At 49.4% G+C, this 144179-nt stretch overlaps 1 pseudogene across 1 annotated transcript; it reads left to right on the forward strand.

The window, feature by feature from the left end:
• Positions 1-11931: 11931 nt before the first annotated feature.
• LOC147736988 (uncharacterized) lies at positions 11932-69993 on the forward strand (annotated as a pseudogene). Its single transcript, XR_015308387.1, has 4 exons — positions 11932-12013; positions 28493-28562; positions 29066-29130; positions 66267-69993. The product of XR_015308387.1 is annotated as an uncharacterized LOC147736988 (transcript).
• The last annotated feature ends 74186 nt before the right edge of the window (positions 69994-144179 follow it).

Below are 144179 nucleotides of genomic sequence, written 5' to 3' on the forward strand. Positions count from 1 at the left end.
AGGATCAGACGAGACCTGCGGATGCCTGGGCACTTCCTGTTCCTTCCCCAGGGGTGATGCAAAGAGCTGGAAGACAGAGTCACCCAGAAGGACAGCACTGTCATCTTTACCAGACTGCAAGAGGATGGATCTTGGACAGTTGGAGGTGAAGATCAGTGGTATCCAGTTACGTAAGTCTTCCTGGTAATGGGAGCCAAACCAGCATTAGAAACCATTGTTCGAGTGCAGACTATGGATGCTGAAGCTGGCTCCTCCCATTGGTACTGCCTTCCTGTCACAGCGCCTGCGCTTGTGAATGAGGTCGGTAATAAGTGAACTATCTTTACACACTGGACTAGCAGAGCCTTTCCTGCCTTTACAGAAGTGGCTCCCGCAGAACTGGTCCTTCTTCCCAGCTCATTGAAACATCGCCCATCCCTATCAGGAGGTGCAGGGATATGAGTGACGTGGTTCTGTTGATCCTATATAAGCTGCTGATGCAATGACGCACTGTGGTACCGGGTCGCTGGTGACAGCATGAAGCAAAATCCAGGGCCCTTTTTTCCAGCTCGCAACCACCGCCTGGACTTTAGCTTTAGTTCTTGCCGCACACAATTTAAGAAGAGCACTATTGGAGAAGCTTTCTTTCAAGTTGCAGGTTTCAAGGGAGATTCTTAAGCTGAATTCACAGAGTCAGGTCAAGGAGTTTCTTGAGAAGAGTTGACTGAGGAGTTGCATGTAATTTTGATATTGAACGGGGTATATGAAACTCTGTACAATCTCTTGAGGACCGCATGTCGATTGTCCATTGGAGTTTAGACAGCTCCTTGCTGATTGTATTACCCTGAAATCGGCCCTAGGATGCTTGTTTCCGGTCCAGGGAGGACCTGGCTTTGCAGTTCGGGCTGGACTGTTCCCATGAGGCACATGGTCAAGACTGATTTGCATATGGCTGGGTCCAAACTGGGGTGGTGAAGAGAGCAAAACAACAATGGATTTAACCCAGATCGCTTGACTGGGGGTGAATGTTTGATTCATTCAGCATTCCGTCCATGATTTGTTGCTGCAGCACTTTTCACCCTAAGTGGGATGGGTATGTCCAGACGTGGGTCTCTTGCTCGTTGTGCCACTGGATTCAAGCTAGCCTGGCTGATAAGGGGTGTTACTCCGAAACTGATCCCAGGATGATTGTTCTAAGTCCAGGGAGGGACCTGGATTGTTTAGTTCAGTTTAGTTTAATAGTTTATAGAGCGCTCACATCACCCTGGGGCATAGCGGCGCTGTCCAGAAAAACATTGTAGCTTGCAGTTTTCCGTAGTTCCAGCGGGAATTGATTCCAGTACTTTGGTGTCAAGAACTAAAAGGCGCTGCCTCCCGTCCAGACCAGCCGGATACGAGGAATCTGAAGCAGATCGTGAGCCCTTGATCTAAGGTTCCTACTTGGAATGTATTTGCGTAATTTATTCCATAAATACAAAGGGCCCGTTTCGTTAACTGCCTTGTACGTTAGGCAGCAGATCTTAAAAAAGAATCCTTTTTTTACTGTCAACCAATGCAACTCCTTCAAAAGCGGAGCTGAAGATGAGCCTGCCGGTTGGTTAAGGATGTCGCCGCCCCTGCCTCTCCCGTGGACCGACCATTTCCTGATCCCTTTTCAAGTGGGTTTTGCCTCAGCTCCCCCACCCCCTTCGGCAGCCACAGCACGAGTACCAGTGAGGGTATGGTCAAAACTCCCTATCAATGATCTAACCTGCAAGTTGACACAGACCATCCCGGTACTTAGTAGGGACCCGTTAGAAGCCGACGATGCCTTTTGCGATTGGCTCGGTACGGCTTTAGATGCTGTACTTCCCCTGAAAATAGCTAATAGGAAGACTGGGGGCCCTAAATCCTCATGGTTCACCCCCGAATAAGGTCTCCTGAGGAAAATATGTAAAAAGAAAGAACAGGACTGGCGAAAAACTGGGCAGTAAATACCAAAGAAGAGTACAGGGCAGCCATGAGAACTTATAAAGCGGCACGCAATTCCGCCAAAGCGGCCTACCTTGAAGACAGGATAAAATCGTCAGCCAATTCCTCGAGTGAAACTTATAAAATTCTCAAAGAGCTGCTCAAAGTTCCAGTGCCCTCAGGATTCCCAGAGGGGAGCTCGGATCGCTGCAATCTTCTAGCCCAGTTTTTCGACCATAAAATCCAAAACATCATAGCCGGCCTCCCCAAGCCCCGACAGAGACTGGTCTCAGGGGAGATCTGCTTGGCCGCCGAAAGATCTGTGCTGGACAATTTTGCCCCGATTACCAGGGAAGCTTTTTGTAAAGAGCTGGCCGCGCAAAAAAGTGGCTCACCGATGGACCCCATGCCTATGCACATCCTAAAGCATTTTATGGATGTCATAGCGGGACCGGCAGTAGATTTACTTAACGCTTCCTTCGCCTCTGGCCAGGTCCCCCCCAGTTGGAAGCGGGCCATAGTAAAAGCCCTGTTGAAAAAAGCTGGGCTTGACCCCGCCGATTTTTCCAACTTTCGGCCAATCTCCTTACGGCCAGGGATGGGAAAAATCGCAGAGAAATGGGTCAACCGGCAGCTCTCGTCCTTCTTGGAAACCAACGAGCTGTTGCGGCACTCCCAAACTGGCTTTCGGCCCGGTCAGGGCACTGACTCGGCGCTGATTGCTATGGTAGAAGAGGGCAGGTGCATCTTAGATTCAGGAGGATCAGCAGCTCTGGTCCTCCTGGATCTGAGCGCCGCATTTGACACGTGGATCACAAGATCTTGATCCACCGGCTGGGAGAGCTGGGAGTAAGAGAGTTGGCGCTCACCTGGCTGACGTCTTTCTTGAGTGAGCGAACGTATCAAGTGTGCGAGGGCAATAGAAGATCAGTGCCCACCCCCCTTCAGTGTGGTGTCCCGCAGGGCTCATAGCTGAGCCCTACGCTTTTTAACGTCTATATGGCCCCACTGGAGGGGGAGGTTGCACCCTTTGGAGTGAAACTCGCAACGTATGCGGATGACACCCAATTGATTGTTTCGCTATTGCTCGCAGAGAGCCACGGAGAAAAGTTTGCCGCCTGCCTTACCAACATCATGGCATGGATGGCAGACTCGAGACTCAAGCTTAATGGCTCTAAAACAGAGGTGATGCTTCTGGGAAATCTCTGTACCTCCCTCCCCAAATGTATATGGCCTTCTTGTCTAGGGGAGCCCCCGACCCCGAAAGAATCCATAAAAAGTCTTGGCGTCTGGTTAGAACCGGAACTGTCGATGCACACTCAGGAGAAAAAAACTGCAGGGAGCTGTTACGGTCAGCTCCGTTTAATACGGAAAGCCATGCCCCTTCTTCCCCCAGAATCCAGAAAATTACTAGTCCAGGGCCTTATTCTGTCAAGACTGGATTACAACAACGCCCTCTTCCTAGCAGCGCCAGAGTACACCCTGAACGTGCTCCAGAGGGCACAGAATGCAGCCGCCAGACTGCTGACTAATATACCCAGAAGAGCATCAGCTAAACCGGCCTTGAAAGCGCTCCATTGGCTGCCCATAAGAGCGAGAGTGAAATTCAAAGAGCTCTGTACCGTGTTCAGAGTCCTCCAAGGGACAGGTCCTCCGATCCTAAAAGACCTGATCCGCCCCTACAAATCATCAAGAACGCTCCGCTCTGGCAAGGAGAACCTGGTGGTAATCCCGAGAGCAAAAAGAGCAAGGACTGGGGGACGTTGTTTCTCAATAAATGCTGGCCAGCTGTGGAACTCCCTCCCAACAGCAATGAGGAAAGAACCCAGCTTGGCCAGATTTCGAAAAACTCTGAAAACGTTTATTTTCCCCCATAACGACTAACATCTCAGGGTGTTGATCAGAGGAGTTCCGTCTGAGTGTACATTTAGCGCTGGGACGCTCAAGGGCAGCCATGCGCTTTAGAAATCTATTTTCATTTCATTCATTTCATTCTTGCTGCAGTATTCTGTGCCACCTGAAGTTTGGCCAGAAGTGTCTCTCCGACTTCCGCCAGTAGAGCATTACCATAATCTAAACGACTGGTGACCATTGCTTGTACTAGAGTTCTCCGATAGGGGATGGGAATGTAGGGTAATATTTTCCTCACAAGTCGGAGGGCATAGTAGCACGAGCTTGTCATTGTGGAGACTTGGTCTTTCATGTTCAGGGCTCGATCAAGCTTTAACCCCAAACTTTTTACTGATCCTTTGGGCGATGGCGCGGATCCTAGCTCCTGTGGCCACCAATCCTCTGACCTGACATCTGTTGCTTTTCCCAGCAACATCAGCTCAGTTTTATCCTGGTTTAACTGGAGACAGTTTGCTGTCATCCAGCACGCGATGGTAAGCATACCTACGGGAAAAGGAGCTTTATCAAGAGTGGGGTTCGATCCAATGTTAAAGATAAGCTGTGTATCGTCTGCATAAGAGACGATTGCAAAGCCCAGTTGCTCCACAATCCTGGCCAATGGGGCCATATACATGTTAAAAAGGGTAGGGCTCAGACAGGAGCCCTGTGGGACGCCTCTGCCCATATAACGTCTTTTGGATGTGTAAGGACCCAACATCACTGTTTGGAATCTCCCTGACAGGAAGTCATTTAGCCATTTAAGTGCCACCCCATTTATACCTGAAGCAACGAATCTCTCCGCCAACCTAGAGTGCGAGATGTATCGAAGGCCACGGAGAGATCGAGTAGGATTAGTATTGCTGAACCCCCTGCATCGACAGTTAGTCTAAGCAAGTCTGTCACTGCCAGAATCGCGATCTCGGTACTAAACCCTGGCCTGAATCCTGATTGCGAAGGATCCAGAAGCTGATTTTCTTCAAGGTAAGTACTGAGTTGTCGATTAATAATCCCTTCCAGGATTTTATTCAAGAGTGGTAAAAGGGAAATCCAAGTATAGAGGGGCCCGCCGCAGGCTTTTTCAGAATAGGGCGCTCAAAAACCTCCTTCCATATTGGTGGAATAGAACCAGTAAGTATTGACCAATTAAAGATGTCTGTGATCGATTGAGCACAACTGGTTGCTAGGAGTGTCATTATCCTTGGAGGACAGGGATCCACAGGTGACCCAGACGTGGCCGTAGCCAAGCCTTTCATGACATCCTCTGTCGTAATTACTGCAAAATTGCTCAAAGAGCTTGCCACAGTTCCATCCAGCTTCTCTAACATATTAGGTACTCCTACGTTGTGTAGGGCTGATGGTGGAAAGTTCTCATACATTTTTGAGATTTTATTATGAAAGAAGTGTGCTAGTGAGTCACATAATTCGTGTGACACCACCGGGGCTCGACTGCACACTTTAGGGGATACAAACTCCTGTACTATCCCAAACAATGCTTTGGAAGAGTTACTGGCGCTTTCAATTTGAGTAGTTATAAACTGACGCCTAGCCTCTTTTAAGTTCAGGTGGTATTTGGCTAGAGCCTGTCTATAAGGTACATTTGTCTTATTTAAGCGCCACCTTCTTTCCAGGCCTCTGCAGCTAGCTCTTTCTTTTTTTAATTCCATCGTATACCAAGGGGCAGATGCCCGCCTAGTCATACCACTCTGTTTCTGTGTAGGAATAATCGCATCCAGTGCTATTTCCAAGGCGGAATTAAACACCTCCAATTTAGCGCTCACCTCTTCGATGTGTGTGATGGGACCCAGGAGCGGACCTCAGCAAAGGATTCTACTGTGAGCTTATGCCATTTCCTACCCTGCTTAAAGCTAGATAAGACAGAGCAGGGAAGGAGTGAGTGTCAGTGCAGGGAGTGAGTGTCAGTGCAGGGAGTGAGTGTAAGTACAGGGATTGAGTGTCAGTGAAGGAAGGGAGGGAGTGTCAGTGCAGGGAGGGAGTGAGTGTCAGTGCAGGGAAGGAGTGAGTGTCAGTGCATGGAGTGAGTGTCAGTGCAGGGAGTGAGAGACAGTGCAGGGAGTGAGTGACAGTGCAGGGAGTGAGTGACAGTGCAGGGAATGAGAGTCAGTGCAGGGGGGAGTGAGTGTCAGTGCAGGGAGTGAGTGACAGTGCCGGAAGGGAGTGAGTGACAGTGCAGGGAGTGAGTGACAGTGCAGGGAGTGAGGGTCAGTGCAGGGAGTGAGTGTCAGTGCAGGGAGTGAGTGTCAGCGCAGGGAGTGACTTTCAGTGCAGGGAGTGAGTGACAGTGCAGGGAGTGAGTGACAGTGCAGGGTGGGAGTGAGTGTCAGTGCAGGGAGTGAGGGTCAGTGCAGGGAGTGAGTGTCAGTGCAGGGAGTGAGTGTCAGTGCAGGGAGTGACTTTCAGTGCAGGGAGTGAGTGACAGTGCAGGGAGTGAGTGACAGTGCAGGGAGTCAGTGACAGTGCAGGGAGTGGGTGTCAGTGCAGGGAGTGGGTGTCAGTGCAGGGAGTGGGTGTCAGTGCAGGGAGTCAGTGTCAGTGCAGGGAGTCAGTGTCAGTGCAGCGAGTCAGTGTCAGTGCAGGGAGTGGGTGACAGTGCAGGGAATGAGAGTCAGTGCAGGGGGGGAGTAAGTGTCAGAGAAGGGAGTGAGTGTCAGTGCAGGGAAGGGGTGAGTGTTAGTACAGAAAGGGAGGGAGTGTCAGTGCAGGGAGGAAGTGAATGTCAGGGCAGGGAGGGAGTGTCAGTGCAGGGAAGGAGGGAGTGTCAGTGCATGGAGTGAGTGTCAGTGCAGGGAGTGAGAGACAGTGCAGGGAGTGAGTGACAGTGCAGGGAGTGAGTGACAGTGCAGGGAATGAGAGTCAGTGCAGGGGGGAGTGAGTGTCAGTGGGGGGAGTGAGTGTCAGTGCAGGGAGTGAGTGTCAGTACAGGGATTGAGTGTCAGTGAAGGAAGGGAGGGAGTGTCAGTGCAGGGAGGGAGTGAGTGTCAGGGCAGGGAGGGAGTGTCAGTGCAGGGAAGGAGTGAGTGTCAGTGCAAGGAGTGAGTGTCAGTGCAGGGAGTGAGAGACAGTGCAGGGAGTGAGTGACAGTGCAGGGAGTGAGTGACAGTGCAGGGAATGAGAGTCAGTGCAGGGGGGAGTGAGTGTCAGTGCAGGGAGTGAGTGTCAGTGCAGGGAGGGAGTGAGTGTCAGTGCAGGGACTGAGTCTCAGTGCAAGAAGGGAGTGACAGTGCAGGGAGTGAGTGACAGTCAGGAAATGAGTGTCAGTGCAGGGAGTGAGTGACAGTGCAGGAAGGGAGTGAGATGTGTTAAACTCGACGTTGGAGCTTTGCTTATTTCTGTTTGGATCCAAGCTCTGCCTGGGGGGTGGGGGGGTGGGGGAGCTCTGCCTCGTTTCCTGGGGAGGGGCTCTGCCTCGTTTCCTTGGGGGGGGCTCTGCCTCGTTTCGTGGGGGGGGGTAGGGCTCTGCCTCTGGGCGGGGGGGCTCTGGTTGTTGGTCGAACTCGAGCACAATATATTGGGGCGCCTTTCATGAGGCCCGGTCACTTCTCACCCGGTCACCTTCACTCGTTCCAGACCCGGGCGAGGGAGTGATTCGCCCAGGGTCACAGGTCTGAGCCGACGCCGGGACTCGACCCAAAGACGGCAGCTCGGGCCGCTACGCCACATCGTCTTTGGTACAGGAAGGGAGGGAGTGTCAGTGCAGGGAGGGAGTGAGTGTCAGTGCAGGGAGTGAGTGTCAGTGCAGGGAGTGAGTGTCAGTACAGGGATTGAGTGTCAGTGCAGGGAGGGAGTGAGTGTCAGTGCAGGGAGTGAGTGTCATTGCAGGGAGTGAGTGACAGTGCAGGGAGTGAGTGACAGTGAAGGGAGTGAGTGACAGTGCAGGGAATGAGTGTCAGTGCAGCGAGTCAGTGTCAGTGCAGGGAGTGGGTGACAGTGCAGGGAATGAGAGTCAGTGCAGGGGGGGAGTAAGTGTCAGAGAAGGGAGTGAGTGTCAGTGCAGGGAAGGGGTGAGTGTTAGTACAGAAAGGGAGGGAGTGTCAGTGCAGGGAGGAAGTGAATGTCAGGGCAGGGAGGGAGTGTCAGTGCAGGGAAGGAGGGAGTGTCAGTGCATGGAGTGAGTGTCAGTGCAGGGAGTGAGAGACAGTGCAGGGAGTGAGTGACAGTGCAGGGAGTGAGTGACAGTGCAGGGAATGAGAGTCAGTGCAGGGGGGAGTGAGTGTCAGTGGGGGGAGTGAGTGTCAGTGCAGGGAGTGAGTGTCAGTACAGGGATTGAGTGTCAGTGAAGGAAGGGAGGGAGTGTCAGTGCAGGGAGGGAGTGAGTGTCAGGGCAGGGAGGGAGTGTCAGTGCAGGGAAGGAGTGAGTGTCAGTGCAAGGAGTGAGTGTCAGTGCAGGGAGTGAGAGACAGTGCAGGGAGTGAGTGACAGTGCAGGGAGTGAGTGACAGTGCAGGGAATGAGAGTCAGTGCAGGGGGGAGTGAGTGTCAGTGCAGGGAGTGAGTGTCAGTGCAGGGAGGGAGTGAGTGTCAGTGCAGGGACTGAGTCTCAGTGCAAGAAGGGAGTGACAGTGCAGGGAGTGAGTGACAGTCAGGAAATGAGTGTCAGTGCAGGGAGTGAGTGACAGTGCAGGAAGGGAGTGAGATGTGTTAAACTCGACGTCGGAGCTTTGCTTATTTCTGTTTGGATCCAAGCTCTGCCTGGGGGGTGGGGGGGTGGGGGAGCTCTGCCTCGTTTCCTGGGGAGGGGCTCTGCCTCGTTTCCTTGGGGGGGGCTCTGCCTCGTTTCGTGGGGGGGGGTAGGGCTCTGCCTCTGGGCGGGGGGGCTCTGGTTGTTGGTCGAACTCGAGCACAATATATTGGGGCGCCTTTCATGAGGCCCGGTCACTTCTCACCCGGTCACCTTCACTCGTTCCAGACCCGGGCGAGGGAGTGATTCGCCCAGGGTCACAGGTCTGAGCCGACGCCGGGACTCGACCCAAAGACGGCAGCTCGGGCCGCTACGCCACATCGTCTTTGGTACAGGAAGGGAGGGAGTGTCAGTGCAGGGAGGGAGTGAGTGTCAGTGCAGGGAGTGAGTGTCAGTGCAGGGAGTGAGTGTCAGTACAGGGATTGAGTGTCAGTGCAGGGAGGGAGTGAGTGTCAGTGCAGGGAGTGAGTGTCATTGCAGGGAGTGAGTGACAGTGCAGGGAGTGAGTGACAGTGAAGGGAGTGAGTGACAGTGCAGGGAATGAGTGTCAGTGCAGGGAGTGAGTGTCAGTGCAGGGAGTGAGTGACAGTGCAGGGAGTGAGTGTCAGTGCAGGGAGGGAGTGACAGTGCAGGGAATGAGTGTCAGTGCAGGGAGTGAGTGACAGTGCAGGGAGTGAGTGTCAGTGCAGGGAGTGAGTGACAGTGCAGGGAATGAGTGTCAGTGCAGGGAGTGAGTAACAGTGCAGGGAGTGAGTGACAGTGCAGGGAGTGAGTGTCAGTGCAGGGAGGGAGTGACAGTGCAGGGAGTGAGTGACAGTGAAGGGAGTGAGTGACAGTGCAGGGAATGAGTGTCAGTGCAGGGAGTGAGTGTCAGTGCAGGGAGTGAGTGACAGTGAAGGGAGTGAGTGACAGTGCAGGGAGTGAGTGTGAGTGCAGGGAGTGAGTGTGAGTGCAGGAAGGGAGTGACAGTGCAGGGAGTGTCAGTGCAGGGAGTGAGTGACAGTGCAGGGAGTGAGTGACAGTGCAGGGAGTGTCAGTGCAGGGAGTGAGTGTCAGTGCAGGGAGTGAGTGACAGTGCAGGGAGTGTCAGTACAGGGATTGAGTGTCAGTGCAGGGAGGGAGTGAGTGTCAGTGCAGGGAGTGAGTGTCATTGCAGGGAGTGAGTGACAGTGCAGGGAGTGAGTGACAGTGAAGGGAGTGAGTGACAGTGCAGGGAATGAGTGTCAGTGCAGGGAGTGAGTGTCAGTGCAGGGAGTGAGTGACAGTGCAGGGAGTGAGTGTCAGTGCAGGGAGGGAGTGACAGTGCAGGGAATGAGTGTCAGTGCAGGGAGTGAGTGACAGTGCAGGGAGTGAGTGTCAGTGCAGGGAGTGAGTGACAGTGCAGGGAATGAGTGACAGTGCAGGGAATGAGTGTCAGTGCAGGGAGTGAGTGTCAGTGCAGGGAGTGAGTGACAGTGCAGGGAGTGAGTGTCAGTGCAGGGAGGGAGTGACAGTGCAGGGAATGAGTGTCAGTGCAGGGAGTGAGTGACAGTGCAGGGAGTGAGTGTCAGTGCAGGGAGTGAGTGACAGTGCAGGGAATGAGTGTCAGTGCAGGGAGTGAGTAACAGTGCAGGGAGTGAGTGACAGTGCAGGGAGTGAGTGTCAGTGCAGGGAGGGAGTGACAGTGCAGGGAGTGAGTGACAGTGAAGGGAGTGAGTGACAGTGCAGGGAATGAGTGTCAGTGCAGGGAGTGAGTGTCAGTGCAGGGAGTGAGTGACAGTGAAGGGAGTGAGTGACAGTGCAGGGAGTGAGTGTGAGTGCAGGGAGTGAGTGTGAGTGCAGGAAGGGAGTGACAGTGCAGGGAGTGTCAGTGCAGGGAGTGAGTGACAGTGCAGGGAGTGAGTGACAGTGCAGGGAGTGTCAGTGCAGGGAGTGAGTGTCAGTGCAGGGAGTGAGTGACAGTGCAGGGAGTGTCAGTACAGGGATTGAGTGTCAGTGCAGGGAGGGAGTGAGTGTCAGTGCAGGGAGTGAGTGTCATTGCAGGGAGTGAGTGACAGTGCAGGGAGTGAGTGACAGTGAAGGGAGTGAGTGACAGTGCAGGGAATGAGTGTCAGTGCAGGGAGTGAGTGTCAGTGCAGGGAGTGAGTGACAGTGCAGGGAGTGAGTGTCAGTGCAGGGAGGGAGTGACAGTGCAGGGAATGAGTGTCAGTGCAGGGAGTGAGTGACAGTGCAGGGAGTGAGTGTCAGTGCAGGGAGTGAGTGACAGTGCAGGGAATGAGTGACAGTGCAGGGAATGAGTGTCAGTGCAGGGAATGAGTGTCAGTGCAGGGAGTGAGTGTCAGTGCAGGGAGTGAGTGACAGTGCAGGGAGTGAGTGTCAGTGCAGGGAGGGAGTGACAGTGCAGGGAGTGAGTGACAGTGAAGGGAGTGAGTGACAGTGCAGGGAATGAGTGTCAGTGCAGGGAGTGAGTGTCAGTGCAGGGAGTGAGTGACAGTGAAGGGAGTGAGTGACAGTGCAGGGAGTGAGTGTGAGTGCAGGAAGGGAGTGACAGTGCAGGGAGTGAGTGACAGTGCAGGGAGTGAGTGACAGTGCAGGGAGTGTCAGTGCAGGGAGTGAGTGTCAGTGCAGGGAGTGAGTGACAGTGCAGGGAGTGTCAGTGCAGGGAGTGAGTTTCAGTGCAGGGAGTGAGTGAGTCGCCGTGCAGTAGGCAGGGCTCTGCTTTCCTCTGGGATTCTTCTCTCTCCCTTGGGTTCTGGGCCCTCCTCCTCCTCCTCTGTTTTGTATGAATCATAGATGTGTTAAACTCGAGGTTGGAGCTTTGTTTCTTTCTGTTTGGATCCGAGCTCTGCCTTGGGGGAGGGGGGGGGAGCTCTGCCTCGTTTCCCGGGGGGGCGGGGGGGGGGGGGGGGCTTTACATGAGGCCCAGTCACTTCGCACCCGGTCACCTTCACTCGTTCCAGACCCGGGCGAGGGAGTGATTCACCCAGGGTCACAGGTCTGAGCCGTCGCCGGGACTCGACCCAAAGACGGCAGCTCTGCCCGCTACGCCACATCGTGCTGGGTTTGTGTCTCTCACGTAAAGGGCAGGGTGTGGATTTCTAGTGAGAAAAAAAGTCTATTTACCTTTTGAGTGTTTTATGCTCATTTAAGTGAAAATACTCGGTTTTATCGTCCGGCGACCAGGACAGTCTGCGCATGTGCGGAGGAGCGGTGTTCAGTCACTTCCGGTCTTTCAGCAGTCTGCGCATGTGCGGAGGAGCGGTGTTCACTCACTTCCGGTCTCTCAGCAGTCTGCGCATGTGCGGAGGAGCCGTGTCCACTCACTTCCGGTGTCTCGCCAGTCTGCGCATGTGCGGAGGAGCCGTGTCCAGCCACTTCCGGTGTCTCGCCAGTCTGCGCATGTGCACTGTTTGACCGTCCCATATGAGCCTACGGTATAAAACATCTGTGCACACTGTGCTTCTTTCTACTGCTCTCTGGGGAATCCTGCGTGTTACTTTGCATTTCACTGCACACAAAGGTATTTAACGCTTAATCTTTAAATGTGTGCACACTGCATGACTTTCAATACTGTATGAGAAATCTATGTGAACTGTACTACGTATTACTACACTCTGAGACATCTCTGCACACTGGACTGCTTTTTACTGCACTACAAGCAGCATGCACAAAGCAAATATGGATGAAGTCTGCACTGCTGTTTAATACACTATGAGAAATCTGTTCACCCGGCTCTAATTGTTCCTGCACTTTGAGAAAACTTTTTCTTTTACACTATTAGAAATGTTTGCCCACTGTATTGCTTTTTACAATACTACGTGAAATATGTGCACATTGTAAGTGTTTATTACTTAACTATAAGAAATATGTGCACATTGCATTGCTTTTCATGGCACTGTCAGGGATATTTACAGCTTAAAGAGGTAATCTGTGCACAGTGCACTGCTTTTATCACACTATAAGAAATCTCTGTGAATGTACTGCTTTTTACCACGCAATGAGAAATCTTTGCACACTGTACTACTTTTACTACACTATGAGGACTCTGTTCACAATGGACTGCTTTGTACTGCACTACAGGGAGGCATGCACAGTGAAAATGTGTACACTGCACTGTTGTTTACTGCACTAGGAGAGATGCATGATCACTGCACTGCTTTATTCTGCACTGTGAGAAATCTTTGCCAGCACACTTCTTTACCTGCACATTTGAGGGAAATTTACATTCTCATTGTTGCTGATGTTTTTTATACCATGGGAGGTTAGACTCACACAACGATCAACGCACAGGCCGCGCCTGGGTGTGTCTGGCCAGAAAGAGGCACTTCCGCCTTCTACTCTGACAAGGAGAGTGTCCACTTCTCCTGCTTTGCCGCGGTCAGCAGCCCCCTCCTTTCTTCCTCTTCTTCCCTCTCTCTGTCTGGCTCGTCCTCACTTGCTGAATGAAAGCGTGACTTCATGACATGGCTCTTACCCTCTCTTTACCTTCATTTGTTCCCCTGTGAAAGGGATCCAAAAGAGAAAGAAACACTTTTTCTGGAATTGTAGTCTAGTTCTCAAATTTTTGTATTTCAAAGTGCAGCCTTGGGATGAAGAGAAAACAAGCATTTACAATGCAATGGTCTCTGCATTATTAAAGGTAGAGCTATTGGCATTGTTCATGACATTTTTTTTCATTGTTTTTTAAAAAACATAAATGGTATTGTCATTTACAATGGCAATAGGTGAGCATTAGAGCGTAGTAGAGAGTATTCGCGGACACAGAGCCACACACACAGAAAGCCACACACACACAGAGCCCCCCCCACACACACACAGAGCCCCCCACACACACACAGAGCCCCCCAACCACACACACACAGAAACCCCCTCCCACACACACACACAGAGCCAGACACACACACACACACAGAGCCCCCCCACACACACAGAGCCCCCCCACACACACAGAGCCAGACACACACACACACAGAGCCCCCCACACACACTCACACACAGAGCCCCCCACACACACACAGAAACCCCCTCCCACACACACACACAGAGCCAGACACACACACACACACAGAGACCCCCACACACACACATAAACCCCCTCCCACACACACACACAGAGCCAGACACACACACACACAGAGCCAGACGCACACACACACAGAGCCAGACACACACACAGAGCCCCCCCACACACACAGAGCCCCCAACCACACACAGAGCCCCCCAACCACACACACAGAAACCCCCTCCCACACACACACACAGAGCCCCCAACACACACAGAGCCCCCCACACACACAGAGAGCCCCACACAGACAAACACACACACACAGAGCGACACACACAGAGCCCCACACACACACACACAGAGCCCCCACACAGCCCCACACACACAGCGCCCCACACACACAAATGAAGGATTAGAAGTAAAAAAATATTTTAAAAAACAGTGCAGTGGCACACATGGAGGGTGAGTTTAAAAATAAAATAAATCATGAAGCACACATTAACGGGTCGCATGCAAGACTGTTTCTATGAGGTACAAATAGAGCACTGTGTCAGAAGTCAAGATGCTACTCTTCTGAGCTAGAAGGTGTCTCTAACTACAGCATGTGCTCAGACAGACTGAGCCAAAAAGACATCTCGATATGGGTGGTCTTCAAGTTTTTTATGCTTTGTCAATAGAGGGCAGGACCGGATTAGCATATTGTGCATTTGTTATCTCATATCAAAGGCAGCTGCTCAACAGTGTGACTGTGTAAAGCCAATGGCATGTTTTATCTGGGCTACGAATACAAACCAACCAAAGGTGTCCGGTTAGAAGAAAAAATATTTGTTTAAACTAAATATGCTTGTGTTTAGCTTTTCCACTTCTTTCTTAATAAAATAAATGACCCCTGCTCAACTGGAAGTTAATTTGTGTTTAAGGCATCTGACTCTGGCTTCAAAATCTGCCATTACTTTGATTTTAAATAATGGATGCCTATTATCAAAGCAGGCTTGCGAGTCTTAGAAAAATGAGAACTCTTTAATATATGGAAGTATATGAACTAAACACAGACCTCAGCACATTCACAAAACTGATAAGTGGCATGTAAGGGGGCCACAAACAACAGCTCAGTCACTTTAAAGTTTTTTTTTTTTTTTTTTTTTATAAATAGGGAGCTGATTCTTTTTTATTATGAGACGATGGTGAGCTTTACGTTTTTGCCTTGTGGGGTGAAGATATCGACAACGAAAGTACAGTTAGATAATTTGAATACCCCATTATACAAATAAGCAGAACTGAGTGGGGGTGTTGTAACGTAAGGTCTAAATAACATCCCTACAGGCATATATGCCCAGTGAAATATTATTTCACTACATCGAATTAACTTTACTTCCTAAAGTTTTCCTATTCGGTGCTCATTTAGCAGCACTGTCAACGTACAGCGAGATCTTTCTTAAGTAGGCCAGGGGAAAGGGATGATGGATTAATGAACGGTCCAGCCCTGCTAGAACGTCATAGACACCATGTTACCGAAATCGCAACATTTCCTTACAGAAACGTCAGCCTCTGCTCCCCAGGCCGTGTGTTCCGCATTAAGATACTATCAGCGGTTATAAACTGCTTCAGTCAGCAAGCCAGACTACAGTCACCATTTCTGCTGAAAAGGGGGGGGGGGGAGTCACCTTTGCCCTGGGTCGCCGGCTCCTACTCTGCGGCAGATGCCTATCTCCGAAGCAGTTACACAGCCAGGCCTCGCTCCCCCACCTGGTCACCCTGCCCGGGCCGGCCCACAATGGCCGCCCTGGGTCTAAAGGCTGCGTGGCTGGCGCTGCGTTTCCATGGCAACCGGGCCCTAATTCAAAAAATGTGTGCTGCGCAGTCTGTATTCGATCCATCAATCTCGGCGTCACTGGAGAGCGCGAGATATCCGGGAAATAAACTGCGTGCGCATGACACAGCCCCCTCTCATCCTGACAGGAGGAGCGGTTCAACACCCCCTCAGTACGCTGAGCGAGCCTCTGCAGGAGGCTGATGTGGCGTAAAACAATGCATCATTGCAGCTCTAATGACCCATAATAACCTCCTGGCCTGCAGGCTGGCGAGGCAGCTCAGCCGGTCAATGCACCCACTTAAAAGAGGTCTGCGCAACCGGCATTTGAAAAATTAGAGGCCCAAGGGCCGACTCGCTCTTTCATTATTTTAATGTAGATAAAACATGTTAACTGTAAACTGGCCAAGGCCACTTTTACAGCATCTACGATCACTCGAGCCCAGAATTGTCCGCAGACTCTTTTTACAATGATAAAGAAGCTAACAGGAGCAGACACGGTACCTTCTCCTCCGGCTTTGGACAAACCACAGTGTGATGCCATTGCTGATTTCTTTATTTCTAAGGTGGAGCGTATTCATGAATTTTTGTCTACCTCCCCCCATCTGCTGAGTCCTCACTGGTGGTTACTTCTGGGAGTCCTCCCCTCCCTCCAACGATCATCAACGACTGGTCTTTGTTTGATGACACTACCTTTTTATCGTGCCTAAATAGTATCAGGTCAGGCTCCCCTCGGGACCCTGTCCCTATGAAAATTTTAAAACTGTTGGACCTCGAGCCACGGAGAGTCCTGATGAGACTTTTGAATACCTCTCTTATAAAGTCTACAATGGCACAGGAGTAGAAACATGCCATGGTCGTTCCCTTGTTGAAGAAGACCGACGCTGACATCACGAACCTAGCAAATTTTAGGCCCATATCCCTGCTGCCTGCATGTTCTAAAATTTTAGAACGACATGTGAACACCCAGCTTAATTTGTTTGTCGAAAATGTGGGATATCTCCATCCGTCCCAATCCGGGTTTCGTGCACATTATTCCACTGAATCCGCACTCCTTGGGGTGACGGACAGTCTTCGGCACGGTATTCATAGCGTGGAGACCTTTGCACTCATCCTTTTGGATTTGAGTGCAGCGTTCGATACCGTGTCTCATTCCATCCTTCTTGACTCTCTCCGCTCCCTTGGTGTTGCTGGATCTGCGCTGGCCTGGATTGCCTCCTTTTTAAGCGGACGCACCTTTCAGGTATTTTCGACAGAAGTTGAATCTGCTGTCTACTCATCAGCATACGGCGTCCCCCAGGGGTCGATTCTCAGCCCTTTGCTGTTTAATATCTATATCAGACCCCTTGCCACCATCGTGGAGGACGCCGGCCTAACAATCTATTCGTATGCTGACGACACGCAGATAGTGTTCTCTCTCTCTAGCAGTGAGGGCCACGAGGTCTCTGCTTTGAGGTCTGGCCTATCACGCGTTGCTGCCTGGATGCACGCCCATCTGCTCAAGCTCAACGGTGATAAGACTGAGGTTGTTATTTTGGGCAAGAATAAAGATCTGTGGGGCCCTCGACATTGGCCCTGCGACATGGGTCCTCTGCCAATCCCAACCCAGGTAGCCCGCAACCTTGGCTTTCTTATTGACGATAAGCTCTCAATGAGACAGCAGGTAACAAAGGTCGCTGCAATCTGTTTCTCCATCTTAAGATGGTTGCAGAAGATCTTATGGATGTTAACTTGCTCTACTCGGAGAACTGTCGTCCAGGCTCTTGTGATCTCCCGCATCGACTATGGGAATGTGCTTTATCTTGGGGCCGATAAGGTCACAATAAACAAACTCCAGGTGGTGCAAAACTCATCAGCTCGTTTATTGTGTAATATACCCCGGAGATCTTCTGCAGCCAAGGCTCTGTGTGACCTTGTTGGACAGGCCTCGTGGAAGGCCCGCTCCCTCCACGCATAGCGGGGCCCGGGCCCCTGCTCCTCCTGTGCCCTAGACAAGAACTATCCCTGCAACCCACCGGAACTACCCACGGCCCGTCCCCGACGGAACTCCAGCTCCTGAACACCCCGGTATCGGCTGGCCCGGGCCCCTTCCAGGACCAATGCCCCCGGCCCAGCCGCCATTTTGGACACTACACGACAAGGCCGCGTGGCCTCGGATCGACTCCGACCCCGGGCCTGGCCAGGCCCTGACATCGAGGCACCACCATCCACCCAGGAGGTGAAGAGACCACTTGGCAGGTCAATGGGAGAAGGAGTGTCAATGGCTCCCCTCCGCCAGGTGTCGATCGCCCCCGGCCTCCCCGGGCGCTGGCTCCACCCCCCTGCTGGGTGTCTGGACTCCCTCATCCCGGACCTCCCGACCTCCAAGTGCGAGGGTCCGGACATCAAAGGGCGCCAGACCTATAACTGGGGCAGCTCCAGAGCAGGAAGGCAGTTGTATCCCGGAGTCGAGAGACACCGAGACAAACTCATCCTTGGAGGCCTGCTGGCGCTGCCGCGGCTCCTTCTCATGAACCATCTTCCAGGCCTGCTGGCGCTGCCGCGGCCCTCCTCATCGTGAAACCATCTTCGAAGCCTGCTGGCGCTGCCGCGGCCCTCCTCATCGTGAACCATCTTCGAAGCCTGCTGGCGCTGCAGCGGCCCTCCTCATCGTGAACCACCTTCGAAGCCTGCTGGCGCTGCCGCGGCCCTCCTCATCGTGAACCACCTTCGAAGCCTGCTGGCGCTGCCGCGGCCCTCCTCATCGTGAACCATCTTCGAAGCCTGCTGGCGCTGCCGCGGCCCTCATCATCGTGAACCATCTTCGAAGCCTGCTGGCGCTGCCGCGGCCCTCATCATCTTGAACCATCTTCGTAGCCTGCTGGCGCTGCCGCGGCCCATCCTTGCGAACCCTCAAGCTCGAGGATTGTGAGCTCCATCTCCTGCTGCTCCCGTACCGGCCCGGTGCTAAGACTGTCCTGCTACCCCTTTTCCCCAAAGAGACTAGAATTGGCAGGATCCTCGTATCCTGATCCCACTGTATCGTTTATCACCTTGCCTCAAGATTTCTATATAAAGTGTGCAGAACTCATCTTTGTGTGGTGTCCATCTGTGGGGGGGAAGTTACTTGTCTGTACGATCACCGGAGAAGGCCCTCACCGGAGGCCTCTCCCCCTGTACTCGGCTGACCCTCCGGGTCTCCGTCTAACATTGGTGGCCAGCGGCGGGATCCGAGCCGACGCATAATCGTACAGAGAGTAACTCACCCCACGACACACAGCCACCATGACGACAAAGGAGAGTGGAACAACGGAAAAATTCCTGATGGAGAAACTAGAAGAATATAGCCATAAGGAACTAAAACAATTCTGTATAGAACTGGGCATTGCTACCACAGGACTGAGCACGAAAGATGACCTCAAACACGCCTTGGAGTCTTGGGCGGAGACGGAAACGCCCTTACCCCAAAACCAAAGCCTCGAGACCACCGAAACAAGCACCGCTCCTACAGAGGAAAGAAGACCGGGCCTCTCGTCCGAGGAGGCCCGAGAACGGGAGAAGAGGCGGCTCCACGAATTGGAACTGGCTCGACTTCGCTTAGATGGAGAACTCAAATTGGCGGATCAAAAAATAACACTAGAACACTTACGGCTCCGAGAGGAGCGAGAAGAGAAAAAGAGTCAGAGAGAGCTGGAAGAGAAAAGACTAGCCTACGAGCATGAGCGCAACTTGAAGGAACTAGAGATTCGGAGACAGAACAAAGACCTCGGAGTCCCCGGGCACCAGAGCCCCCCTGTCACTACGGATCCCAAGGTCCACATCCCCAAGGATGTCGTTAGAGAATATTACCGGAACGATGATATCCAGCAATGGTTCAAAGCCTACGAAGTAGCAATGACCTCCCACCGGATCCCACGGAGCGACTGGGGAGCTGGGTTATGGGGGAGGTTTGTCAACGAAGGGCGAGACGCCCTGCTGCAACTCCCTGATCATCAGATGACGTCCTACGACCACATGAAAGCCGCCCTCCTCACTCGATATGGACTCACGCCCGAGATGTACCGTCAGAGGTTCCGTGACTGCAAACGAATCCCGGGTACAACTTGGGTGGAGTACGTAAACTTCTTTAGCCGAGCCTTCGAGCGGTGGATCAAGGGCAGCCAGGTGACCACTTACGAGCAGCTATTCGACCTTATTGTATGGGAGCACCTCTCTAATAACTGCTTCGTCGAGCTCAGGCAGCACCTCCTTGACAGTAAACTGACTGAACCCCGAAAACTCGCCATCGAAGCAGACCGATGGGAGAGCACACGAGTTCCTCGAAACTGGCCCAGCGAATAGAACAGAGCCTCCCAAGGGCCCCATCGCCCCCGAGGGGGAGGAGAAGGCCAGGGTTGGGGCAGAGACACCGTCCCGGTGGCTCCCACCAGCAACACCCCGCCCCCGGCCGGAAGAGGAAGCCCTCCGACGCGACCAGGATTCCGTGCCAACGTTACCTGCCACCGATGCCAACGACCCGGCCACTACGCCAATGATCCCAACTGCCCGAAAAACCAGAGTCCCATGCCCCGCCAGGTCGCTGCCGCCGCCCTGGGAGAAGAACAAGCCCAAGAAGACACCGAAGAGTACGAGCCAGACCAGCCCGAGTGGGAACCCGCCGCCATGTCCCTGGTCTGCCTAGGGGAAAGAGACCTGATTCCGCGGGCACCCCTTCCCGCCAACACGCAGAAGTACAGCCAGTGGGTCACCATTAATGGACACCGGGCTGAAGCCCTCCGCGACACCGGGGCCAGTGTGACCGCAGTCCGCTGCCATCTGGTGACCCCGGACCAGATCTTACCAAATGTACTTTGCCCAGTACGGTCGGCCGACAACTCCGAGAGCCTGTGTCGGATGGCCTGCGTTCCCTTCGAGTGGGGAGGGGTATCCGGCATGCTAAAAGTGACTGTCCGCGACGATGTCCCCGTGGACTGCCTCCTGGGGAACGACCTCGAAAGTTCTCCCGGGTCAGCCGTTGAGCGAAGAGAGCACCTGGGGATACTGGGCCTCCCTGAATGGGTCTGCGTAACGACCCGGTCCATGGCCGCCCGCGCCATCCCCGGTCCCGAAGAACCAGAATGGCTAGAACCCCCTCTACCGATCGTCCCCGAAGGAGCAGCCCCGGAGTCAAGTTCCCCGGAGTCCAGTGAAGAAGGACTTGATCGGCTCTGGGACCTTCCCGAACTGGCCCAGTTGCGTCAAGAGGGTGGCCCCACTTAGGAACAATTCCGACAGGAGCAGAGAACGTGTCCCTCCCTCGAGGGACTCCGACAGCAAGCCCTCACCCAGAGCGCAGGAGACACCTTGGGGGCCCACTGGATTTATTGGGACAATGACCTGCTCTACAGTGAGCAAAAGATTGCCGAGTTGGGGGCCAGCCGGGTGCTGGTGGTCCCCCTCCGCTTCAGAGACTTCCTCTTGAACCTAGCACACGATGTGCCTCTTGCCGGACACCTGGGGCAGGACAAAACGTACAGCCGCCTGGTGACCCACTTCTACTGGCCAAAGATGCGGAATGATGTAACAAACCACTGCCGGGCCTGCCCAACCTGCCAGGCCAGCAGGAAGAGCGGCCGAAAACTCAAAGCACCCCTGCAGCCTTTTCCCATCGTCCCCACCCCGTTTGAACGGGTGGGAATAGACATTGTGGGGCCCCTGGAGCCCCGGACAGTACAAGGACACCGGTTCATCCTGGTCCTGGTGGACCACGCCACCCGCTATCCCGAGGCCATTCCTCTTCGGACCCTTTATCTCCAAATACATGAAGTCCCTCTGGCAACAGTGCGGGGTCACCTACAAATTCACGACCCCCTATCACCCGCAAGGAAATGGGCTGGTAGAGCGGTTTACCGCACCCTCAAGGGGATGATCATGGGCCTGGAAGAACCCCTACGACGCCAATGGGACGTGCTGCTCCCGTGCCTCCTGTTCGCTTACAGAGAAGTCCCCCAGAAATCCCTGGGCTTCAGTCCGTTCGAACTACTGTATGGACACCCCGTCCGGGGTCCCCTCAGCCTGGTCAAAGAAGGGTGGGAGGTGGCCCCTCAGAAGACTCCTCCGGATGTATACAAGTACCTCCTGACCCTCCGTAACCAGACCCGGCGATTCAGGGAACTCGCCAAGGCCAACCTTGAAGCCAGTCAAGAAGACATGAAGCGATGGTATGATCAGCATGCCTCCTCCATCGAGTTTGAGCCGGGACAACAGGTCTGGGTGATGTCCCCGGTTGAACCTTGCGCCCTACAGGACAAATGGATGGGGCCCTTCAAGGTAGTAGAGCGCAAGGGTCCAGTCACCTACCTGATCGACATGGAGTCACCCCGGAACCCCCTACGGGTCCTCCACACCAACAGACTCAAACCCCACTTCGTGCGCTCGGAACTTAGCCTCCTGATGGCTACCGACAGTGGGACTGAAGAAGACTCCGAGCCCCTCCCTCACCTGCTGAAAACGCTCGAAAAGTACGGCTCCGTGGAAGGGGTCAGACTCTCCGATGCCTTATCCCCAGAGCAACGCCAAGACTGTCGAGACCTTCTGCTCCAATTCGCCGACCTATTTTCCCTCATCCCTGGGGTCACCCCCTGGTGCCTTCATGACGTAGATACCGGGGATAGCCCCCCTATCCGACACAGGGCGTACCGAGTGCCGGATCGAGTGCGCGCCTGCATCCAGACAGAAGTCTCCAAAATGCTGGCTCTGGGAGTGATCGAGCCATCTGACAGCCCCTGGGCCAGCCCGGTCGTGCTGGTCCCCAAGGCTGCCGCCCCGGGCGTCGCCCCCGAGCTCAGGTTCTGTGTGGACTATCGGGGTCTGAACGCCGTTACCAGAACCGACGCTCATCCCATCCCCCGGGCAGATGAGCTGATTGACCGCATGGGGGCCGCCCGCTACCTGAGCATCTTCGACTTGACAGCGGGCTACTGGCAGATCGGCCTCACCCCAGGGCCCAAGAGCGATCCGCCTTCTCTACCCCGGATGGCCACTACCACTTCAAGGTGATGCCATTCGGCATGAAAAACGCCCCCGCTACCTTCCAGAGACTCGTGAACCAGGTACTGGCGGGCCTCGAGGAATTCAGCGCCGCCTATCTGGACAATATTGCTGTGTACAGTCGCCACTGGGCAGAACACCTCCACCACCTCCGGGAGGTCCTGAACGCCCTCCGGCAGGCCGGGCTCACCATCAAAGCCAGCAAATGCCAGATTGGCCAAGGGTCCGTGACCTACCTGGGACACCAAGTGGGGAGCGGTCTGGTGGCCCCCCTCCAGCTCAAGATCGCTGCCATCCAGGCCTGGGAACCTCCGGTCACCCAAACAGAGGTCCGAGCCTTCTTGGGGCTCACCGGGTACTACCGGCGTTTTGTAGAAGACTATGGCAGCATTGTGGGGCCCCTCACAGAACTCACATCCAAGAAAAACCCCAAAACAGTCAACAGGACTCCGGAATGTCAGGCGGCTTTTGAGAAATTGAAGTCCGCCATGTGCACCGCCCCCGTGCTCCAGGCCCCCGACTACAGCCGGGAGTTCATAGTACAGACGGACACCTCAGATCATGGCGTGGGGGCCATCCTCTCCCAACTCAACCCCGAGGGAGTTGACCAACCAGTGGCCTTCATCAGCCGACGCCTGCTGGCCCGAGAACAGCGCTGGAGTACCATCGAACGGGAGGCCTTCGCCGTGGTGTGGGCCCTCAAGAAGCTCCGGCCCTATCTCTTCGGTACCCACTTCCGGGTGCAAACAGATCACCGACCCCTGCAATGGCTGATGCAGATGCAGGGAGAGAACCCAAAGCTGTTGCGCTGGTCCATCTCCCTGCAGGGGATGGACTTCACTGTGGAGCACCGTCCAGGCCAAGACCACGCCAACGCAGACGGCCTGTCACGCTTCTTCCGCCTCGGCGAGGAGAGTACCCAAGAGGATGGGTGACTCTCCCTGCCTTCAGCTGGGGGGGACGCATGTTGGACAGGCCTCGTGGAAGGCCTGCTCCCTCCCCGCATGGCGGGGCCCGGGCCCCTGCTCCTCCTGTGCCCTAGACAAGAACTATCCCTGCAACCCACCGGAACTACCCACGGCCCGTCCCCGACGGAACTCCAGCTCCTGAACACCCCGGTATCGGCTGGCCCGGGCCCCTTCCAGGACCAATGCCCCCGGCCCAGCCGCCATTTTGGACACTACACGACAAGGCCGCGTGGCCTCGGATCGACCACGACCCCGGGCCTGGCCAGGCCCCGACATCGAGGCACCACCATCCACCCAGGAGGTGAAGAGACAACTTGGCAGGTCAATGGGAGAAGGAGTGTCAATGGCTCCCCTCCGCCAGGTGTCGATCGCCCCCGGCCTCCCCGGGCGCTGGCTCCACCCCCCTGCTGGGTGTCTAGACTCCCTCATCCTGGACCTCCCGACCTCCAAGTGCGAGGGTCCGGACATCAAAGGGCGCCAGACCTATAACTGGGGCAGCTCCAGAGCAGGAAGGCAGTTGTATCCTGGAGTCGAGAGACACCGAGACGAACTCATCCTTGGAGGCCTGCTGGCGCTGCCGCGGCTCCTTCTCGTGAACCATCTTCCAGGCCTGCTGGCGCTGCCGCGGCCCTCCTCATCGTGAAACCATCTTCGAAGCCTGCTGGCGCTGCCGCGGCCCTCCTCATCGTGAACCATCTATGAAGCCTGCTGGCGCTGCCGCGGCCCTCCTCATCGTGAACGACCTTCGAAGCCTGCTGGCGCTGCCGCGGCCCTCCTCATCGTGAACCACCTTCGAAGCCTGCTGGCGCTGCCGCGGCCCTCCTCATCGTGAACCATCTTCGAAGCCTGCTGGCGCTGCCGCGGCCCTCATCATCGTGAACCATCTTAGAAGCCTGCTGGCGCTGCCGCGGCCCTCATCATCTTGAACCATCTCCGTAGCCTGCTGGCGCTGCCGCGGCCCATCCTTGCGAACCCTCAAGCTCGAGGATTGTGAGCTCAATCTCCTGCTGCTCCCGTACCGGCCCGGTACTAAGACTGTCCCGCTACCCCTTTTCCCCAAAGAGACTAGAATTGGCAGGATCCTCGTATCCTGGTCCCGCTGTATCGTTTATCACCTTGCCTCAAGATTTCTATATAAAGTGTGCAGAACTCATCTTTGTGTGGTGTCCATCTGTGGGGGGGAAGTTACTTGTATGTACGATCACCGGAGAAGGCCCTCACCGGAGGCCTCTCCCCCTGTACTCGGCCGACCCTCCGGGTCTCCGTCTAACAGACCTTCATTGGCTTAAGGTCCCGAACCGAGTACAATTTAAAACCTTATGTCTTCTTTTCAAAATTCGGCAGGGCTCTGCTCCTAAATACCTGCAGAACCTGGTTCAAGTCTATGAGCCTGGTCGTACTTTAAGATCCTCCACCAGTGGCAATCTCTTGGTCCCTAGAATTAAATTGGCCAAAATGGGCGGCCGCTCGTTTTCCTATCTTGGTCCAAGGATGTGGAATGCTCTTCCGCCAGCTCTGAAAGCCGAGACTGATCTCCTCTCATTTCGGAAAAAATTAAAGACTCTTTTGTTTAATTGATCCTTCTGCACTGTCTGTTCTGTTTGGGCTTTTTGCTTGCTTTCTTCTCTTGTCTGTCCCTGGCGCCGGGAAACCCATTGAGGGTAGCTGAGCGCAATACAAGTTTAGATAAATAAATAAACGTCCGATCAATTTTACTGCTCGAGTGTTTGATTTTGGACTTGCCTTACAAAACTGGGGAAAGTGCGTCTATATTTATGATCGCTATTTATTGGGCAAACATTTTTGTTTTGCTATCTGAAGCCATTTGACAACCAAACTGAGCAAGGCTACTGCGATGCAGAGCGCTGTGGAGGCAGGGTCAGAGACGAGGACCAAAAAAACAAACAAATGAGTTAAATAACACCAAACTCTCCGAGGCAAGAAAAAAATGCCTCGGAGAAAGCATGGTCATTTTCCGATTTGGGGGCGTGGTTTTCTTTCACTACTCTTCCCGTTGGCTGGAAGGTAAAATTCCAGCCAATTGGAAGAGGGGAGAAAGAAAGCAAGAAAGAAGCTTAAAAAACGCCCCCAAATCCGTAGAAGACGGGGCTTGAACCGAGTGACACCCCTCTCCTCCAATGGCTGGCCTCCGTTTAGGAAGCCAGCCAATGGAAAAGAGGGGCGGGTTCAAGCCCCCTAACTAAGAAACATTAAATCTCAGAGCTCTGCTCACACTGCTACGCAGTGCTATGCAGTGCGACACAGTCCTCGACCTAAAAAGGTTCAAAATAAGAAAAATAACAAAGTAAAGCAAAAAAGAGGGGTCGCAAAGTGACCAGATTGGTTTTATTCACACCTAAACACATTAGCGCCACTTCACGGAGTTTGCCAGTGAAACAGTACTTTCTTTTTCTCGTCTTTCTGTTGGTGCGTGTAGTGGAAAACGTTCAATGCAATCCCTATTGACTGTTTTCCTTATTTTTGTTTATAACATGTGTACCGCAGCTCTGTGTTCAGGGATGTGGTCTTTTTAAATCATACTGCTTACTTTTTATAAGGATATAAGCAATGGACATTGAACGGGTCTCTTCCGGGCCCTGTAGTCATGTCCTTTGCTTTTCAGGCAAAACTCTCTTTGATTTCTAAATAGTGAGTGTAAAAGTGTTGAGGTAGCCATGTTGTTCCTGTTTATATTTCACATGCGTTACTTAATCTTGCATTCCCTATAAGTGTTTGCTTTTCTAGGATGTTATTACTTGTTTTTCTTTCAGGCAGCATATTACTCTTGTCTGTTGCTTAATTTGAAATGTGTCGCATCCAGGTGTTTATAGCGGGGCACAATTGGGTTGTAGCTGAAGGCACTGCAAGTTTTTCTCAGTGGGGCAGTGTGGTGTTCAGTGGGGGTGAGGGTTTGGCTCTATGGCCAGAGATGCCGAATTTGGAACTGGGGAACCAGGTTCAGCTTTCTTACCAGACCACCAGACCATTCTCCTGAGGGAGCATATTCCCATGCTAGACCTTAGGAGGCCCAGCTGTACCTTCGAAGCCCTGGTGTCTTGGCACCAGCAGGTGGACCCTATCAGTGGCAGGTGTGGGTTAACCATAAAGGTTACCACAATCCATACTGAAGTTCACCTCCAGTCTTGCAGGCAGGCCTACGAAGTAGCACACCCTATAGCAACAGTAACTTTGGCACTGAGGTCAAAGGACCCTTGACGCCAGTACACCTCACCCATTTGTGCCTCCATGGGCCTTGTTTCAGCAGTAGGAGTGCAACACGTCAAAAATGGACATCTGCTGGGTACATCAAACGCTCTCTTTTCTACTTATGCAAACACAACAGGTGATGGACCGAATGTGGATCAATGTCACACACTCAACCCAGTCCAAAGATCTGGGCCCAATTCCATCGTTTTTTTGCACTCCACACCACCCTGGGTTAGACAATGGCGATATGCAAATCAGCTCTGACCCTGTGCCCCATGGGAACAGTCCAGTCCGAACTACAAAAGCCATGTCCTTCCCAGAACGGAATCAAGCATCCGAGGACCGGACCGGTTTCGAGGTAACACCTCTCATCAGCCCGGCTAGCTTGACTCCAATGGTGTGGAGTGCCTGGGACCCACGTCTGGGCATCCCCAGCGCACTTAGGGCGGAATATGCAAACACAACAGGTGATGGACCGAATGTGGATCAATGTCACACACTCAACCCAGTCCAAAGATCTGGGCCCAAATCCATCGTTTTTTTGCACTCCACACCACCCTGGGTTAGACAATGGCGATATGCAAATCAGCTCTGACCCTGTGCCCCATGGGAACAGTCCAGTCCGAACTACAAAAGCCATGTCCTTCCCAGAACGGAATCAAGCATCCGAGGACCGGACCGGTTTCGAGGTAACACCCCTCATCAGCCCGGCTAGCTTGACTCCAGTGGTGTGGAGTGCCTGGGACCCACGTCTGGGCATCCCCAGCGCACTTAGGGCGGAATATGCAAACACAACAGGTGATGGACGGAATGTGGATCAATGTCACACACTCAACCCAGTCCAAAGATCTGGGCCCAAATCCATCGTTTTTTTGCTCTTTTCTACTTAGGCATATCTGTCTACTTGGGTAACATAGCTTAAAAACATTGCCAAAGTCAATAGCTCTGGCTAATCACTTCTAAGGTCCCAAAGGTTTATTTTCAAGGTTTTATATAGCACTAGCTCCACCCGAGGGTATCAGAGCGCTTTACATTTGCAAGATTATAAACAAGAAAGCAACAATTGTTATGAGTGAAACAAATTATACAAGGTGGTCTGACAGAGCAAAAAGAAAAATTTAGAGTACGTAGTGAGATGAGTGAGTAGAAGGTAAACAAAAACCAATTTAAAAGAACAAGAATGTCTTTATTGATAACAATTTTACTGTATACCAAGGAGGGCTCGGCAGACTTGGTAGGGTGTGAGGGAATATAGGAAAGCGAAGAGTGGAGAGATTGAGAAAAGAATGGGTTGGTAAGGGAGTAAATGTATAGTAAATGTATAGGCATTTATATAGTGCACTACTTACCCGGAGGGTCCCAAGGTGCTTCGACCGCTGCGAAACCCTTCCTGGCTTCCCTGAGAGATGGTCCCTTAATGGGTATCTCCAGGGTGAGACCAGGCATCCCCGGCGGTCTGGTGGGGCCGTTAGTGAAGATGAGGCAAGCTAATGCCCAGAGTTGCCGAGTGTGATCGCTGATCAGAGTGGGCACCGAGGCGAGAGAATTATCGAGTCCGCTGACCCTGGTCCAGAAACCTGCCGCGCCGGGAATCGAACCCTGGTCCCGGGCCGTCCTCTGCTCTCGGGTCTGCCGCCTCTAACCAGTGAGCCACACTACTTCACTAGGGAGGAGAGAGGGGTGTGAAGGGTGTCAGAAGGGGGGTGTGTGAGTGCGAGAGGTAGGCGGAGTTGCCTGAGGAAGGAGGAGGGAAAGTAGTCAGAAAGGAGAGCAGGGAATTAAATTCCCCAATATTTAGTGAGAAAGTGTATTTTAAGGTCTCTTTTGAAGCTGGTGAGACCTATTGGCTATGCCAGTACTTGTTAATACATGTAAGTTACCCCTAAGGTAGGCCCTGGATAGCCCTAAGAGCAGGGTGCAGTATTAAAAAAGTTGGGCATGTACTTTTATGTTTTACGTGTCCTGGTGGTGAAAAGCTCTTACATTTGTTTTTTACTACAGCGCAGCCTGTCATCCCATAGGATAACATTGGAGTTGCCGTGTTACATTTTAGAAGTGTAATTTCCTAATGGTAAGAGATGTTTGGTTTAAGTTTGGTGTCTCTGGAATCCTGAATTAAAATCCAAACTGATGTTGATGTCGAATTTTAAATTACAATTCTGAAAATGCCACTTATAGAAAGTTACCTTACAACATAATGGGGATGCCCCATGTCCATCAGAACATGGTTATTTAATTATATTGGCGGCAATGTGTTCAGTTGGGTGTTGCAATTGCTTTGCGTGAAAAGTTAGTTCTAGAATATGTCATCAATGTATGCAGATCAATATGTGGCCTGAAAAATTAAGGAAACAAAATGCACAACGCGCGCGGTCCCACCTTCCCCATAGCGCTGCGGCGGAATAGCCCCGCAGCGAAGGGGCTAATATAAGTACTTCATTCCTTGGTAACCTGCATTATAAACAACATTTTAGCACCCTTTAACTCTGTGAGTTAATTTATTCTTTTTCACTCATTCGTTCATTCACTCTCTGCCTTACTTTCTTATCTGAATTCTTCTTACTTCTCCCTTAGGAACCTTCTGGAGCCTCCGCTGTCAACCATGCGACGAAGAAATCAGGAACTGAAGTATTCAATGGGTAAGTATTAATTCTTCTCTTTATATTTATTTTTTCCTATTTACTTTAAATTGGTATTTCGCTCTAGTTCTAAATTACCGAACTAACTAACCGAAGTACTCAAATCTGCGCCTAAGCCCGGCACAAAACTGCACTATTTCTATCAAACTAGACTACAGAAAGAACATGACTAATCTCTAAAAATCAGTTGGTGAAGTGCCTCGGTTCTAAAATCAACCGGCGCACTTCACAGATAGTCTAGACCTCGCGCCTGTGTCCAGGAGCGCAGGACTAGGCCGGCAACTTGAACCGCTGTCCTACCTGTTGGTAGTACAGGGGAGAATGCCCGGTTCTGCACTATAATCACCCGCGACCTTTTGCGAGCAGGTGATCCTTGCAATGCCGGTCAATGGCAGATACTGCGAAACAAAGAAGAGCTTTGATTCCTTTTTCCTGCACCCTGACACCTGTCCAGGGGGTGCAGAAGAGAAGAGGCCTGTACTGTGCTGAGGAGGTGAGACCTGTTCAGGGGGGGCAGAGGAGTTGAGGCCTGTCCTGGGCTGGGGGTGCAGTGGCGGTGCAGCCTATCCAGGAGGGGTGCGGACAAGGTGAGGCCTGTCAAGGGGGTGCAGTGGCGGTGCAGCCTATCCAGGAGGGGTGCAGAGGAGGTGAGTCCTGTCCAAGGGGGTACAGAGGAGGTGAGGCCTGTCCAGGGGAGTACAAAGGAGTTGAGGACTGTCCTGGGTTGGTGTACAGTGGAGGTGAGGCCTCTCCAGGGGTGCGGAGGTGTGATGCATGTCCAAGTGGGTGCAGAGGAGGTGAGGCCTGTCCAAGGGGTGCAGAGGAAGTGAGGCCTGTCCATGGGGGTGCAGAGGAGATGAAGTGTGGGAAGGGGGCGCAGAGGAGGGGAGGCCTGTACAAGGGATGCAGAGGAGTTGAGGCCTGTCCATGGGGGTGCAGAGGAGATGATGTGTGTGAAGGGGGCACACAGGAGGGGAGGCCTGTCGAAGGGATGCAGAGCAGGTGAGGCCTGTCCAGGGGAGTGCAGAGGAGGTGATGCCTGTCCAGTGGTGAAGATGAAGTGATGCCTGTCCAGGGGGTGCAGAGGAAGCGATGCCTGTCCAGGGTGTGCAGAGGAGTTGAGGCCTGCCCAAAGGGGTGCAGAGGAAGTGAGGCCTGTCCATGGGGGTGCAGAGGAGATGAGGTGTGTGAAGGGGCGCAGAGGAGGGGAGGCCTGTCCAAGGGGTGCAGAGGAGGTGAGGCCTGTCCAGGGTGTGCAGAGGAGTTGAGGCCTGTCCATGGGGGTGCAGAAGAGATGAGGTGTGTGAAGGGGGCACAGAGAAGGGGAGGCCTGTCGAAGGGATGCAGAGCAGGTGAGGCCTGTCCAGGGGAGTGCAGAGGAGGTGATGCCTGTCCAGGGGTGAAGATGAAGTGATGCCTGTCCAGGGGGTGCAGAGGAAGCGATGCCTGTCCAGGGGGTGCAGAGGAGGTGACGCCTGTCCAGAGGGTGTGCAGAGGAAGTGGGGCTTGTCCTGAGAGGTGCAGAGGAAGTGAGGCCTTCCAGTGGGTGCAGAGGAAATGAGGCCTTCCAGTGGGTGCAGAGGAGGTGAGACATGTCCAAGGGGTACAGAGTAGGTAAAGCCTGTCTGGGGGGGGGTGCAGAAGAGGCGAGGCCTGTCTTGTCCTGGTGGGGGTGATGCAAAGAAGGTGAGGCCTACCCAGGGGTTACATTGGAGGTGAGGCCTGTCCAGGGGTTACAGTGGAGGTGAATCCTGTCCAAGGGATTCAGAGGAGGTGTGGCCTGTCCAGGGGTGCAGAAGAGGTGAGACCTGTCCAGCTGTGCAAATGAGGTGAGGCCTGTCCATGGGTTACAGTGGAGGTGAGGCCTGTCCAGGGTGTGCAGAGGAGGTGAGGCCTGTCCAGGGGGTGCAGAGGAGGCGAATCCTGTCCAGGGGTGCAGAGGAGCTGAGGTCTGTCCAGGGGAATGCGGAGGAGGTGAAGCCTGTCCTGCGCGGGTAGTAGGAGAGGCCTATCTTGTCCTAGTGGGGTGATTCAAAGGAGGTGAGTCCTGTACTGTGCTGTTATGAAACCTGCCATGTTGGGTTAGGAGGAGAGGCCTGTCCTGGCTTGTCCTCTGGGTAGGAGGAGTGTGGAATGCCTCAGCCGCTGCTCTCACCCAGAGATACTCCTTCCTTGACATATAATTTTTTTTAAGAACTCATAATCCGAGTTTTTGAAAAGTACCCAGAGTTATTATTGAGCCCCAGATGGCTCCTGACAAAGGCACACATCTCCTCCAAGCATGGGGTTTATTTTTTAAACCACTGTCTTTAGTGAAGTAACGGATACTACAACCCCCGAATGCACTTATGTATTATATGAAAGTACAGGCATGAATATTCGGGGGATCACTCTACAGAAATATTTGGTACCTCTCTGGGCATCGTGGCAGAGAAGAATAGAACAGTTAATGTGCAAGGACACATTGATCCTTGCACATTAACTGGATTGTGAGTCCAGTGAGATCAGAAATAACGTGGATCTCTCTCAAGGAGATTTCACACAGTTTTATCTGTTTCAGGGAGAAATACAATGAAAAACTGGGGGTGCAAGTCCAGCGTCCCAGGCTCTGGTGTTCTTGGATCACTGTGCTGGCCTGTGCCTGGTCCTGCAAGAGAGGAAGGACCGGGTGTTTAGTCTGACCTCACAAAGGGAGCGTGAGCTGGCTCAGTATCCTGGTCCACCAGGCCCCCGGCTCAGCATTCTGGTCATTAACATACTTCGGCTAATGTCCTGGTCCTCACCAGGCTCCGGGTCGCATCCTGGTCCACCAGGCGCCGGCTCACGTCCTGGTCCTCACAAGGCCCTGGCTCACATCCTAGTAACCCAGGTCCCAGCTCACGTCCTGGTCCTCACAAGACCCTGGCTCATGGCCTGGTCCTCACAAGGCCCTGGCTCACATCCTAGTCCCCAAGGTCCCAGCTCACGTCCTGGTAACAGGTCACGTCCTGGTACCCACGAGGCCCCAGCTCACGTCCTGGTCCCCACCAGGCCCCAGCTCACGTCCTGGCCCTCACTAGACTCCGGCTCACATTCTAGTCCCCCAGGTCCCAGCTCATGGCCTGGTCCTCACAAGGCTCTGGCTCACATCCTGGTCCCCACCAGGCCCCAGCTCACGTCCTGGCCCTCACTAGACTCCGGCTCACATCCTGGTCTATAACAAGCCCTGCCCACATGCTAGTGATCACTAGACTCCGGCTCACATCCTGGTCCACCAGGTCCCAGCTCACGTCCTGGTCCTCACAAGACCCTGGCTCATGGCCTGGTCCCCACCAGGCCCCAGCTCACGTCCTGGCCCTCACTAGACTCCGGCTCACATCCTGGTCTATAATAAGCCCTGCCCACATGCTAGTGCTCACTAGACTCCGGCTCACCTCCTGGTCCCAACCAGGCCAAGTCAGAGAGGGAGATCAACTGGTTTTTGGCCACACTGCCACCTCAAACAGGAAGCAGACATCTGCAAATCAGCTTTAGACTCCTTCCAATAGGAGCATTCCAGCCTGAAGAGCCAATCCAGATCCTTTCTGAACCAGAACAGAAGCAACCCAAGACTGGTTTCAGCCTATCTGAGCCTCGATTGTAGGGTGACCAGGGACTTGTTTTGAGTCACAATCTTTTCAATCTTTACTTGGCCCACTTGGCCAGCCTGATCAAGTCATTCGACATCACCTCTACTCGAATATACACAAAGCATTAGATTAGAATTAAATACAGATAAAATGCCCAGTAATTTCAGGAGCTGCCGCCTGGAAGTTGATGATTGGATGAGCTCAAATCCCTGACGCTGAACAGTGAAAAAAACGGAAATAGTGGTATTTGGGTCCGGAGCCTCAAGGCACAAGGGTGGTGACCGGTGTCGTTGGGATCTCTGTCCACCCCATTCCATCTGGTCATTAACCTGGGAGTTTGGGTGGATTTGCATCTGTCCTTAAAAGGATACTTTAAAATCACCTGCTCTACAGGCTTCTGACTGCTGAAAGTTATCAGAAAACACTTCAGTTCATCCCGGCTTCATCTAGGAAGGACCTGGTTCTGGTTCTGATTCTATCAAGAAGGAATTTCTGCATCTCTTTATACGTATCGCCTTCATAGATTGCTGCTGCTACAAAAACAGCAGCTGGGTTGGTTCTGAGGATAAAAAAAATCAACGTTGATCTCCAACAAACTGGTCAAATTGCACCAGCTTCCTGTCCTGAAAAGATGTCAATTTAAAGCACTTTATGTCATACACGGTTTACAATCAGGGGTTCATTCTTATTTGTCCTTCTTTTTGCCTGGTATCAGCTTGCCGAGTGGTGAGATCCCACCATGCTTTTCTGGGTAAAGTCTCTAAGTTTAGCAAAATCAGAATAGATGGCTGCTCTCTGCCTGTGGTGACTACAGGTACCTGGAATGGAATGCCCTCCCACCTGCCCTGTGTACCCAAGAAAACATGAGTTCTTTCAGGAAATAAATCAAAACCTTTCTGCTTGTGTTCAGGGACTGTGTGATTTTGATACTTATGTGCTCATATTAGCGCCAGGTCATTTCTATCCCGAATTTGCTGTGCAGCGCTATATAAATTGGCTCTCATATCCCGTCATAAGCCATCGCTCTCTGGGCCACAGATTGTTGCCACTATAGACGCCTTAGGAGGAGGAAAGTCACTGGGATCTGAAGGTCAGGTGTCGAGATTTACAAACAAATACCAGCTGCATACCTGCTGGAGGCGTATGCTGAGGCATTGAAAGGCGGTGTGTCGCTGGCGTCTATAAGTGATGCAATCATATCGGTGCCCCCTAAGCCTGGAAAGATCCTGTAAGTGTACCTCTTATCGCCCTCTGCCACTGCGTAACAGTGATAATAAATTCCTGCCTGAGGTGATGCGACTCGGCTATCCCTCCTACTAGAGAAAATAGTCTCCCCTGTACAGTTGGGATTTGTCCCACATAAATCCACAGCAGTTCATCTACGGACTGTGAGAAAGTGAGTTTCTGTTGCAGTACCCCCCCACTTTTTACCTGATACCTGATGCACTTTTACTTGGTGTGCTCTGGGTCCCTGCCAATCAGGTGCCCAGGTCCTGTGTTCCTTCCCTAAAAACTGTACTAAAGCCTTAACCCAATTGGCATCTCTGGCCACATGTCAGCCCCTATTAAATGGTACCCAGGGCATTGTGACCAGAGAAGACCCCTAAGGGCTGCAGCATTTTTTGTGCCACCCTTAGGGGCCATGTACCCTGACACACACACACGCACACACACACACACACACACACACACACACTGCCTTTGCAGGCTGAGTGTCCTGGTGCAAAACTAAACAAAGAGTCGACATGGCACACACCCCTGTGTGCCATGCCCACACACCCACTACCCTGGCATACATCAGCCACCCCTCTAGCTGGGTGCCCTATGCCAATGGTGTGGGCATAGGTACATGAGCCCTGTGCCCCTACAGTACCCAGAGCCATTCCTGTGCACTGTAAGTGTAGTGATGCCATTAAGAGTATATGGTGCTGGGAGATTGTCATTACAAACTCCACAGCAACATGATGGCTACACTGAAGACTTACAAGTTTGATATCAAACTTCTCAGCGTGTTAAACCCACACTGATGCCAGTGTGGGATTTAATGTCAAATTCGTGGGGCCTGACAGCCCTTGCAGAGTATGCGCAACTTCATGCCCAGTGGTTACTTCAGTCTGTCATTTGCCTGTTTTCATGGAGTCAACAATGCATTGCACTGTATTTGTTGAAACCAATAAAACAAATGTAAACCCAAAATGCACTACAGAGGGCATCTTAGAGATGCCCCCTAACCTACAATCCACGTCTTGTCTGACAGGCTGCCTAGGCTGCCACACAGCAGACATGTTGCTGGACCCCTGGGTAGAGAGCCCCCGCTTTCCTGGGCCTGCAACAATGCACATCCTGGGACGAGGTACCAAGCCTCCTCCCCCGGGATGGGCAGGGGAAGCTTCAAAGGCATTCCGCCTTTGTGAGCTTCTCCAGACCACTTGCTGTACTGTAGTGTAGTTCTTATTTTCCCAAAGGCCCTGCACATTGGAATAACATAAACAATAGTATAGACGTAGAAGTGCGGTCTTCCAGGTCTCTACTGACTATGCTAAACTTAATTGGGTTTGTTACCAACTAGCTCAGAGGTCACTGGAAACTTTCTTGACTGAATAGGAAGTGATCAGCTTCCCTGGTACAGACAAGAAGGGATTCAGTTTTCCAACAACCGCATAAACATGACAACTTTGCTCCTTAGAATAAGAGTCAATCTCTAGAGTCGTGTGAAACAATAGACAGTTATTTTACTCAGTCAGTTGTGCAGTTTACTTTCACCAAGATGCAGAGAAATAGAGAGACGGGCGTTTTCAATAAAAAGGTATTATTTATTGAACAGTCTTTCTTCTCATGCAAGATAAATGAATTGCCACAATTGCAAGACTTGTTATTAAAAAAAGTCCGTACAGCAAAATGAGTATTGCGAAATAATACTGTAAAAGCATTGATATGGTTTCTTAGCCATACAATGGTTAAAATGAATAAAATATATACATTCATATATACATTTGACTAACGTACTCAACTGGTGCTTCTAAGTACGCCTACCCCAGTGTACCTGACCTAAGCCTAATACTTGGGAGGGAGTAAGTAAGTAGCAGTTTAAGTTAAGTTGGTTTTGCCAAAGTTTGCTTCAAGAATTCTCTCTAAGGGTTTAGTCAACACCATACCTCTGGAATAGAATGTTGGAGGTCTTGTATCTCCTTCCAGGACTCGATATCAGTCACTCGCAAGAGTAGGCTGGAAACGCCGGAGCTGGATTTTCTCGGCAGGAGAAAAGACAGCGTCTCTCTCAGCGCGTCGAGGAGGAGGAGGGGCAGCGTCCGTGGGCAGCTTGTATCTGCTGGGCTCTGTAAGGGACAGCTGTTCTGCTCCTGTATTCACCACACCATCGCTATCATCGATGTCGTTGAGGCAGTGTTTGCTTAAGGCAACGTTGGTAATATTTATACCTGAAAGGTGCCTTGTTTGACGTAAGTTTTTGGACATAAGACGTCAATAAAGATGTCACTTGGAAGTGATCGTCTCTCAGTGCTCATTAGAGTTCTATTACTAATCAAAACATAGCAAGCGGGGGTTTCCCAGGTTGCTGAGTTTTATCTTGTTGAAGAACTTGGAGTGTAATCTAGGAATCTTAGATAGTGGCTTCTGCTGTGTCATTTGCTCTAATGAGCTGCAGAGGAAGAGATTCTGAAATGTGGCTCTGATCGTGTTAGGCCAGAGACGAGTTTCTGAAATATCACTCTTGATCGTTCATGCCATTATAGGGGTATAAATGGATTATAGCCGTATAGGGGCATAAGGTCACAGTATTGATCGGGTTCCTAGATTAGAACGCGACACCCACTCCACGAATTTATGTCCATCAATTTACTAAAAACTATAGCAAAAGATGCACGTGTAACATTACCCACCCCAAAATACATATTCGCATTTGAAATGGCGTATTTGAAATACGTGGTAATTTTGGTATTGTACGCCTTTAAGCATAGACATCATTCAAAATTATAGCATATGTAATCAGTGAACGATTTTGCGAAAAAATTACACATGAAATATCTCTTTATACAGAAAAGAAGGGCAAGATAATTTCATCACATATAAATGCAATTGCTGTAACATGTGCTAGAGGCTGATGTAAGGTTATTATGTCTCTATAAGTACCTAAAAATAGAAGTTCTGTTCTTTATGAATATGTCTACTTTAAGCAAAGAATCGCGTGCCAGAAAAAGGTAAATATTTTGAAAAAATTTTCAATTAAAAAAATTTTTTTTTAGGTGAACGGGGGAATAGAGTTCGAACGCTTTTCAGTAGTTTTTGTTGATCAAAACTGAAGGCCGAATTCAGAGTTCATGGGAACGCTGTGTGTTGGAATGCTTTTCTAAAATTATTGTTTCTGTTCGGGGGAGAACATCATATCAGACATGCTCTCAAAAAATTGGTCTACAAAATCAGGTGACAGTTCGGCCAAGTCCGATAGTGCTGTAACTTGGCAGGTGTGAGAATGATTGCTATCATCAAAGTCTGGATCAGCAATGCTCACAGAAGGTCGTACCTGGGTGATGTTGCTTTCATTTTTCGCTCCACTGTCACCACCTAGTCGTAGCACAGGAGTCTCAACGAATGCCGTCATCAGGATTGGTAGCCGCTGGGGACAACACAATGCGTGAGCCGTTATAGGACTGAGCAAAGTATCGATATCCATTGGTACTGCTGATGGAAGTGCAAGACAGATGTCCAACACGCACTCATCTCCGCATAGCATACATCGAAGCACAGGTAAGATGCAGGTCTGCCATATCGGTCTGAATGAAAGAAACCAGGTCATGTTCAGATCTCTCAGCCTGGCCAATCCAAGGACTCTAGTTATTCGGTCCTGGTAGCGTATTTCTAGGATCGTTTCTTCCATCCTTGTCGGAGTCATGTCTGAGTTTTGGCTTGCCATATCGGAGCAGGAGGGTCAAAAAAAATGCCTGCTACAAGTCCCAAAATCAGGGGTATGCCGCCAAAGACTGAATGGACAAAATTAGGAATGATTCCTAGAATTGCTTTGAATGGGGTTAACAGTCCCGTAAAAATGGTCTTAAATACGCCTGGGATGCCTATGGCACTCGACATGTTAAGAATTTGGCTAAGCATTTCTGTGAAATGCACGGGGCAATTTGTTGATAAAAGGTCATGAATCTCTGATGTTGTCCTTGCAACTAGGAGATCATACGTCTCTTTTGATGACGTGATGGGCACTGTTGTCTGCAAAAGCACAGACTTCATTCTGCTTAAAGTATCAATTCGTATAGAAGAGACGTTCAAACGAGGCCATATGGGAGTCTCTGAGTCTCCAGGGCCGTTTGGAAACAATGCTTGCATACAGTATTTGCCCATGGAAGTTACTTGAACGAGATATGCTTTCCCTGGCAAAAGGCCACAACAGCTGTGATCCGTTATTAGAATGTAACTCCCGTTCGAGAGTTGCTCAAAGAAAGGCTCTATCTGCGTTGCAGGTGTGACATGTTTGTGGCATGAAAGGTTCTTTGAATTTCCTTCACAGGCTCCGTGTAAATTAATACCTTGGCACAAAAGTATACCGCAAAGTGAATGTTTACAGTTTTCACCACTAAGAAATACATTTTTGTTGCTGTCACTATAGTATGTGTGTGTGTATGGTAATTTCCATGCTGACTTAATGTACCCTTTACCCAAACGTTCATACTGGCCAGTCGGTATGTATTCAAGGCAATTTTTAAATCGGAAAGTTGTTAACGGAATTGTGATAATCTCGTGCATTATCCATTCAATGACAGGACTTTCTGACATTGTCAAAGGTAATCTCTCAAGTTTTTCGATGCTCAGGATTGTATAGTCTGCTCCTTTCTGTGCCAAGCTGATTTGTTTATCAGTAAGGTTAAAGATGGAAAACAATGACGTTGTGTTGATTAAACGCCAAGGCACATAGCCTGAACAAAGATTTTGCAGCGTCCAGCCTTACTGTACAATAGAACGCCATTGCGACCGGCCATGCTGTAACATTAGCAAGTCTTTGTCTATTATATCTATGGCAGGTGATACAATACTGTCCAGTGAATATATTCTGGAGGACAGAGTCATTAACCCATTGTCCACAACAGAAAGTGATTTTTCCAAATTAATACGATCAATTTCTCGTATTTTTTCAGCTGTTTCAATTTGTGTGACTTTCCAAGCCTCGTTGTAAGCCGCATATATACTGGCCGCTATGAAGCGTTTCTGACGCTGTTTGCGTGGTCACATAATAAAATTGCGCAAATCAGCACCATCTTTAAGTAAAGATAAGTGTTGCTTAATTTCTGCCAGTGTGGATGATTCTAGCCATTCAAGGCACAGCTTCCCTACACTGTAAGTTGTTACTATCCCTGGATGTTGTCTCTGGGAGTATCAAGGGTCTGGTCTGGTCATTGTTAACCCCTGTGTTTTGTTCAGGAATCTATCTTGACAGTTGATTGTGTCAGTAGGCCAGATTAACCACTTTTTCCAATCAGGATGTGTTCTGTTTAAATGTAAAATTTTAGATACGTCTATTTCAATATCTGTTGTTGCATTATACAGTATTGGCTTTGGAATAGACGGTTTGTTGAGGTCTTTAATCTTAGCTAGGCCAAGACAGGTTGGTTGGTGAAATGTGTCATTTAAAAACATTAATTGTTCCAGGATCATGCAGGCTCGAAATAATGCTTCTATGCCTTGTACCTGCCAATCTTTTGTACCCCAGATTGTTTTTGTTTCAATGTTATTTTTCCAATAATCAAAACCAAATGTCATCATTTTTTCATAAAATGCTTCTGAATATATCAATTTAGTATTTGTCAGCATTGTTTTCAACCCTATTTTATCTAACAGTTTATAATAAAACGTTTCTGCATCACTGGTGTTAAACCCTGAGAAGTACTGAAATTTCTCATAGAATGTTTTAGAACTGCTTTTAGGTGGAGTAGCACAATGTTCCCATTGGTTATATTTAAAAAAATTTCTAGGTTGTGCAGATTTATGTAAGTAATGATCTCCGTAATGTGAGAAGCAGTACATCTGTTCATAACTAGACGAACCTTGTAAATAATCATGTTCTGTAAATCTTGCTGACAACACTAAATCAGACATCATATTATTAATACTTTCAAAATCCCAATCATCAGAAAATGTACTTGGTTTTACAAAGTCACTTAAGGAAACCTTGAACTGATGAGGATATTTCAGAATTTCGACTGGACCATATATTTCATAGTCAGTTTTGTCCCATACTACCCCGACGGGTATTGGAATGGCTGTGACATTTACTGTTGACAGTTCTCTTTTCTTCACGTGGGATGATTTGTGTGGTTTGAGGACTAAGTTGATGTTCTAACTTGCTGTGTCCATTGAACTGTATTTTCCCTCAATGAATTTTCCCAAACAAAGTACCATGATGAGCCAAAGCAGGAGGAAAAATACACCTAGTCCAAACCAGAACTCTAACCATGGAGATATATGGTAAATTTCCTTGAGTTGATGAAAGAGTTCTGTTGCTTTTTCTTTAAAAGTCTTTATTTCTGGCATCACTTCTGGGTTGCTTTGATCCTCAGAAAAGTTGTCGAAGTTGATGAAGTAACCAGAGGCAGTTCTGTCAATTGTTGGGATTGTTCTCTCAATTCGTCTTTTGGTAGCACATTCTGATGCCACATCATTGTAGACTGGTGTTTCATGACAAACTGTTTCAATCTGTGTTTCAAGAGGCACGAGTTCCATGGCATTATTGCATAGTCCCTCTCTGTGCACTGCAGGTTTATCAAATGTGATTAGTCTTTCAGTTTGAACCTCTTGAATTGTAGAAAGTTTGGGTATACTGTTGTTTCTCGGGAGTCCACTGGGCCTACTGTTGATTATAGGCCACATGCTTGTGGTTTTACCAGGTCGATTGATACAACTCTGTTCTCCTTTTTACCAGCAAGGGGCGGTAGTACTACTGATCTTGTTCCGTTGATTGCCAAGACAGGTACTGCTTTTCTGTAAGAAGGCCCAAATTCCTTCTTCACCGCTATTTTTTCTCTGACTAGATCCCCAATCTTTGGAATCCAGACAGGCCTTGCTGGGGCTGGTGGTGCCTCGTCAGTGGTAGCTGGCTGTTGCTTTAATTTTATGTTGCTTAAGGATTTTCTTGTTTCATTTAAGTCTTGTAAAACAGCCAAACGATCTTTGATGTCAAAGTCTTTATTCTTATCTTTTACCACTGATACCTGACTATCTAAGTCCTGAATGTACATTCTAGTTCCGAACAATAGTTCATATGGGCTGAAACCTTTTAGAGAATTTCTTGGCAAATTGTTAAGACTTAACTGGACACTTATTAAATGTTTGACCCACCCATCACACCATACCTTCGCTGTTATAGATTGCTTTATGTCTCGGTTTTTTCTTTCCACTACACTGTTCCCTTCGGGGTGTGATGGACAAGGGTATCGCAAGCCAATGCCCATGCTGGCCATGGCCTCCTTCTAAGCTCGAGAGCTGAAAGCAGGACCCTGGTCAGAATGGAACATGGCAATTGCATATGTGCCGATAAAGACTCGCAGATCTTTTATAACCGTTTTGTCGTCAGCCGAGCGCTGGGGCCACATTTTTTAAGTGTGTTTAGTCTCAAATGATTAATAGGACACTGGATGGCATGTAGACAGCATTACGCTGTTTCTAATTGGTAGCCGGGCAACAGACTGGACCTGTTCACTATTGCGATCCCTGTCACAATTGGGACAGTTCTTCACATATATTTGATGTTGCACGCTCATCCCCGGCCACCAGTATACTGATTGTAATTCAGTCAGAGATTCCCTGATCTTTTTGTGCCTTGGACCTTCACCCATGTGTGCGTCTGCTATTAATAACTTTTTCCTGTTCATGTTTGGAATGACCCTATCCCCCACTCCAGGGATTCGAGCAGAAGGAACGGAGTTTGCATCAATTACGTATGCATAATTGAGTGGATAGTTCACGGGTAGTGCTGCACAGTCGCCTTTTACGGACGTTTTTACTGCCAGCATGGTTTCCCCGTCTCTGTGTTTTTTTCTGAACGCTTTTTAGTGGCTACGGAAGCCGGTTTAGTTGCTTCCGCTGTGGCTGTATTAGCCAATGAATTCCCTCCAACGTGAACGCCATCACGTTGATGACTCAAAGTGTGTATCACGTGAGTCTTTTGTAGTTCTTTCTGTAAAAGAACTACCTGTTTCCAAAGCAGTTTATGCTTGATTGTGGCACCTGTGTCATCTTTGTAATCATTTTTAATCCAGCTCTGCAACTTATTATTGTAAGAGTTGACGCAAAAATGCGAATCGCACACGATTAGTGTCGGGAATTCACGTTCTGCATTTTCAAGCGCCATCTTTAAAGATCTGATTTCAGCTCGCAGAGCCGAACAGTTTCTCACTGATTCAGTTTTTGTTATTTTCGGTCTGAATTTACCGCACAGCCAGCGACCTTTAACAATCACGCATGCTGCATCGTAGGATTTGTTCACTACGTTAAAATGCTGTGTAAATCTATCTGTATAGATTATACAGGAGTATTGTTGGAGAGGCAGAATTTCGATTGGCAGAGGATATTCTTCTTCATAAGTCAAATCATTTAGTTTTTCGAATTGCGGGGCGAAATAGTATTTCACATCTTCCGCTCCAAGAGAATTTACACACTGTATCCATTTCGGATCCAGTGACACTGTGGGCAGGTTTACTGGGCTGAATAGCGCCTCGAAGGCGGATTCCGCTGTGAGGATATTGATCCTTCTGCCATGTGCTAGTTCTCGTTCATTGGCTAATGCAGTTTCTACTGCTTTCACAGTTTTTTCTGTGGGACTGAATGTTTTTTCCGCTTGTGTGTACAAGTGTGATTTGTAAGCTATTGGTACCTTTTTTTCCCTCATTAGAGGTCAGGCACGTGAATCCGCATCTTCCTGGGATTACTTTGATTACAAGATCGCGTGTGTTATCACGTGTATCTAATTTTTTTTGTTGCTAACATGTCTGTTTGCAGTGATCTCAAAATTTCTGTGTGTTTTTGAGTCCAATTGATTGGTTTAAAATCAGGTTTAATTAGTTCGTAGAGAGGTTTAACCCTCTCCGCATAATTTAGAATATAAGTTCTTCCGAAATTCAGAAAACCTAGAATCGATTGTAAATTCTTCAGCGTTTTTGGTGCTTGGAGCACAGCGCACTTCTCTAAGAAGTTGTCCGCTAGGCTTTTTCCTTCACTTGATAATTCGTATCCTAAAAATAATACTGTCAGATGGGCAATTCAAGACTTTTTAAAGTTGAATTTGTAACCCTCTGCTGCGAACCCAAGTATTATGGTGTTCACTCTCTTCAAGTGAGTCTCCAAGTCATCGTCTGTGAGATAGATATCATCTACATAAGATAATGCCTCCATCATATATTTGTAGTAAATCTGTTACTCTGTCTGAAAATAGTCCTGGGCTATTCTTGAATCCCTGTGGGAGCCTACAGAAATTTTTCTGAGACCTCATTACTGAGAAAGCGGTAAAGTATCTGCTTTCTGGTGCAATATTTTGACAAAAGAAACCATTTGATATGTCTAATGTTGTTTTATATTTTTTCCTAACTATGTTGTTCATTAGTGCAGCACTATGCGAATTTTGTACTGCAAATGTTTTGCAACATGCGTTAAGGTGTCTGTAATTCAAAACTAAACGGTATGAATCGTCTGCTTTGGAGACAGGAAACAAAGGATTGTTCATTTGAGAGGTGCATGTTTCAATCACCCCCTGGTATTCAAGTTGATCTAAAATCTCCCTGACTTGTTTTTTAGCTTCTTGCTTAATGGGATACTGGCTTTGTGCAGTCGGTTGACTTTTTAACTGGATTTTGTGAGGAGGAGAGTCCTCATCCCATCCTACATGATTTTTATATAATGCTGGTGCCTGGGCCACTGCCCATTTCCTTGCAAATGTATATTTAGTGTGAATCGGAATGTGATTCGAGAAGGCAGGCATAATCATTTCTTCGCCACGAGGGCACTCCCTGACAAACTCTGGGGGCCAATCTTTTTCAGCTAACAGAATGCCATAGCCTTTTGAGAGTTTATCCCAAAATAGACCCCTTATTTTCCTAGTCTTATCACCCTCTATACGCAGTGTTATTTCGTATATCTTATGGGGCTCGCTAACTCTGGTGTCGGCAGTTTCTACTTGATTGTATTCATTCGTGTCCACTGTCTCCAGATGACTCATCAGGATCTTGCGAGCTATGGTGATTTCTGCTGCACTGTCTAGCATTGTCTGTGCCCACTCCCCGTTTTTCAACTGTGTCCTCAGAATTCTCGGCATGTTCGATTATTCTAATACTGGCTACCTTCTTTCTTGGAAATTGAGATTTTTTACTTTGAGCAGGTTCCTTGTCTTTGGGCTTGGTGTGCTCTCCTGGGTCTGACCGTCCTCTTCTTTTTCCGATTTCTGCGAAAAAGATCGAGAGGGACGTGTATCAATACTTTGATATCTATCAGGCTTCTTCAAATTATCCCTATTTCTAAGGTTATATCTTTTCTCAGAGGGCTCCCTCTGGGGAGACTGGTGTTCTCGAGTCGGAGTTCTTTCCCTCCGTCGAGGAGACCTTCCTCTGGACTGGAAAACTTTTTCCTTGGGAGTGGATTGTTTATTTCCGTCCCAGCTCTTTTTAGGAGTGTTTGAATTATTTTTAATAAATAATTTTTCTGGATTTTCGAGCAGTTGGGGCTTTACTGGTTTTCCACCCAAGCTGTCTTACCTAGTTCTTCATAAAATTTTTCTATAATGACGGCAAGCTCAATTGGTTGATCTGCTATATCTGTTTCCTTCAATTTCTGGCGGATCGTTTTATCCTCCATTGTCAATTGAACCAACTTTCTATATGCGTTTGTTAATTCTCTTATTTGAACTAAGAGTTCTTCACTTGACATTTTATCAATGTCTGGATGTGGTGTGTAGCTGGCTAGAACCGGCCACGTTGCTCCTGGTCTACCTAGTGGACCGAGCCTGGTAATATGATCATTGTGTTTTAGGGCGCCTTTAAACCAGAGCAAATGCTGTTGGTATTTTAATGGGATTTCAATCTTCTCGAAAGGAGCGTACTCTTCCGGTGGATCCCCTTTTTTGTAATAGTGGAACTCGTGTGTTGCGGTGTTTGCCGCTGGAAATTTTATCCATGAATAGAATACCTCTGTCTGCCGATATTCGTGTGCCTCTATCACGAAGACGACTGCCACCTTGTGTGGTCAGTCCATTTTCTATAAGTTTTAACGTTATAGATTTTCTTAAATGTACCGGAATGATTATTGCACCCGGTTCATTAATTTCATCGGGACCCTGCTGAGTCGCATTTACTGTGGGTGCAGCGGTTCCGTTCTCTAAGTCTGACATTTTATTGTCAGAAATGTTTTGCAGAGCAGGTCTCCAAGGAGACAAAGATTAGGTGCACAATATTTTGGAACACTGTATCCTTCAACGTTGAATAAACCAGAGCTTTACAGAGGAATCTCTTCCTACTAAGTTCGGGCAGATTTTAACCTTTCACCCACTCCAAACGTCTATTGGAGTATTTACGGTAGAAAGGGGTCTATGTGAAAAATACACGACTGAGTTACTCTAACGTCTTGTGTTAGTTTTATCGCCTTACCAAACGTTGGGCGCCATGTAGTGTAGTTCCTATTTTCCCTATAGGCCCTGCGCATTTGAATAACATAAACAATAGTATAGACGTAGAAGTGCGGTCTTCCAGGTCTCTACTGACTATGCTAAACTTAATTGGCTTTGTTACCAACTAGCTCCGAGGTCACTGGAAAGTTTCTTGACTGAATAGGAAGTGATCAGCTTCCCTGGTACGGACAAGAAGGGATTCAGTTTTCCAACAACCGCATAAACATGACAACTTTGCTCCTTAGAATAAGAGTCAATCTCTAGAGTCGTGTGAAACAATAGACAGTTATTTTACTCAGTCAGTTGTGCAGTTTACTTTCACCAAGATGCAGAGAAATAGAGAGACGGGCGTTTTCAATAAAAAGGTATTATTTATTGAACAGTCTTTCTTCTCATGCAAGAGAAATGAATTGCCACAATTGCAAGACTTGTTATTATAAAAAGTGCGTACAGTAAAATGAGGATTGCAAAATAATACTGTAAATGCATTGATATGGTTTCTTAGCCATACAATGGTTAAAATAAATAAAATATAAACATTCATACATACATTTGACTAACGTACTCAACTGGTGCTTCTAACTACGCCTACCCCAGTGTACCTGACCTAAGCCTAATACTTGGGAGGGAGTAAGTAAGTAGCAGTTTAAGTTAAGTTGGTTTTGCCAAGGTTTGCTTCAAGAATTCTCTCTAAGGGTTTAGTCAACACCATACCTCTGGAATAGAATGTTGGAGGTCTTGTATCTCCTTCCAGGACTCGATATCACAGTCACTCGCAAGAGTAGGCTGGAAACGACGGAGCTGGATTTTCTCAGCAGGAGAAAAGACAGCGTCTCTCTCAGCGCGTCGAGGAGGAGGAGGGGCAGCGTCCGTGGGCAGCTTGTATCTGCTGGGCTCTGTAAGGGACAGCTGTTCTGCTCCTGTATTCACCACTCCATCGCTATCATCGATGTCGGTGAGGCAGCGTTTGCTTAAGGCAACGTTGGTAATTTTTATACCTGAAAGGTGCCTTGTTTGACGTAAGTTTTTGGACATAAGACGTCAATAAAGATGTCACTAGGAAGTGATCATCTCTCAGTGCTCATTAGAGTTCTATTTCTAATCAAAACATAGCAAGCGGGGTTTTCCCAGGTTGCTGAGTTTTATCTTGTTGAAGAACTCGGAGTGTAATCTAGGAATCTTAGATAGTGGCTTCTGCTGTGTCATTTGCTCTAATGAGCTGCAGAGGAAGAGATTCTGAAATGTGGCTCTGATCGTGTTAGGCCAGAGACGAGTTTCTGAACTATTACTCTTGATCGTTCATGCCATTATAGGGGTATAAATGGATTATAGCCATATAGGGGCATAAGGTCACAGTATTGATCGGGGTCCTAGATTAGAACGTGACAGTACTGAGCAACTGGCCCCCACCAGTTCTAACCCACACTCTGGCGGGAAGACTGGTGGGCAACCCTATGTCAGGAAGGGGGTGTGCCAGCCTGTGCCAACTCCACCCCTCAGGTGGGAGAGGCGAGGTTATGCACGACCCCGGGCTCTGGCCATCTTGAAGACGGGGAAACCTGCCCAATCACAGCCAGGCTCCTGCCCCCCTCCCACAGGAGAGGAGCAGGCCAGGGGGTGTACCCACCCCAGGACAGAGACCCATTGGTCCCTGCCCTTGCCCTACCTGTAATGCCCTTAAATTTAGTATTTAGGGGCACCCTGAACCTTTATTCCCCAGATCCAGGTTATGAAACAAGAAAGAAGAACAAGAAACAAGAAGACCTGCCATGCAGCTGCTAAAAAGAGGAAGACACCAACTGATTTGGCCCCAGCCTTACCGGCCTGTCGACCCCCGAACCTGCTCCTGCTAAACCCCGGCGTCTCCAGTGGTCAGCCACCTCAAAAACCCCAGAGAACCTGACTGCCTTGTGACTCTGACTACCTGGGTCTCCCGCGAGCTGTGGTACTGCTCAAAGCAAGTAACAAGCCCTGGCATCAGCCCGGAACCCCAAACCCTGCACACTCTGCACCCGCCAAGCCTGGCCTGTGCTGGAGTGAACTAAGACCCCGAGGATGTTCCCCCAGCGATTCTGACTTGGAATCCAGTGCCCAAGGACCCTCCTTGATGACCTAGACGACGCCTGCAGCCTCAGGACAAAGGACCCCTCCGACCGAAACCAGCAGGTGGTAAGATTCCCCGACCTCAAAAGACACCCCGGCGCCCCACGGCCCCCTGTGCCCAATTTCTGGGTGCCTCCCTATCCTCCAAGATCCCAACTTACCCCTCGAAGTCTTGGACGCTCCAGAAGATCCTCCGTCCCTGAGCCTGCAGCCTTTGTTCCCTTTTCAAGATCTCCATTAAATAACATTGAGCGCCCGACGGCCCAAAAGCACCCTGCACCGAGCCGCCCGAGTGCCCCTGGCAGTGCAACCTTTGTCCCTATCTACTTCCCCAATTGTCCTGAGCAAGTAACCGAGAGCCCGCTCCCACAGCCGCGTGGCCTGCTAGCCAGCAGCCACCAACCGAAGGCCCCCTGCCTCTCATGGAATAACATTGAGTCTAACTACCTCTGCCCCTGTGCCACTGAGGGTGTACAAACTGTACCTACCTGACCCTGGGGGACCCCTGAGTCTATGCCCATAATCTGAACTTCACCAATCGAGTACTCACCTAAAAACCGATAACTCACTTTCCTTCCATTGGATAACATTGACAGGTTTGACTCAAAAGATTTTCTAAGTGTGAAGTTTTTAAACTTTACAATATTCATCTAAAATCAGCCGAATAACGAATACCGAGGTACTCACCTGTGATCAGGAAAGAAGCCAGTACTGTACCTTTTAGCCCAGTACTGAACCGCAAAAGTAATCTTAACGTGTTTACTAGTAACCTGAATTTTCTTCCATAGGAAACCATTGACTGTTTTTCTCTGAAATTTCTTCTGTCTACTTATGAAAATAATCCTTAAAAATCATACCAAATACTGAAACGTAATTACTTACCTGTCTTAGGTAGAGACCTGAATACTGAACCTAGGAGTCCAGTCCTGGATTACAAAAGTAACGAGAACCTACTTTACCTGTGACTTGAATTTCCTTCCATTGGATAACATTGCTAGTTTTTCACTGAAAAGTTTCTGTCAACTTTTAAAATACCGTTATATTCTCTAAAAATCATTGCAATAACTAAAACGTTTTTACTAAACTGTTTTCAGCTTAGACCTCAGGACTGAATCTAGGATCAAGTCCTGGAGGTACAAAAGTAATCAATAAAGTAATCAGCTGCATTTATGTAGAAGAACACATTGAGCTCAATGCTATAGTGTGTTTAGAATTGTGTTGCCTACTGCAACCCCTGTACCTATTGTGTTTACAAAGTTTATTGCCTCTTTGTAAAGTAATTACCTGAGATCACTCATATTGAGAAAAGTATATTTTGACACCTGTTGGTTCTAAAAATATAACAACTATATCTTTTGATACAAAACAATTGGCCTGGAGTTCAGTCCTTGAGTGTGTGAAACCTTTTGCTGACTGACTGAGTCATCGAGAAAGCCATCAACAGCCAACTCGCCACATTCATTGAAGAACACAACATCCTCGACTCCTCCCAATCCGGCTTCAGAAAAAACTACAGTACGGAAACCGCCCTCCTCGCCGCAACAGACGACATCCGCACCTTACTGGACAAAGGAGAAACAGTAGCCCTCGTCCTCCTCGACCTATCAGCGGCGTTCGACACAGTCTCCCACCGCACCCTAATACGCAGACTCTACGATGCAGGAATCCAGGACAAGGCCCTCGACTGGATCTGCTCCTTCCTCTCCGGCAGGACGCAGCGGGTCAGACTCCCCCCCTTTCCTCTCGGACCCCACACCGATCACCTGCGGAGTCCCCCAGGGCTCCTCCCTCAGCCCGACGCTCTTCAACGTCTACATGGCTCCACTTGCCCCCATCGTCAGAACCTTCGGACTCAACATCGTGTCATATGCAGACGACACCCAGCTCATCCTCTCCCTATCCAACGAGCCCAACACCGCCAGACGCAACTTTCGAGAAGGCATGGAAGCTGTCGCCAAATGGATGAAAAACAGCTGCCTTCAACTAAACACCAACAAAACAGAAGTACTCATCATGGGCCCAAACCCCGACGCCTGGAGCGACACCTGGTGGCTCACCGCCCTCGGAAACCCGCCAACCCCCACCGACCACGCACGCAACCTGGGAATCATCCTGGACTCTGAGCTCAAAATGGACCGCCAGATCAACTCTGTATCATCTTCCTGCTTCCACACCCTCCGCCTCCTTCGTAAGACCTTCAAATGAATCCCCCTCGAACACCGAAAGACAGTCACTCACGCCCTGGTCACCAGCAGACTCGACTACGGCAACGCACTCTACACCGGAATAAACAAAAACCTCATCCGCAAGCTACAGAACATCCAGAACGCCGCCGCAAGACTGGTCCTCAACCTGCCAAAACACTGCCACATCTCCCAGCACCTGCGCACACTCCACTGGCTCCCCGTCGAGGCGAGAATCACCTTTAAGATGCTCACCCACGCACACAAGGCCCTCCACGACACCGGACCAGCATACCTGAACAGCCGACTCAAATTCCACGCACCCCAAAGGACCCTACGATCAGCCAAGCTTTCCTACGCCGTGGTCCCCCGCACCAGAAAGACCAGATCGGGAGGCCGCTCCTTCTCCTTCCTCGCGGCCAAAGCATGGAACGCCCTTCCGCTCCACCTCAGACAGACAACATCGCTCCCCATCTTCGCAAGAAACCTCAAAACCTGGCTCTTCGACAGACCCCCTCCTTGATGGAATGGAACCTGCACCCCCCCACTTCCCCCACCCCTAGCGCCTTGAGACCCTTACGGGTGAGTAGTCGCGCTTTAACAAACTCCTGATTGATTGATTGAGTGTGTACAACAAATGCTTTACACTGTCCTCTGGTACTGCCTTACTGCTTGACCAAGCTAGCACTTTAGAGAGTAAGGTCAGTCCTGACCTCTGTTATACCTCTGGGGATTGTGGATTCTATACACCCTGTACCTTACTTTGGTCCAGCATATATAGAGCCACTTTCTCACACGGACGTTATTCGCAGTACTGCATCGGGTAAACCCAGACATGAAGTCAGCTGATGCCGATAAGGCATTTGACTCCCTGGAGTAGCCTTTTATGATCGAAACGTTTAGGCGGCTTGGTATGTCAGGGAGTTTGAGATCTCGTATGAAGCTGCTGGACACACAGCCTGTGGCCTGCGTTCACGTAAATGGGCTCAACTCCGATGCCGTTCAGATCGCCTGGGAGTTTGAGATCTCGTATGAAGCTGCTGGACACACAGCCTGTGGCCTGCGTTTACGTAAATGGGCTCAACTCCGATGCCGTTCAGATCGCCTGGGAGTTTGAGATCTCACATGAAGCTGCTGGACACACAGCCTGTGGCCTGCGTTTACGTAAATGGGCTCAACTCCGATGCCGTTCAGATCGCCTGGGAGTTTGAGATCTCGTATGAAGCTGCTGGACACACAGCCTGTGGCCTGCATTTACGTAAATGGGCTCAACTCCGATGCCGTTCAGATCGCCTGGGAGTTTGAGATCTATGAAGCTGCTGGACACACAGCCTGTGGCCTGCGTTACGTAAATGGGCTCAACTCCGATGCTCTTCAGATCGCCTGGGAGTTTGAGATCTCGTATGAAGCTACTGGACACACAGCCTGTGGCCTGCATTTACGTAAATGGGCTCAACTCCGATGCCCTTCAGATCGCCTGGGAGTTTGAGATCTCGTACGAAGCTGCTGGACACACAGCCTGTGGCCTGCATTTACGTAAATGGGCTCAACTCCGATGCCCTTCAGATCGCCTGGGAGTTTGAGATCTCGTACGAAGCTGCTGGACACACAGCCTGTGGCCTGCGTTTATGTAAATGGGCTCAACTCCGATGCCGTTCAGATCGCCTGGGAGTTTGAGATCTATGAAGCTGCTGGACACACAGCCTGTGGCCTGCGTTTACGTAAATGGGCTCAACTCCGATGCCGTTCAGATCGCCTGGGAGTTTGAGATCTCGTATGAAGCGGCTGGACACACAGCCTGTGGCCTGCATTTACATAAATGGGCTCAACTCCGATGCCGTTCAGATCGCCTGGGAGTTTGAGATCTCGTATGAAGCTGCTGGACACACAGCCTGTGGCCTGCATTTACATAAATGGGCTCAACTCCGATGCCGTTCAGATCGCCTGGGAGTTTGAGATCTCGTATGAAGCTGCTGGACACACAGCCTGTGGCCTGCGTTACGTAAATGGGCTCAACTCCGATGCCATTCAGTTCACCTGGGAGTTTGAGATCTCGTATGAAGCTGCTGGACACAGAGCCTGTGGCCTGCATTCACGTAAATGGGCTCAACTCCGATGCCGTTCAGATCGCCTGGGAGTTTGAGATCTCGTATGAAGCTGCTGGACACACAGCCTGTGGCCTGCATTTACATAAATGTGCTCAACTCCGATGCCATTCAGATCGCCTGGGAGTTTGAGATCTCGTATGAAGCTGCTGGACACACAGCCTGTGGCCTGCGTTTACGTAAATGGGCTCAACTCCGATGCCGTTCAGATCGCCTGGGAGTTTGAGATCTCGTAAGAAGCTGCTGGACACACAGCCTGTGGCCTGCATTTACGTAAATGGGCTCAACTCCGATGCCGTTCAGATCGCCTGGGAGTTTGAGATCTATGAAGCTGCTGGACACACAGCCTGTGGCCTGCGTTTACGTAAATGGGCTCAATTCCGATGCCGTTCAGATCGCCTGGGAGTTTGAGATCTCGTATGAAGCTACTGGACACACAGCCTGTGGCCTGCGTTTACGAAAATTGGCTCAACTCCGATGCCGTTCAGATCGCCTAGGAGTTTGAGATCTCGTATGAAGCTGCTGGACACACAGCCTGTGGCCTGCGTTTACGTAAATGGGCTCAACTCCGATGCCTTTCAGATCGCCTGGGAGTTTGAGATCTCGTATGAAGCTGCTGTACACACAGCCTGTGACCTGCGTTTACGTAAATGGGCTCAACTCCAATGAACGAGTGAATGAAATCCATGCTGGTGGTTTGAGCTGGGATCGTGCCTTTCATGTTTATTTCTTCCACCCATCCTCCTGTCCACATTGTCAGATAAGGGGACAGAGGCACAGGAAGAGTAGGATTCGCCTAGTACTAAACAGTTTAAGTCTGATGAACACAGAACTACTTTTTCCAAAGGTTATTACTTGGCCACTTTACATTCTGGTAAATAGTCCATGAGAGTGGGCGCTGTGTACACCTCCCACCCCCCCCCCCCCACCAGAGGCAATGTCTATGTGGTAATCAAACTCTCGTGTCATCGGTAGGCTAAGGGTAAGATTTATTCACCACTCATCCAACTGCACCAGAAACGTAACTGCCGGGAACACTCCTGGCAACGCATCAACAACACTCCTGGCAACGAGTCTCGTGGTTGCACAGTTTCGTAGTGCAGTAAACCACAAGTGGGGTGGTGGAGATTGTGAGGGTGCAACTACAATTCCAGGATAAGGACCTGTATAGTGGCCCTGTCGAGAAGTAACATTTGGTGTTTATTTCCAGCATCTTTAGGTAAAGTGGTAAACCGGGATTAGATGTTATGTCTCCCCTCAGCCCCTCCTAGGATGTTTGGTCTGTGTGTAAAGGCGCTTTCGTGTACTGCGTACATGTGAGGTGCAGAGCTCATTTCAGGTGTCTCCCTTGTATCTAAGTAGCCTCTAAAGTTGTGTGCTGTTCCATAAGGTTAGTGATACTCTGCATTCTCTCCTCTCACTGCATGTCCCGTCGCTGCTTTTTAGAGTCACTTCCTGTATTGAAATTCTTTGTAAAGCAGATGACCCTTGTAGGGAAGATTATAATATCTCTGACACCTCTTGGTACGTAATATCCCATACCTGCCCCCCACCCCCCACACACAAAACACTGACTCTGCATGATTTACTATATGGTAGTACTTCCTTCAAATACTGCTCATTTTGCCCACGCTTCAGTCCATATGAAGCTAGTCTTTGCCCTCCCACCCTCTTGTCCACACAGTACTCTAGATCCCGCCAGGTATTACATGCTCACCTGCATCAGATTCTCCTAGCGCCTGGCCTGTGTTATTGCATTGTTTGCATCAGATTCTCTTGGTTCCTAGCCTGTGTTATTGCATTGTTAGCATCAGATTCTCCTCATGCCTGGCCTGTGTTATTGCATTGTTTGCCTCAGATTCTCCTCGTGCCTGGCCTGTGTTATTGCATTGTTTGCATCTGATTCTCCTCGTGCCTGGCCTGTGTTATTGCATTGTTTGCCTCAGATTCTCCTCATGCCTGGCCTGTGTTATTGCATTGTTTGCATCAGATTCTCCTCATGCCTGGCCTGTGTTATTGCATTGTTTGCATCAGATTCTCTTGGTGCCTGGCCCGTGTTATTGCATTGTTTTTATCAGATTCTCTTGGTGCCTGGCCCGTGTTATTGCATTATTTGCTTCAACGCTAGTGCTTGGCCTGTGTTATTGCATTGTTTGCATCAGATTCTCTTGGTGCCTGGACCGTGTTATTGCATTGTTTGCATCAGATTCTTCTGGTGCCTGGCCTGTGTTATTGCATTATTTGCTTCAATCCTACTGCCTGGCCGGTGTTATTGTATTGTTTGCATCTAGTGCCCGGCCTGTGTTATTGCATTGTTTGCATTAGATTCTTCTAGTGCCTGGTCTGTGTTATTGCATTGTTTGCGTCAGGTTGTCACAACGCCTGGCCTGTGTTATTGCATTGTTTGCGTCACGTTTTTCTAGGACCTGGTCTGTTATTGCATTATATGTGCTACTTTTGGTATGTTATTATTCTAACAGTTGCAGCTTTTCTAACAAACATGCTACCTTTTATCTCAATCAAGTGCATCTGACTGCAAGGACACTGCCCTCTTCCTGCAGTGTTGTGTGGCGTTTTAGGCTCCGAGTGAATTTTCCCGATTCATGCCCTTATATAGGTACGATTCACATTGCCCTTAGATAGGCATAGAAATCATGTCCTTATTTAGACATATCTCATACAGACCAAATATAGGCATTGCTACTTCCACCCGTACCAAACGTCAGAACGATTTCTTGGAAAATCAGCTTAAGCAGTTAGGGAACTTCCCCTTGCTCGAATATTGATTTGTCCAAGAACTCATGTACTTTGCAAAGAACAACTATTCCCTAGGAGTTTTTTCCTGACGTTATTATGTTATGTTATGTTATTAGACATTTATATCGCGCACGGATACTCAAGAGTGTCCCGGCGTGGAGGTGAACCATATCAGCGAGCAGCATATTTAGATGGGTTGGGTAAAAAGGAAGGTCCTCAGCTGTTTCTTAAATAGCGTGGTGTCTTGGATGTTGCGCAGCTCCAGAGGGAGGGAATTCCAGGCCTCCGCAGCTTTAACAGAGAGGGAGCTACCCCCTAGCCAGACCCTGCGAAAGCGGGGAACGGTGGTCAGGCGCAGAGTGGTAGAGCAGAGGTTTCTACGAGGCGTGTAGAAGGAAAAGCGCCTCTGGAGGTAAACCGGGCCAAGACCATGCAGGGCTCTGTGAGCCAGCGTAAGAGCCTTAAACTGGATACGGTGGACAACAGGCAGCCAGCGCAAGTCTCGTAAATGCTGCTTCATGCTAACGCACCCAGGGATTTGCAGCAGAACCCTGGCCGCCCGTTCTGAATTACCTGCACTTTCTTTGACTGGTATCCCGGGAGTCCAACGTATAAGCCATTGGCGTAGTCGATACGGGACAAAATAAGTGCCCGAGGGACCATTTCCCTGGCAGATCGAGGTAAGAAAGGGAAGAGCTTCCTGAGAGATTTTAGGATACCGAAGCACACCCCTGCCAGTCGCTTTATTTGAGCAGCAAATCTGAGATCTTCCTCAAACCAGATCCCCAGCTTTTTAGCAGGATTGCCAGATGACAAAGGCTGGGGGTACTCTGGGGGCCAGAAAGTCTCTTTAAAGAGCGGAGGAAAAGGGCCGTAGAGGAGAACCTCCGATTTACCCTCATTGCACTTCAGCTGTGCCCGGGCCAGCCAACCAAAGACCGCTGCAAGGCAGAGCTGGGCTGCTGAAGGAGATATTTCACCTTCCTTCCAGGTAAAGAGGAGCTGAGTGTCATCCGCATATGCGATGACTTTAGCACCCAGCTCCTCTGCGAGGAAGATCAGGGGGGGTAACATAAACGTTAAAAAGCAGGGGGCTCAAAGTCGAGCCCTGTGGAACTCCGGTGGCCACTATCCGGGGGGTGGAAGAAAAAGGAGGCATCCAGACCTGCTGGGTGCGATCTACTAGGAAGGATTCAAGCCACTTCCAGGCCTGCCCAGACACGCCAATGTGAGAGCCTAGAAAGGAGTAGTTGGTGAGGGACCGTATCGAAGGCGGCAGAGAGGTCCAATAAAATCAAGGCCGCCCCCATCCAAACACTCCCTTATGGCTTCTGATAGTTCCACAAGAGCGGTGCTATAAGAGGCTCTAAATCCGGATTGAGCAGGATGGAGAGCACCTGATGAATCAACAAAAGTGGATAGCTGCCTAAAAACTGCTTTCTCAGTTTATGTCCTACTTTATGTCAAAATATGGCATTGCTAGACACCTTCAAGGTATAAATATACCTCCACTTGCTCTAGAAAGACACGGTGGTTCGGAGCAGTTCGACTATCTACTTGCCCAACGGAGCTCGCTACAGCAAGTGCCGAAGGAAGCCGACCCTCAAGCTGAGGCACTGATCGGGAAGCTGTCACTTCTCCTGCCGAGAATCCAGCTGCAGTGTTTCTGAGCTCCCCTTGCGGGGAGTTGGGAAGTCGAGTCCCGAGACAGAGATACCAGACCTCCTTCATTCTAACTAAGGTATGGAGCTTATTAGAACCTAGAGAAATCTTGGATAGATTCTTGGCAAAGAAATCTAAATCTATTCTACACAATACTTACTTCTTCCTTTGTACTAGACTTTGGTTAGGTACATCGGGGTAGGCGTATTTTAGAAGCACCAGTTGAGTATTTTAGCCTGTGTATTTATGTGTGTATTTTTATATGGCTTAGAACCCATACAATGCTCTTACACTATTATTTTATAATACTATTCTCGCTGTACGCGTTATACTTTGCAGTCTGCTTAACGATTGTAGCAGTTCACTTCTCTTGTATGAGAAAGAAGACTGTTCAATAAACCTTTTTTATTGAAAATGCCTGTCTTACTATTTCTCTGCAACTCTGTAGAAACAAAGCATGCACGATTGACTGAGTAAAATACGTATCTATTGTTTCCTCTACTCTAGAGATATGTTTCTCCTTCTTGGGAAACAAAGTTCTCATGTTTATGCGGTTGTCAGAAACGAATCCCTTCTTGTGAATTCGAGAAAGTTTCTAGTGACCTCTGAGCTATCTGGCACTCACTATTAAGTTTAGTATATTCAATAGAGACCTAGTCGACCTCAGTCCTACGTCTTATCTATAGGATATATTATTCCAATGCGCAGCGCCTATTGGGAATATAGGATCTACACTACAGCAGTAGCAATCTACTTCCCATTTATGAAGCAACAGACAGCACAGCATGTCTGCCAGAGATGTCGTAGGGTCAGAAACAGTACATAGGTAAGTAGGTATGATGGAAAACAAACTGTTGAGTAAGATTTTAAATGAAGAAGCTGCTGTGATAGACGGCAAAACATCCATGTCGAAACATGAGCAGTAGGACAATGGTTCATGGAATGATAATGGTAGATTTATTTACACGTCTGTGCAGTGCGTGTCACTTAATGTTCTTTACTTCCACTCTCATGAGATGGTTTTACAAGGCAACTCTGAGCTCCCTGAGTGTGGAGCTTCCACGAATCCCAGAGACGGGCCGTTCCAAAGACGGTAACAGAGAAGGTTGAAAGATCTGAGTCTTGATCCTGGCAGATGGACGAGTGATCCCTGAGGGGGTGTAGTTGGTCTGTGTGTTGCCACGGCTGTCCAGTGGGTGTAAGAAAATGTCAGCAATTTGTGGAGGGCCCTCTTTTGGGTGAGAACCACCCAGCTTCATGCAATACGGACTAGAGGGTTTGTGTCTGCGCAGGATGAGTTACATTCTGATATCAAAATGGAGGACCTTGTCCATAGGGGATTGATGTTACTAAGGTTTAACATCTTCAGTTACGGCAGATGGAGAAAGTCCATTTACTTGAAAAGCTTTCTGCACTCTGCTGGTGCAGGCAGGAGGGTCAAGGGATCGACCCTTGACCCTTTCAGGTAGGTCGCTCCCCCTCCGCACAGCACCGCCTGTGCCCGTTCTCTCCCTCCCTGCCCCGTGTCTCTCTGCCCGGTTTTTCCTTCTGCTCCCCTCACTGCCCCCGTGTCTCTCTGCCCGGTTTTTCCTTCTGCTCCACACGCGGCCCGTGGCTCTCTGCCCGTTTTGCCTTCTGTTGCTTAGCTGCCCCTGCATTTCTGTGACGTTTCTGCCCTTTCTTGGACCTTTGTGCTTCTGTGCCACTTGTCCCCCCCCCCGTTTTTTGTGACCTTTTCTGCCCTTTCTTGTGACTTTTGTGCCTCTGTTTACGACGAGGGGGAAGGGGTTTCGATGGGCAATTTCCACTCGTTAAGAGTGGTAGGTCCAACCTCAGCGTGTGCCCTAAAGTCGTAAGTTTTACAAAAAAGGCTGGGCTGTTCCTCAAATGGGTGAATGTACGTGTCACACTTGTGTTTGGATACTGTTGGTCTCAATGAGTCCTACAGTTGGGCATCCATTTTTTTGGATGTAATGCCATCACACACCCTTTCAGGTGCCGTGCTTCATCATCTGAGATGCTCCTCGTTGGGTCGGCGGTGCAATACTCAACGGGCGACACCTTAAAGAGGGGCACTTTAGCGGAGATCTTTTATCCAACTGCCGTCAGGTGAAGTGAGGGTGTGGGGCCAGAAGAGCGTAGATGTATATGTGAGTTAAAATAAAGCTAGGAGTACCAGTATCGAGTTTATTCTGGGGGTTCCCTGCTTTAATTAAAATGAAAGACTAGCCGGTACTCGTTGGAATTCAATGTTTCCTGTATGAGTCTCGGTTAGTGTGTGATCTTAACGGTCAACATGTTTCTCGCGTGTGTGTACAATGACACGCAATTCTTCAGGACCTTAGTAATGAAAGTATCTATAGTGGAAGACTGTCTACGTTCGCAGGATCTATACGAGTATCTAGTGTATTATTCTAAAAATCTCACAAAAGGAAATGTGTTCCACGTGGTAATATACCTGTGTTGTGCTGCATCTGCCTAATGTGTCAAGTATACACGCTACAACAGTACCCGGCGGACTGTACATCGGGTTCAGACATCCAAAATATGGTTAAAGTCTCCCGTGCGTCCAACTGCTCGACCTACCCACGCCGCTGGGTCTGGGTGCCTCTTTTCCACTTGTTTCCCCCCGTTTTATGTGACCTTTTCTGCCCTTTCTTGGGACCTTTCTGCCTCTGTGCCACTCGTTTCCCCCTCAATTGTTGTGCCCTTTTGCCTTCTGTTTCCTTTGTCGCTCCTCGCCACTGCGTCCCCTGCGGCCCCACCCTGCTGACTACCCATTCACTGCCCCCACCTCCCGCCTCCCAGCTGCTCCTCCCTCCCACCTCCCCATATAGGCTGGCCGCTGCGTGGTGAGTAGAGCGACCCTTGACCATTCCAGGTAGGTCGCTCCCCCTCCGCACAGCACCGCCTGTGCCTGTTCTCTCCCTCGCTGCCCCGTGTATTTCTGCCCGGTTTCCCTTCTGTTCCCCTCGCTGCCCCCCGTGTCTCTCTGCCTGGTTTTTCCTTCTGCACCCCTCGTGGCCCCGTGTCTCTCTGCCCGTTTTTGCCTTCTGGTGCTTAGCTGCCTCTGCATTTCTATGACCTTTCTGCCTTCTGTGTCACTCGTTTCCCCCGTTTTTGTCACCTTTCTGCCCTTTCTTGTGACCTCTGTGCTTCTGTGCCACTCATTTCCCCCTGTTTTCTGTGACCTTTTTGCCCTTCCTGTGACCTTGCTGCCTTCTGTGCCACTCGTTTCCCCCTGTATTCTTGTGACCTTCTTGCCCTTTTTGTGACCTTTCTGCCCTCTGCCATTTGTTTCCCCCTCAACTGTTGTGCCCTTTTGCCTTCTGTTTCCTTTGTCGCCCCTCACCACCCCCGCAACTGCGTCCCCTGCGGCTCCGCCCCTGACTGCCGGTTCGCTGCTCCCGCCTCCCAGCTGCTCCTCACTCCCATCTCCCCACACATGCCGGCCGCTGCGTGGACGAGCTGCTGGCCTGTCTGCGCCTGCCCGCGCCTGGACCGCGCCCAGCACAAGAACCCCTGGCCCCCACACCCGCCACCACTACGATGCCAGCACTCTGCACGCTCTCAACCCCGGACGGACCCACAACTGCTTCAAGGCCGCCCCGAAACGCACACACGCTCCCTTCACCTGCCGGAACTGAAGCTACACCAGCCACAGAGCAGACAAACCACCCGCCAAGAAAGACCTCAACCACCTCCGATGCATACTACTGAACACCCGCTCCGCACGCAAACACACCGTCGAGCTCTGGGACCTGCTGAACACAACCTCCCCTGACGTCGCCTTCCTGACAGAGACCTGGTTGAACAACTCCTCCGCACCCGACATCGCCATAGCCATCCCAGACGGCTACAAGATCACCCGCAGAGACCTCACCAACGGAGGTGGAGGAGGAATCAGCATCAGGGTCTCGACTAGCACTGACGACGCGCTCAGCACCGCCGAACACATGCATTTCCAGATCCACACAGACCCCAACTCCACCCTCAGAGGCACCCTCGTATACGAGCCCCCGGGACACCGCCCCCAGTTCAGAGAAGAAAAGGCAACGTGAACAAACTCCGGACAGCAACGCAGCACGCAAGGACGCCGTCCGCAACCACCACCACCACCTCATCAGGGCTGCCAAGAAGACCTCCTTCAAAGACCGCCTTGACATCAACGCACACGACAGCAAGGAGCTCTTCAACATTGTGAAGGAACTCTCCAACACCAACGACATCCCGCCGTCGCAAGCCTTGTGCGACTCCCTCGCCACCTTCTTCCACCGCACGACAGCTTCAACACCCAGACAGCCCCAACAGACAACAACACTATAGACCCTCCCCACACCATCGACCACATGCCCTGGCTAGCCTGGACCAGCGTGAGCATCCATGACACCATCAAGACCATGAGCACAATCCACTCCGGCTCACCGTCAGACCCTTTCCCGCACCACGTCTTCAACAAAGCAAGCAGCTCCATCACACCCCACTTACGCAACATCATCAATTTCTCCCTTGAGACCGCAACCTTAACAGAGAGCTGGAAACACGCCGAGATCACCGCCCTACTCAAAAAACCCAAGGCAAACCCAAGAGACCTCAAGAACTTCCGACTCATCTCTTTGCTCCCCTTCCCAGCCAAGGTCATCGAGAACATTGTTAACAGACAGCTAACCCGATACCTATAAGAGAACCGAATCCTGGACCCTTCCCAGTCAGGGTTCCGCAGCAACCACAGCACCGAGACCGCCCTCATCGCCGCCACCGACGACTTCAGGACCCTGCTAGACAAGGGGAAGACTGCAGCACTCATCCTCCTAGACCTCTCCGCCGCCTTCGACACCGTCTGCCACTGCACACTACGCGCACGCCTCCACGCCACAGGGATCCGAGACAAGGCTCTGGAATGGACCATCTCCTTCCTCTCTGGCAGAACCCAGAGCGTCCGCCTTCCCCGGTCCATTCCGAAGCCTCCGAGATCATCTGCGGCGTACCTTAAGGATCCTCCCTCAGCCCGACACTGTTCAACATTTACATGGCCCCGCTCGCACCCGTCGCCCGACAGCACGACCTCAATATAATCTCCTACACCGATGACACTCAACTGATCCTCTCCCTCACCAAAGACCCCATCACCGCCAAAGCCAACCTCCATGAAGGAATGAAGTCTGTTGCCAACTGGATGAAGATCAGCCGTCTGAAGCTGAACTCGGACAAGATGGAGGTGCTCATCCTCGGCTCCAGCCCGTCAGCCTGGGACGACTCCTGGTAGCTAACGGCACTGGGGGCAGCCCCGACCCCCAACCACCATGCACGCAACCTGGGAATCATCCTCGACTCAACGCTCTCAATCACCAAGCAAGTCAACACCGTCTCCTCCTCCTGCTTCAACACCCTCCGCATACTGCGCAAGATCTACAGATGGATCCCGACAGATACAAGAAAGACAGTCACCCAGGCCCTCGTCAGCAGCAGACTCGACTACGGAAACGCCCTCTACGCGGGAGCCCCGACCAAGCTCATCAATCGACTACAACGCATCCAAAACGCCTCGGCACGACTGAGCCTCGATGTACCACAACACGGCCACATCACCCCCACCTGAGAAACCTACACTGGCTCCCCGTCAAGAAGAGGATATCCTTCAAGCTCCTCATCCACGCACACAAGGCACTCCACAAGAACGGCCCTGCCTACCTCAACAGACAGCTCTCCTTCTACACCGCCAACTGCAAGCTACGCTCCGCCACCTCTCACTCGCCACCGTCTGTCGCATCCGAAGAACAACCACCGGCGTGAGATCCTTCTCCCACCTCGCCGCCAAGACATGGAACACCCTCCCACTGAGCCTACGACAGACCCAAGACCTGCTGACCTTCAGGAGGATACTAAAGACCTGGCTGTTCGATCAGTAGCGGCCTCCACCTACCCCCCCCCCCCAGCGCCTTGAGACCCTCGCGGGAATGTAGTGCGCTTAACAAATGACTGATTGATTCTCTAGTTGGCATTTGCCAGGGGATGTTCAGATACATTGGTTGAATTAAACCTTGGAGCAGCACTTGTAGCGTTGACTCTTGGAGTCTTGTAGTGTGTGCTGGATGCCATAGAACTGTCTTAATGTTCCACAGAGCTCAGAAAATCCAGATTCTCCTTCATCTCAGAGCGCGAGCTCTGTGGCTTGACCAGTAGAACTGCAATAAAGAAGATGACCTAGACCAGTTCTACCTCTCCCGACCTTTGAACTGATCCTTGAGGAAATAAGCCCTTGTCTGGAAAGCAGATCCACACAAGGAGCAGCTGACAGAAGACCCTGCCTGGGAGGAAGATCTGCACAGGGCACAGCTGACAGAAGCCCCTGCCTGGAAGGAAGATCTGCACAAGGCACAGCTGACAGAGGTCCAGCCTGGAAGGAAGATCTGCACAAGGCGCAGCTGACAGAAGTCCAGCCTAGAAAGGAAGATATGCTCAAGGCGCTGCTGACAGAAGTCCTTACTGCAAGGAAGATCTGCACATGGTGCAGCTGACAGAAGTCCTGCCTAGAAAGGAAGATCTGCACATGGTGCAGCTGACAGAAGTCCTGCCTAGAAAGGAAGATATGCACAAGGCCCAGCTGACAGAAGTCCTGCCTAGAAAGGAAGATATGCACAAGGCACAGCTGGCAGAAGTCCAGCCTAGAAAGGAAGATATGCTCAAGGCGCAGCTGACAGAAGTCCTGCCTAAAAAGGAAGATATGCACAAGGCGCAGCTGGCAGAAGTCCAGCCTAGAAAGGAAGATATGCACAAGGCGCAGCTGACAGAAGTCCACCCTGGAAGGAAGATATGCACAAGGCGCAGCTGACAGAAGCCCTTCCTAGAAAGGAAGATCTGCACGAGGCGCAGCTGGCAGAAGTCCTGCCTGGAAGGAAGATCTGCACAAGGCACAGCTGGCAGAAGTCCTGCCTGGAAGGAAGATCTGCACAAGGCACAGCTGACAGAATTCCTGCCTGGAAGGGAGATCTGTACAAGGCACAGCTGACAGAGGTCCTGCCTGGAAGGGAGATCTGTACAAGGCACAGCTGACAGAGGTCCTGCCTGGAAGGGAGATCTGCACAAGGCACAGCTGACAGAAGTCCTTACTGGAAGGAAGATCTGCACATGGTGCAGCTGACAGAAGTCCAGCCTCGAAAGGAAGATCTGCACAAGGCACAGCTGGCAGAAGTCCTGCCTGGAAGGAAGATCTGCAAAAGGTACGACTGACAGAAGTCCTGCCTGGAAGGAAGATCTGCACAAGGCACAGCTGACAGAGGTCCACCCTGGAAGGAAGATCTGCACAAGGCACAGCTGGCAGAAGTCCAGCCTCGAAAGGAAGATCTGCACAAGGCACAGCTGGCAGAAGTCCTGCCTGGAAGGAAGATCTGCATGAGGCGCAGCTGACAGAAGGTCTGCCTGGCGATGACCTCAAAGCAGTGAGAGACCCACAAACCACAAGATCCTTCAAGTCCAGCTAGCCACACTGGACACAATGTACACCAAAGGCCTGATTTAGATTTCAGCGGATGGTTTATTCCATCACAAATGTGGCAGGTATCCTGCCCGCCCCATTAAGAATGCATTTCATCCTGTAGAAATTATAATAAGGCAGGCACGTTTTGATAATGCCTTGGCGTCGTTTGCAGAGTTTTACTCCGCGGAACTCCACGAAGTGCCATGGAAACTCTGTCGCACTCTGCAGACTTCCGCTAGTGGCAGAGTTTGTTAAGTTGCGCTGCTCTCACTGATTTTTAGTACCAGGAGTTTGTCCCACACTATAAAAGCAGCACGAACGGCACTACGCGTTGTGCCAGAGGGCGCTGCTGCTTTCTGCCGCTCAAATTGACATTCTAATCGAGTGGCAGCTTCATCAACGAGAATGGCAGATTTCTACACTCGAGTGGTCGCGACCTACCGCAATGAGAAATCCCGCCCGGAGGAGGTCTAGTGCATTATATTTTCTCACAAGCACTCATCGCCTTACCGTTGGAGAACTGCTTGAGAAAAAAAACTCAGTTCTGCATTACTTCATGGAGTTTTTTGGAACTCCGCACTCTGGGCAAAAATTCGTAAGCTCCGCCGGCAGAGCTGAATTCTTCGCCCACCCCTAGTTTTGAGGCAATAATCTGTTGGAAAAACTCTAAACTAGGCCACAATAAGTGCTGTAGAAGAAGTGAGAACCACGGCCTTGTGAGTATCAGGCCGTTATTTGACTTCTGATGAACCCCACAGAGTGAGTGAGCAGCCAGAGGGCAGTAGAGGGACCGAAGGCAGGAAATGAGATAAACTAGAAGATGAGAAATATAGAAAGGTAGAAATGTCGCATCACCTGTGGATAACTGACACCTCCTCCCACTCTGCCAAATGCCCATCCAGTCACAAAGTGGCATCCTGGGCCCCAAACGGACAATGTCATGCCAGATGCCATGTAATGGTGGAAAAGGGGGGAAAAAAGAGTAATATGCACACATCTGCTGCCTGGATATGTCAGGTAAATTATTGGTTGTGAAGGATTCTCCATAAGTACTAAATGACTGATATCGTTGAATATTAAATTATATGAATCAACGTTTGTTTGCCTTATCTACGCTTATAATGTAAAGGATGGGCCTTACAGTGAGCCCCTCGTTCTGTTTTACACAAAAGCCCCGGAAGGAGCTGCATCTTACAGAACTTTATCTACTTGAGGAAGAACTAAAGACTTGCTTTTTAAAGTTGTCTTTCAGGGCCAGAACCGTGCGCTGTAAGCGGCACTGGTTTCAGGGAGATGGACAGATGTTATGGCGATAGGAAACCCCCTCAACCCACAATAATGTTCCAATCTTCCAGGTTAGAAGAAACCAGAAATGCTTGAACCAAGGGAGCTGTTGAAAGTGTCAAAGGTGACTTATAAACAGCAAGGTAAAGACAGGAGTTGGCATTTGAGATAATCTTAAGCGAATGGGAAAGAATGAGAAGAAGTGTGTAAATGGAGTTGCTTTTGTTGTATACTTCGTAAAGAGTTACTGGAAATTCTGCAGCCCAGTCTGACCCTTCTCTTTTTCTAAACTCTATTGTTGTTTAAATGAAATCTTGACCATATGCGTCTATCTCAAGCAAAACCTCAAGAACTTGGGTGTTCCGTGAGCGCCTTTACTTTGCTCAGTTACTCTGTGAACACTGGTAAATCACCTCCTTTTCAGACATTAATAAGATATCACCTGATCAACAGAACCTTTAGTTAAATATCTGTGTATGATGAAATATTTCTTGCTAATTTGTAAAGGCTGTAAAGAAGAAGAGGGAGATTTACTAATATGTTGCGCCGTATTTGCATCACAAAAGTGGCACAAAAAAGCGCAAAATCTTGTTTTCCTAATTTACTTTCCAGCGCTAAACTTTTTTAGCGCTGGAAATAATGTAAAAGTAATGTGAAGCAGCGCATAGCACTGCTTCACGTTACTTTGCACCATTGGGACTTGCCAAGGGGGGTGCTTGGGCGTTCCCGTGCAACCACCCAAGATTTCTCATGCTAAACCCATTTGACCAAAATCAGTAGATTGGGTTTAGCGTGAGAAAACTGCACCCTTTTAAACCAGACACAAGGAAGGAGAAATGAATTAATTTCTCCTTCCTTTTCTGACTTTGCATGCGTGCTGCACTGCGCAACATGCATACAAAGTGGGAAAAGCTTTCCCTCGTGTCTGACATAGTATTTTGTACAGGAACGGTGTCCTTCCCATACAAAACCGATGCTGGGCTCACACACACACACCCTAGCGCTCTGGTGCCAAGGTGTGTGCATGGCGCAGGCCCTCTGTAATCAGTGCCGACGCAAGGGAAAGGGAAGGAGAGAGCCATATCTTTGAAAATATGTTGCTCTCCAGTTCCCTTCCTGTCGCGCCACGCAGCGCAGCCTCGGGGGGGGGGGGGGGGGGAGGGCTGCGCTGCATTGTGTGGAGATTTCGTAAATCTCCCCCAAAATGTCTTTTACAACCAGTTAAACATTGTGAATTCTCTTTCCATTATGTTTCAATTTAGTAATTTTAAATATCTTTACATCCAACAGAAAACAAGCCTTGAATGTGTGAAATGACCATCAATAATGAAGCGAATGCTGTAAATCTTCAATAATAGCAGAAATAATGAGCTACAGTATTCAGAAAAACACCAGCGCAGTCGGCGACAGAGGAACCTGCACACAAACTGACAGATCCCGGATGAAGTATCAAGGGCAGTTCAGTGATTGTAAGAGTCTGAGCTGTGCACCTCCACACTACAAGACGAAGAAATGACCTTAGGAAAATTAAGGCAACAACAATAACAAACCACCTCCTGTATAAACAAGTGTTCAACACCAGCTTTGATCATCGGATCGGTATGATGTGATTACCACAGTGCTCTATTTTATAAAATGATGACAGGCCATCATTCCGTGCTCGAGGAGAATTGTAAACTCTTTCCTGACAAACCACAGTAACCAGAGAAGAGCACAACAGAGCGGAGCCAGACAACTGATGGGTAAAGGAAAGAGGAGTTCTTTTATCTACAATACAATAGACTGTCCTAATTTGCACCGGTCAGAAGGAAGATACATCTTTACCCGCAATCGTGCATAGCCATAATCCAATCTAAAGGCACAATCACCTACAAAGACACCTTCTACGTATTAGGAGTGTGGTAAATATTTGGTGGCTATAGCATTTTTTTGTTAAAACAGAAATAAAACATGCAAAATACTGCACACATATAAAGTGTGTGAGAAAAACACAAGTGCTTTATAAGCCATGTCGGCCCATCAGGAAATGCAGTCATGGGATATAAACAAATATATACCCGACCCACAGACACTAACCAAGAAAGAAGAATCATACACATGCAGCAAGAGCTTTAGTTTGACATCACTTCTCAAGCTTCATCAGCAAACCTACACAGGACAAAAACCATTCAAGTGCAGTGAATGTGTCAAGAGCTTTAGAAGGTTATCAGAACTACAAAGACACCAGCGAACACACGCAGGGGAAAAGCCATTCAAGTGCAATGAATGTGGGAAGAGCTTTTGTCAATTATCAAAACTAAAAAGTCATCAGCTAACACACACAGGGGAAAAACCCTATAATTGTAGTGAATGTGACAGTAGTTTTCGCTGCTCTACAGCATTAAAGTATCATCAGCGAACACACACAGGGGAAAAACCATTCAAGTGCAGTGAATGTGTCAAGAGCTTTAGTAAGTTATCAAACCTTCAAAGACATCAGCGAACACACACAGGGGAAAAACCTTTTCAATGCAGTGAATGTGTGAAGAGCTTTAGTCAATTATCAGACCTCCAAAGTCATCAGCGAACACACACAGGGGAAAAACCATTCAAGTGCAGTGAATGTGGGAAGAGCTTTAGTTGGTTATCAAACCTTCAAAGACATCAGCGAACACACACAGGGGAAACACCCTATCATTGTAGTGAATGTGACAGTAGTTTTCGCTGCTCTACAGCATTAAAGGATCATCAGCGAACACACACAGGACAAAAACCATTCAAGTGCAGTGAATGTGTCAAGAGCTTTAGAAGGTTATCAGAACTACAAAGACACCAGCGAAACCACACAGGGGAAAAGCCATTCAAGTGCAGTGAATGTGGGAAGTGCTTTAATCAGTTATCAAGCCTTCAAACACATCATCGAATACACACAGGGGAAAAGCCATTCAAGTGCAGTGAATGTGGGAAGTGCTTTAATCAGTTATCAAGCCTTTAAACACATCATCGAATACACACAGGGGAAAAACCATTCAAGTGCAGTAAATGTGCAAAGTGCTTTAGTTGGTTATCACACCTTCAAAATCATCAGCGAACACACACAGGGGAAAAACCCTATCATTGTAGTGAATGTGACAGTAGTTTTCGCTTCTCTACAGCATTAAAGGATCATCAGCGAACTCACACAGGAGAAAAACCATTCAAGTGCAGTGAATGTGGGAAGAGCTTTAGTCAATTATCAGTACTACCAAGACATCAGCGAACACACACAGGGGAAAAACCATTCAAGTGCAGTGAATGTGCAAAGTGCTTTAGTCAGTTATCACACCTACAAAGACATCAGCGAACACACACAGGGGGAAAGCCACTCAAGTGCAATGAATGTGGGAAGAGCTTTAGTCGACGATTAGAGCTACAAAGTCATCAGCGAACACACAGGGGGAAAACATAAAACGGCACTGAAAGTGTGAAGGGCTTTTGTCAATTTTCAATCCCACACAGCCCTCAGTGAATACACTCCTTCATTTAACTCACATGGAAATAATCCTAGAGATGCAGAGATTCCGGAAAGAATTTAAGAACATCAAAAATAATATTGACCCGTCTAAGGACATAGACAAGAGCAGAACAGTGCAGTTATTGTGAGAGGAATGAATTACGGAAAAAGATCAAATTCAAATTATGTAGGACATTGAAATACCAATGATAGAAGACCTGAATAGCAGTAAAGAAGAAAAACAGATAACAGTATTTGCAGAATTATAAAAGTGTTTGTTTCCAATGATTGTTCACTTCCGTACACATAGCAAAGTGACATGATGTACCAGGATACACAGTGGGAGACAAGCACAATGTGGATTAAAAGAAACATTGTTGATTTTCATTTGGTGAAGAAGAGATACAAAGAAAAACATTCAATCACACCTGACCACACTACCTGTAAAAGCAACACTGAACAATTCTGGGACTAATAGCGGTATTTTCAGCTAACTTGTCGGATTAGTGATAAAACCTATTAACCCAACACACCCAGAGTGGACATGTTGTCAGGGCTCTGGAGATGGAAGCTTCATTGGTAAAATGCATGTATTACTATTAACAAATGCCACTGCAGTATATGTAATGAACTAAAGCGAAGCACAGGTGTTCAAGAAATAACCTATTTTCAGATATAAAAGAGCACATACCTTGTTTTTAAGTAACGTTTGGTGCATCTTTTACACACTGTTATCGGTTGATGGATCAGCTCGTGCCTCGCGCCTTATTACTAAGTGCGACCCGTGACTCCTCTCCGACTTGGCGATGTGGTGAAATAGCGAAATCCCACATCAAAAGCATATATGTGCCAGGACAATCAGTTGCACTCCCAGCAACTCGTCTTCCACACTGATTGTCCCTTGTTCTGAAGGATTTGTCATATGAATGCCAGAAGTGGCAGTGACATTCATGAAGCTAAAGCTAACAGGAGTGTGTGGGAGATAGAGAGGGGGAGAGATAAAGAGAGCGAGAGAGACAAAGACAGGGGGAGAAAAAGAGAGAAATGGAAGGAGGGGGAACAGAACGTTATTTGTACTCACCTAAAAATAGAAGAAGCAGCCGAATACATGCCAAAGTGTGACATCACCAGAGAAACGGGCTGAACACCTGTGAATTTATATGTTTATTTTTAACACCCATAGACCCATGTCATGCCAATAAACAGGGCACAAGTAAGAAAAATAGTGAAGGAGCCCATTATCATATGCAAATCACAGAGACGTCACATGTAGTGACATCACAAGAAGTGATGTCAGGCCCTTATAATAATGTTCATGTGAAAGGTTGACAGCCTGTTTTAAAAACAAAAGATAAGAAACATAAAATAATGTAAAAGTAAGTTTTTGGTTTCAGTTTTTATACATCATGTGTTTTTCCCACTTTTAGTTTGTAACTAAATTTGGAAATGACTGAAAGTGTAAATATTTTTAAACGGATATGTGGAACTTGGAAATTAAATTTTTAAACAGTTTTCAGTGAATAAATAAAATTTGCTTTTAATTTGCGCTTTTTTCCTGACATTATTCTTTATCCAGCCCCTAAGCCCCAAAGTGTTTCACATTTACAATGTATTAAGCAATAGAAGGCTAATTTTGTCAAGTTCTCTGTCTCTCTCTTGCGCCACTCACACAAACAAACACTCAGAGGCCTGTGTCTGCAGTGCTGGGGCACAAAGTAACAATTACCAGTTGCAGACTAAGGATCTAGGTGGAACTGAGTCCTGTTTCTAGATAATAGTGGGGGGTCCCCTTAAACTGTGGCTACCCCCCGACTTGTGCCGTGCTGATAAAGCAATAGTGAAATTGAGTAATTTATGATGAATTGAAATGAGAGAAAGAGAAGAAGAGAGCGTGGTGCAGGATATATTAAAGAAAATGAAAAAAAGCAACACAAGACTTTACCCTGTTCTGTGTACTAGCATTTTACGTAAGCAAGTTGTGCTGTGCGTTGTGAACAGGCTGTCACCCCCTTTGTATGTAAATGAGCTTCTGTGACCAGACACCCCAGGCTCCCATCTCTTCTAGCGCGGATGATAATGTGAGCACTGTAAGGTAATCACAAACTAGGGCTTTATTGAGAAACAATCGGCTTCGAGGTCCCACAGCTGTGGTTATGTAGTTCTTTATTAGTTTTTTTAATTTACTTTAATTTGCAGCAATTCTCCAGGTTACTTTTTCTCAGTATTACGCTTCAGGTCGCTCATAGCTCTCCATCAGTTAAATGTGAGGTTTGATGTAGGATTTGTTGTAAGTGTTCCTAGACCATGTTCCAATCCCTTTGTCCTCGATTTGTCGGCATGGGTTTTGTCCACACACTGGTCTCAGATGGGCCTTCTCAAGGTAGAAGGCGCTGTAATAGGAATAATAAATCAGACATATATGAAATTGTATGTAAACAAATGTGTGCCTTTCAGTTATCAGGCACCACCAGACTCACATCTACACATGGAATTGTGCACCAAACTAAAGTGACTCCTCCCTGAATAAATATGTGCCATCAGTAATCGGGCTGATCGTTCTACTGATGCTCACAGCAAATATAGTTTCTGGCATTGTGCACATTGGCCTAAATTTTAATTGGTGAAGTTTCACGCAGTTCCGCTGATGCGCACAGTTTATAAGGTTTGTGGATATTGTGCACTGTACGCAGATCACTGAAGATCACCCTTAAGAAGTAACTAGGTGAAAACATAGCTCGTACATCATGCAAAATGTCACTGCCCCTCCCTTCTTGTTGACATCTCCAGAAGTTCCTCCTCTCTCATGGAAGAAGGTTTCCACACATTATGCTCGTGTCTGTGGCACTTAATCGCAGAGAGGAAAGCCTCATTGTTAATGCATTGTTTGGGCTCTGAGGGACAAGAATTCTTTGAACACCTTCCTGAACTCTCTGATAGTGACTCCGACACTCTTAATGAATACGAGATCTGCTTCAAAAAGTTGGACTTGCACCACCTCCCCAAAGTGAATACAATCCTTGAACAATATCACTTCGGGAGAAGGATGCAAAGGCAGGATGAGTCGGTCGAACAGTACATAACTACCTTGCGCAAATTGGCTTCCACGTGCAATTTTGGTGCCGCTTTAGAGGATCGCTTAAGAGATTAGTTCATGTTAGGATGCACCCTCGACAAAACAAGACATGCCCTGTGGTAAAAAGACACACCATCTCTTCAAGAAGTGCTGACCATTGCCAAAAGTCATGGGCATTCAAAAGTGTGTGTTGATATTATACGCAAAGACAGTACAGGTGATAAAAAGGAGAACATTAATGTCAAGGTGGTGGTGGATAGATTTGTTAAACCCAAATTGAGCACCACTTCAAAGCCCTTTAACACAAAGAATTTTCAGAGGAAGTTCTTCAGGTGTGGCAACTCTGGCCATATGGCCAGCTTTAACCTGTTGCGTGCGTCGGACGGCCCCCTAACATCACAGTGGGCATATGCGGAGGACGACTAGGGGCTGTCCGAACTGCACCCACTCATTAATATGCCCGCACAGCGGTGAAATTCGCGCCACAGTCAACGGGTTAAAGACTGCCCAGGTTGGAAGGCCATGTGCAAAACTTGTGAGAGAAAAGGTCACGTCTCAAAGAGCTGCAGAACGGGCCACGAGCATAAAAAAGTCAGGGAAGTTTATCTTTATGAAGAAGATTTAGAAGGAATCAATGTTCTCCCTGTCACAGGGAATGCTAGAGATGGCCCTCAGGAGCTAGTTTTGATCAGTGATGCTCTAGTGAGCATGCTCTTCGACTTTGGGGCCAAGATACCGCTAGTCCCCAAAACATTTTATGAGTGTAATCTGCTGGGCAAACTCACCCTGTTGAAGCCAGACATTAGACCAAAAGGTTAAGGTATGGTGACTATTGAGTTGCTGGGTTATTTCTGGGGCACAATTGACTTCAAAGTCATCCCTGGTAAAATCTATGTCTCGATGAAGCGGGACTAGCTTATAAGTTGTAAGTTGCTTCCATCAACGTGATCTACATATCTGCCTTTATCCCAATGAGATCTGTCTGCCTATAAGAATTACCACCAGTTAGGGTTGTTAGTAATGCTAATCGAGACTGGATCAAGGAATTCCTTGAGGTCTTTGCTGGTGAACTGTGTTTGTTTCAAAAACTATGTACAAGGGATAAAGGTCAAATCTAACGCTGTTCCAAAAACAGCTAAGGTCAGAAATGCACCTCTGTAAGTAAGGGAGAGCATGAAAGTTGAATTAGGCAATCTCTTAGCCAAGTTTATCATTCAAGAAGTTGAAGCAACGTTGTGGGTCTCTCCTGTTGTTATGGCCCGCAAAGCCAATGGGGAGGCAAGGCTCTGTGTGAGCTTGAGGGAGCTCAACAAAGCAGTTATTGTTGATCATTATGCTTTCACCCACATAACTAAAATGCTGTGTTCTCTTGAGTGGGCAAGGCATTTTTTTCCTTGGACTTGATCTCCGCCTATCACCAGGCCGGCCTTCACTCCTCTTCAGAACATTCAGAGCATTTACTCCTCTTCCCAGGACCTTACCTCCTGGGTAACACCCTCTGGTACCTTTAGGTTTCTAAGAATGCCTTTCGACTGATTTCTGCGGCCTCAGTTTTTCAGAGGGCGATGAAGGGCATTCTTGGAAGCCTTCAGGGTTTCAAGGTGTACCCAGATGATGTGCTCATCTTTGGTGTGGATCTTGAGGATCATAATGGGAGGCTGAGGTCAGTATTGAAGAAGTTATGTGATGCTGACCTCACCCTTATTGCTGACCAGTGCAAATTTGATGTCAAAGAATTAGAGTACCTTGGGCATTTAGTGTCCGCTGCAGGCATCAAACCTAAGCACCATTTGTAATTTGCACAACCCTTTGAACAAAGAAGAGTTTGTAAAGTTTCTCAGCATGGCTGAATTTTATCACAAGTTCGTTCCGAACTTTGCAGGGAAAACCTCTTGTTTGAGGTCTCTTCTAAAGGAGGGAGGCATACTTGTTTGGTCCAAGGGCTGTGAGGAAGAGTTTGAGTGCATTAAGAAACATCTGAATGAAGCACCTTGTCTAGGAAGTTTTGACCCCACAAAGGAATCTTATCTCATCACTGATGCCAGCTCAAAGGGGTTAGGAGCAGTTATTTTGCAAAAGGTTGATGGGGAGGTTAAAACGATTATGTTCCTCTCTAGGCCCTTGAGGGGTGCTGAATGCAACTGTTCTGTTGTGGAGAAAGAAGCTCTGGGGGTTTCCTGGGCAGTGCGCAAGCTGAGAAAGGATTTGTGGGGGAAAAGGTTCAGAATTCGTACTGGTCACAAACCTCTTAGGGAGGTCTTCTCCAAGAAAGGCATTGACTCTGTCTCCCAAGGGATACGGAAGTGGGTTGTGACTCTACAGTTCTGGCACACTGTCTGTCAAGACTGGTGGTGTGGAGTATGAAATGACAGATGATGTTGAGAGGTTTGGAGGTGAATAATTGGAGGAAGGAATTAATATGTGTGTGATTAGCGAAGGGTTGATTTCAGAGAGAGAGTGGAGGGAACATCACATGATCGGTTTAGACTTGCAGAAAGTCCTCACCATGATCAAAGGTGGTTAGTGTGAGAAGAAGGACTATGAGGAGGTCCTCAAAGGCTTTTGGCAAGTTAGGGAAGATCTGGCGGGGGAGGATGGTCTCCTCGTGTGTGGTAGTAAGTTGGTTGCACCCCTTGCTCTAAATGATAAGCTAGTAAAGAGTGCTCACACCTCGCACATAGGTATTGCCAAGACAAAGCAAAGTATCAGGTAAGAATATTGGTGGTCTGCCATGGATGTACATGTAGAGAGGTTGGTGCGTGAATGTGCGTGTTATGACAGGATATTGAATTGCAGGACTCAACCCATGGTTATTAGGGAACAGGCTACTGGTCCGTGGTGGACACTTTCATAGATATTTTGGGACCTGTGAAGTTGAAGACTCAGGATCTCTATTTGATCGTGTGTATGGATATGTTTTCCCATTGGCCTGATATCAAAGGTGGTTAATTCCGTTGAGTCTGGTGAAGTGATTGAGTTTCTAGAAGAGTTATTTGAACGTGAGGGTTTCCAGTTAACACTCTTGTCAGACAATGGTGTTCAGTTCACAACCTTAGTCATGGAAGAGTTTCTGAGTTCCAGGGGGATCAAGCATAAGAAGGCGTCCCTGTACCATCCACAAAGCAATGGTGTGGTGGAAAGGTTTGTCAAGGTTGTTAAAGAGACTCTGCAACAAGCTGTTGTCTGTGGTGAAAGTTGGGAGTTGGCCATGAGGAAGTAGGTTAGCGAGTATAGGTTCACTTCTTGTTCGTCCACTGGTGAAACTCCCTTTTGTTTATTTAAAGGAAGGGTCCCCAACATGGAGGTCACTCTGTTGTGGGTAATGATTAAAGGAACCTTAGTGGATGAAAAGGTGGGTTTTAGAACTGGGGGTCTCTAGTCGGCAATGGCTTGCACCTTTGTCCAAATAGGGACCCTTGATTCTAGTCAGAATAAGGGGGCGACACTCCTAAAATAACCCCTGCTCAAACCTGTGGTAGCTTGGCACGAGCAGTAAGGTTTATCTCAGAGGCAGTGTGTGAAGCATTTGTGAACACTTACAGTAATACAGGGAAAACACTACAGATGTACACCACACAGGTTTTATAAAAATAAGTATTCTTAATATAGACTTAACACAAGACTCAAACGACAAAAATCCACAATACTGTAAGCAGAAATAAGATGGTAGAAGTAGCTCAAAAATAGGTTATTTACTTAAACGCAGTTTTTAGCAACAGAAAACCCCAACTGAAGTTATCACGACATCGAGGTCAAAGAAATCCCAAAGTACGGCGCCGACCGTGAGATGCGTGGCTTCGAGCACTTAGTCAAAACAGACCCACAAAGAACAGTACCTTGGACAAGCGAAAACAAAGACAGCTCTCAGCGTAGTTGGCGTGCTTCAGGGGAGGCGACGCGTCAGGTCGTTGATGCTTGCACAAAGCAGGGGAGGCGTTGGTTCCTTACGATAGCGCCGAAACCACAGTTCCGTACAATGTCACGATGTCGATGGATTCTTGACCACCCACTTCGAGGATCGGCTCCACAATGATGTCGGCTTTGGAGGCGATGCGGCATAGCAGCTGGCTTCGGGCCTACGTCAAATGGTTAGAGCGGCAGACCCTGATGCAGAGGTCTGGCCGGGAACAGGGTTCAATTCTCCGCCTCGGCGGGTCTTGGGCTCAAAATTCCACGGACCTGCTAATTCTCGCCTCGTGCCTATTCCAATCATGGAGTCCCACTCTGCAACTCTGGGCAATAGCTTGCTTAATCTCCACAACGGCCCCCACAACGCTAAGGATGCCTGGCCTCCACCTTGGGGGTGCCCAGGAGTGGACGCCTCACAGGGAGAGCCATGATGGGTTCCACAGCGGTATTCGTACAAGCGCCTTGAGACCCTTGCGGGTGAGTAGCGCGCTATACAAGTATCAATTTACATTTACATTTACAAAGTTGGAGCAGCGCTCAGGGCTTGTGGCAGGTTACGATGTCGCTTGTTGGTGTCGATAAGGCACGGCAGCCGGCGTCGGGTCTACGTTGTAAGTCAGAGCAGCGCTCACGGCTTCGATGCAGATTATGGCTTTGCTCGCCGGCGTCAGTTTTGCAATTTCTTTCTGTAGCAGCCAGAAAAGCAAGTTCCAGATGCAGGCAAGCATATGGGGTGAAGTATTTGTATCCCTGAGACTTCAGACAGGAGGCATGCTCAAATTCAAGCCCTTGCAGATTTTCTGCAAGATGATGAAAGTTTCAATAAAAGTCTTTTCTCCTTTCCTTGGAAATAAAGAAACCACTGCAGGTCATCCCCAGCAAACAACGCACTGGTATAGGGGTAGTCAAAAACTCCTGCTGATTCTCTTGTTCTTCTCCTTGATTCCCAGAAGTGATCTAAAGTTCTGGGGTCTGGGTCCCCCTTTTTATACACACAAATCCTTTGTCTCTGAAGGTAGAGAGTGTATGTACCTAGTCTAAACCAGTTCTGGGTGCATCCTGCCAGTGCACAACTTCTTCCTTTGTCAGGGTGGGCCAGGGTCAACAGACACACCACAGGAGGTGGAGCCAGCATTGTGGAAGGCAGGCACAGCCCTATTCAGGCCCAGGTGCTACTCCTCTCACCACTCTACATGCAGATAGGTCAAATTCAAATTTCAAAGCTTTATTCGACATCAGTCATAAAAGCAATTTCACCCTATCACTATACAATAAATACTAATCTACATACAAAAGAATTAAAACAAGAATTAAACATTTATAAGTCGAATACATATGCTTTTTTTTATTAAGGTCAACATTGATCTTTACTCACAAATAAGAACTCTATTAAAAATATAGTCATCATTACAATACATCACGGCATTTTTCCTAGTAAAGTGCGTGTTCGGATCACCCAAGCCCAGGACAAGAACTTTGCAACAGCAATTACGAACAATGGGGAACAATCCGTCTCCAGAATTCTAAGTGCCGTCGCTTGGTTACGTGTCCCCATATTGAGGCAGACAGGTCTTATCCATTTATGCCGTGGGTTTGCATATAAAGGAAAACAAAACAATATATGGGAGACATGCTCAACTTTATCTTTGCAGTGGTAACAATGCTCATCCCAAGATGTAGACCATTTCTTTTTAAACACGTTAACTGGGAGCGATCCAACTCTAAACTGAAAGTATAGTTTTCCGTCATGGGGCTTCTCAATCAAGTTCCAATATACTTCACACAGAGGAGACATTTTTAAGTCCAAAAAACGCCTCGACATCAAACAGCTAGTACCTTTGGTAAAAGTTTTAAAATTCACCATCTCAAAATACATCTGTTTTAGCTCGGTCTTTGAGGGAAAACAAGACACATCTTGGTTACCCCACAGGTGGTCTAGTTTTAGCTCTGTCAATAACCCTCGTAGTTCTTTCAACCAGGCTATTTTATGAAACTGGTCAAATGATTCCACATCAGTCAACGCTGTGGCATAGTGGGCTAGCTCCGGGGTCACCATTAACCGCCTCCAATATAACAGTGTACGCAACCTTGCTAGGTCCGCAATATTTTTCCTACCAAGATCCAGTTTTAGGGGAATAGTAGGCATACTTTGCGGCACCCCTACCAAACCCCTAAGAAACTTATTTTCTACTGTAGTCAGGTTTACTAGGTTACTAAATCCCCATAACTCTGAACCGTATAAACTGGCACCTATTGCTTTCATTTGATAGATCTCAAGCACACAATTTATCGGTTTAGTTAGAGAAGCTCTATGTTTTAATAGTAATGCTCCTGCTATTTGACTAAACTTTAGTACTGCAGTATCAGTGTGAGTCTTCCATTTCATGTTCCCCTGAATAGTTATTCCAAGGTAGGTAAAAGCATCTACTTGCTCAAGGGGTGTACCTTTATAGGTAATTGTACCCTTAAATAGTGTCCGGCAGTTCATGCACATAAACTTTGTCTTGCTAGTGTTTAATTCTAAACCTCGCAAGTCACAGAACTCCCCGAATTTATTTACCGCCTTTTGGAGACCGCATGGTGTGCGTGATAAAATAAGCGTGTCGTCCGCAAACATAAGGACGGGAACACGCGAGCCAGCTATTATTGGGGCATCAGAGGGGGACATTCTCAGAAAGTCTACTATGCCATTTATGTATATCGAGAACAGTGTGGGCACTAGTACGCAACCTTGCCTCACCCCGCGCTCTACCGGGAAGGGCTCAGTTACTTCTCCCTGCGACCCCCATCTAATTTTGGCATAGTTATTTTCATGCAATCGAATAATGAGCGTGATGAGTTCCTGGCTAATCCCTGCGTCGGCTAAGACTTTCCAAAGCTTGTCCCTAGGGACCAAGTCAAAAGCTGACTTTAGGTCCACAAAGACAGCATACAAAGGACCATTTTTTAGGGTGACATTCCTCCAATACAAATCAATAAAATAAAAAACCTGGTCTATAGAGCTTGTCAAAGGACGGAACCCTGCTTGGTATGGAGACAGAATATTATTTTCATCAATCCATACTTGAAGCTTATTCTGAACCATACGACCCATCAGTTTCTGGGCAGAATCTATTAGACTGATTGGTCTATAGTTACAGGGAAGGGATTTATCCCCTTTTTTAAAAACAGGTATAATTTCCGCTCCTTTCCAGGACAGGGGAACTTCACCACCCATTGCCAAAGCATTGGCAAGCCAAAAAAAGTATTTACACCATGCATTTCTATCATTTAAGTAAACAACTGCCGGTATACCATCCATGCCAGGCGCTCTTCCCCCCGTTACACAGTCACGGGCAAGACTTACATCCTCTTCATTAAATACATTGCACTTGAAATAAACAGTTGGTGGCAGGGCTTCACAAGCTAGCGATTGGTTACGAGCATATTGTGGTTTAAAAAATTCTAACCAATCATCAACGGCAACATTGTTTTGGGGAGAGGCAGCCGACCCTCCCCTACCCCACTTTACCTTAGACCAAAATACCTTTGAGTCTTTGGCTGCACATGCAAGTTTAAGCTCGCACCATAATTCCTCGTCCCACTGCTTCTTTGCTTGCTTTTGTGTACATCTGTAGACGTCCCTAGCGTTCGAGGCATGTGGGCTGCTGAATTCATATCTGTGCATAGATCGCCGCCTAGTGTTGGGTCCGGATGATTGCACATTGTTGTCCTGGAAGAGTCTTCGAAGTATCACGAGATAGGTGGCTCCTCCCCTGGACTACAGTGCGCATGGGCATCGCCTCCATCCCCAGATTGTTGTTTTCCGCCATTGGGTTCGGATGTGTTTCGGTTCCCTCTGTCGGAACCGATAGTTGTTCAACTTTTCTACTCGAGACCAAAAGGTCTTTAGGCTGAGCGTCGGTATAGTTTCGTTCAGGTTTCTTGTCTGACTCTCAGCTCCGAACTCTTGCTACCCTTCCGCGTGCTCTCGGCGCGGACGGGCCTACACTACACTTCTGCTATGGAGCGGACTCCGTTCAAGAAGTGTCCGGTGTGTAACTCCAAATATCCACACCTCGACGTGCACCCTGTGTGCAATAAATGCTTGTCACCGGACCATGACGAAGACAGCTGCATGGCGTGTTCGAAATTCCGGTGCAAGAAAACTCTCAAGATTCGTCGGGCCGCTAGACTCCAGGCCAAGTTATCGGCTACCCCGGCGCCCCCACCAGACAACATATTCGAAGAATCTGTTGGAGACGACGACGACGTACAAGTTTCGGACTCTAGTCCCGCGTCCGAAGGGGATGCCTACGACGCAGGTGATGAGGACTTTAACGAAGTCGCCGACGAGGTAGGGGACGACGATCGGGCTATTGCCACCGTGGGGGATAGCTCGGAGGAGGAGCATCCCCAACCAGACTCGGGGGTCAATCCCCTTCATGCGGCCCAGGTCGAGGGATCGCCTTCGGGCCTTACCCAAGACCTTGTTATAAGTCCAGCAGCCCCGCCTCCGGGCCCGGTCACGGACATTTCTAAGGCGACACTCCCGTACAAGAAAACGAAAGTGAAGCCATCGGGTCACGCTTCCTTGGTTTCAAAACCGAAAGTGAAAGTTGCGGTGGTGCAGAAGGTTCTGGAGGCGTCAACTTCCAAACAATTCAAAATGGCCGACTTGAAGAGCCGCGCCAAAATGGCCGACCCGAAAACATCGGGGTCGACGCCGAAGGCGAAGTTGTCTGACGCGGCTGCGTCGGCGCCGAAGACGGTCGGGGTCGAAGACCCGAAGACGGCTCCGAAGAAGCGTCAGGGCGACGCCGCAACCCAGGCTCAGCCGGCGCCGGCCCTTGGAGACAAGGCGCGTGAGGTGTCGGCCCCGAAGAAGGTGCCTTTCATCGAACCGACTCCCGACTCGGGGAGATCGCTCGAGCCGGTCAAGCCCTCTCCGGCCTTGACGAAGAAGGTAGCGGAATCCCTGCAGTGGATACGGAAGGCCGATGTGGTTCCCGATTCGGACGACGTGGCGCCTAAGCACACGCCGAAGCCTGCGAAGGCGCAAACGCCTATCCGCTTTACCCTGCCGCCAAAGTCGACGCCGAAGGCTTTCGCGCCGAAACAGGGCGGGCCCTCGAAGGAGGTCTTGACACCAAAAGCAGCCTTGGTGGTGTCGAAGCTTCGGCTCCAGCCACTGGCTGAAGAGGAGCGTCGGGAGGTCATCATCGACGCCAATACTGGAAAACTGTCTCTCCTCAAGAGGAAAATCACCACGGAGCCGGTGTTGGAACATTTTCGGATCCCCCTCAAGAATAAGAGGGACTCTGCGGGGTCTTCGGCCCCGATAGAGCCTATGTCTCCACAAGCCCTACAACACTCGCCAACGCGTTCCACCGCAGGCGATGCTGATGATGAGGACGTCGAGTACAACTACCCCGCGTACTCGGATCCGGAGGAGGAACACGAACCTTGGTCGGCCGGAGGCGACCCAGAGGACCCGCAGTCGGGCCAGGACACGCAGCTTTTTGCGGCCAAGACATCACCGACGGAGGACTCGGCGGCCTTCAACGCTCTGATCGAGAGAGCTGCGGCTAACCACGATGTCGAGCTGCACTCAGACCCTGTGGATGTGGACTTTTTATTTGACACTTTCTCAGTAGCCGAAAAGTCAGTCAAAACACTGCCAATGCTTAAGGGGGTGCTAAAACACGCAACGGAGGTCTTCAAGGAGCCCACCCGGGCGCGTGTCATCAACCCTCGCATTGACAAAAAATATAAGGCAGCGCCCTCGGATCCAACATACATCAAGGGACACTTGCCACTGGACTCGTTGGTTGTATCCAACGCTCGGAAGAGGGCGAACTCGCAGACCACTGGTGACGCTCCTCCCCCAGACAAAGAGTCCAAAATCTTCGAGGCCTCAGGGAAACAAATTGCTGCACAGGCAGCTAATATTTGGAGAATCTCAAACACACAGGCCCTACTTGCACGCTATGATAGGGCTCATTATGACACCTTAGAATCACTACTGCAACACTTGCCTGACCAGTACAAGGAGGCAGGAGAAATGCTGATTCAGGAAGGAAAGCTCATCACAAACGCATCCATAAAATGTGCGCTGGATGTGGCCGATACAGCCTCCAGGGCAATCAACACCAGTGTGTTGCTTAGACGGCATGCTTGGCTTAGAATTTCAGGGTTCAAGCCCGATATTCAAACGACAATACTGAACCAAACAGTTAATCCTGACCACCTGTTTGGCCCTGAGGTGGATGCGACGCTGGAAAAAATGAAAAAAGATACAGACACTGCCAAGACTATGGGGGCCCTCCAGTCTCAACAGTTTCGGAGTGGTTCCTTTCGCCGCTCCAATTCCAGAGGCACCTCAAGGGGTCAGGCATCGCAGTCCACGCAGTATTACAAAAGTAACACCCAAACCTCATACACCAACAAGGGTAGAGGTGGCTACAGAGGCAATAACGTCAAGGGCAGGGGACGTGGAAACAACAGCTCCAGGTCCACCACCGCCAACAAGCAGTGACGTCTTGTCACTGCCCCCCGACCATACAACACCGGTCGGGGGGAGACTCCAGCAGTTCCTGCCCGCGTGGAAATCCATCACCACGGACAGGTGGGTCAAGTCTCTTATCCAGTACGGTTACTGTCTGGAACTTACTTCCATTCCACCAAACATACACCCAAGGAGCCGTCCTATGTCCGGCGAGCACTTGACCTTGTTGCAGCAGGAAGTTCTAGTCATGCTGCAAAAAGGGGCAATAGAGCTCGTTCCATTGCAGGAAAGGGGAACAGGGGTTTACTCCCTGTATTTTCTAATCCCCAAAAAGGACGGATCCCTCAGGCCCATCCTGGACCTCAGGCCCCTCAACTGGTACATTCTCTCGGAGCACTTCCATATGCTCACGTTACAGCAAGTACTCCCTCTGCTTCAGCAGGGGGACTTCCTGGCTACGCTGGATCTGAAAGATGCATATTTTCATATCCCCCTGCATCCTTCCCACAGGAAGTATCTCAGATTCACGATTCAAGACCAGCATTACCAGTTCAGGGTTCTGCCGTTCGGGGTCACCACGGCGCCAAGGGTATTTACAAAGTGCCTAGCGACTGTGGCGGCGCATCTCCGTCGCCAGAACGTCCACGTCTACCCCTACCTGGACGACTGGCTCATTCAAGCAAAAACAGAACAACAGTGCGTCGACCATGTGTCACGCACCATTCATCTCCTGCACGATCTGGGATTCTCTCTGAACTACCCAAAGTCCCATCTCCAGCCCGCCCACGTGCGACAGTATCTGGGCGCGACAATCAACACTCTGGCAGCCACTGCGCAGCCAAATTCAGTGAGAATCGCCAGTATCCAGGCGCTGATCCAACGATTCAGACCCCAACACTCGCTTCCAGCGAAGGTGTTCATGCAGTTGATAGGCATGATGGCCTCCTGCATCTCCATTGTCCCGCACGCGAGACTACATATGCGTCCGCTTCAGGAGTGCCTAGCACGTCAGTGGACTCAGGCTCATGGGCAACTGACAGACCTAGTGTTGGTGAGCGGTCGGGCATACAACTCTCTGCATTGGTGGAATCCACAAAACCTTTGCAAGGGCCGACCATTCCAAGAGCCTGTGCCACAGATTATCCTGACGACGGACGCCTCTCTCCAGGGATGGGGAGCTCATGTACTCCAGTACACAGTGCAGGGACTATGGACACTACAGCAAAGGAAGATGCACATCAATGTGTTGGAACTGATGGCAGTCTTCATGGCCTTAAAGGCGTTCAAAGTACATCTGTGCAACAAAGTCGTGTTGATCCGGACGGACAACATGACGGCCATGTACTACATTCAGAAGCAGGGAGGCACACACTCTCCACAGCTGTCTCATCTGGCTCAGAGCATGTGGAATGGGCCATTCAGAGGAACATCTTCCTCATGGCAGAGCATCTCCCGGGCAAGGACAATCAGATGGCGGATCTGCTCAGCAGGCACAGCCATCAAATGCACGAGTGGGAGATACATCCATCAGTACTCCAACCGTACTTCCAAAAGTGGGGTCATCCAGAGATAGACCTGTTCGCCACAAAGGAGAACGCAAAATGCCAAGGCTTCGCCGCCAGGTTCCCACACCCGCAGTCACAGGGCAATGCGATGGGGATGAACTGGTCAGGCAGATTTGCGTACGCTTTTCCCCCAGCACCGCTGATACCGCTGGTGGCACGCAAGCTCAGGCAGCACTCGATGACTCTCATCCTGGTTGCTCCAACGTGGGCTCGCCAACCATGGTACACCACGTTTCTGGAACTCTCCGTGGTACCGCATCAAAGGCTTCATCTCACTCCCAGCCTTCTGACGCAGAGCCATGGCGACATTCAGCACCCAGACCCGCAACAGCTCAACCTGGCGATCTGGCTCCTGAAGTCCTAGAGTTTTGCTACCTCAATCTTCCTCCCGATTGCATGGACATCATTCGAGAGGCAAGGAAGCCCACTACTAGAGCTTGTTATGCGGCTAAATGGAAGAGGTTTGTCATCTACTGTGTTAACCACAATATTGACCCGCTAGATGCTTCCATTCAAAACATCATTTGTTACCTGTTCCACCTGTATCAATGCAATTTGGCGTACTCTTCCATCCGCATTCACCTGTCTGCTATGGCAGCATACCTCCAGAATAGGCAACACCTGTCGCTCTTTAAGGTCCCTGCTATCAAGGCTTTTTTGGAAGGACTGAAGAGAGTCATTCCACCAAGGACACCACCAGCCCCAGAATGGAACCTCAATGTGGTTCTTACAAGACTGATGGGTCCTCCCTTCGAGCCACTGCACTCTTGTGAGCTTCAGTTTCTAACTTGGAAGGTTGCGTTCTTAGTAGCAATCACATCGCTACGGAGGGTTAGCGAGCTGCAGGCGCTCACCATCCAAGAACCTTTCTTCCAGGTACATGCTAACAGGGTTGTGCTCCGCACTAACCCTAAATTCTTACCCAAGGTTGTATCTCAATTCCATATAAACCAGACAATTGAGTTGCCGGTGTTTTTCCAGAACCCAGAGACGCTGGCGGAGCGGATGCTCCACACCCTTGACGTTAAGAGAGCCTTGATGTACTATGTAGACAGGACAAAAGATTTTCGCAAAACCAAGCAGCTTTTCGTTGCTTTTGCCACACACCACAAGGGAAACGCTATCTCCAAAGCGGGGATCGCTAGGTGGATCGTGAAATGCATTCAAATCTGCTACGCTAAAGCTAAGCGCACTCTCACTATCCCACCAAGGGCCCACTCCACCAGGAAGTTGGGGGCCTCTATGGCTTTCCTAGGTAACATTCCCTTAGAAGATATCTGTAGAGCAGCCACATGGTCTACCACACATACTTTCACTAAACACTACTGTGTAGACGTGCACTCCAAACAGCAGGCAGCTGTTGGTCAGGCTGTTCTCAAGACACTTTTTCAGACTGCTGCAGCTGGCACGGGCGGCCGCCGCTAATGGAGGGACTGCTATGTATTCTATGCACAGATATGAATTCAGCAGCCCACATGCCTCGAACTGCAAATGCTACTTACCAGTATGCATCTGTTCTTGGCATGTAGGGCTGCTGACATTCATATCGCCCACCCTCCTCCCCGGCGCCTGTAGCAGCTGCAGTGTTCATTCATATGTATATATATATGCTCATAGCATGGTCATCACTCACATACTTCACTCCATCTCTGCCAATGGCTAAAAACAATCTGGGGATGGAGGCGATGCCCATGCGCACTGTAGTCCAGGGGAGGAGCCACCTATCTCGTGATACTTCGAAGACTCTTCCAGGACAACAATGTGCAATCATCCGGACCCAACACTAGGCGGCGATCTATGCACAGATATGAATGTCAGCAGCCCTACATGCCAAGAACAGATGCATACTGGTAAGTAGCATTTGCATTCTCTTACAGCAGCAGCATTCCCCAATTTGAGTGCTCTACTAAGTTTGTGCCGTGCCTGTCTACAGCTTTTGTCATACCACCCCTGACAACTTTGGTGTTTTTTACCCTTGTTACTATTTGCTGGTTTTAAGAAGAATGTTTGAAGTGTAAGAAAAAGTTTGTGTGGGCCTCCATCACAATGTCTCGGAAGTTGGTGTTACGTGAAAGAGAGTTTAGGCGGTTTACTTCCTCTCCTACTACTTTCTTAAGTTCGTCTAGCTTCCCCTCATCCTCTACTAGCTTTCCCCATTTTAGATGGCGCTGATTATTTGAACTTACTAAATCCAGGGTCACCCTTTCATCTTCTGGACTTCCCTCCCTTTCCTCTATGTAGGGCTTGAAGACCATGCACAGCGGATTATGATCGCTTTCCATTCTTTTCTCTACGGACATGTCTATCAGTTTATTCCAGGCCCTGATATCTATCAGGAAATAATCAATTCTACTACATGCCCGCCCATTATCAAACGTGTTGTTTCCAGCACGGTCAGAGAGTGTGCGACCATTTGCAGCTCTAAGCCCCCCGGCTAGACAGAGGCTCTTCACCTGAATAGCCACCGTACTCCATCTTTTGACTGCAGCAATCTCAAGCTGGGGGATGCCCCATTTACTGTCCTCTTCCTCAGCGAGAAATTTATCCTCCTGTCCCAGGGGTTCGAAAGTAGTGTTTAGATCCCCCCCCCCATGATAATAAACTGTTCTATGGGCAGGGATTCCAGCTCCTGTTCAAGGACCTTTATTACTTCTGAGGTCTTTCCCCCTTTAACCCCCCTAGCGTATATATTAAAAAGGGCTAGGCCTTCACCATTGTTCCATCTAATGATGACTGACAGGATATCCCCAGTAGGAAGCATTTTTTGTTTAATTGTACAATTCAATGACTAACGAATCCAGATCAGCATACCACCTGAAGGTCTACCTTTACCATTTGCCACTGTAGGGATGAAAAAATTAAGGTACCCCACCCGGTGCACAGGACTTAGTGACCATGTCTGGATGCCCCCCTACTCTTCGGCCCCGAAGAGACTGACAACTGGAGTTCCGCAGGGTTCTACGTTAAGCCCTCTATTGTTTAACGTCTATATGACCCCTCTACTTTATCTGGCGGAACAGCTGGGAGCCAAGATAATAGCCTACGCAGATGACACTCAGTTGTTATTCACCTGGCCTAAGGGTGTGTCTGATCCATCAGCAGTCCAGTATTGTCTGTCGGAAGTATTTCGGTGGCTTGCACAAGTCCAACTTAAGTGCAACGAAGACAAGTCCGAGGTCCTGTTCTTTGGCTTTTTTCCTGACAACTTCAAGGATCAGATTTGGCCCCCGGACCTGCCCTGCCCTAGTGTGATGGGAGGCCCAGCCAAGAATTTGGGGGTCTGGTTCGGTCAGGATCTGAAGTTCTCGGATCATATAAAAAAATTGACCGGCATTTGCTTTGGTACCTTGCGAGCCTTGAGAAGATTTTTCCCTCTTCTTCCCAGGGCAGCCAAGGAGACTGTTCTTCGAGCCCTGATTTTATCTCGGCTCGATTACGCTAATGCCTTATTTAGTGGCCTACCTGCGTACATGGTTCATCGCCTTCAGGTGATACAAAACGCTGCAGTACGTCTGCTTTTCTCTCTCCCCAGGAGGTCGAGTGTGCGGAGCCACTTACAAAGTCTGCATTGGCTCCCAGTGCCACACCGAATTTTGTTTAAAATTCTTGTGTTGGCATTCAGAGCAGTTCATGGCCAGGGACCGACATATTTGCAGAAAAGGTTTTCATTCTATACTCCCAATCGTGCCTTACGATCGGCCAATCAATGCCAATTGACCATTCCTAAATACAAATACGCCCGTCTGGGAGGCCAATCTATTTCAGTTAAGGCAGCTTCTGCTTGGAATGCCCTCCCCTTGTTCCTTAGAGCCTCGCCAACCATTACTGTTTTTAAGAAGGAACTTAAGACTCATCTGTTCAATGCCCCTCTCTAACAGATCGTTCTGGTTTTGATCCATCACTCCTGCTGTCAAATCACTCACCACGCCAGGATACCCCGTGGTAATAGAGCGCGCTATAAAAGTTTTAATAAACATAAACATAAACATGTTTCTTGGAGTAATATAATATCATACAGGTCAATGAAGGCACACCAGTCAGGTGATGTGACTTTGCTCGCTATCCCTGCAATGTTCCAGGAAATGAAGGACAGTGATTGATTATCTCCTGTAGACCCTGTTTGGACTGATCTTGGGAGAACGCTAACAGTTGGAATCTGTGATGAGATATTTGTGGCTAGCGATTTTAAGGAGCCAACCCGTGCTTCATTCAGGTGCGATACAATTGTTGGATCACTGTCGTTACCCCGGGCTGGTTTACTATTCCCCTCCAAATTTAATAATCTCCCCACACTTTTCCTACTATCAGATGTGAGCTTACTATTGTCTAGCTGTATCAGAACTAAAGGACCCTCCTTACTAATGTTACCATTATCTATTTTCACAGGGTTCGGGTGTCCTAACATATTATGTTGATGAGTGAGTCAGTCGCACTCATTTAAGTTTGATAGGGCGGTGAATCTATTTTTGAGGTTTATACCCCAGTCACATCTTCGGGCACCTCCAACCCCGCCCCCGCCCCCGCTCTCACCCCCACCCCTTCTATGTGACACTGTGGTCCATTTGGTCCTCAGGACACTGGGTTTAGCAATAAAACCTCTCCTACTATAGAAGAAGTCAAGAGTAAGAGGGGTAATTTCCGCTGTTCTACGTTGTGGGGGTAGAAGATTGGGTAGAATTTCAGGCAACACTTCCGGTCCTCTAAAATTAAGTACAACACAGTCGCCTGCAAATCTTTTTGGGCTATTACCTATCCATTTTACCCTTCTGGCAGTTAGTAGTTCATCTGACAGTTTTTGTTTGCCCCAGTTGGAGATATGCATATTGTTAGTTAGCCAGTATAGGGCTTTACTTAAGAGTGATTGGGGAGACTCTATCTGTCCATACTTCAAGATTGGTACATTAGCTAGGACAAGGATCAATGGGGAAGCTTCAACAACTAATTTCATTGGTCCAGATTCCACAAGAGGATCTTCGTTAGTCTCGGTACTAATTAATGGGTCTGTAGGGAGGTTGCTGTTTGTTGCCAAGCAAGGGGTAGGGATGAGTGGTTGAGTCTGGATCAGAGTATCCCCATTTCCTCTAGTTACATCTTCCCTGAGATTTGTTTGCTCTATTTTATCTATTACCTTGTTTGGCAGTTCCCCCAAGCATTCATTAGTATTCAACAAGAGGCCCTCAAGCTTATTAACCTTATCTGTGAGATGGTCAATCTTAGATAAGAGTGGCTTTATTATGCCCCTCATTTTTTGATCAAACATTCCCAATAGTTTCTTAATATTGGCTTCATCCCATAGCATAGTGCCTTCGTCCTCACCCCCTGTGTCCTCTGCACTATTTTTCCGAGGTGGGGTTGCGGGTCTATTCTTACTAGAACGAAGTCCACCGCGCCTGGGTTGGCCCTTCGCGGGCCCTTTAGTCACCCTGGGCGCAGGGACAGGTACCGGAGTTAAGGTGTTATCCTCCACAATTTGTAAGTCCGGGTCAGCACTAGCTTGAACAACCTCATCAGTATTACTAGAAGTGGTAGGTGGAGTCACATTATCAGCTGGGCTCTCAGACATATTTTGGGAGGGCACCAATGTTTCACTAATATTTTCTGAATCAATGAGGTTAGTTCGATTGGATTGGTGCTAGAGGTTGGGCTCAGTACCAGAGAGGACCTTCTATTGTTATTAATCTTGGTGACCACTTGAAATAAGTAATTATCGATTGTGTTTGCAGGTAGTGTATCTTGTTTTTGTTTAGACATACTGGTAACAACTATGGATACACACAATGGCCCAAGATGTACAACAAGCCTATGTTCCAGGAGCTGCTACTATAAAAAATGTGTGAAACCTCCCCTTATATCCTTCAGTAATTACTGAGATGTCATGAACTACCGTTAATAACGGATTACCTCACTAGTATTTTTGACAGCGTTCTTGGCCCAGTCCAGTCTCTGCCAGTCGCGGACTGTCGCAGACTGTCCCGCCCTTGTCCCGGGCTTCTCCCGGTCGCTCCCGCACAGCGGGGTTACCCTAAGAAATTTATAGGACTATGGGTAAAGGGGAGGGGCAGGCGGGGAGAGCAGCCTAGGTGCAGTTGATCCGAACGCCGGTGCTTCTGGGACAGGTAGTCCCTGGCCGGCGCTAGCACTCTGCTCGCAGCCCTGCCTTACCCTCGGCAAACCCCAGGAGGAAACACACAGGAGTCCAGGTGGTTGAGCTGGCAATCCAGCAAAGCGGGACCCGCGCAGCGGGTTCCGCGAGAGGTGGCGGATTAAAACACAAAGCCTCGCAGCCCAGCGTCCTCTCAAAGCAGTCACAGCAAAGCGTCCCAGATAGGTCTATTCAGCCCAGTGCTGACTCACCATGTCTCCTGGAGCCCCCTCAGCCCCTGTCACTCACAGACCAGACATGGAATACACATCCTTGCAGAAGCAGGCTTAGATGGTTAGGCAAGAAAATACCTATTTCTAAAAGTGGTAGTTTCAAACACAGAATGTTTAAAACCAACTTCACTAAAAGATGTATTTTATCATTCTGAGTTCAGGCATATTAAATTCGTTTTTCTACCATTTTCCCTGGGATAGTTAAGATTATAAGGTGTTATAACCAAACTGCCCATTCTGGCCTATGGGGACGGGTAGCGTTGCAGTAGTGAAAAACAAAATTGGCTGTAATTCACTACCAGGACATGCCACACACATCAGTGCATGTCCTACCTTTCACATACAATGCACCCTGCCCTAGGGCCTACCTTAGGGGTGGCTAACATGTAGAAAAGGGACGGTTTAGAGACTGGTCAGTGGGTGCACTTTATAAACAACATAAGGCCTCCCCTAAAAGACACTTAGTCCTAACGTAAATAACAAATCCGGGGTTTTCAATACTCTTCTCAATTCCCTCGAGTGTGTACAGTTCAACTACTCTTGTTTGTCACAGTCTCTCACTAAAAACAACAACTGCTACCATCCAGACTCCCCACCTTCCAGCAGTGAAAAAATGTGAGAGAAGGGAGAGAGTACCTCATGGTAGAACCGCCAACGGGGTTGCTGACTAACAATCGCCAGCTTACCCACTTCTCATCATCTGTAACTCTCTCTCTGAGTATGTAAGAAGTAAAGAAAAGACAGGAAAAATCAGTGTTTGTTCTCCTTTTCGAGAACCACAAAAAAAGTGTTGACACAAGTGATAGTGAGACAAAATAACTGTGCTTACTATTGTGTATATGTGCCCAATGAACCCCAGTGAGAAATAATGAACGTAAATCTGTGAGTGGGTGCACTTACCAAGTCCACATGGCAGTACTAGACTGCATACAGGCTCTGCAATGGCAGGCCTGAGACACAGTTTACACAAGCTGTTTCTGTGGGTGGCACAATCGGTGCTGCAAGCCCACCAGCAGCATTTGACTTACAGGCCCTGGGCACACGCAGTGCACTGTACTAGGGTCTGACATTTAAACCAAATAAGCCAATCATGGAGTCATTTATCCATGACATCAAATTAATATAGAGAGCACTTGCACTGTGGCACTGAATAGCAGTGGCACAGTGCTCACATACAATGAACCCTGCCCTAGGGCCTACCTTAGGGGTGGCTACCATGTTGAAAAGGGAAGGTTTAGGGACTGGTCAGTGGGTGCACTTACCAAGTCAACATGGCAGTACTAGAAGTGGAAGGGAGTCTCATGCCAATGCTACCAGGTCTAACAGTGGGCAATATTGAGGACTGGAAAGAGAGAAAGAGGTGATGAAAAAAAATACAGATCTTGTATGATAAAAGGAGGGCTGTGAAGAGAACAGTGGTCGACGTGGGAGACTGAGTCAAGATCAGGTCTCCCAGATCCAAATTCAGTCTTCCGTTTAAGGTTATCAAGGTTTTCGAAAATGCAATAAAGAGGAGTGAGCCTGATTCAGGCTCTGAGGTGGAAGAGCCTGTTGCACGAGAAAGGGGCTCTGGGCCACTTCGCTTGAAATGTATTCCCCGCCGTTTGCTCGATTGTGTTTCTTAAAGTGAGCTCGTTCCCATTTGCCATCCACCCCAGTTTTCTCTTTGCCTATGAATTCGCTTTGTTGAGTTCTTCAAAGATCGTAACTGCATTCTCTATTATGTTCTTAGCATCTTTTGCATTCATAGTTAAGTTTCCTTTTATTTTCTTTACGTTTAGATTGTGTGAGGGGGAGAAGGTGTGTCGTCCTGTGTCATGATACTCTGGAATGTGGGGATGGGTGCCAGGCCGTGGGATGGAATTTGTCATTCGGTCTTAGCTTGATGATTGATGGGGTCTCTGTAGCTGTGATACTTAAATACACCTTTCTTGACCCCCGTATGATCTACTCTACTTTCTGGAGGGACACACTTCCACAGACGTCCATGTTAAATCTAGCAGCGCACAACCCACTGAGCATTCCTGCATGTGTGGTACTTGATGGCAAAGGTTTATTGTCAGCGGTGTATGCCATAACGCCTAAAACATTGATGTTTACAGCACGTAATAAAACAATCACAATTCTTGTTCATTTAAAACGACTTAAGCATAGATCATATAAATACTACACTTTGCGCATAATCCATGATCTGACGTGAAGTGCAAGTGCAAACGGATGACGTACATCACTATTAAAAGCAATCAATTAGATAGAGCGGTCATTAGATCTTACAAAGCGTCCTAAGTAACAAGCGCATACCGAGGTGCAGATACCGGCGTCTCCGTCTGCTTGTTGCCTACTCAGAGCAATTAAACCTGCTAGGAAGCCTGAAAGCTGTCTTATAAACAACAGAAATAAAACAAGAGCACAAGCCTGCTGTGCAAACGTTATCTATTATGTTACAAAAACAAGGATTTGATCAAATAATTACAGTTTTGCTCAATGGAAATTAACCCTTAGATATGGGCCAATAGACGGCCAACACCTAAGCGAGCATTTTATAAAGTGCATGTGCAAGTAGAAATGTGCAACAATACCTCTCGATGCTCTGTCCAGTCAATAAGGGGCTCCAGGTCGTCCATTTTTCCCTAGTGCCTTTAATACCGGACTCGAGCCACAATCCAGTTTATGAGGGCAGATATAAAAAAGGACAACCACAGCCTCCAGAAACAAAGGGAAAATGGCAAAACCATCACTACAGTTGGTTTATGGTGTGCACTCACTTCCTTCGCTGCTGTCTGTAGTAGGTCTGCATATACGAAGCAACTGCCTGGCAAATCTCCATACGATCCGTTCTATAACATAAGAAAAGTGCTGCACTGCAGCATCTCAGATTACATTTTAGAAAAAGAGGACGTAGGTAGTACCTTTGGATTTTAAGCGACATATCACACAGCAGCATAAAACACATAAATGACTCGGGCCCCTTTATGTACTGGGACACATGTTAGATCTGTCTCCAGGGGCTTTACCCATGATTTAGCAAAGGCCCCCACCGGAAGAGTTCCTAATCTGAACATGAAATATAAAGCCCTTTTCTCAGGAGTGAACAGCAAGTCCTTGAACTACTCCCAGCGCAGTTCACATTTTACTTTCTGGTAATTAGTCGCTAGGATGCCTTTCCTGGCTTCTTGCTTGCGCCACATGAATGGGCAATATTTCTTTTTAACCAGTTCTATGGTTGCTTTATTCATCAGTTCCAGGTTATTCTATTGCTCGACTCAACTAGTGTATGTTAGAACGTTCGTAATGTACTTGAACCAGGGTAAACTATTGTAATCCTGCATCGTCGCAGTTCCTGCTGGACCATTCTATATGAGGGAAGAGCTGGAGTCAACTACACTCGCACCCAGTGTCTTACAGGTTGAGATCCTCCGGTGAACTCCAGCTCAGCTCTTAATACTGTCATTGGGGTGCCAGGACCCAGGATCAGTACACGTCACAAGAACATTTTCCCAGTTTTTGAACAGCGTGAACCTTCGTAAAATCCCAGTTAGCACCATAAGAGCAGGCCACCCGAGCATTTGTCTTGAATGTGTCAGTGCTAGTTTTATTGGTCTCTTGCTGCTTGAGTTAGCAAAATGTAGAATCGTGGCGACAAGTTTGTTTCCGACTTCACCAGATGAGCTTTCCAACATAAATGGTCATCCATTCGTATGCCGAGGTAGCAATGTTTTAACTCGCTAGTTGGTTTACCATCAATCCTGAATGTCAACAATAACTTTGATTTAGGATTAATGATCATATATTTTTCTCTTTATTGATTATTAACTTCTGTACCTTACAGATTAGCTCGAAGCCTTCCAACAGTTGATGCATTAATTTTTCAGTATGCGCTAATATTACTTTATCATCTGCAACCAGCGGGATCTGAATATTCTCCTTATCCAATATCGGAACATGGAGACCAAGATTCCTGAGAGAATCCGTTCCATTGATGTGAATGTTGAATAAAGCTGGGACAAGTACGCAACCCTGCCCAACGCCAATGTTTGTTTCAAACTTCTCTGTGCAGTCTCCTTTTACACTGAATCTTACTATGGAATGATTGCCACGGGGGCAGATCCTTTCGGATACTCAAATAGTTGCTTGGGAACTTCCTTCCTCCAGAAGACTACGAAGGACGGAGCGGCGACAGAATAGAATCCTGTTTTTAGGTCTCCAAAGACTACGAAGAGTGGGGAGTTTCCAGGGACACGTACTTCATACAGATCATGTACAACCTCAGAGCCAGGTCGATTCTACTTTGGCCTTTTCAGGATCTGGCCTGAAGGTTAGAGAGAATATAGATCTCCTCTGTCCAGGTCTCGAGTCGTGACTGTAAGAGTTTCCCAAAGATTTTCCTGATGTTGTCTATGAAGGAAATTAGCTGATAGTTGGAGGGGTCGTCTCTCCCCCCTTTCTTGTGAATCACCACAGTTATGGAAGACTTGCATGATTCTGGAATCAAACCAAGAGTCATTACGGTGCTAAATAAAGCTGTTAAAGACCCTGAAGCACTGAACTTCTGAACTGGCCATCCCTTCTTTCCTCTGAATCAATGCAATAACGCTTAGTGGAGGTGTGGAGGAGAGAAGCCCATGTTACCGCACAGAAAACAAAGTGATGCAATAAAGAGAACAAAGGTATGCCCAAACTAGTGGACCAGGAACCTGGAGGAACAGCAGGTAACCAGTAACAATGCTTCGCTGTAGACTGATTTCTGAAAAATACCAACTCGATGACTGTGTGGATGCCGCCGCTCTCCACGAACGGTCCATTAACCAGAAATGGACAGTTTTGACATTTGCTGACATGACTTCGACAATTTGGAAAATACAGTTTAAAAGCAAAGATAGAAAAATCACACTTGATTCAATCTATTCACAGAATTTAGCAGATTATCCCACCCACCCATAGGATCATGAGACCACCATGAGACAGACCAGATTAACCCCCTACCGTAGGACCATGAGACCACCATGAGCCAGACCAGATTACACCCCCTGTAGGTCATTGAGACCACCTAGAGCCAGACCAGATTACCCCCACCCGTAGGATCATCAGACCACCATGAGACAGACCAGATTAACCCCCATCGTAGGATCATCAGACCACCTAGAGCCAGACCAGATTACCCCCACCCGTATGATCATCAGACCACCATGAGCAAGACCAGATGAATACACCTGTGGGATCATGAGGCCACCATGAGCCAGACCTGATTACCCCCCCCCCCCCGTAGGATCATGGGGCCACCGTGAGCCAGACCAGATTACCCCACCCGTAGGATCATGAGACCACCATGAGCCACACCTGATTACCCCACCCGTAGGATCATGAGGCCACCGTGAGCCAGACCAGATTATCCCACCCATAGGATCATGAGGCCACCATGAGCCAGACCAGATTACCCCACCCCATCGTAGGATCATGAGACCACCATGAGCCAGACCAGATTCCCCCCCTCCCGTAGGATCATGAGACCACCGTGAGCCAGACCAGATTACCCCCCCATCGTAGGATCATGAGGCCACCATGAGCCAGACCAGATTACCCCCCCATCGTAGGATCATGAGACCACCGTGAGACAGACCAGATTATCCCACCCATAGGATCATGAGACCACCATGAGCCAGAGCAGATTACCCCACCCGTAGGATCATGGGACCACCATGAGCCAGAGCAGATTACCCCACCCGTAGGATGATGGGACCACCATGAGCCAGACCAGATTACCCACCCATAGGATCATGAGACCACCATGAGCCAGACCAGATTACCCCACCTGTAGGATCATGAGACCACCATGAGCCAAACCAAATTACCCCACCTGTAGGATCATGAGACCACCATGAGCCAGACCAGATTACCCAACACTTGAAGTCCGTCACGGCTGTAGAAGGGGGCAGGGGGCTGGACCTACATCGCCGGCGCGTGGGGAAGGGGACTGGTCTCTGTTCGGGCGCCAGATTAATGTGGTAAATAAATTAATTACCCTGTCAGAATTTCTATACATTAACAAGGATCATGCATATAATGAGAGGCAGAGTCCGTGGTGTCCGATTCAGAAGGGCTTTAATTCAGTAACTCGAGTTAAAGGAGAATCGGGTTCCATCACCACTAGGGATCAGGAAGGATCGTCATCTAAATCTTTATTCACAGAACACATTATATATAGTTAAAACATACATTGACTTAGATAGAGAAGGCGGAGCACTCCAGGCGGAGCAAGTGAAAGAGAGAGATAAGAGCACATGGGCGTGAGAAAGGGAGTGTAAGGAGGCGTACACGTGGGTGTTCACTTGATGAGTCAAAGGTGTGTCATTGGTGGGTGGATACATGGAGGGGGTCTGCATGGTCAGCAGGAACCTTTACCCTACTTGTGCGCACAAATTAGTCATGACGTGGAATTGACGTGTAACTGGGGAAAGCTGGGGGAAGCTGACTTTTCGTACTAGTAGAGAAGTCTTGGATGTCAGGACGACCTGTACCCCTGGTATTATCTGATATCTTGAGTTTGGAGGATGTATTATCTGACTTAAAGGTCGCTGGAGCAAAGGCTGCTCATCACTAAATGCTAGTGTGTGCATACATTTCTACGTGCACTGCGTGGGGCCATGGGCCTTCTATGGATTCGGGTTCTGTAAATCACTTGGATGGAGACAGAAAGGCTAGGCCCTATCTTCTGCAGGCGGAATATGTTTACCCCTTTCATTAGACAGGAATGTGTATCTGTGGAGCGGAGCAGATAACTGTAGGCAAAATACTGTCTTTGGCAGGCTAGGCTGGGCACCTCTCGGCTGAGCAGGAAGTATGTGAGAGGTCAGGGATACATAACTAAACTGCAGCTTTCAGAGTGCCAGGAGGCTTGATGCCTGAATTCGGGTCCTGGCTCGGCTGAGCCACAAAAACGAGTTCATCTCGACTTTTAAACGTGTACCATGTAAATGCATTGGCAACATAGGCCTCAGTGCAGAATTAACGTTTCATTCATGGAGGGCCTGACATGCTAACATTGGACGGAAATGCAGAGGCATTATTATTACAGGCATGAGAAGGGAATTGTATGATGACATGGACATACACGGGGTGTATGTACATACATAGGGTGCATGTAGGGGACACACTGGCCACGCAAAATTTCTATTTCCTCATTCCCTCCTTGTCCCCTACTGTGCCCTTCAGGACACATCTATATTCATGATACCATATATCTGATCATACAGCATCATTTGCTCGTCTTTATTATTTTGTACACGTGGACGTGGATGGGGGAATACAGGCAGTGGCACACAAGCCGCAAATCGCTGGGCCACATTGTAGACAGAGACAGCAACTGAATATAACTAGTAGTATTATTCCTAGGAACGACAGTACTTTCCATCCCCATGCTGATATTACACTCCAGAGCCAACCGGACCAAGTCCATGTGCCTGGATTTTGGTGTATCTCGTGAGCTATCTTATGGAGTCTTGTTATTGCTGCGTATACGGATGGCGCATTATTTGGAATAAACACACAACAACTGGAGCCGATCACTCTACAAGCCCCGCCCCTATCTACCAGGATGACGTCAAGAACAAGGCGGTTCTGAAGAACAACAAGTCTCATAGCAGACTGCTCCTCGGTCAAGTTCGCTAGAGCGGAAGTAGTCTCATTCACTACTGCTTCAAGAGTTCTTGTTAACCTGCGTATTAATTTACTATTTTGGACGGGACCTGTGAAGAAAAAGAATCCTTTATTGAAATCTGTATATTGCTCTAAAGCTGTCTCAGTCTGATCAACAACTGGGGAATCGGTCTCCCTCTTGTGTCTGACATGTACTAGTCGTGAATCTCGATGATAATGGGATGGTGCTAGAAAGACAGGTGGCAGTAGGAACGCTATATAACACGTCCCACCCCAGTCCAAGGGCAGACGTACATAGGCTGTCTGACCGCAAATGAAATAGGAATGGCGGGAAGCTTTGAAAGTAGACTTTCCTTTATCATTGAACTCGACCACAGTATTACAATCACTGTGTCCTAAATGCACTGAACCTTTTACTGGTAAGACTGTTATGAACGGTGAACTTTTCTCGGATTGGACATTTAGAATCATAAAGTTAAGGGAAACATTTCCTTGGTCGTACACCTCATTTTCTAGATCTGTACCTTTCCTTTGGGGAAAACCATCTTTGTCTGGGAAACATGCCTCATTCATTGCTTTATTCAAATCTCCCCAAATCCCTTCACTCTGGGAATCTGTAAACTTTCTGTCTTGTAATGACATTAAAGCAAACCATGCTCCGCACGAACCATTGTGCGAGAACGGGAAAGGAAAGAGGGGCAGAACTCCCTTCGTTTTCTGATAAGGTGGGAGTCGGCCACATACCCAGCAATTCGTTACATTGCTGGTCTGATGAGAATGGTGTAACATGCGAATAAAAGTATTGTTGCGCAGTGCTAGTCGATATGACAATTCATGGGTTGGCAGATCACTGAATGTGTGCTCTACAGTGTCGTTAAAGGAAGAATGTATATGTGAACCAAGAGGATCATTCCATCTTGCTTTCCCGTGTCAGGGCGGCGGGGATCGGGGTCACGGCGTTGGTCTGGTTATCCTCCTTCCTGAGGGACCGTACCCAGGCTGTCCGCCTGGGTGATTTCACTGCGGATTTCCGTAATATTCAGTGCGGGGTCCCCCAAGGGTCCTCCCTTTCCCCCCTTTTATTTAACCTATACATCTCCCCTCTTATTTTTTCACTGCAACAAATGGAGGTCGCCGTATTTAATTACGCGGACGACCTCCAGCTTGTCTTTAACCTTTCCTCCTCCCCCGACTCTGCTCTTAACTTTCAAACTATCATGATTCACATCCGTGACTGGATGAACCACAATCATCTTAAACTCAACCCAGACAAAACAGAGCTGGTGTTGACGGGTGGTTCATCCAGCCCCTGGTCCCCCATCTTCTGGCCCCCTTCCCTTGGTCCCCCCCCCCTGCCCCCTCTACCTCAGTTAAAACCCTCGGCATCAAGCTCAACTCTCAACTCACCCTTCACTCCCAGGTCAGCTCTGTGGTTTCCTCTTCCTTTCTGGCACTGCGTACCATACGCAAGGTGTCCCGTTTTTTCTCATTTGATGCACTAAAACTGATTACCCTTGCCATGGTCGTGTCCCGCCTGGATTACGGCAACGCCCTATATGCAGGTATTCCTGCATATAGTCTTCGGCGGTTGCAGCAGATCCAAAACCAGGCGGCGCGCCTGGTGTTCAAACTTCCTAAATCTCACCATACCACTCCCCTCCTAAAGTCCCTACACTGGCTTCCTGTCTGTGCCCGTGTCCAGTTCAAGCTTGCCTCTATCACCTTTCAGGTACGACTGGGCACGGCTCCGGCCTTCATCTCATCTGAGATTATCCCCTACGTTCCCGCTAGGGAACTGCGGTCTTCTACCCAATCCCTTCTTACGGTCCCACGGTTCCGGAGAAAGAAATGGGGAGGCTCTAAATTTGCGACCCTTGCTCCGATTTTCTGGAACTCACTGCCTTTGGAGCTCAGAGCTTCAACCTCGTACTTACTGTTCCGGAAACAGCTCAAGGCACATCTTTTTGCTAAATTTTTTAACTAATATTCTACTTCTCTCTCCTGTCCCCACTTAGCTTCCGCTCTCATGTCCAGTTCTCTGTCAGTTTAGCGCCATGAAAGCGCTGGTGTACGTGCGTTGTATAAATAATTTTAAATAGAAAATAGAAATAGAGGAGGAAAGAAAACATGTAGCGTCAAGCTTATACATATAACCAATATACTTAGAAGAAACATAATGATCAGAGTTACTATGCATCTGCTGCGTAAGTTTTTGCAGTATTTCTCTTTCTTATCTCTCTGTCTACTATTCGGGTCTACGATCTTATACATGTCAGGAACCTGTCTAACCGATTCACCACAGGGTGGACTTAAACAATTAAACGCTGTCTGACATACTAGACCGTAACTTTAACCGGTACTCCTGTTGCGGAGTCTTTTCTAGCAAAGGGGGCTTTGAGTCACTGGTTTCTGGGCAGACCTTAGTTTGGATTACAGTTCCGTGTCCATGGAATCTTTTGACGTGTTGGGCATGGATCCAGCCCTTCCTTCCCTCGACCTTGACGGCGGTCCTCGTTGTGAGAAGTACTAACTTCGGTTCTCGCCAGCGGGGCTCGAGAGGACTTGAACGATCAAAGTTCCGTACTAACACTGTATCACCAGGAACGATGGAGTGTTCTTTCACTTGGGTGTTGTCGGGGAAGGCGGCTGCAACCTGTGAACGACAAGAGAGGAGTGCAGACATCAAGGAAGCCAGGTAATCTGTCAGCATATTACTGTCAACATCGGTAATTCTCTTTGGCATAGCCGTACCCCACATATTCGGCGGTCTACCAAAAACCACCTCGTAAGGGGACAGTCCTGTTCTGGAATGAGCTACCATACGCATGTAAAAGAGGGCAACCGGCAAGGCTACCATCCAATCCACGCCTTTTTCTGCACAGACTTTCGCTAATTTTGTTTTAAGTGTTTGGTTGTGTCTCTCAACAAGGCCTGCTGCCTCTGGGTGTCGTACACAATGGAACTTCCACTGGTACCCTAACAGAAGGGATACTTGTTTCATTAATTCAGAGGAGAATGGCTGACCGTTATCTGAGTACACAACACAGGGCAAGCCGTACCGCGGAAAGAACTCTCGAACCAACTGCCTGGCAGTGGTCACAGCAGTGTAATCTGGGACTGGGTACGCTTCTGTCCATCTAGATAGTGCACATACAACTACTAGGACATATTTGTATCCTCGACATCTGTCCATCTGGATATAATCCATCTGGAGAACTTCAAATGGGTGGTCAGGAGGATGAAATCCATCTTGTTCTACAGGAATGCCTTTACCTGGATTGAACTGGCAACAGATCATGCAGGTACGTACTTTCTGTTTAGCTGCTGCACGCAGGTGCTTGTTGAACCAAATATTCTGTAAACTGTCTAACATAGCCTTTTCTCCTAAGTGTGCTGGACTGTGTGCTGTATTTATGATGACTTGAACCATGGAGTCAGGAAGAAACCATGTAGCTTTGCCTTTTGTCATCCAACCCTGGTCAGTCTGGACCCCTCCTTGTTTAGTCCATTTCTATATTTCGTCTGGAGTGGCATGTGTCTGTATGTCGAGTACATCTTGTGAGGGATCCCTGACTGTCATGCAATTCGTCAGTGATGGTACTTCTGTCTTTGTCGTGTCTGTTGGGGTCTGGGCTGTAAGTTTAGCTGTTCGATCTGCCAGGTCGTTACCCTGGGAAATGGTGTCTGTGACTTTAGTATGTGCTTTGCACTTCATGATGGCTATGGCTGTAGGCAAGTGTATAGCTTCTAACAGAGCCTGCATGAGGGGACCATGCTGAATCTTGGCCCCATGAGAGGTCAGAAAACCTCTCTCCTGCCATAAAACTCCGAAGTCGTGAACGACCCCGAAGGCATACTGTGAATCTGTGTATATGTTTACTTTCAAGTTCTTGGCTCGTATGCAGGCTTGTGTCAGAGCGATGAGCTCTGCTGCTTGTGCTGACAGTGTGTCAATTCGATGCGGCCACTAACTCTCCTGTGCTTGTTCTCATGCATGAACCATCCACATAAAGTGTCAGGTCTGGGTCTGGTAGTGCAATGTCGGTCAAGTCCTGTCTTGGCTTCGTCACTGTATTTACTACTTCCACACAGTCATGTGGTGCAGTGTCTGCTGTGCTTGAAGGCAAGAGTGTAGCAGGGTTCAGAATGTTGCATCGTCTGATCTCTATGTGTGGCTGGAATAATGTCAGTTCGTATCCTGTCAGTCTTGCTACAGTCAGATGTTGTGTCTGAGTCCTGTTCAAGAGAACTTTTTTTTTTTTTTTTTTTTTTTTTTTTGCGCAAGACCTTTATTGAAAATCAAGCATTTGACACAGCAAGAGCCTACAACCCGGAGGCCGGCTCGCTACGTTTATTCCATTAACCATCATCGTAATCCAATGCTACACATATTCCAGAGAATTACAGGGTATCGCACGTATGGTTAATAGCTGGCATTCGAAACTGAGTCTCACTTTTTTCACTTTTTTATAACAATAACAGTAAACCAACATACCCCAATTCGGCCGTATCATGTAATCCTAATGTACTACCCAGCAGTCGCGTCGATACATCTAGGGTCCCTCTACCCCCGCCTCCATCGCACACTTGTCCCATCAACACGCATGCAGTCCTGCAACCCATTCAGTCCGTGTGTGGAAGTTCCTCATTATCCTGCTGTGAGGTCAGATAATCTTCTAGATAAACCCACATGTTTTTTGGTCGCGACTTAGCTGGCATCAGTTCCTCGTAAGTTTGTAACTTGTCACGGCAGGTGGACATGTCGTGTAACCATGTTTTTAACTTCGGTACTTTGCGACTATGCCAGCATTGTGCCACTTGTCTCTTAGCCAATAAGAGTGCTATCGCACAGAACTTCTTTTTCAAGGCTCTGAACTGCGGTATTATCCCCAATAAGCAGATTTTGGGTGTGCAGTGTACCTCCTCCTCCAGCATGGTAGATAAAGTAGTAGTCACCTGCCCCCAGTATCCTCCCACCTTGGCGCAGTCCCACGCTAAGTGTGCAAAGCCCGCCCCCTCCCTGTTGCACCTTTTACATCTGTCCTCCTCTTGAAGCCCAAATTTAAACAATTTCTCTGGTGTGTAATATACTTGATGGAGGAATTTAAAGTGAATCAGCCTCAGATTACCATTCGGTGTGAGTATTTGTGTCAGAGCGCATGTGTTAGCCCATTCTTCATCAGATAATGGCGTGTCTAGTAGTGCATCCCATCGCCCTTTCGCTTTCAACCCTTGTCCATCCAGTTCCAATTGTGCGGCTGAATACAGCCTAGACACCAGGTGTGATAAATCATTAGTTGTGATTAACAGTTGCAGTGGTGCAAGGCATTGCGGCTCTGACGGGAACGTGGGGTAGTGCTCCCTCAGGGCTCTAGTGAGTCTGTAATACGTGAAGCGAAACATGGACGTTTGGTTACTTACATAACCCAGGTTGTCTAAGCCCACGAACTCCCCATCTCGGAACACGTCTCCCATCCTGTCGATACCGGCTTTGGCCAGTAGAGACATTCCGACGCTCTCCCCAGTTACCGAAAGCTCCTGGTGGTGGTGTAGCATCATGGCTGGTGCATACAGTGGGGTCTTGTGTGCTAGTTGCCCTAATTTATGCCAAGCTTTGACCGTGGTATCTACCGTGTTGATATCTCTAGCATGTAGCGGGGGGCGAGTGTGTGAGATGATTGCCGTGAGTGGAATAGGGTGTGCGTCGCTCTCCTCTATAGCGGTGTGGGTGAGGTAAGGAACTGCGTGATACCAATACGCCGCATATTGTGCCTGTGCGCACAAGTAATACAGGAGAAAGTCAGGTACCCCGAAGCCGCCTCTTGCAAGTGGAAGTTGCAGAGTCCGTAGATCCACACGTGCCTGTTTACCCGCCCAAATCAAGGTCCGCACCAAGGAGTTTATATGTCGGAAGACAGCCTGCGGTGGAGTGATTGGTATGTTGTTAAACAGGTATAACAGCTTAGGCAGTATGTTCATTTTAACAATCGCTATCCTGTCTGCCAATGAAAGGGGCAGACGTATCCAGCGTTGTACACTGTCCTCCAGTTTCGTCAGCACCACTCCGTAGTTTGCCCTGAGCACCTCATCAGGATCTCTGTGGTACATGACCCCTAGGTATCGTATAGGGTCCTGTTGCCAGTCCAGCGGAAAGTCCACCACAAACTCAGAAGTGGTGTCCGTGAGGGGTATTATAGACGATTTGGACCAATTTATGGCTAGACCCGAATGTCCCCCGAACCGTATGTATTCCCTGAGTATGGCGTTCAAATGAGACTCCGGGTCCCGGACGTATAGCAACATGTCATCTGCATATAAGGAGATGTGAAGCGGCCTGGCTATGAAGTGCAGTGCCGATTCCCTGTAGTTCTGTCGTATCAGACACGCCAAAGGTTCTAGTGCTAATGCAAATAATAGCGACGAGAGTGGGCAGCCTTGCCGCGTCCCTCGCTCAATCGCAAATTGGTCCGAAATGTATCCATTGATTCTGACCCTAGCATGTGGTTTCGTGTAAAGTAGGGTGACCCATTGCACAAAACGTTTAGGGAACCCCATTCTATTGAGGACAATGATCATATACTTCCATTCAATAGAGTCAAACGCCTTCGCCGCGTCTAGCATGACCGCTACAGCTTTGACTGAAGGTTGTAGATAGTGCGATAGAGCAAATAGAGTCCGGGTATTATGTGCTGTTGACCTGGTGGGCACAAATCCGGACTGATCCGGTAGTACCAGACTAGTCATCAGTGGTGATAGCCGCTTGGCTATAAGCTTAGCAAGAATTTTCGAGTCTACGTTAATTAAAGATAACGGTCGGTATGAGTCACACTCCTCCGGATCTTTAGATGGTTTCAGAAGAGCGATAATCATGGCTTCGCGTAGCGTGGGGGGAAGTATGCCTTTCTCAAAGGAGGTGCCATACATATCTACTAAGTGTGGAGCTAGTATGTCTGCATATTGTTTGTAAAATTCCGGGGTGAACCCATCCGGGCCAGGTGCCTTGCCATTCGGAAGTGAGCCTATGATCTCTTTAACCTCATCCGCCGTGATAGGCCTTGCTAAGTACTCTCTGTGTGCATCTGATAGCCACCCTATCGCTACGTCGTGCAGGTATGCGTAGGTGTCATCCGCCGGAGCAGTGGGTTGGGATCTGTACAGGGAACCAAATGAGTTCACAAAGCACTTCAGTATGTCATGAGCATGGGTTTGTGTGTCGCCTTCCCCGTTCTTTACCCTAAGTATCATGGTGTGGCCCCGACCTGTGCAGATCTTCTTGGCTAATACAGCCCCCGGCCTGCCTCCTTCCCCAAAAGCTCTAGCCACATGCGTGCGATTTAAATATTTCATTTCAGAGTCTAGAAAGGTCTCGTGTTCTGTGTGTAGTTCGCGAAGCTTGGCCAGGTGCGTGATATCCTGAGTGGATTCATATAGGGATTCCAGGTCTCTCATTTGCTGTTCGCATCTGCGTAACTGAGTCCTGATATCCCTCAGAACCCCTACCGTGGTGCCTATACAGACCCCCCTTATCGTGGCCTTGAATGCTTCCCAGAGGATGCCAGGATCATCAGTCGATGGGGCATTAAGGGCAAAGTAATCTCTAATCGCCCTCAGAATCGTGTTGGCATAAATGGCATCAGTTAGCGCACGTGCGTTAAAACGCCATTGGAAGGGGGGGGGTGTGTATCGTGGAACGTCCAGCTGTAGGAGGACAGGATTGTGATCAGACAGCGTGCGAGGGAGTACCTGCAGGTGTCTCACCCATAGTGCCAGATCAGAGGAGCCTAGCCAGTAGTCCAATCTTGACCAACTATTGTGGGAAGCATTAACGTGCGTGGCCCCAGGCGCGTCAGTGTACCTCAACCTCCAAAGATCCGCCATACCCAGATCCTTCATCATGTGTCCCACCATTGTGCGTGAGTGCTTGTGCTGTTCCACCGAATTGGTTGACCGGTCTAGACCATCATAGAGTGTCACGTTCCAATCCCCACCACATAATATATGTGCGCTATTGTGTTCCTGTAGGTGTCCCCATATCTCCCTGAAGAATTCCGGGGCATCTGTGTTAGGACCGTATACATTCAGCAATGTAACTTTCTGCCCCCTCAATGTACCTGAAACCATTATAAACCTGCCTTCAGGGTCCTGTGTGACAGAGTGACTCACAAAACCCACCCCTCGTTTCACCAGAATGATCACCCCTCTAGAGTAAGAAGAGTACGAGGCCCTGAAAACCCCCTCCGCCCATCTTGCCCCCAGGTGTGTTTGTGAGTGTGGGGCCAGGTGAGATTCCTGTAGGAATGCTATATCCACATTCCACCTCGTCAGGCTCGCAAAAATCTGTCGTACTTTACGCGGCTGTGAGAACCCTCTAATGTTCCAGGTTAGTACGTTTAAACTGCGTCTATCCACCTCCCTAGTCCCCATCAATTACCAATGACATAATGCATGAGCGTTCCATACAAATCAATTGCATAAGGATCAGGAGCAGCTCTCTATCAGGTGCTCCAGTCGTCCCAGCAGTAGCGGGGACCAACACGACATCGGTACAAAAAGACATTACACATTCTGTCGGCCTAACAGTACAAACATACATCCCGCCCCCCCAAAACCCACCCACTCCAGCAACCCCAACCTGCCGAAGCCATTCCCGTCCAGTGCACCAATGCAGAACTCCCATAACCAGTAACATAGTGCCAGAACCAAACTCTTATCGGGTAATACCCTTGTAGAGGTCCGCCAGGGGCACAACTCACCACCTGATGTACAGGTGTGGGCGATGCTAAAGATGCTGTAATAAGCGCAGTTCAGGTGCATACCCGCCGCTCCCCCCTCCCCCACCCCCCGAACAACCAACAACCAAGCCACCGGCTGAGCAACATGTTTGGCATAGTGTGTACCCATTGCAATGTCAACAGTTCGTCATCAAGGCACATTATTCCTCCCTTCACACCCTTACTGCTCGCCTCACAGAGTGTATCGGGGCTCACCCACAGTTCGTGACCGAGGCCTCGCATAGTGCAATCATATCAAGCAGAGCGCTTCAAATAAAGGGGCAGTTCTCGCCAATCGTGCAGTTGCCTGCAGTAAGTAATCGCCTCCGGGTGATAGTGTCACTTCATTGCGTATGCCAACACCGCCCTGTGTGATATGCATGAGTGGCAGTGCATTCTCAGCGCAAAATTAGTAGTGAGCCTCATGTCCGAACAGAGGCCTCTTAGCCCCCACCGGGCCTCCACACCCAGGCTCTCTGCGCATGTTGAGTCAATCCCACCACCGGGCATACTGAAAAACAAGTCTCAGCAGTCTAGCAAATGCGGAAATCAAAGGCCATGCTAGAACGCATGATTTAATAACTGAAGTTTACACTCACCAGTGGCATACCATGAAACAACCCCTCACCGTTAGTCCGAGTCTCGTCGTTGGTCATTTTGCAAATTGTCTCTGATCTCTCGCTGAACCCTTTTGACAAATTCTTGTGCTGCTTTCGGAGTCGGTAGTATTGTCGCTTTTTCCTTCCATACCACTCTGAGGCGCGCTGGATACATCATGGAGTAGACTATGTTCATCTCACGCAATTTGGTCTTCACTGCAGTATATTCCTTCCGGGCCTGCTGGACCGCAACTGTGTGGTCCGGATAGAATTCCAAGGAGTTCCCTTGATGCTGGATCTTCCCTTTCTCTCTCGCCAGCCGAAGGATCGTGTCCCTGTCGCGATAATTGAGGATACGTGCAACAATCGGTCTCGGCGTGGCACCGGGTGGTGGTTTCGGGGCCAGCGACCTATGCGCACGCTCCACAATAAAGAGGGGCGACAGGGCCTCAGCTCCGAACAGATCCTTGCACAGTGTTTCCACGTAGGTTTCCATGCGGCCTGTGTTGGTGGACTCCGGCAGGCCCGTGATCCGTACGTTGTTGCGCCTCGAGCGCGCTTCTAAATCTTCCTCCTTTGCCTTGATAACCTCCAGTAGCCTTTCCATATCCGCGCACTTTGAGGTGGAGGCCCGCGCCTCATCTTCGACCGCGGATATCCGTGTTTCGGCCTCGTCCAGCCTCTCCCCATGCTTTTCCTGTCGCGCTGCCATGGTGTCCATTCTACAAGTTAAGTTATCTAACTTGCCATTAATATCTTGCAGGTTTGATTGTATCGCTAGCAGGATCTTTTCGATGTTGTTGTTGGGCGCCTGACCTGCCTCTTCCTCCAACACCCCGTCAGTGGACTTCTGCGTTTTCTTCGTCTCGAAAGGCAGCTTCTGTTGGTGTTTGTCCGGTTTGCCCATGCTCGCGGTTGGGGAGGTTGCCTTCCTGTATGTGGACCCAGAAGCCCTCGTCTGTCTGGTCGCCGACGCCGTGTTGAACCTCACCCTTGGGGCGATCGCCGCCTAGCCGACTCTTTCCTCGTGGTGGACTACTGGCCTCCCAACCGTGCAGAGTGATGGTCCCAGAGTGGCAGTCCGCAGGGCAGTGGATATCACAGGTCTTCCTGGTCACCCAGGTGGCGTGTCGATGTTCTATAGTTAGCGCGCTCCCCTCACACTCAGTGGTTTGGGCAGATATCCATCCACGTTGGTGCGATGCCTCCGCAGATCAAACGCGTGCCAGGCGTTATCTCTCCGCGCAGTCCGCGCCGGTTTGTAGGGTCTGGGTACGCGAGCGCCCCTCCAGGATGGGCCGTCTCGCACTAGGCGCCTTGGAGGACACGCTATACACTGCAGGCACCCACCTTGGCGCAAGAACAAGCAGCAACCTGCACACTTGGGCTGATGGGGTCTGTCAGCAGTGGCCACAGGTCTCCTTTTTATAGGCTAGCCCACGCAGATCATTAAGCAGCACTGTTCACCGTAGAATGCTCACTCCTCATAGCACTAACCTCCAGCAGCCAGCAGCACCCACCCTGCAGCAGCACGGAGACGTCCACCTCTGCGCCAGCGCTCCACACTGTGCACAACGCTGGATACTCGTTCAGTAGCTGATCTCCCCTCCGCTGCAGCAGGCTACCGCTGGTTTCTCGCCACTGCCACAAGAGTCAGGGAACACTCGATTCTGCCCGCGTTTTCCGTGTTGCCGCCGCCATTTTGTCAGGCAGCGCCTCCAATGCCTGGAGATGACGACTATGAGCCTCTCAGCGCCACAATTTCGAAGGCAGGGGCAGCGGGGAGGATAGCCCTCAGAGTCCTACCTCCGCCATTCGTCTCCGCTCCTGGACAGTAGTGTGGCGATCCGTCTCCGCTCGCCCGCTGTGTGCCTGTCCCAACACGGCGGCCATCTTGTCAGGCGCCCGATTCCTCGCCGCGGTTAATCGCGAACTGCAGGGTCGTCTTTGTTCGCCGGTGGCTGGATTTCATCCCGACATGTGCTCCGCCTTTTCGCACATCCTGCTAGGCGATCGGGGGGCCGGTTGTACAGGCGGGAGCGGCGAAAATCACCACAGTTGGCGATCGCCCGACGGAGCTGCTTCTCAGGCAGCCATGTCGCCGTGCGCCCCCTAGCGCCTGCCCTGTTCAAGAGAACTTCCACTGAGTGTGGAACCTGTACTGTCAGGGGGTGTCCTAACACTATGGAATCACTCTGTCTTATTGCTAGGGCTGTTGCTGCAACTGATTTCAGGCATGCAGGCAGAGCCTGGGCCACTGGATCCAATGTACTAGAAAAATAAGCACAAGGCTTGTGTTTGCCTGCTTGATCTTGTGTAAGGACAGATAATGCTGTACCTTCTCGTTCAGTAACAAAAAGTGTAAAAGGCTTGCTGTAACAAGGAGTCGCTAAAACTGGTGCTTGGCATAGAGCTTTTTTCAATTTTTCAAATGCAAGTGTATGTTCTTGTGTCCAAGGGAGGACAGTCGAAGACGCTGCCTCCTGTGTTGTTAACTGTATGAGTGGCTTGGCTAGATATGCATACTGGGGAATCCATTGTCTGCAGTAAGAAGTGAGGCCAACGAAGGCCCGTACTTCCTTTTGTGTTTTGGGCTGTGAAAGATTTGCAATTAACTGAATGCGGTCTTGTGTCAGCTGTCTACCCCTCTTGGACAGCAAGTGTCCAAGGTACACCACTTGCTGTGCACAGAATTGCAACTTTGAAGGGGACACTTTGTGCCCCTTGTCTGCCAGGAAGTATAAGACTGTTAGTGATGCACGTTCGCAGTCTCGTTCTGTTCGTGCTGTGATCAGGATATCGTCCACGTATTGGAGCAGTGCGGTGTTGGCAGGCATGTGAATACTGTCTAGTTGTCTTTTCAATGCTTGACTATAAATACTAGGACTTTCTGTGAATCCTTGAGGAGCCCTCGTAAATTTAAAACTGCGTCCATTTAAACAGAATCCGAAGAGGTACTGGCTCTCTGGATGTATTGGGACACTGAAGAAGGCGTTCTTCAGATCGATTACAGTAAAGAACGTCGCCTCGGAATCAATTGCAGTCAGTAATGAAGAAATGTCTGGGACCACTGGGTACTGGGGTATTATGCATTTGTTCAGTTCTCGGCGGTCAATCACTAGTCTGTAGACTGGTGGTGCATCTGGGTCAGTTCGTTTAAGAATAGGGATGACAGGTGAATTACATATATTTGAGTCAGTTTCTACTACCACTCCTTGTACAATGAGTTTGTCAACAATTTTCAGTAATGCTACTACAGCATCAGGTGGTAACTTGTATTGTCGGATTCGTGGCAGTACTACTCCTGGTTTGAGGGTGACACGGTGTGGCGTAATGTGCATGTAACCTACATCAGTCGGACCTTGTGCCCATAAATGCTGTGGTACATTCTGGAGTCTGGGATCAAAATCTTTCAACACATAATGTCCTTTAAAATCACGTAAAAACAATCGCACTCCTTCCGGAGAACAACAAATAACTGCTCCTAGTTCTTTCAATGTCTTTATACCAAGCAAATTTTCTGGACACGACTTAGTAAGTAACAAGTCTGTGGTGCGGGACAATGGACCGACTCCTAGGGATACTGGCTTTGACACTTCGTTAACAATAGGTTTTCCTGAAAATCCCAGGGAAATATTCTGTGAGCCTGAGAGGGGTGCCCCTGGAACCTCGTCATGACTGATGGTAGTTCTGCTCGCCCCTGTGTCAATCAGAAATTTTCTGTCTTTTCCCAATACACGACTATGTACATAGGGACCCTCTTGATCTACAGGAACCTCAATAAGGGGCAAGCCAACCTCCCTCTCTAGGCTATTTCATGAGTACTGTTGATATTCTGGATAGTCTGACTGTGCGTACTGGTACATTTGTTGCGTGACATGTTGTGTGGCAGCTATGGGTGAGGGTAGCGCTACTGTCTGTTGCGTGTTCTGTGGCGTTTGCGTGTTCTGTGGGGTGCTATTCTGTCTGGGAGGATGCGGCCTTTCTTTTGTCTTGCCTGTGGCTATATTGTGTTTCAGGACAGCACATTCATTTACATAGTGACCTGGTTGCTTGCAATAATTACAGTTCCCTTTAACAGGTGCCGTGCCCTTTTTATGCCCATCAGCTGATACTGATTGTGCAACTAGCACTTTCATTTTCGTATCTTTCATACGTCTCTTTTCATGTTCCTGTTCCTCTCTAATTCTGTTCTGGTGGTATTGTAACATTTGCAACATTTGGGGAGGGCTATTTGCTTGCCAGGTACTCTCAACCTTCAGTACTCTATTTTTGATCGGGGGTAAGGAATTTTCTACTAATTTGCTCACAAAAAGATGTGGATACGATTCACTATTTGGCTTAAGGCCACTATTAATAGTAAAACATTTTTCGAATCTAGAATAAAAATCACTGGTATCTTCGTCTTGTTTCTGTTTACATGCTGAAATAGCATCCCAATCTTCCTTTTTAGTAACCAATAATCTCGGCAGGACCTGTATCAATAGTTCAGGTAGTGCTTTAGCTTTGTCCCCGAGACCAACACCAGGGTCCCGGCCTTTATCCTCATCTTCCAATTCTCTCCAATTTATCTTTTTCTCTCCCACCTCCCAGTCTTTCTCTTTAAGCTTTTCATAAATGCCTGCTGGTAACAGTACCTTTAATAATTTAATGATGTCAGCGTATGTGTAATCCCCTATGCGGAGAATGTCTTTTAATTCACGGTGGAACCCCCCCGGGTCTTTATCATGGCAGGGCAGCAACTTTTTCATTTCCAGTATTTCTATTTTCGTCAATGGTGTGTAAACATATACTCGTTGAAGCTCATTGTTTGCATTTTTGACGGGATGTACCTCTCGTAGGGGGTTCTGTCTGTCTATGTGGAAGATTTTTCTGTTGTGGTGTGGGGCAGGAATCAGGTGCGTGGTCAGAAAAGTCAAGTACTTATGTCGTTGGTCTAGAATGACATTAATTAATTCGGTACCTAGGCCTATCCATCTCTCTAGGAGTATATCGTCCAGTAATTTGTACAAGGGACCGGGATCAGAACGTTGACTCTCGTACAACGTGATCAGATGTTGAACCATGTAAATACCAGCCAAACGCTGTTCTTCCGGGGGAAGGCTCAGAAAGGTTTGAGCCACTACGTCACTGTTATATATGTTAGAATTAGACGCCCATTGAACGGCTGACAGGGCTAGTTCCTGTTCATGTATAGTGTGGGGTCTATCGCACTCTACTCGTCTTTTCAGTGCGTTCTCAGTAGCTTGGAATAGATGTTCGAGAGAATATCTTTCTGGTATGGGAGGTCCATGTTTACTGTAGTCGAGGCCTTTGGGCCTGTCAAACTGTCTTGCTCTGCCTACGTAATTCAGTTTATCCACTTCCTCTGTTTCAGGCTCAGCATCATCTGATGCTAAGTCGTCCTCTTTCTCGTCTGCCTCTTTCCTGTGTAAGTTTAGAATTTCTTTACGTATTTTCCTGTACATGCATTCTATCTTTGCCATTGTATCATGTTTACAGGCAGCTATGTTGTCACTCCAATCAATCATACCTCTAGTTACTCCTTTATCTGGCTGATCTTGTTCCCTAATCAGACAATTAATTAAAAACGTAAAATTGCGCGTTGAACTTCCACCTTTCTTTGTGCCATGGCCCCATGTATACTTTCGGGTCCCTCCTCCGTTCTATTGAAGTGGTATATTTTGTCTAGATTGTCCTTCATGCCTGGTAATGTGATCAGATACTCTGCAACGCGTCTTAATCGTAGTGAGTACATGAGCATTGGGCCCACACCTGGTACTGGATCGTATATACAGTGTGCAATCGTTACATTTTGCTTATGGGGTGATGCTGTCATTTGTGGCGTTCGTTGTAGTGCTAGCTCTTGCAGTGCTTGTGATGGTGGCGGTGTTTGCGGTATGTTTGTGGTCCCCCCCTCCCACTGCCCCTTGTCCTAAATCGTCTTTCACGGTCGGTGGAGGAAGCAGTTGTGTTAGCTGATCGTGTGATGCGGGCGGAGGGAGAAAAGGGTTGTTGCCAGGAGAAGGAGGAGGAGGAAAACCTGCATTAACATAATCCGGAGCGGCCTCCTCTAAATAAGAGGAAATAAAAGCCTCAGCTGCTGTCTGTTTATGCCTACGTACTTTAGTCGGGATCAGTGGTGGCGGCAAATTACCGGGTACTTCTGGAGTCACTTTAGCTAGTCCTTCAGCGAGGACAGGATACATGCCTTTAATAAGGGCATTTCTTTCTCTATCTGCTTGTTCTGCCTTGACCCGTTCCCCTTCTTCCTTTAGCTCTTTTTCTCTGGCTTTTTCTGCTGCTTCTTTACTTCTCTCTGCTTTGTGGAATTCTTTCTCTGCTCTCCTATGCGCTTCTTTACGCCATAACTCAATGGCATCTTTCTGGGACTGTCTAGCTTTCTTTTTCCATAGCGCTTCCTCTACTCTCATAATGCAATCAGCATCCCATGTTCCTGAGGCAGGCCATCTATATTTCTCGTCCAGATCCTTCGTGTAATCTACCCATAAGTCTAAAAACAGTATGGCATCTAGCCCATACTTCTGGTACATGAAATGACCAGGTGTATCTCTGGGCGGGACGGGGACTGCCTCTTCGAGTATCCCTTTCCTGGTCCCTATCTGACGTAATTTCCAAAACAGTGGCATGTTGGAACTAACTTGAACAAAAACACAATATGCACAAAAATAGACTGGAAACAACCATTCACACTACAACATTAAAACATTAAAAACAGATACATCCTAACTAGTATATAGAACAAAACATGATCCTGAAAAACTGTTTACTTTATGCACTGCAAAACTGTACAACCATACCGGTCTCGTAAAGAGACACGTCTTTAACGCGTCCACCAAAATGGACACGTCTTTACCGTGCCTGTGTACCCAGACACGTCTTTACCGGGCTCAAATAAATGAACCCGTCTCTATGCGTTCCCAATAACGATACTCACCGGGAAGCAGAACTGAAGGCCTCAGAAACTCGATACTGCGTGACTGCTACTGCTGCTGCTGCGGCTGCGTGCGCCTCGGAACAGGTGGGCCTCGGGATACCTCGAACCTTGCTCTCTCGGCTTGGGCTCTGGTTGGGATGGTCCGCAATCCTCACCGCCTCGTGTGGATGTCTGGTCGCAGTCTCCGTCTCCTCCGTGGGCCTGAGGGAGTAGGCAGGAAGTCCCACTGTCGTGTACACTTGAAGTCCGTCACGGCTGTAGAAGGGGACAGGGGGCTGGACCTACATCGCCGGCGCGTGGGGAAGGGGACTGGTCTCTGTTCGGGCGCCAGATTAATGTGGTAAATAAATTAATTACCCTGTCAGAATTTCTATACATTAACAAGGATCATGCATATAATGAGAGGCAGAGTCCGTGGTGTCCGATTCAGAAGGGCTTTAATTCAGTAACTCGAGTTAAAGGAGAATCGGGTTCCATCACCACTAGGGATCAGGAAGGATCGTCATCTAAATCTTTATTCACAGAACACATTATATATAGTTAAAACATACATTGACTTGGATAGAGAAGGCGGAGCGCTCCAGGCGGAGCAAGTGAGAGAGAGAGAGATAAGAGCACATGGGCGTGAGAAAGGGTGTGTAAGGAGGCGTACACGTGGGTGTTCACTTGATGAGTCATAGGTGTGTCATAGGTGGGTGGATACATGGAGGGAGTCTGCATGGTCAGCAGGAACCTTTACCCTACTTGTGCGCGCAAATTAGTCATGACGTGGAATTGACGTGTAACTGGGGAAAGCTGAGGGAAGCTGACTTTTCGTACTAGTAGAGAAGTCTTGGATGTCAGGACGACCTGTACCCCTGGCATTATCTGATATCTTGAGTTTGGAGGATGTATTATCTGACTTAAAGGTCGCTGGAGCAAAGGCTGCTCATCACTAAATGCTAGTGTGTGCATACATTTCTACGTGCATTGCGTGGGGCCATGGGCCTTCTGTGGAGAAGTGTGGCTCAGGGGTTAGAGGCGGCAGACCCGGAAGCTGAGATCGGCCCTGGACCAGGGTTCAATTCCCCGCCTCGGCGGGTCTTGGGCTCAAAAAATTCCACGGACTCGATAATTCTCGCTCCGGTGCCTTCTCAACTCACGGGTTCACACTCTGCGACTCTGGGCAATAGCTTGCTTAATCTCCACAACGGCCCCTCGCGGCGGGATGCCTGGCTTTCACCTTGTGGATACCCTGCCGGGGTTATCTCACAGGGGAATACCAGGACGGGTTCCCTAAGCAAGCGCCGGGAAACCCTTTGTGGGTAGCTGTGCGCTATATAAGCTCAAATACATTTACATTTACATGGATTCTGGTTCTGTAAATCACTTGGATGGAGACAGAAAGGCTAGGCCCTATCTTCTGCAGGCGGAATATGTTTACCCCTTCCATTAGACAGGAATGTGTTTCTGTGGAGCGGAGCAGATAACTGTAGGCAAAATACTGTCTTTGGCAGGCTAGGCTGGGCACCTCTCGGCTGAGCAGGAAGTATGTGAGAGGTCAGGGATACATAACTAAACTGCAGCTTTTAGAGTGCCAGGAGGCTTGAAGCCTGAATTCGGGTCCTGGCTCGGCTGAGCCACAAAAACGAGTTCATCTCGACTTTTAAACGTGTACCATGTAAATCCATTGGCAACATAGGCCTCAGTACAGAATTAACGTTTCATTCATGGAGGGCCTGACATGCTAACATTGGACGGAAATGCAGAGGCATTATTATTACAGGCATGAGAAGGGAATTGTATGATGACATGGACATACACGGGGTATATGTACATACATAGGGTGCATGTAGGGGACACACTGGCCACGCAAATTTTCTATTTCCTCACCACCATGAGCCAGACCAGATTACCCACCCATAGGATCATGAGACCACCATGAGCCAGACCAGATTACCCCACCTGTAGGATCACGAGACCACCATGAGCCAGACCAGATTACCCCCACCCGTAGGATCATGAGACCACCATGAGCCAGGCCAGATTACCCCACCCGTAGGATCATGAGACCACCATGAGCCAGACCAGATTACACCCCACCGTAGGATCATGAGGCCACCATGAGCCAGACCAGATTATCCCACCCATAGGATCATCAGACCACCATGAGCCGGACCAGATTATCCCACCCGTAGGATCATGAGACCACCATGAGCCAGAGCAGATTATCCCACCCATAGGATCATGAGACCACCATGAGCCAGAGCAGATTACCCCACCCGTAGGATCATGGGACCACCATGAGCTGGACCAGATTACCCCACCACCGGTAGGATCATGAGACCACCATGAGCCTGATTACCCGTAGGATCATGAGACCACCATGAGCCAGGCCACCCGTAGGATCATGAGCCAGACCAGATTACCCCCCACCCATAGGATCATGAGACCACCGTGAGCCAGACCAGATAACCCCCCCCACCCGTAGGATCATGAGACCACCCTGAGCCAGACCAGATTACCCCCGACCCATAGGATCCTGAGACCACCATGAGCCAGACCAGATTACCCCCCATAGGATCATGAGACCACCATGAGCCAGGCCAGATTACCCCACCCGTAGGATCATGAGACCACCATGAGCCAGACCAGATTACACCCCACCGTAGGATCATGAGACCACCATGAGCCAGACCAGATTACCCCGACCCATAGGATCCTGAGACCACCATGAGCCAGACCAGATTACCCCCCATAGGATCATGAGACCACCATGAGCCAGGCCAGATTACCCCACCCGTAGGATCATGAGACCACCATGAGCCAGACCAGATTACACCCCACCGTAGGATCATGAGACCACCATGAGCCAGACCAGATTACACCCCACTGTAGGATCATGAGACCACCATGAGCCAGAACAGATTACCCCCCATAGGATCATGAGACTACCATGAGACAGACCAGATTACCCCACCCGTAGGATCATGAGACCACCATGAGCCAGACCAGATTACCCCACCCATAGGATCATGAGGCCACCATGAGCCAGACCAGATTATCCCACCCATAGGATCATCAGACCACCATGAGCCAGACCAGATTATCCCACCCATAGGATCATGCGACCACCATGAGCCAGAGTAGATTACCCCCACCCGCAGGATCATGAGACCACCATGAGCCAGACCAGATTATCCCACCCATAGGATCATGAGAACACCATGAGCCAGAGCAGATTACCCCACCCGTAGGATCATGGGACCACCATGAGCCAGACCAGATTACCCCACCACCCGTAGGATCATGAGACCACCATGAGCCTGATCACCCATAGGATCATGAGACCACCATGAGCCAGGCCACCCATAGGATCATGAGCCAGACCAGATTACCCCCCACCCATAGGATCATGAGACCACCGTGAGCCAGACCAGATTACCCCCCACCCATAGGATCATGAGAACACCCTGAGCCAGACCAGATTACCTCCCACCCGTAGGATCCTGAGACCATCATGAGCCAGACCAGATTACCCCCGACCCGTAGGATCCTGAGACCACCATGAACCAGACCAGATTACCCCCCCCCCCCATAGGATCATGAGACCACCATGAGCCAGGCCAGATTACCTCCCACATGTAGGATCATGAGACCACCATGAGCCAGGCCAGATTACCCCCGTAGGATCATGAGACCACCATAACGTTTGAGCAGAAGAAAGAGGAAGAGAAAGATGAAAAAAAGTGCAAAGGGAGAATGCAGGGACCTACAGGAGTGAGATAAAGATGCAGAGAGTGCCAGGGGTGGACTAAAGAGCCAAGAGGTGGAATCAAGAATGAGATAAAGCTGCCGAGATTGTCTGGGGGTGTATTAAAGAGTGTCTGAGGGTGGATAAAGAGCCATGAGGTGGAATCAAGAGTGAGATAAAGGAGCCGAGAGTGTCTTGCGGTGGATTAAAGAGCCACGAGGTGGAATCAAGAGTGAGATAAAGGATCCGAGAGTGTCTGGGGTGGATTAAAGAGCCATGAGGTGGAATCAAGAGTGAGATAAAGGAGCCGAGAGTGTCTGGGGTGGATTAAAGAACCATGAGGTGGAATCAAGAGTGAGATAAAGGAGCCGAGAGTGTCTGGGGGTGGATTAAAGAGTGTCTGGTGGTGGATTAAAGAGTCATGAGGTGGAATCAAGATGAGATAAAGGAGCTGGAAGTGTCTGGGGGTGGATTAAAGAGCCATGAGGTGGAACCAAGAGTGCGATAAAGGAGCCGGGAGTGGCTGGTGGTGGATTAAAGAGCCATGAATCAAGAGTGAGATAAAGGAGCGACCCTTGACCCTGATCCAGGCAGGTCGCTCCCCATGCCGTACAGCTCTACCTGTCTGTGCCCATGTCCCTGATCTCGCTGCTGCTGCGAGTTCAAGATCCTCCTCCACCCTCAGGCTCCCACCTGCTCCTCATCCCTGTTGGCCCAGTGGTGAGCCGTAGGTATCTGTGTGTTCACTCTGTTCCTTTTTCCCTGTTATTTGTCTGCTGTTGTATTACTTTTTGCGGTATCTGTTACCCACTGTTGTATTACTTTTTAGTATTCTGCTGCTGTATTATTTTGTTTCCACTGTTGTATTCCTTTTCTTTGTATTCTTTGCTTCTATCCCCATTTTTCGCTCTGTAGCTCTCCAGCATTCCAGCCTTCCTCTCCCCTTCCCACTGATGCGTCCCCTGCTCCTCCCTCCCACCTCCCCTTCTAATGGCGGCCGTACCGAAAGCACGCCAAATGCAAACTTGCCTGCGCTCGTCCGCGCCTGGACCGCACCCAGCGCTAGACCACCTGGCCACCCTGAACGCCACTACAACGCCAGCACCCTCCACACACTCAACACCGGCCGATTATACACCTGCTTCCTGGCCACCCGAAAGCGCACCCAAGGATCCTTCTCCTGCCAGAGCTGCAGCTTCACCAGCCTTCAATACGCCACCACCTCAGATGCATACTACTCAACACCCGCTCTGCCCGCAAGCACGCCATTGAACTCTGGGACCTACCCGACTCATTCTCTCCGGACAATACCTTCCTGAAGGAGACCTGGATGAACCCCTCCCCTTCACCCGACATCGCCATAGCCATCCCGGACGGCTACAAGATCACCCGCAGGGACCGTACCAACAGAGAAGGAGGAGGAATCACCATCATCCACAGGAACACCCTCAGAATCTTGACCAGCACTGACGACACTCTCAGCGCCGCCGAACACCAGCACTTCCAGATCCACATCGACCCCAATACCACCATTAGAGAAACCCTCGTCTACAGACCCCCCCGGCCACAGTGCAGCGACTCCATCCCCGACTTCGTCAGCACACACGCCCATGCATACACGTACTACTTCCGCCTCGAAGACCTGAACTTCCACCTCAACAGCAGCTCTACCACCCTGCTCGACAACCTCGACAACCTCGACAACCTCGGACTCAAACTGCTAGTCACGACTCCCACCCACTCCGCCGGACACATGCTCAACAGCATCTTCTCCGCCAGCAACTATGTCACCTTCAACCACACCACCAAACTCCACTGGACCAACCACCACTGCATCCACTTCACCTTCAAGAAACCCACCATGCACCACCACACACAACGGACCCCCCGCTGCAGCTGGAGCAAAAGTCAACAAAGACCAGCTACTCGCCACCCTTGCCCGAAACCCACCAGCTGACACCACCAACACCAATACTGCTACCCGCAACCTCAGCCAATGGATCAGCGACTGTGCCAACACTCTCGCCCGATCAAGAAACCCTCAAACAGATGCACCAACAGAAAAGCCATCTGGTTCAACGCCGACCTCCAGGCATCCAAACAGACCTGTTGAAGGGTCGAGATGAAGTGGCACCTCGAACAGACACCGGACAACAATGCAGCCCAAAAGAGTGCCATCCGCAGACACCACCAACTTATTCGAACTGCCAAAAGGACTTCTTTCAAGGAACGCTTTACAACAATGCACACAACAGCAAAGAGCTCTTCAACATCATGAAGGAACTCTCCAACCCCAGCTCCAACTCCAACAACATCCTGACAACTTCGTGCCATCGCAAGACCTATGCGACTCCCTAGCCACCTTCTTCCACTGTAAGATCGCAGACATCCACAACAGCTTCAACAACCAGGCCCTCCCAACAGCCACCGACACCTCAGACTCACCTCCCCCCAGGCACACCAACCAATTGCTCTCCTGTACCCATGTCAACGACGACAACACCATCGAAATCATGAACACCATCCACTCCGGCTTACCATCAGACCCCTGCCAGCACCACATCTTCAACAAAGCAAGCTCCACCATTGCACCCCATCTCCGCCAGATCATCAACAACTCCTTCGAGACCGCCACCTTCCCGAAGAGCTGGAAGCACGCCGAGATCAACACCCTACTCAAGAAACCCAAGGCGAACCCTAAGGACCTCAAATACTTCCGGCCCATCTCCCTACTCCCGTTCCCAGCAAAAGTCATTGTGAAGATTGTCAACAGGCAACTGACCCTCTTCCTCGAAGAGAACAACATCCTGGACCCATCCCAATCCGGATTCCGCAGTAACCACAGCATCTAAACTGCCTTCATTGCCGCCACCGATGACATCAGGAACCTGCTGGACAACGGAGAAACCGCGGCCCTCATCCTCCTGGACCTTTTGGCCGACTTCAACACCGTCTGCCACCACACCCTACGCACACGCCTCCACAACGCAGGGATCCGCAACAAAGCCCTGGACTGGACCATCTCCTCCCTCACTGGCAGAACCCAGAGTGTCCGCCTCCCTCCGTTCCGATCTAAAGCCACCAAGACTATCTGCGGCGTACCCCAAGGATCATCCCTCAGCCCGACACTCTTCAACATCTACATGGCACCTCTCACCCACATAGCCCGATCGCATGCCCTCAACATCATCTTATGCCGACAACACCAGCTGATCATCTCCCTCACCAAGGCCCCCACCACTGCCAAAACCAACCTCCAGGAAGGAATGAAGGCCATCACCGAATGAATGAAGAACAGCCGCCTGAAACTGAACTCGGACAAGACGGCTGCACCCTGTCCACCTGGGACGACGCCTGATGGCCGGCCACAATGGGAGCTTCATCGACTCCACTGACCACGCGAGCAATCTGTGGTCCATCCTGGACTCATCGCTGTCAATGACCCAGCAAGTCAACGCTGTATCCTCCTCCTGCTTCAACATCCTCCGCATGCTCCGTAAGATCTACAGATGGATCCCCACCGGAACCAGAAGGACAGTCACCCAGGCCCTCGTCACCAGCAGGCAGGACTAAGCCAATGCCCTCTACGCAGGAACCTCGGCCAAACTCCAGAAACAACTACAACGCATGCCTCAGCCTAGACATCCCCCGCCACAGCCACATCACATCCCACCTGAGAGACCTGTACTGGCTCCCCGTCAACAAGAGGATCACCTTCAAGCTCCTCACCCACGCATACAAGGCACTCCACAACACCAGCGTACCTCTGCAGACGACTCAGCTTCTACACCCCGAACCGCCAGCTTCGCTTCGCTGACCTGTGGGGGAAATACCCCCTCCGTCCTCAGACCCCATCCACTGAGTGAGAGACCCCTGTGTGGGTAAAATACCCCCTCCAACCTCAGACCCCATCCACTGAGTGAGAGACCCCTGTGTGGGTGAAATACCCCCTCCAACCTCAGACCCCATCCACTGAGTGAGAGACCCCTGTGTGTGTGAAATACCCCCTCCATCAGACCCCATCCACTGAGTGAGAGACCCTGTGTGGGTGAAATACCCCCTCCATCAGACCCCATCCACTGAGTGAGAGACCCCTCTGTGGGTTAAATACCCCCTCCATCCTTAGACCCCCTCCACTGAGTGAGAGACCCCTGTGTGGGTGAAACACCCCCTCTGTCCTCAGACCCCATCCACTGAGTGAGAGACCCCTCTGTGGGTTAAATACCCCCTCCATCCTCAGACTCCATCCACTGAGTGAGAGACCCCTGTGTGGGTGAAATACCCCCTCCGTCCTCAGACCCCATCCACTGAGTGAGAGACCCCTGTGTGGGTGAAATACCCCCTCCATCCTCAAACCCCCTCCACTGAGTGAGAGACCCCTGTGTGGGTGAAATACCCTCTCCGTCCTCAGACTCCATCCACTGAGTGCGAGACCCCTGTGTGGGTGAAACACCCCCTCCATCCTCAGACTCCATCCACTGAGTCAGAGACGCCTGTGTTGGTGAAATACCCCCTCCATCAGACCCCATCCACTGAGAGAGAGACCCTGTGTGGGTGAAATACCCTCTCCATCAGACCCCATCCACTGAGTGAGAGATCCCTGTGTGGGTGAAACACCCCCTCCATCCTCAGATCCCCTCCACTGAGTGAGAGACCCCTGTGTGGGTGAAATACCCTCTCCATCACACCCATCCACTAAGTGAGAGACCCATGTGTGGGTAAAATACCCCCTCCATCAGACCCCATCCACTGAGTGAGAGACCCTGTGTGGGTGAAATACCCCCCCCCCCCCCATCAGACCCCATCCACTGAGTCAGAGACCCCTCTGTGGGTTAAATACCCCCTCCATCCTCAGACCCCCTCCACTGAGTGAGAGACCCCTCTGTGGGTTAAATACCCCCTCCGTCCTCAGACCCCATCCACTGAGTGAGAGACCCCTGTGTGGGTGAAATACCCCCTCCGTCCTCAGACCCCATCCACTGAGTGAGAGACCCCTGTGTGGGTGAAATACCCTCTCCGTCCTCAGACTCCATCCACTGAGTGAGAGACCCCTGTGTGGTTGAAATACCCTCTCCGTCCTCAGACTCCATCCACTGAGTCAGAGACCCCTGTGTTGGTGAAATACCCCCCCTCTCCATCAGACCCATCCACTGAGTCAGAGACCCCTGTGTGGGTGAAATACCCCCTCCATTAGACCCCATCCACTGAGTGAGAGACCCCTGTGTGGGTGAAATACCCTCTCCATCACACCCATCCACTGAGTGAGAGACCCCTGTGTGGGTGAAATACCCCCTCCGTCCTCAGACCCCATCCACTGAGAAACAGACCCCTGTGTGGGTAAAATACCCTCTCCATCAGACCCCATCCACTGAGTGAGGGACCCCTCTGTGGGTGAAATACCCCCTCCGTCCTCAGACCCATCCACTAAGTGAGAGACCCATGTGTGGGTCACACCTGATGGTTCTGTCTCATGACTTTATTGTGACTACAACCTGCTTCTTTCCTTGTTTTATGAGTGAGCCCCTGAAGGGGGTGATGGACAGGAAAGCAGCAGAGAAATGCAAACCCTGATGTGGTGCAAAGCAGCGGGAGAGAGTGTATTGTCGGAGGTAGTCATTGCGGCGAGGTCCGGCCCGTACAATTGCTGCTCCTCGAGTGGTATCAGTTTTCTTCAAAGTGTACTTTACATTTTATTAATAGCGCTAGCGCGCTGCCAGTGCTGCCGTTCCTAATACTTTCAGTGCCAGTTTGTGACCTGAGTTGTTTGTACTAAATAGTAAAAGGTTGTGCTGCTTATTCACAGCAAAACCCTCTTCTGTGCAGTCCCGGCTATGTTTTTGCTTACTGGAGAGTCATCGTTCAATAAGAATGGAAAATATCTTCAATTAGTAGCGTTCCTTAAAAAGTAAAAATTTCTTTAATGGCAAATTGTCCTTGATTTATGTGTGGTACGACGTTCCCGTTGGGCGCTCTCTTTCATCATGTAACTAGCGTGTCTGGCGGAGCTTCATTTTTTTACAAGACATGCGAATACATTGTAGGTGTCTTATTCCATTCTTGTAAAGACAGAGGCCTCATTTGTCTCAATTGTCTAAGCTATTCAGCTAAGTTGTGCCAATGTAGCTTTGTTTTTAGACTGAATTAATCTATTTAGTAAACAGGTTCTCTTGGTTTCTTCTAGCGAACTTAATTCAGCGCAGCTCACGTGCTCAGTATCTATGTAGTAGCTCTCCGTGACAGCAGCTTCTGAAAACAAATGTGTGCAGGGCCCTTCTGTTCACCAGGGCAGTGTGTGGGCTCTGCATTCACATCATAATGTTATGCAATTATTTCATAACCTGTTGCAGAGGCCTGCTTGGGAATTGTTTAGCAGTGATACGAGTGTATTTAATACCGAACCTCTCTTGTTTTGCTCGTACTCCGGTTCTTAGCTACATGACTGCGTTTTTGTCTAAACGATTGCATTTTATTTTCCATGGGCTGTTTCTTTAGTACATTGTGGCGTCTCGAGGTCACCTAAAAGCGATCATGGGAGTTCTGTACTTCGTTTTCATGTTACACCTGACCTAGCGCTATCATCCGTACTGGAGTGTGCACGTGCCCTGCTCTCCACATGCGACCTAAGCAGAATATTGCTTGTAAGACCTGAACTCTTCTGTTTTTATAAATGACAAAAGAAAAAAATGAAGCAGAATGAAGATGGAAAAGGGAGAAATGGTCCCTAATACTTTCACTGAAATTATGAAAATGTCACTCATGCAATCTGAAACCTTGGCAGCTATGGCTTGGGGATTCACGGCCCTGTCATATATAAAGAATCACCCCCAGGAACAGGAACATTAGAAACGCTGCTCAGCCTCATTGCAGCAGCTGTGTCTACTTAGCACACATTGAATGAAATACAAGTCCTCATTTCAATTCACTCCTGAATATCATGCCTGTTCCTTTGCAGAAGTTTAAAAAATGAACACATTGCTGGTATTTCACTGAGGGAGGGGAGCAGAGCTGGCATGAGGGGCTGAATCTGAGGCTCCTCAAGAGCACACCATGCAAGGGTGAGGCCTGCCCTTGGACTGTGAGTGTCTTAAACACCCATGTCTGTGTTTTTACAAACGCCAATGCTTGTTTCCCATAACACCCATGTCTGTGTGTTTACAGACGCCAATGCTTGTTTCCGATAATACCCATGTCTGTGTTTTTGCAGGTGCCAATGCTTGTTTCCCATAACACCCATGTCTGTGTCTTTGCAGGCGCCAATGCTTGTTTCCCATAACACCCATGTCCGTGTCTTTACTGGCGCCAATGCTTGTTTCCCTGCTGGGGGCGGCGGTTCCGTCAGCGGCCACCAGAGGGCGCTCCTCGCCTGCTGATGAAACCTCTGAGCTGCTCATAGGATGAAAGGAGAAGGGTTTCCTCTTCCGGGTCAGCGGCTGCAGGGACAGCACCAGCAGCGAGGGTGACATCACTTCCTGCCTCTCCTGGTGTGTGCAGCCTGCTGCAGAGGAGTAAGGAGCCATTGCCTGTAGGTGCAGTCACCTTCATCTTCAGACCCTCACAGACCCCATCTCTGCCCCCCCTCCTCCCCACGGCCCCAGGGTGAGGAGAGCGCCTGGACACGTCCGCACAGGTCTCTGCTCAGGTAGGAGATTGTCAGCACCTTCTGCTGTGTTTGTAGAAATAGACTGAATATTCCTGGATCTGTGCGCTGCATCTTACTGCACTATGAGGAATCTACACACTGCGCTGCATCTTACTGCACCTTGAGGAATCTACACACTGCACTGCATCTTACTGCACTATGAGGAATCTACACACTGCGCTGCATCTTACTGCACTGTGAGGAATCTACACACTGCGCTGCATCTTACTGCACTGTGAGGAATCTACACACTGCACTGCATCTTACTGCACTATGAGGAATCTACACACTGCACTGCATCTTACTGCACTATGAGGAATCTACACACTGCACTGCATCTTACTGCACTATGAGGAATCTACACACTGAGCTGCATCTTACTGCACTGTGAGGAATCTACACACTGCGCTGCATCTTACTGCACTATGAGGAATCTACACACTGCGCTGCATCTTACTGCACTGTGAGGAATCTACACACTGCGCTGCATCTTACTGCACTATGAGGAATCTACACACTGCGCTGCATCTTACTGCACTGTGAGGAATCTACACACTGCGTTGCATCTTACTGCACTGTGAGGAATCTACACACTGAGCTGCATCTTACTGTACTATGAGGAATCTACACACTGCGCTGCATCTTACTGCACTGTGAGGAATCTACACACTGCGTTGCATCTTACTGCACTGTGAGGAATCTACACACTGCGCTGCATCTTACTGCACTATGAGGAATCTACACACTGCGCTGCATCTTACTGCACTGTGAGGAATCTACACACTGCGTTGCATCTTACTGCACTGTGAGGAATCTACACACTGCGCTGCATCTTACTGCACTATGAGGAATCTACACACTGCGCTGCATCTTACTGCACTATGAGGAATCTACACACTGCGCTGCATCTTACTGCACTGTGAGGAATCTACACACTGCGCTGCATCTTACTGCACTACATCTACACACTGCGCTGCATCTTACTGCACTGTGAGGAATCTACACACTGCGCTGCATCTTACTGCACTACGAGGAATCTACGCACTGCATCTTACTGCACTATGAGGAATCTACACACTGCGCTGCATCTTACTGCACTATGAGGAATCTACACACTGCGCTGCATCTTACTGCACTGTGAGGAATCTATACACTGAGCTGCATCTTACTGCACTGTGAGGAATCTACACACTGAGCTGCATCTTACTGCACTGTGAGGAATCTACACACTGCGCTGCATCCTACTGCACCATGAGGAATCTACACACTGCGCTGCATCTTACTGCACTGTGAGGAATCTACACACTGAGCTGCATCTTACTGCACTGTGAGGAATCTACACACTGCGCTGCATCCTACTGAACCATGAGGAATCTACACACTGCGCTGCATCTTACTGCACCATGAGGAATCTACACACTGAGCTGCATCTTACTGCACTGTGAGGAATCTACACACTGCGCTGCATCCTACTGCACCATGAGGAATCTACACACTGCGCTGCATCTTACTGCACTGTGAGGAATCTACACACTGCGCTGCATCCTACTGCACCATGAGGAATCTACACACTGCGCTGCATCTTACTGCACTGTGAGGAATCTACACACTGCGCTGCATCCTACTGCACCGTGAGGAATCTACACACTGCGCTGCATCTTACTGCACTATGAGGAATCTACACACTGCGTTGCATCTTACTTCACTATGAGGAATCTACACACTGCGCTGCATCTTAATGCACAGTGAGGAATCTACACACTGCGCTGCATCTTACTGCACTGTGAGGAATCTACACACTGCGCTGCATCTTACTGCACTGTGAGGAATCTACACACTGCACTGCATCTTACTGCACTGTGAGGAATCTACACACTGCGCTGCATCTTACTGCACTGTGAGGAATCTACACACTGCACTGCATCTTACTGCACTGTGAGGAATCTGTGCACACTCTTTGCTCGGCTGTTCCTGTTAATTTGTTGACTTGCACAACCCTATCCCTATGTCTAAAGTATGTCCCGCAGTCAGTTGAATGTCAAGGCTACCCTGTGCCTCTCCTATGCCTTTGCCAATGTTTCCTCCACATCTCCAGCCACCTGAAAAAACTCCACTAGCTCCCCGTCAATAAGAGGATTACTTTCCGCCTCCTAACCCCCGCACACAAAGCACTTTACGAACTTGGACCCGAATGCCTCAACACACGACTTTCCTTCAACCCCCCCCCCCCGCCAGCTACGATCCTCCAACCAAGCCCTTGCTACCGTACCTCGCATCAATAAAACCACCATGGGAGGTAGATCCTTCTCCTACCTGGCAGCTAAAACCTTGAACTCACTCCCCACTCACCTTCCTCTCACTCAGAACCACCTAGCATTCAGAAAGCAACTTAAAACTTGGATATTCGACAAGTAATTCCCCACCCTTCCTCAAGCGCCTTGAGACCCTCTGGGTATGTAGTGCGCTATATAAATCAACTTGACTTGACTTGAGACAGCTTTCTGGTGTTGCTCTGGAGCCATTTTAAGATTTTCTTCAGCATCTTCAGGGTGTGAAAGCAGAGAAGTTCTTGACCTACAGAGACATGTCCAGCTTTTTGTTGCTGATGATCCCTAGGTTACTGGCGTGCGAGCTGGGGGTGGGAGTATGTCCTCGGGTGGCTGGCCGTCAGGTGGAGTCCCATGGACAGGTGTTGTTTCCAAAGATCACCACTTCAGTCTTGTCAGTGTTGAGTTTGAGACAGTTGGGAGTCATCCAGGTGGCTACTTCCATCATGTAGGTGGTGCACTTGTTCCTTGTGTTGTGGGTTTTGTCCAAGAGGGACAGTATGAGTTGTGTGTTGTCGTTGTTGGAGGGGATGTTGATGTAGTGGGCACAGATGACGATGGCCAGTGGGGTTATGTAAGTGTTGATGAAGGTCCTGCTGAGGGTTGAACCTTGAGGTGCTCCGCAGATGAGATTTCCGGTTTTCAAAGAGTTTGGCGTCAGGTTGGCTGTCTGAGTTACTTTTGTCAGGAAGGAGCAAATCTGTCGCTGGTAGTTCCAATCTTGTGAAGGTGCCCGATGAGGATGGGGAGTGGTGCCACGTGAAACGCCGCTGAGAGGTGTAATAGGATAAAGGCCTCACTCTCCTCTTTTTAGGATCATGCAGATGGCGTAGGTGGGTGCAGCGAGTGCTGTTCCTGTGCAGACATACAAACTGGCAAAGCAAGCCATGTATGTGTAATTCTATGCATACATGACTGAAAATTATACACTGTCAAAACATTTACACCTGGCAGGTATTCTATTGTGGGTCACTGTCCGGCATTAAAGGAGCCATCAACAACTCCCTGACTGGACACTGAGACGCTTGTTGCTGAAAAACTCACTTAGATCACTTTGGTGGGTCCCATTGTTGCTTAATCTTTTCTTTTTGGGAATGGAGGAATTTCTTTTGAGATGTTTGTAACTTGAAACGCAGTAGCAGGGACCAATGCTCCCGTAAGGCCGCGCGTAGCCTCGCCTCTCCCTGCGCCCAGACTGTCTCTGGGAGCGCCTTGGCCGCTTCCATGTTACCGTCCCCATTGGCAAGTGTTTTGACCGGCTCTCTTAAAACGGCTCTCTTAAAACCTTTCGCGACACCCGCTGCGCGGGTGCCGCTCACTGACCTGCTCCTTGCTCCTGGCTTGAGGAACTGCTTCCCTGTCCACGAACTTGATCGCATTCCCTGTGGCTGAGGTCGGCTGGTGGGAGCGTTACTGCAATCGGCGGTATTCCACCTCGCTCTCAGCGCGACCCGCCCAGGTTGTAGTGCATAGGCTGTGCCCTGGAAAAGCCTACCGGGGGACTGCGAGGCCCAGAAACCACCGCTCTTTGCAGCAGGCGCCTCTTCCGCCGGCGGCCACGCCCATTGATCTGACCGGCTCTCTTAAAACCTTTCGCGACACCCGCTGCGCGGGTGCCGCTCACTGACCTGCTCCTTGCTCCTGGCTTGAGGAACTGCTTCCCTGTCCACGAACTTGATCGCATTCCCTGTGGCTGAGGTCGGCTGGTGGGAGCGTTACTGCAATCGGCGGTATTCCACCTCGCTCTCAGCGCGACCCGCCCAGGTTGTAGTGCATAGGCTGTGCCCTGGAAAAGCCTACCGGGGGACTGCGAGGCCCAGAAACCACCGCTCTTTGCAGCAGGCGCCTCTTCCCCCGGCGGCCACGCCCATTGATCTGACCGGCTCTCTTAAAACCTTTCGCGACACCCGCTGCGCGGGTCCTGCTCACTGACCTGCTCCTTGCTCCTGGCTTGAGGAACTGCTTCCCTGTCCACGAACTTGATCGCATTCCCTGTGGCTGAGGTCGGCTGGTGGGAGCGTTACTGCAATCGGCGGTATTCCACCTCGCTCTCAGCGCGACCCGCCCAGGTTGTAGTGCATAGGCTGTGCCCTGGAAAAGCCTACCGGGGGACTGCGAGGCCCAGAAACCACCGCTCTTTGCAGCAGGCGCCTCTTCCCCCGGCGGCCACGCCCATTGATCTGACCGGCTCTCTTAAAACCTTTCGCGACACCCGCTGCGCGGGTGCCGCTCACTGACCTGCTCCTTGCTCCTGGCTTGAGGAACTGCTTCCCTGTCCACGAACTTGATCGCATTCCCTGTGGCTGAGGTCGGCTGGTGGGAGCGTTACTGCAATCGGCGGTATTCCACCTCGCTCTCAGCGCGACCCGCCCAGGTTGTAGTGCATAGGCTGTGCCCTGGAAAAGCCTACCGGGGGACTGCGAGGCCCAGAAACCACCGCTCTTTGCAGCAGGCGCCTCTTCCCCCGGCGGCCACGCCCTCATTTCCTCCTTTAACAACAGCCAGTCTCTAACGCGTCGCGGGTCGCGCGCGGGTCGCAGCCCGGGGCGAAGACCGGGCAAAGACCGGGCAAAGACCGGGCAAAGACCGGGCCGTTTTAGGCCGTTAGAGGCTGGTAGAGACTGGACTGGGCCACCCCCCTGATATTCCTACCCGTATACCCGCCACTCCTTTGAACTTAATAAGGATAATAATGGTGAATACGAGGGGTTCGAAATCTAAAACCAAAGCCCCCACCTCCGCAGGTAAACTACTTGGCCCCATGGATGACTTTCTAGCGAAGGCTAACACCCTCATAGATGAAAGTATATCATTAATGGAAGAAAGGGTTTCTTTAGATCTGGCATTCGCTAAGAGATCTTCACTAGGTATCCTGGCGGAAGCCAGATCTCCAGCACTGGGAGCTTCAAACGCTGAGAGAGCACAGACACGTGAGAGGCGTAGCCTGCCGAACACAGTAGATCTGTCAGTATCCCAGCTGGCGGACTCCCAGCTCAGCTCCGACTTAGAAAAAACCCCAGAACTGGTTCCTACAACACCCACACAAATTTCTTCCTTAGACAAAAGAATAGAAAGGGGCAGGAGGGAGGGAGCCATTAGTAAGAAAAGAGCGACTAGAAATTCCATCACGCTAGTAAGCCTGCCACTACCCTCTAGCACCCCACAAATTCATGATGACGGACCAGCACAAATAGAGATTCTAGCGTCAGTCCATCAGACAGAGAAGGAAAGAGCCCCCCCAATAGTCTTGGATCCCCACCCTAACAAGCAAGCCCAAGTGAACTTGAAGGTTACGGAGGCTAATGAGTTAACCCTCACCGCAATAGCTAATATAGTTAAACATGCATTACAACCCCTAGAACACCGGTTAATAACTATAGAGACACAAATCACCAAATTTTTAAAAATTCAACAGTCAGCTTACCCATCATGCCCACAGAAAACAGGAGGAAACAACACTAAAAAGCCAACCACTACTGTAAACCCAGCCCTTCCCAACCCACAACAAAAAACTCTCCGGATAACTACACCTAACGTTCCCGTTAACAAAAATACATCAAATTCAACCAAAATAGCAAACACTGCAACAGCCTCGTCCTCCACCAATAACTCGCAGCAGATAATTAGCATAACCTCCCCAGGTGCGGCATCTACAGCTGCCGTTACCCCGGCAGCACCTAGTATCTCCACTAATAAAACTCCTGCTAAGAACACAACTAAAACAGTAACAAAAACCTCTGCCCCTCCACCCCCTCCACCAAAAACCCCAGCGGACAGGCCCAAGAGAAGTGCTGCGAGGAATCCTGGCCCTCCAAGACTCCCAGCAGACTTCCCTCCTGAGGCCTCACCGTACGTGGTGGTGATGGCTGGAGTACCCGAATTAACAGATTCTACCCCAGAACCTATCTGGTCCTTAAAAAACAAAGCCCAGCACTGGCTCCAGACCAACCGCCCGATTCCATCTTCTTGGCGTGGAAGAATTAGATCTGTTGCTAGGGTACCGTGGGTGGGCAGTACTAGAAAAACCATTCCCGGTGATTGTATAACAATCACATTCGAGGACCCGCGAATAACAGACAATGTCTGTTCATGGGAAGATATCACCCAAAATGGAGGAATCAAGGTCAAACCACTTTCTTTCTTCTATCCATTTAGACAGGCAGGGGGCTTCACACAGGAGCAGGAGCCTCCCTGGTCTGCCCCATTCCCCAGACAGGATGAACCATTAATCCCCAGATACCATGGTCCCCCTAACTTACACGAGCCAGATTACTCCTGGCACACGGTAAGACAACGCCACCAGGGTGGACGTTGGGATGACAGAAGGCCCTATACCCAATGGTTCCCTCACAGGGAACAATCCCGGTGGGACCCATGGCATAACATCACGCTACAAAATAGGTATAATGGCCTAGAAATGGTCGATTGACCATCAACAGAAATCCCTTCAAATGAGCCTCAGGTACCCCCCTCTCCTCAGTCTTTTACAACTACTCTAGCTCCCAAAAATAATGAACCAGCAGTCTCCATAGACGAACTCAATGTTGATTCCTCATTAATTACAGTACTCTCCTGGAACGCCGCAGGCCTCCGTAATAAAATCGAGGATGGTTCCGCGCAGGAGTTCCTAAAATCATACCAACTAATCTGTCTGCAAGAGACATGGTCTGTAGAGGAACTACATCTACAAGGCTATAAAACCTATTCTGTCCCAGCACTACCTAGCACAATGGGCAGACCAAAGGGCGGGTTAATAACTTACATTTCAAACACCCTATCGCTTAATAAAGTGGCTATTCTCTCGCAGGATGCCAACCACCAAATTCTTTTATTAACTCTTGTTAACAAAGAAATAATAATCCTGACCAATAGTTATAATAACTTATCGGAAGAAAACTTCATAATTCTTCTCACCACCCTCCATGATAAATTAAAACAGATTCACCACTCTAGATCCGTAAATAAACCAATCCATCTAATCTGGGGCGGAGATTTTAATCTCCACCCCTGTACAGCTTCCAACCCATTGCGCTGTGGGATAATGGACGAACTTAACGTCCCAATGGCGCACTTTGCCCACAATAAATTAGGAAACTTTATTAACACCGTCCTATCGGACCTGGATCTTCACATCGTAAACCACCTAGATGCAGAACCAAATGAATTTGCTCCAACTTATGTGGGCAGAGGCCATCAAACCACAGTAGACTTTATACTTCTCACACCAAGCCTTATGAACAAACTCAAAGATTTCAGGGTTATTGCCACCCCCCTCAGTGACCACTCCGCCTTAGCAATAAAGTTATTTATGCCACCTAACTCCTCTCACAAACTGGAGATGGCGGTTACTCTTGCACAGAACAAGATCCAGGTTGGCAAACACAATGGTTTTACAATTAAGTGGGCAAAAATCAACCCATCTGATATATTGAAAAAATTAATAACTAGGGCCTACCCAAACATTGTGAAATGCCTGGACCTTGCATCAAGCCATAAGGAGGTCCTGATAAATTTCAAACAAATTTTGGATTTTATAAAGGACCTACTTACTTCAAAACCCAATTCAAACTCCTCCACAAAACCAAAATGGTTTAACCACAACTGCACTGCTGCCTTAAAAAAACTAAAATCTGCACTTCAAAATAAACCGCGAGATGTAGCCCAGATCCAACTCCTAAGGCGCCAATATACAGGGGAAAGAAAGCTGAGAACTGCCCAACTTAAGCAAAAATTATGGGAGGATCTTCATAAAGGTGCAGTCTCAAAAAACAGCGAACTTTTCTGGCGCACAGTAAGAACCCCTTACCTTACTGATAATGGCATCCCAAAAATAGAAGTCGCCATTGATGAAAATACATGGGTCTCTCACTTTGAAGAGATTTTTAAAAACACTTCACCAACAGAACCCATGCTTTTAAAACCACACTACCCCATTTTGGTTCCTTTTGACATTCCAGACCTCATAGGCGCACTCCAGAGTAGTAAATCAGGCAAGGCTCCAGGGCCGGATGGGGTCCCAGCGGACTTCTTCAAAAACAACTTAGACCTCTGGGCACCCATCCTAACTAGAGTCTGCACAGCGGCAGCGAATGAGGGAATCCTTACCTCCTGGACCAAATCAATAATGGTCCCCATTTTCAAAAAGGGGGACCGTCAAGACGCAAAATGCTACCGGCCCATATCACTGCTGGACTCGCTCGGGAAAGTAGTGGGGAGAGTAATCCTAGAGCGTTTCCAGCAGTGGAGTGAGGACCGGGGCATAATCTCCGACATCCAATTTGGCTTCCGCAAGGGCTTTGGTACATTAGAGCAGGCCCTTAATCTCCATTTAATAATGAGCAAATACACCCAGGCCACTCCTTCCAAGATATACATGGTCTTTGTCGACCTATCCGCAGCTTTTGACTGCGTTTCGCACGCAAAGCTGTGGAAGGTCTTGGCCCAGATGGGAGTAGATCAACCCCTTTTAGACTTCCTAAGAGAGCTCTACACCGGGGCAACAGCTAGAGTTCGCTTTGGGGTAAACGGAGAGCTGACGTCACCGTTTAGCGTAGGGCGTGGGGTCAGGCAGGGATGCGTCCTGGCCCCCTTCCTCTTCTCACTCTATACCAATGGTTTGGAGGAGGAGATGTTGAGGGGGGCCCAGGACCTCCCACGCATAAACCGCCGCCTGATTCCAGCCCTGCTCTACGCGGATGATGCTGTCATCCTTGCGCGAACGCCCCGAGAACTGCAGAAAGCAGTAATCAAGTACACCTCATTCATGGGCAATCTCGACCTAAAGGTGAACGTAAAAAAAACGTTCGTAATGACAGTTGGTAGAGGTCAAAAAAGAACAAACCCCATTTTCCTCAATAACCAAAAGCTCAAAGCTACCCCTCAGTACCCCTATCTAGGGGTTATGATAGATGACCAACTTAGCTGGAAGCCAGCAGTGAACACTAGGTCACACTTATTTAAGAGAGCTATCGCTGCTCTAACAACCTTTTCACAGAGATTAGGCAAAAGACCACCAGTAGAGCTCCTCAAGATCTATAACGCCAAATGCCAGGCAATCGCAACATATGGCGCGGGAGTCTGGGGTTACACAAATACGAGCCCCATCCAGAAAGCTGAAAACGCCTTTTTAAGATTTCTGCTAGCCACTCCTAAAGGCACCTCTACCTATGCAATTCATCTCGAACTAGCCATACCCTATATAGAGGACCTAATTAAAATTGAGCCGTTGATGCTGTGGCAACGCATTTGGAAGTCAGACAAAAATGCCCTGACACAAGCCATTATCTTAGACACAATGAACTTGGATCACTCCACAAAAATAAAATGGCTCTCTTATGTGAGAAACTTTTTTAACGACTTAGGTGTTGAGAACTACTATTTGGACCCGGTGTCAGTAACAGACATCTCGAAAAAAGATCTTAAACAGAAAGCACTAAGACACCTGGAAACTTTAAGACTTGCATCCATTTCCTCAAAAACGGCAGTCATCCATGCAAATATGATCCAAACAGCTCCTGACATCCACCCGTACTTGGCACTTCAAATAACAACCTATGAGAGAATGTTAATCACAAGATTCAGGCTCAATACCTTCTTCAGAATGGTTACCTTCCCAACACAAAATTGTTGGAGTGACATTCTTTCCCCTTGCCCATGTGACGGTTTGTCAACGCAGTCTAACTTGCATGTGATCCTACTCTGTAAATACCATCAAGCCCACAGAAAGACCTGGCTTTTACCGATATTAAGAACGTGGGGGCTAAGACAATGCAGACCTGCCCTCTTAAGACTGCAAATGTTGGAAACGGAAAATGTCTGCTATTTTGTTAGTAGTTTTCTAAAATGCATTCTGAAACATAGAAAGAACCTTTAAAATCTTCGTAAATTTTAACTTTGAGCGGCCCCTCGCATCCCCTGATTAATTTTTATATTGTGGAATGAATTTTATATGAAATTTTATGTAACACATGTATTTTTGCACTGTATGATTCTTTGCTCTTTTATGGTTTTTTCCACTGTGAAACAAGCCGAATAAAGAAATTTATATATAAGTGTTTTCCCACCGGCTGCATGTCGTCAAGGAAATGTTCTTTTACTATCCCTCTAGAAGGCGTGAAAACTCTTTCTCGAGCGGCAGACTGCGCTGGAGGCCCAGGACATGCACCGAAGCTGCTACTTCAACTAAGAATGGAGCATTGCGGGAGGCCAATCCGGGGCAGTTTGAAATAAATGCTTTGAACTGTATTATTTTGTTTAAAGACTTGGCAACTATTTTTTGCCGCGCCTCTTGTTTCTTCATTATCGCGTATGAGAGCGCCTTCAAATACGCTACATCAGGATGCCTGTAGAGCAAGTCTGGTTTTAGGGTTGTGCTGTGTGTTCAGCCATTTTCAGGCAACAGTAACATTTAAAAATGACTCTGGTGGTTAATGTTCCAGTTCCTGTCTAGTGGCAGTTTTGACTTTTCATAAAGTAGTGTCGAGGGTTAATATGCCTACTCCAAAGAATGTGTACCATACAAATCACAGAAATGAATTTATGTGGATAGCTCAAGTGGTTACTGCTGTTGTCACAGAGATCTTTTTGTTACTTGCAATTCATAGCTCACAATCCTAATATAGTACAGTGACCTATAAATTGTTATCCAAGAACTGCATGGTATATGGTATAGGTTAGAACGTTATGCTTTGTTTTAGATGGTCGTCCTGCTGTGCTTCCATGAATCCTCATGCAAAATGTATGAGATCTCGAACTAGGGGAACCTGTGTTCTGGATGCAATGTTGTATCTAGGTAAAGGGTCAATCCCTGTAAACCGTGACAAGTGTAATGTAGGGAAGAATATAGGTGAAGGGTAATGAAGTTACCGGGGCCTATATTGTGGTACCTATATGAAATACAACACTGTGATCTTGGTACGGACGGGTATAAGTCTAGGACAAGCATGTTGTGGTGGCTATAGTGCTTTCTGATGTCTGTCATGTCAGTAACAAAAGGCCGTAATCTAACATCGACTAGGGTATAGTTTATCAGGCTGCTGCTAGGCACTCTTATTGAAGGTGTGCCTCCCTTCCTTGTCTGAGAGAGCTCTTCCATTGATGGCGCGGACACTCTAATTCAGAGACATGGCTTTGGGTTGGAGCGCTAGTGGCGTCCATTTCTTTTTAGGGCTTACTGCTAGGTTTACAATGTACCAAACTCTATCCTCTTCCGACACTATCTCTATACTGGGGCTAGCCACTGGCTCAAACTGGCAATTGAAATCGCTGCCAACTATTTTTAAATGTCCTACCGGGAGACCTGCTATATGGGATGAGCATACTGACTGATGGAGATTCCTGTTTGTTACTCCTGAGATCACCTCCTCCTTTGCTACTTTGCAGCCCAAATGGGTTCCCTCGCCCGTCAACAGCTCCCCAGATGGTCGACCCTGCCCCTAGTTATAGCTTCTGCACTGTGTGTTGAAGGCCAGCTCGATGTACCTTTGTGGTTGGCCAGGTTTCTTGAGAGACACAGATGTCAAACTGGTCAACAAAATGGCCTCAGTCTATATTGTCTAGTTTGTTGCTGGAGCCCGCAATGTTCCATGATAAGACCCTTAGGGTGGGCATTGGATCTACCGGTCCTGGGCCCTTTTTGTCACCTATGCGTACCAATGTTGCCCTACGGTCAACAGGTGTAGGAGCGGGGGGCTGTCTTCCATGACAAAATTAGTATGTACAGTTCCCACTTGGTGAAGAGGTGTGCAAACAGGCATGGAGACTGCTGAAGGGCGGTCCGTAGGTGCTGGGAGCTTGTTTCTAATGGCTGGTAAAAGGGTCTGACTGACTCTTGATCCCCTGTTTTCGAATACCCGCCTTTGGAACAGCCGTCTGTGGCGTACATGATGCGATTCAAACACTGTGAGATCTCACTATTAGCTAGTCAATCCACGTGGTCCAAAGCATTCTATCGGTTATACAAAGGAAGGCTGTAAGGCCCCGGACACCCGGGTAGGCCAGTGGTGGGTACACTGGGTCGTAAGTAATGTGTTTGATGTAGAGGGGGAGGAGTGTGGGCAACCCAACCTAGACATGATGATGGCTTATAAAAGTACCCCAAAGGGAGAAGACCAATGCTAGTGGTCCTCTCTCGCGTATATGCCGCATCAAATAGTAGTTTGGGATCCAGAGTGGGGTCTTTGAAGTTGATATTGACACAATTCTCCTCGCGATCTATTTGACTCCTGCCAAGTGAAAAGTATATTGCGGGCAAGTGAGAGAGGGAAGTTCCTGTTCCACGTGAGCCAGGTCAGGCACTTGTTAGCCAGACTGTCAAAGGTCTCTCTCTGCTCGTTGCCCTGTCCCTGTACTCCGTTCAGGATTGCTCCATAGGGGCAAGCTTCAAGGGGTAGGCTAATAATAGGAAGGTTCTCCTCTCTTTGAGGAGCCACGTTCCCGTTGTGCCCAGTGAACCCCCCCTGTTGGCAATTCTGCATTGTACGTTGTCCCGTCTTGGGTCCTCCCCAGTTGTCTCTGGTTTCATTGTGCTTGTGCCGTTGAGTTAATAAAATGGAATTGTTTTTTATAAGGCGCATGTCTATTCGGAAGCATCCCAGCACTGAGCGAGTGAAACTAGAGGGAGGATCCAGATTTGTGGCAAGAGCCAGGTTTTTAAATGTTCCGAAAGATGGAGTGGGAGAGTTCCCTAAGAGGGGAAGTGGGAGAGTGTTCCAAAGCTTGGCGGCATTGTGTGAAAAAAGCCTGCACTTCCACTATATTGAGCGAGTTGAAACAAAGGTTTCTGGACGCTTTGTATGGGCGAATCAAGTCTTTGATGATGGGAGGTCAGTTACCTCCCAGAGACTTGTGGACTATGCACAGGGCCTTAAAGTGAATTCTCTCCAGCACTGGAAGCCAGTGCAGGAAGCGCAGAGAGGGCTTTGCCGAGCAGCGATGGCTGGTGCCAGTGATCAATCGTGGCCCTGCGTTCTTAGCAATCTGGAGCCTAGCAACCGCCGCAGTGGGGGCTCCCAGATAGAGGACGCTGCCGTAATCTATCCTAGATAGGATCAGAGCCTGTGTCAGTAGCTGGAGGGGGGAGTAGGGACAAAACTTTGCGAAGCATTTTAAGTAGACCATAGCATGACGCTACCGTCCTCCTAGCTTGAGTTTTAAAGGAGTGGTTTTGGTTGAGCCATATGCCTAAGCTTTTTATTTCAGGCTTTGAGACCGGGGCTGAGCCTGTGCAAACTGGCCAGAGGTCCTTGAGGCTAGAGCTTAGGTGGTTGCAGAGCAACATCAGCTCGGTTTTGTCGCCATTGAGCTTATCCATTTAGCCACTTCCTCCAGACACAAAAAAAGGTCAGTGGATGACTGACCCGCTTGATTTAGTGGTACGACTAGCTGCGTGTCGTCTGCATAGGACACTAGCTGGATTCCAAAAGGGGCAACAACGTCCGCCAGTGGAGCCATATACACATTAAAAAGAGTCGGGCTCAGGGAAGAACCCTGAGGGACTCCACACTGTAAGGGTAGGGGATCGGAGGAGATGTCATCTTTGAACACTGACGCTGAGTGTCCTTGAGATACTGATAGTGACGCTTGCATTGGTTTTCTTCGTCATGTCATGCCTTGATTCTGCAGCTGACGAGGGTTGCGCATGATCCCCTTGCTTAGTAGACTGAAGTGTCAGTAGTGCTGAGGGTTTGGTGACATTGTTAAGTGTTTGTTTGATCGCTGTCAGAAAGGGTGTGACTTCCAATGTTATGATCCCTTCGAACATCCCAGCTAGTTCTGCTACTAAGTCACCTTCCCAGCCTGGTTTTGAGTTACGGCCTGTGCCATCCACTATGCAGTCACGGTTTATAGGCGCTTTGGTAGTGGGCGCGGGGGGTAACAAGGGAGCAATTCTTCACTTGTTACTTCTGGACAATCCTTTTCACTTCTTTGGCAGCTTACTAGATCTCCTCCTGCAGGTCCCCCAAAAGCGAGTTACCGGGTGACTGGATGGTGGCCTCGCTCAGCGCACTAGTCGTCATCCCTTCCTCAAGAGTGGCCCCAGTTGGGACAGGCTCACGCGGACCAGGCAGTGATTGTGCTACCTCTCTGGGCCCATAGGGTCTCCTCTCGGTCTGCTCGATTTCTGTGTCTACAACGCTAATCACTCTCTGGGGCATCAAACCTACTGAAGTTGTTTTGGGGGGAGTGAGCGTTGATAACGCCCCCGTGCCATTGCGCTTTCCCATGAGGGCCTCACTGTGGTTCCGCTTTGGTGGAACCTCAGTAACTGGCGAGACAGAATGTCCGTGGATAACTCCTCCACACGGCTGCCTCCATACAATAGTTCAGCCTGCTGGGGCCACAACACCCCGCAAGTAGGTTGATTTGAGGGAATCAAGGTGTGCATGTGCGTGTGGCCGGTGTTGAGTGGCAATCAAGGACAGTGAGTGAAGAGAGGTCCAGCAACGCACTTGTAGCAGTAGTATAGCAATATAGCAATGCAACAAAGCAGCATGCAACAGTCAAGTTTCAAACAGCTTTTTTCACTTACCTCCTCCCCCGCTCTGGCTTGAGCCGCTGCCCCCACCCACACAAAAGCTGAAAAAGCAGAACAGCGTGCTAACCGCTAAGGACTGAAGAGGCAGCTGTAAGGTGCAGACGTGGGAAGATTGATTATCCAGTGTATTAAAGCCCCAGTCAGTACCAATGACAAAAACAGGGATGGGAGCAGGCCCTCAATCAACCACACGGCTATTCAATTGTGAGGGTCTCAAGGCACTGGGGGTGGGGCGGGGGGCTGATGATCTGTCTGGGCATGGCGGTTTAGTCGAAGAGCAAGGTCTTGAAATCCTTCCTGAATAGAATCAGCAAAGAGGATTGCCTGAGGTGGAGGGGCAGGGTGTTCCAGGTCTTGAAATCCTTCCTGAATAGGGTCAGCGACGAGGATTGCCTGAGGTGGAGGGGCAGGGTGTTCCAGGTCTTGAGATCCTTCCTGAATAGGGTCAGCGACGAGGATTGCCTGAGGTGGAGGGGCAGGGTGTTCCAGGTCTTGAAATCCTTCCTGAATAGGGTCAGTAATGAGGATTGCCTGAGGTGGAGGGGCAGGGTGTTCCAGGTCTTGAAACCCTTCCTGAATAGGGTCAGCGATGAGGATTGCCTGAGGTGGAGGGGCAGGGTGTTCCAGGTCTTGAAATCCTTCCTGAATAGGGTCAGCGATGAGGATTGCCTGAGGTGGAGGGGCAGGGTGTTCCAGGTCTTGAAATCCTTCCTGAATAGGGTCAGCGACGAGGATTGCCTGAGGTGGAGGGGCAGGGTGTTCCAGGTCTTGAGATCCTTCCTGAATAGGGTCAGCGATGAGGATTGCCTGAGGTGGAGGGGCAGGGTGTTCCAGGTCTTGAAATCCTTCCTGAATAGGGTCAGCGATGAGGATTGCCTGAGGTGGAGGGGCAGGGTGTTCCAGGTCTTGAAATCCTTCCTGAATAGGGTCAGCGATGAGGATTGCCTGAGGTGGAGGGGCAGGGTGTTCCAGGTCTTGAAATCCTTCCTGAATAGGGTCAGCGATGAGGATTGCCTGAGGTGGAGGGGCAGGGTGTTCCAGGTCTTGAAATCCTTCCTGAATAGGGTCAGCGACGAGGATTGCCTGAGGTGGAGGGGCAGGGTGTTCCAGGTCTTGAAATCCTTCCTGAATAGGGTCAGCGACGAGGATTGCCTGAGGTGGAGGGGCAGGGTGTTCCAGGTCTTGAAATCCTTCCTGAATAGGGTCAGCGATGAGGATTGCCTGAGGTGGAGGGGCAGGGTGTTCCAGGTCTTGAAATCCTTCCTGAATAGGGTCAGCGATGAGGATTGCCTGAGGTGGAGGGGCAGGGTGTTCCAGGTCTTGAAATCCTTCCTGAATAGGGTCAGCGATGAGGATTGCCTGAGGTGGAGGGGCAGGGTGTTCCAGGTCTTGAAATCCTTCCTGAATAGGGTCAGCGATGAGGATTGCCTGAGGTGGAGGGGCAGGGTGTTCCAGGTCTTGAAATCCTTCCTGAATAGGGTCAGCGATGAGGATTGCCTGAGGTGGAGGGGCAGGGTGTTCCAGGTCTTGAAATCCTTCCTGAATAGGGTCAGCGATGAGGATTGCCTGAGGTGGAGGGGCAGGGTGTTCCAGGTCTTGAAATCCTTCCTGAATAGGGTCAGCGACGAGGATTGCCTGAGGTGGAGGGGCAGGGTGTTCCAGGTCTTGAAATCCTTCCTGAATAGGGTCAGCGACGAGGATTGCCTGAGGTGGAGGGGCAGGGTGTTCCAGGTCTTGAAATCCTTCCTGAATAGGGTCAGCGACGAGGATTGCCTGAGGTGGAGGGGCAGGGTGTTCCAGGTCTTGAAATCCTTCCTGAATAGGGTCAGCGACGAGGATTGCCTGAGGTGGAGGGGCAGGGTGTTCCAGGTCTTGAAATCCTTCCTGAATAGGGTCAGCGATGAGGATTGCCTGAGGTGGAGGGGCAGGGTGTTCCAGGTCTTGAAATCCTTCCTGAATAGGGTCAGCGATGAGGATTGCCTGAGGTGGAGGGGCAGGGTGTTCCAGGTCTTGAAATCCTTCCTGAATAGGGTCAGCGATGAGGATTGCCTGAGGTGGAGGGGCAGGGTGTTCCAGGTCTTGAAATCCTTCCAGAATAGGGTCAGCAATGAGGATTGCCTGAGGTGGAGGGGCAGGGTGTTCCAGGTCTTGAAATCCTTCCTGAATAGGGTCAGCGATGAGGATTGCCTGAGGTGGAGGGGCAGGGTGTTCCAGGTCTTGAAATCCTTCCAGAATAGGGTCAGCAATGAGGATTGCCTGAGGTGGAGGGGCAGGGTGTTCCAGGTCTTGAAATCCTTCCTGAATAGGGTCAGCGACGAGGATTGCCTGAGGTGGAGGGGCAGGGTGTTCCAGGTCTTGAAATCCTTCCTGAATAGGGTCAGCGACGAGGATTGCCTGAGGTGGAGGGGCAGGGTGTTCCAGGTCTTGAAATCCTTCCTGAATAGGGTCAGCGACGAGGATTGCCTGAGGTGGAGGGGCAGGGTGTTCCAGGTCTTGAGATCCTTCCTGAATAGGGTCAGCGATGAGGATTGCCTGAGGTGGAGGGGCAGGGTGTTCCAGGTCTTGAAACCCTTCCTGAATAGGGTCAGCGACGAGGATTGCCTGAGGTGGAGGGGCAGGGTGTTCCAGGTCTTGAAATCCTTCCTGAATAGGGTCAGCGACGAGGATTGCCTGAGGTGGAGGGGCAGGGTGTTCCAGGTCTTGAGATCCTTCCTGAATAGGGTCAGCGATGAGGATTGCCTGAGGTGGAGGGGCAGGGTGTTCCAGGTCTTGAAATCCTTCCTGAATAGGGTCAGTAATGAGGATTGCCTGAGGTGGAGGGGCAGGGTGTTCCAGGTCTTGAAATCCTTCCTGAATAGGGTCAGCGATGAGGATTGCCTGAGGTGGAGGGGCAGGGTGTTCCAGGTCTTGAAATCCTTCCTGAATAGGGTCAGCGACGAGGATTGCCTGAGGTGGAGGGGCAGGGTGTTCCAGGTCTTGAGATCCTTCCTGAATAGGGTCAGCGATGAGGATTGCCTGAGGTGGAGGGGCAGGGTGTTCCAGGTCTTGAAATCCTTCCTGAATAGGGTCAGCGATGAGGATTGCCTGAGGTGGAGGGGCAGGGTGTTCCAGGTCTTGAAATCCTTCCTGAATAGGGTCAGCGATGAGGATTGCCTGAGGTGGAGGGGCAGGGTGTTCCAGGTCTTGAAATCCTTCCTGAATAGGGTCAGCGATGAGGATTGCCTGAGGTGGAGGGGCAGGGTGTTCCAGGTCTTGAAATCCTTCCTGAATAGGGTCAGTAATGAGGATTGCCTGAGGTGGAGGGGCAGGGTGTTCCAGGTCTTGAAATCCTTCCTGAATAGGGTCAGTAATGAGGATTGCCTGAGGTGGAGGGGCAGGGTGTTCCAGGTCTTGAAATCCTTCCTGAATAGGGTCAGCGACGAGGATTGCCTGAGGTGGAGGGGCAGGGTGTTCCAGGTCTTGAAATCCTTCCTGAATAGGGTCAGCGACGAGGATTGCCTGAGGTGGAGGGGCAGGGTGTTCCAGGTCTTGAGATCCTTCCTGAATAGGGTCAGCGACGAGGATTGCCTGAGGTGGAGGGGCAGGGTGTTCCAGGTCTTGAAATCCTTCCTGAATAGGGTCAGCGACGAGGATTGCCTGAGGTGGAGGGGCAGGGTGTTCCAGGTCTTGAAATCCTTCCTGAATAGGGTCAGCGATGAGGATTGCCTGAGGTGGAGGGGCAGGGTGTTCCAGGTCTTGAAATCCTTCCTGAATAGGGTCAGCGACGAGGATTGCCTGAGGTGGAGGGGCAGGGTGTTCCAGGTCTTGAGATCCTTCCTGAATAGGGTCAGCGATGAGGATTGCCTGAGGTGGAGGGGCAGGGTGTTCCAGGTCTTGAAATCCTTCCTGAATAGGGTCAGCGATGAGGATTGCCTGAGGTGGAGGGGCAGGGTGTTCCAGGTCTTGAAATCCTTCCTGAATAGGGTCAGCGACGAGGATTGCCTGAGGTGGAGGGGCAGGGTGTTCCAGGTCTTGAAATCCTTCCTGAATAGGGTCAGCGACGAGGATTGCCTGAGGTGGAGGGGCAGGGTGTTCCAGGTCTTGAAATCCTTCCTGAATAGGGTCAGC

This window comes from Lissotriton vulgaris, chromosome 1_1 (genome assembly GCF_964263255.1).
Source record: "Lissotriton vulgaris chromosome 1_1, aLisVul1.2, whole genome shotgun sequence".
Taxonomy (NCBI): domain Eukaryota; kingdom Metazoa; phylum Chordata; class Amphibia; order Caudata; family Salamandridae; genus Lissotriton; species Lissotriton vulgaris.